The 144,179-nt window shown below is 37.1% G+C and overlaps 2 protein-coding genes across 4 annotated transcripts in view; one reads left to right on the plus strand and one right to left on the minus strand.

Annotated features, from left to right (window-relative positions):
• The window catches only part of GPRC6A (G protein-coupled receptor class C group 6 member A), a 23,936-nt gene extending 22,387 nt beyond the window's left edge, over positions 1-1,549 (minus strand). For all 3 annotated transcript variants that reach the window (XM_010596772.3, XM_010596726.3, XM_003404264.4), the window contains exon 1: positions 1,294-1,549. In XM_010596772.3, the coding sequence (XP_010595074.2) occupies positions 1,294-1,487 (194 nt within the window). In that variant the 5' untranslated portion in view covers positions 1,488-1,549. The remainder of the gene's footprint in view (positions 1-1,293) is intronic.
• Positions 1,550-39,916: 38,367 nt separating this feature from the next.
• On the plus strand, positions 39,917-98,212 carry RFX6 (regulatory factor X6). The gene is made up of 19 exons (XM_003404262.3): positions 39,917-40,136; positions 40,455-40,611; positions 43,673-43,796; positions 45,499-45,560; positions 57,279-57,356; positions 58,964-58,991; positions 73,960-74,067; positions 77,535-77,612; positions 77,729-77,842; positions 81,069-81,118; positions 83,718-83,877; positions 84,752-84,896; positions 86,818-86,927; positions 87,852-87,969; positions 89,420-89,542; positions 91,557-91,763; positions 93,384-93,896; positions 94,747-94,959; positions 98,031-98,212. The coding sequence occupies exons 1-19, from the start codon at positions 39,917-39,919 to the stop codon at positions 98,210-98,212; spliced, it is 2,790 nt and encodes a 929-aa protein (XP_003404310.2).
• Positions 98,213-144,179: the final 45,967 nt, after the last annotated feature.

The raw sequence follows: 144,179 nt of genomic DNA on the forward strand, positions 1-144,179 counted from the left end.
ATAATTAGATATTTCTGAATAAGTGAAGCTCATCTGTTGAAGACTATAAATTTTATTTATTTAAAAATAATTTTTGGTAGAAATCTTTGTAAAGGGTAGTATAGAAAGCCACAGTTTCTTAAACATAGTATATGAAAAAAAAAAAAAAGAAGTATATGAGACAGGACTAAACATTTTCCTGATAAATTCTGGGATCATTTTGAACAATTAGTTTAGAATATTCTGCAATATCTAAACCAAACCCATTGCCATCAAGTTGATTTCTACTCATAGTGACCCTATAGGACAGAGTAGAACTGACCCTAGGGTTTCCAAAGAGTGCTTGGTGAATTCAAGCTGCTGACCTTTTGGTTAGCAGCTGTAGCTCTTAACCACTGTGTCAGCAGGGTTTCCTTCTGCAATATAGGGATCTAATTTTTAAATTCTTTTTATAGTTAGATGTCAGCGTTTTATTACTGCAAAAGTACCTGAATTTTATGACTCACAAGTCATTATTTTAATTTTCTGATTCTCATCTGCTGTGTTTGGAAACCAGATAAATTAAGACTCTTAAGAATTACATGTAAAACGTCTCTGGGTAAAAGCCCAACAACCTTCTCCTATATTAAATGCATTATTTTAGTTTTGAAGCGTAGCTGTTTCCACATTCAGAGGCCTTTTCCAGTTTACTTCTTGATTTGTGATTATTCCAGAACATTTGGTTGTTTGACTACTGATTTGCTGTTAAGTTTATCTCATCCACCACTGTATACAAAGGGTTACAAACATTGCCTAATACATAATAATGGTTCACTAATTTTTTTTTTTTTAATTAAGAAAGCAGGATATTATTGATCAGGCTTTGATAGTCTGAAGTTTCCTTTTAGTTCATTGGTAGTAATGATAAATAAAACCATTTGAATAAAAATATCATTGTGGATCATCTAAATACGAAGTTTGGCAAATAAGTGTTAACATTTTGGGTTAAAAAAAATAAAGAAGAGGGACAGGTTAAGGTAATAGTTTGTCTGATAATTAAGTCTTATAATATTTTCAGGGCCCTCCACATGCAAGCCATATGGAAGTCAGGAGCTGTCTAGTGTATTCACCTCTGTAACCTCAGTGCCTGGAATAGGGCCTGGGTAATGTAAGCATTTAGTAAATAGTTGTTCAATGTGGAATGAATATTATCTCTCTCAAGAAGTTTACATTTTATTAAAACACTTCAGATGCTAATATAAATAAACATATTACATGTCCTAGTCCTTTGATAAAATCTTGAAATCTAAGTGTGTTCTCTGAGGCTTTACTCACCCAACACACTTCTGGATTTCTGGTCGTCTGGGATATTCTTCTGAGGACACGGTTTTTTCATGAATGGCAAACAAACCTCCAATCATGACATGTCCTGGAGAAGTGGCAGCCACAAAGTCATCAGGGGTCTGGCAAGGCTGGGAAGTAGCAAAAATAATCACAAAGCAGGTAATCAGTATAATCAATAGTGCCATGTTTCTGTCTCATTTGCTCACTTCACGAGAGTTCTTAGGAATCATTAAGCTCACAGAGGGCCAAAAAGATGGTTCCTATTTCACCTGTAAACACCTGGCAAGGTATAGGACAGTGCCAAGGGCCAGAAACACTGAATATTCAGATACTTGATGATAGTCAAAACAGTTTTTTCACCAGTGAGAACACGTCAGAGTGTCTCTGAACACTCTAGTATTGGAGATGTATGAGAATAGTAACGTTAGGTGAATGCTGGTAGAATCAGAAGCTCAAGCACCACGGTGTGATAGCACTCTTTTTACTCCACTGATAGGTTAGGGATTTGAGTCATGTTGACATTCCTTTTGAGGCAGAATGTAGAATCTTCAGGAGGGAACAGTTTGGGAAAGTGTTCCCACTTTAGAAATAGACAGTTGCACATTTCCAAAGTTATCACATTCAAGATCCAAAGGCTCCCATGTTGTTTATAAACTTATTAGAAAAATAACTTCCTGTTTTTACTTTTCTTGAAAAGTTCTGCTTAAAAAAATGAAATATAGTTAAGTTCAGGAATTTATAGTTTCCAGTTTATATGTGTTAAAAATAAGTAGGTGTTGTGGTGCTAGGCAAAACTTAAGATGAGATGACACTTGCTTCATATAGTGTTTTGCTTCGAACAAGAAGAGCCTGTTATAGATCCTTGGCATTTCCTCAGTTGTACTATTTTACTTTTATAGATTTGGGACTAATTTCAGGCTACATGTTCTTGAATGCTTAGAAACCTGAACTAACACGGGTATCTCTTGGAATTTAATGGTAGATAGATATATCTGTGACTTAAGCACCACTAAGAAAAAGTTCAAAGTTTATGAATTTATCTTTCAGTATAAATTTTCGAACATTGAATTAAGAAGGATTATCTCAATGACAAGCAGCTCCAAGCCCAATTCATCCATTTGTTTGATGGATAGTGGATATATTTAAAGGAATTTCTGAAAATAAAAGAGTACAGTGACCATAGTGATATTTTTCATTTTCCAAATGAAAAGAAGCATTTGCATTAGATTCCATGAACCTGTGGGGTTGTGTCAACTGAACAATGGAAAAGGCACATTTCATCACACAGCATCAATTATTTCCTTACATTTTACCGTTATCTCGTTTTTCTGTTAGTATCCAAACTGGTTAACTTCAATTGCCTAGAAAATTTAGTAAACATACTATATTTTTTACGCAAATAACACGCACATTCTACATTTGTTTGCCAACACTCCCCCCCGCCAGGTGTTTTCATAAGCACCACTATGCCAATTTTTTTTTTTACATGTTGCTGTAAAAAAAAGTTAGTGTAGCAAGTTAAGAAAACGTCTGTGGAGGGGGGGCACAGTTGGCAGACAAATGCCGAAGGGGTGTGTTATTTGCGTAAAAATATGGCATGTGAGTTTGAAGACTGCAAAACTTTAGCAATTTCATTTTACCCATATTAATCTTATTAATCATTTGTGTGTGTGTGTGTGCTTAATTGGATGTATTTATATTTTTGTGTATTTAGTTATTTTGTTCAGATAACCTCAAAGGTCTAATGTAACTACAAGTTCAAAGATGATGTGAGATAAAGATATATTAGAAGGTAAAAATAAATTCAGGTAATTGTACAGCAAAAGTACTTAAAGGTGTTAAACAATTCAGAGTCATTCTGAAGACATGTCTCTCATGTGACCAGATTTCTCAGACCTGACATTTATTTGAAAAGTCAGTGAAAAAATTATCCCAATGATCTCTTTAAGTTGCAATGTTTTAAATATTTAGGATCTTTGTAATCAAATTACTCTTCACTTTTAAAAATAAATACTGACAAATATAAACTGTGTTTTGTATTTTCATAAATACAATCTAAGATTTGAGGATCTATTTCTATAAATGAGCCCCCTGAAGGTAGGAAAACAAAAGCTTTGAAAGCCCTTTGCTCTATAAAATGCAGTGTCATGTGGTGGAAAGAGCTCAAGCTTGACTCTGCCCACCACTTACTAGCTATGTGATCATAAGCAAGTTGCTTATCTTCTCTGAACATTAATTTTCTTATCTTTAAAATAGGTAAAATACTCTTTTTCATGGGTATTTTGTGATATTTGAGATGGATCAATTTGTAAAGCTCTTGTATTCTAGTAGGCACTTAATGTAATTTTGGCTCCCTCCTTTCCTTTTCCAAAACCAAACTGAAAGCTAAAAATTCCTAAATTGGGGGTAATTTCTACAACTTGTTCATTGTTCAGAGCTCTATTTTGAACACCTAAATGCATGTCTGGTAGAAATGATGATTTTTGTAATAGTACCTTTACTTGATTATTTTCTTCCTAGAATGTAAACCTACTTTTGGTATTGAGTTAAGCTTGAAGGAAGAAGTAAAGTATATTAATTACTTCAGGATTCCATTGAACACATTACCTTCATTGTTATAGTGTCAATTATTGTTATCATCAAGATTTATTTTAAACCAGGGATAGAACTTTAAGCCATAATTAGAATCTACAACTGTTGTTAGGTGCTGTCGAGCCAGTTCCCACTCATAGCGACCCTCTGTACAACAGAACAAAACACAATCTTCAAAATTCTTGTTATGCTTGAACCCATTTTTGCAGTCACCGTGTCAATCCATCTCATTGTGGATCTTCCTCTTTTTCGCTGACCCTCTGCTTTACCAAGCATGACGTCCTTTTCCAGGGACTGGTCTCCCTGATAACATGTCCAAAGTACCTGAGATGAAGTCTTGCTATCTTTGCTTCTAAGGAACCTTGTGGCTGTACTTCTTCCAACAGATTTGTTCATTCTTCTGGCAGTCCATGGTATATTCAATATTCTTTGCAAACACCATAATTCAAAGGGATAAATTGTTTGGTCTTCCTTATTCATTGTCCAGCTTTCTCATGCATATGAGGCGATTGAAAATATTATGGCTTGGGTCAGGCACACCTTAGTCCTCAAAGTGACATCTTTGCTTTTAAACACTTTAAAGAGTCTTTTACAACAGATTTTCCCAGTACACCTTTGCCCCATGCAAATCTACAATTGCTACATGTTTTCTGGTATTTAAAAGCACAAATGACAATAATGATATAACCATCACTATTCCAAAAGATTATGATTTTTACCTTGAACAACTCTCTCTGGAGGGTATAGCTTCTTTTTAGAAATTTTGAGAGATGAATTCATATACTGATGAGACAGCTCATTCCTCCTTTTGATATCAAGTTTCTCTATCTTTATAATTATTTTTATGTGAGGAGATATCTAGTATTTAAGAGGCATAGAGTAGAAGTGATATCACTACGTAAGGAATTCTCATAAAGGTACCGTGGTCCTTTGGTCACACCCAATAGAGAAGTATAATCAGTGATTAATGTGCTTTCTTATTTTATGTGTGTGTGATTTTTATTATTATTGTAAAAATATATACAGCAAAAGATATGCCATTTCAACAATTTCTACATGTACAATCGAGTGACACTGATTATATTCATCAATTTGTGCAGTCGTTCTCGTTATCCTTTTCCAAATTATTCCACCACCTTCAACTTAAACTTACTGCCTCCTAAGTTTCTCATCTCACCTTTCAAGTTGCTGTTGCCAATTTGATCCCACATAGATAATTCTTTAAAAGGGGCACAATGCTCAAGGCGGACATACTTAAGCTTAGCTATTGTGTGTTTTTTATTGTGTGGTTCAAAGACGACTTCAGAGGATAGTTTGATTTGAGGTTTAAAGTTTAAAGGTTATCTCAGGGCAATAGTTTTGGTGGTTCGTCCAGTCTTACTGGCTTCCCAGAAAGTCTGGATTCCACTGAGAATTTAAAATTCTGTCCCACATTTTCCCCTTTTTGATCAGGATTTTTCTCTAGAAGGTTTGATCAATATATTCAGTAATGGTAGTTGGGCACCATTCAATTCTTCTAGTCTCATGGCATAGGAGGCAGTTGTTCATAAAGGCTACCAGACATGCATTCCACTTTCTCTTCTGATTCCTGACTCTTCTTCTTCCTTTGCTATTCCAGGTGAATGGTGATCAATTGTTGTAGCTTAGATGGCCACTTGCAAAAAGATGCTTTGTTCTAACATTATTGGTTTGTAGCAAAGAATATGAAATTGCTGGCCCCCTGATGAAAGGCTACATTGAAAATATAGTAGAAGTGGTACATAGAAGAAATAGTACTCTAGGACCAGAGGCACAGAATACAGCATCAGCACTCAAGAAAACTCTCAAGTCAATGAGATTTGACATCCTTTTACCTCTTCTTTTAGTGCATCATTTTTCCTTCCACATACCAGGTTCCTATCCACCCTACCCAGCTCCACATTCTGCTTTTATACTTCATTACATTTTGTTAAATTTCATACTGATAATGATACCACAAAGTTGTTTTTAGTGCTATTTGCATTTGCAATGAGATTTTCAAAAAACAGAAATTTCTTCAAGATTAAAGGAGTAAATTTAAAACAGTGGGATCTCAGTTCTTGGCAAGAGGGCTTAGAGGAGATATGGCATGGCAGGGGGTCATGTTGAACATTTCTTCCACACTAGCCAGGCAGCTGACTATTCTGCCCATACACAGAGCCAACCTGACAGAACAGGTCAGAGTGTGAACTGTGAAATGAAAGAAGAAACCAACACCAATGTTATGAAGGTACGTGCCAACGTCTACAACCTAGGGGAAAATAAACAGAATTTAAGGATAAGAACTCGGGTCCATCATTCCATATTGTCAATCTTCTTCAGTCTGTACACCCCTCCCCCCACCCCAAGGCTGAACAAATAAAAATATATTTAGCTAAAACAAGCAGGTATTCAGAACATGAACCACAACTACAGTTTTGTTTGATCAACATTAAACTTGAATGCATTTTTCTTTGCGGGCTGCTTCTTTCCCACAATGATCTCCTATCAAGGAGCCACAATAGGAAAGATTGTACCCTAAGAACACAACCCTAAAGACTGAGCCATGAATCCCATAATTAGGCACTTTGAACTGGTGTCTATTGTGTTAATGCCTTACAAGTTTATTTAATCTTCTTACTATTTTTTAACTTTTTAATGTGCTTACTAATACCTCTTCAGCTAGATTGAAGGTTTTTGAAGACTGAGATAGGGTTTTATAATTCTTCTTGCATTTCATAGCACAGTGTTTTAAAAAATAGATACCAAGAGGGAAAAATAGGCCCCTGTAAGCTCGTTACAGTACTAACTAGATATGATCATTATCATTTACAGTGTATGCTATTATCATCCCCTTGTAAAAATCAAAATATCAATTCATATTCCTTAATCTGCATTTAATGCTAGAAAGTTATGATTTTACTGTAAATCATAAAGTTCAGCAAACCCTGGGCTACAGGCAAAATTACAAGACAAAGTCCTGAATCTCCAATGGACCCAGTTGTGTCTATAGCCAAATAATTTATTTCATTTCCTTTGGTTTCAAATATTTCATTCTGGGTTGATACTTAATGAGGTTGCAAAATAATTGAACAAAATTTGGTCCGCTTGCATCCTTTCCCCCTCAGATACCCCGTTCTCCTGTCCCTACCCCCTTAGCTCAGTGGTCCAACACTGCTATTCCATATTGAGTTGTCATTTATCTCTACAACACTTCTGTTCCTTTACTGTACCATTTTCTTCTCCCACTATACTCCTTCCTGTACTAGAAATTTCCACCCAGTTTTCATTTTTGATTATGTAAGATTTAATATTAGATAATTAATGTACAATTTAGAGGATATTATTTCACTAAGAGCAGCCTAGGAGGTTATGTATGGGTTTAAAGAAAATCTGTGAATCCCTTGAAACTACAAAAAATTTTTGTGGATTCTTCTGGGGAGAGCACCCACTGCTTTTATCAGATTATCAGAGGGGTCTGTTACCCCCCACCGTTTCTAGTCCCTCCCCCCAAAAAGTTAAGAGCTACTATCTATTGGAACAAATCTGAGCCTTGGTTCCCAGGAAACACAAGAATGTTTTCTGAGATAATGATCCTGCCTTTGTTTTTCCCCATTTGTAACTCAGATCATCTTCACCAATGCTAGTTGTTTGCCTTCCACCAACATCATGTGCTTGATACACATCACTATTTAACAGTCAAAAGATTATGTTAATAAAGCATAATTACCAACAAAACACTTCTTATCCATCTCAGAGTAGACTATAACTAGATCACTACCCTGAAAAGACCAGGTCTACTTACCTTACCACATATGAAGTGAAGGATGGTTGTTTTCTGATCAAGTGGCAGGAGCCATCTATAGTATTTTTTTTTTTAATTTTTTATTGTTGATAGCATTTTATTAGCTCAGAACAGGCCTAGTGTTCATATCACAAAGCTATTTTCTTTTCCTTTATTCCTTTCCACCAATTTAAAAAAAATGCTGACTGTTCTTATAATAATTATTTTGTTATAATCTGAGGGGGTGTGTGTATGGAGCCCTGTTGGCCTAGTGGTTAAGAACTTGGCTGCTAACCTAATGCTCAGCAGTTCAAATCCACCAGTCACTCTTTGGAAACACTGTGGGGTGGTTCTACTCTGTCCTCTAGGTTTGCTATGAGTCAGAATTAAAAAAATCCACATATATATGTAAGTATTATTTATTATACATATGTGTGCTTGTGTATACATACATATACACACTCTCTTAAGGAAAGAACTTTAGTATTTTAGGTTACCGTTTAACTTTACCATTCACAGTCTCATATGGAATGTTAGTCATCCTAGTCTTTAGCCCTGGTATTACAACTCTGGTTATAAAAATACTTTTCTTGCCATCTCAGCACCAATTATAAAGCATACAAGGAAATCATAATGTCAAAGGATCTACCAGTTATCTACCTCGGTATCCAACTATTGCCTCAACCTCCTCTTTGTGTATAAACTGATTCTCTTATATTACAACCTAAGCTATTATATGTATACTTTATTTCAATGGTATTATTTAAAAAAAAAAAACTGGAATGTTTAGTCTTTTGTTTACCTAGTTGCATAAGCTTGAAACAACTTTTGATGCTAAGCTAAATTATAAATTCAATGGAAAAACAAATCCACTAAATCCCTACTTTAGTGCTGTTGATACAAAATGAGTCAATTGAATGAATTTCTCTTTTCAATTTTTGATGTGCATAGACACAGCCCAAGTTAACCACTTAGCTCTCTTTTCCCCATAGTAAGTAAGTAAAGCAGAATTTATAAAAGAACTCATTTTTTCTTCAGAAATTTGAAATTGTCTTCCTTATATCCCCATATTCCCTAATAGGACATTCTACACAGAACAGATGCTTAAATCGTTGCGAAATCTATTCCTTCTTACCCATGTTGCTGAGTTGGGCTCAAAGCTGAGGAAACAAAGATTTTCTTTTACTCTGCAAATGTTGATACTAGAGTATTTGAGGTCTTTTTGTATTTGATTTTGGCTTAAATAACACTTCCTCAGAGAACTAACTCATTTCCTTCACAGTTTTTTTTTTTTAATCAATATCTGCTGCTTTAGTTGTTTGTTTACTGCCCATCTCCTCCATTATATTGTAAAGCTCTATAAAGATAAGAGATTATGTGCATATATTTACTAGCATATATCTAGCAGCAGTTATAAAATCAAAAGATGTATTGCATTGGGAAAACCTGCTGCAAAAAACCTCCTTAAAGTTTTAAAATACAAAGATATCACTTTGATGACTACAGTGTGTCTGATCCTAGCCATGGTTTTTTTCAATTGCCTCATATGCATGTGAACACTGGACAGTGAAAAACGGAGACAGAAGAAGAATTAATACATTCTAACTGTGATGATGGAGAAGAATGGTGAATACACTGAACTGCCAGAAGGAATAAATCAGCCTTAGAAGAAATACGAACAGAATGCTCCTTAGAAGCGAAGATGATGAGACTTTGGCTCTCTTACTTTGGATGCATTAAAAAAAAAACTGGATGCATTAGGAAAGATCAATTGCTAGAAAAGGATATAATGTGTGGTAGAGTAGAGGGCCAGTGAAAATAATGGAAACCCTCAATGAGATGAATTGACACAATAGCCATAACAATGGACTCAAATATACCAATAACCACAAAGATGGCAGAGGACTGATGTTTCATTCTGCTATACATAAGGTCACCATGAGTCAGAGCCAAGTCAGTGACAACTAACAACAAATCCAGTGTTTTATGCAGTTCCTAGGACACAGTAGACACTCAATAACTTATTGACTAAATGAGTACATTGGAAGATCATGGAAATGGGTAATTACAGCTGAGACTGCCCTTCTTACCTCCGTTATTATGACTTTGATACCTGGAGGAACTCTAAAAGCTGAACACTTATGAAGACTACTCAGAAGCTAAAAGCAAAACCCCAAATTCACATAGGTTTTTTTCTGGTTTGTGAAGTCTGAATGAGAACTTGTTTGGGGAATGAATGACACCTACTTCCCTGTTTACTCATTTTCTGGTCTTCTCTTCTAATGAGCAATGTAGTGAGCACCTGGCTGAGTGTAGGCCCAACAGACTGCTCACTACCTCCTTGTTATTTGTTTACCATAGACATACCCCACCAGGTTCACAGTTCATGTTGTGAGTGTGGTATATTTGTGTTTTAAGGATAAATAATTTTTTATATGTGCTACATATGCAGCTCTTAGGCTTAGTTCAGTAGCTAGAAACAGGCCACGGAGAAGGATAAGTAATTAGGCAACAAGCTCAGAAACTCTGTCATAGGAATGGGCTATCGGTGAAAAGATTGCAAAGAGATTGCTCAGGAATAGGAGTACTTTTTTTTACAGGTTTCTACATCAATATAAGCAAAACTAAGAGGTGGGTAATTTGGAGTGGAAAATAGGACATGTGTGAGAGAGAAGATCAGGCCTTCTTTGAGAGTCTAGACAATCTATGGATTTAATCCCTCAAACAAAGGCAGACAACTATGTTTAGACCAGGTTGGTGAATTATTGCAGATCTGGCTGCTTTGGTTGGCAAGCAATCATTGAGTTGCCCTCAAAAGCTTACTTGTAGAAGAGATAATAGAGCTATTGAAAGCAGAGAAAACCTCTGTCTTTTGAATGAAAAAGACAGTGTAACAGATAACTAATTAAAAAAAAAGATAACAAATCTACCAATGCCAGTTGTATAGAACCCTGACTGGTTAGATTCTTCAATTGACAAGTAGTTTAATAGTTTAATTTAGCACTTTGATCAATTTGTCCTCAAATACTCTACAAGCACACACGCACATACACATCCATATACATACATTTATAATCTTTCAATTTTGTAAAGTAGAAGAGGGGAGCTGGAAACAAGAAATGAGATTGAATCATAAATACACTTGTGGTAAGGTGTTATCAAAACACTACCCATGACATGCTGATTATGGATCACTTCCGTGCTTTGAGGAAGTATAGAGAGAACTCAGATCATTTATATTTACAATTCTATTCAGAGGCTTGTTTTACTAAATTTGCCTCAGAGAATTATCTGACAACTGATAATTTCATTTGCCTGTAGATGTTTTATTTTCTTGGGGAAGAGGAATATTGAATTATGCCTATGTTGTTGTTAAGTGCTGTCCAATTGGTTCCAACTCATAGTGGCCCCAAGCACAAGAGTACTAAACACTGCCTGGTTCTGTACCATCCTCACAATTGTTGCTGTGTTTGAGCCCATTGTTGCAGCCACTATGTCAATCCTCGTTGAGGGTCTTCCTCTTTTTTGTTACCCTCCACTTTACCAAGTATGATGTTCTTCTATAGGGACTCATCCCTCCTGATAACAAGTCCAAAGTCAGTGAGATAAAGTCTTGCCATCCTCACTTCTAAGGAGCATCCTGACTCTACTTCTTCCAAGAGAGTCCATGATATATTCAGTATTCTTCAGCAACACCATAATTCAAAGGCATCAATTCTTCTTCAGTCTTCCTTATTCATTGTCCAGCTTTCCCATGCATATGAAGTGATTGAAAATACCATGGCTTGGGATCAGCTGCACCTTAGTCCCTAAAGTGACATCTATGCTTTTTAATACTTTAAAGAGGCCTTGAAGCAGATTTGCCCAATGCAATGCATCATTTGATTTCTTGACTGCTGCTTCCATGGTCATTGATTGTGGGTCCAAGTAAAATGAAACCCTTGACAATTTCAATCTTTTCTCTGTTTATCATGATGTTGTTTATTGGTTCAGTTGTGAGGATTTTTGTTTTCTTTATGTTAAGGTTAAAATATGCTAATAGTATGTTCATTTCTGTAACAAGTACTCATTGAATATCTGTGGTGTTTCTTGAGGGTATCTTTTTGTATAGCTTTTTTCAGCATTTGCTCTAGGGATTACATTATATATATGTAACTTACCACAGTTTTCTGGTGTCATCATATCAATTCGAGCATAGAAATCTCCCTTGCTGTTACATAATTTTAACCCCCTTTATAATTGTCTTAAATATTTACTCTATATACATTTAAAATGATACCACATGGTGCTATTTTTGCTTCTATTGTCAACCATAATTTAGGTAACTCTGGGAACAGAAGAAAAAAAAATTTTTTTAACCCATATTTTTACTCTTCCTGTTGTTCTTTCTTCCCTGATATTTCAAGATTCTTTCTTTTAACATTTCCTTTTAATTTAAAGAACTTCCTTTCGGAGGCAAGGCCAAGATGGCAGAGTGGTCGGGTGCTTCCTGTGTTCCCTCTCACAACAAAGACCCCAAAAAACAAGTGAACCAATTATATATGACAGTCTGGGAGCCCTAAACATCAAGGGCAAAGTTGAGGAGTCAGACTGAGTGTCAGGGGGAGGGAGAGATGGCTCAGAAGCAGCAAGGAGTTGCCAGAACCTGACCTGGTGGGAACTGATGCCCCACAGGCTGGATCTGTTAGCACGAGTGTGGTGAAGCAAGGAGTGGCATTTGGAAAGAGCTTTCCACATTGAGAGACTCGAAACAGTGGAGAGTCCACTCAAGACTCCAAAGTCAGCAAAAGACTGCACCCAATCAGCAAAAGATAATTAAGTGTGTCTAATCTACCATGTGGATCAAAAAACACTCCTTTGGGAAAAAACTCTTTCCCATTTACTTGACCCATCCCGGCTCTGCACTATGTCCTGAGCCAGCTTTAGTGATTGCGGCTTTCCCTGGCTGAAAATAGAACCTGTTGTACACACTGACCCATACTCCCAGCCTTGGAAAAGGATCAAATTAGCAAAAGGGAAAAAATAATCTGCCAGCTCCCCTAAGCTGGGAACTCAGGGCAGAATAATTTCTTGGCCTAGGCACAGGCATAAAGCGTCCATGGACTTTGAATACCTTTCACCCCTACGTAGACCTGTGTGGGCTCATTTCAACAGCACAGGCCCTCATTAGCACAGTACAACAGGATATGTACCTGAAGCCTAACTTCAACTGTTTCAGCTATATGGTGGAGAGGCAGGTCCGTGACATTTCACACCTCTCTGCCTATTAAGAAGTTTCCTCATCTACCCAGATCAGGGGCCTAAGGACTGGTGGCTCCACCCACACTGCTTAACTACCCATGACAGGGACCAAAGGATAAGCGGTACCTCCAACACAGAATTGGGTGCCCATGGTCCGGCTGCAAAACCCACCCACTTACTCGCTCTAGAGGAGAGGGACACACTTTCCTCACAGACACTCATGGGCAGTTGTCAATCCACTGCCTTGCTCAGCACATGGACACTACTGTAGCCAGATACCTGTGCCTACACCAACCACCCCTGCTCATCAAAGACTTGTAGGTGAGAGCCTTCACCACACACTTGGTAACCGACTCCCTGGACACCTGAGCTAAATCCATACAAGAAAAGTAATTGGACTCCTGGGCTCATATACCTAGTAATAGCCCTAACCACCTGGCGACAAGATGTTAGAGCTTCAAAGGCACCAATAATCAAACTAGTTCACTCAAGCAGCCTATTTGGGCATATCAAAACAAAACAACAACAAAAAAAGAAGCTAGGACACAGTAAACAAACATAAAATAAATAAATACAATAACTTATTGATGGCTTGGAGACAATAGTCAATATAAAATTGCATAAAAAGGCACACCATGGTGGTTTCAGCAAGCTGAAAACAAAGAATCAAGAAATCTTGATCAGGCAAAATGCAGAACAAGCCAAGGAAAACACAGACAAAGCATTAGAGGAACTTAAGATTAGAAAAGAGCATAATGACAAATTTAATAGGCTTCAAGAATCCATAGAGAGACAGTAAACAGATAATACAGAAGATTAACAATAAAATTTCAGAATTAGACAACTCAGTAGAAAGTCACAGGAGCAGAATTGAGGAAATGGAAGTCAGAATTAGTGAGATTGAAGATAAAGCACTTGCCACCAACATATTTGAGGAAAAATCAGATAAAAAAATTAAAAAAAAATGAAGAAACCCTAAGAATGATGTGGGACTCTATCAAGAAGAATAACCTATGAGTGATTGGAATACCAGAACAGGGAGGGAGAACAGAAAATACAGAGAGAATTGTTGAAGACTTGTTGGCAGAAATCTTCTGTGATATTGTGAAAGATGAGAAGATATCTATCTAAGATGCTTACCGAACCCCACAAAAGGAAGATCCCAAAAGAAAGTCACCAAGACATATTATAATCAAACTTGCCAAAACCAAAGATAGAGAAATTTAAGAGTGGCTAGGGATAAACAAAAAGTCACCTACAAAGGATTGTCAATAAGACTAAGCTTGTACTACTCAGCAGAAACCATGCAGCCAAAAAGGCAATGGAATGACAAGTATAAAGCCTTGAAGGAAAAAAAATTCCAGCCAAGAATTATATATTCAGCAAAACTGTCTCTCAGATATGACGGTGAAATTAGGACCTTTCCAGACAAACACAAGTTTAGGGAATTTGCAAAAAAAAAAAAAAAAAACCCAAAATTACAAGAAATACTAAAGGGAGTCCTTCGGTTAGAAAGTCAGAGGACGTTATTGTCTGGTTGCCATTCTTAAGGGAAATGCTTTCAGACTTTCTCCATTTAGGATGATGTTGGCTGTTGGCTTTGTATAAATGCCCTTTATTCTGTTAAGGAATTTCCTTTTTATTCCTATTTTGCTGAGAGTTTTTATTATGAATGGGTGTTGGACTTTTTCAAATGCCTTTTCTGCATTAATTGATAAGATCATGTGGTTGTTGTCTTTTATTTATGTGGTGGATTACATTGGTTGTTTTTCTAATGTTGAACCATCCCTGCATACCTAGTATGAATCCCACTTGGTCATGGTGAATTATTTTTTTGGTATGTTGTTGAATTTTACTGGCTAGAATTCTGTTGAATATTTTTGCGTCTAAACCCATGAGGTTTATTGGTCTGCAATTTTCTTTTTTTGTGTGGTGTCTTTACCTGGTTTTGGTATCAGGGTTATGCTGGCTTCATAGAATCAGTTTGGGAGTATTCCATCCTTTTCTATGCTTTGAAATGCCTTTCGTAGTAGTGGTGTTAACTCTTCTCTGAAAGTCTGGTAGAATTCTCCAGTGAAGCCGTTGGGGCCGAGGTTTTTTTTTTTTTTTTTTTTGGAATATTTAATTACCTTTTCAATCTGTTTTTTTGCTATAGGTTTATTTAGTTGTTCTACCTCTGTTTGTGTTAGTTTGGGTAGGTAGTGTGTTTCTAGAAATTTGTCTATTTCCTCTAGGTTTTAAAATTTGTTGAAGTACAATTTTTCAGAGTATTCTGATTCTTTTAATTTCATTTGGGTCTGTTGTGATATTGCCTGTCTCATTTCTTATTCAGGTTATTTGCTTCCTCTCCTGTTTTTCTTTTGTCACTTTGGCCAATGGTTTATCAGTTTTGTTTATCTTTTCAAAGAACCAGCTCTTAATCTTGTTGACGCTTTCAATAGTTTTTCTGTTTTCTATTTCATTTAATTCTGCTCTAATTTTTATTATTTCTTTCTTCTGGTGCCCAAGGGATTCTTTTGGTGCTCTCTTTCTATTTTTTTTTTTTCTATTTGTTCAAGGTGAAGGGATAATTTTTTGATTTTGGCCCTTTCTTCTTTTTGGACGTGTGAATTTATTGCTGAGCACTGTTTTTGCTATGTCCCAAAGGTTCTGGTAAAAAGTGTCTTCATTGTCATTTGATTTGTCTCAACCCACCTGGAGCAAAGGAAAATGAAGAACACCAAGAACACAAGGAAAATATTAGCCCAAGAGACAGAAAGGGCTACATAAACCAGAGACTCCCTCAGCGTTAGACTGGAAGAACTAGATGATGCCTGGCTACCACTAATCACTGACTTGATGGGGAACACAACAGAGAATCCCTGATGGAGCAGGAGAAAAGTGGGATGCAGAACTCAAATTCTAGTGAAAACACCAGACTTAATGGTCTGACTGAGACTGGAGTGACCCCAGAGGGCATGGCCCCTGGACTGTCTGTTAGCCCAAAACTAAAACCATTCCCGAAGCCAACTCTTCAGACAAAGCTTAGACTGGACTATGAGACATAAAATGATACTGGTGAGGAGTGTGATTTTAGCTCAAGTAGACACATGAGACTATGTGGCCGGCTCCTGTCCGGAGGCTAGATGAGAAAGCAAAGGGGGCAGGAGCTGGTTGAATGGCCATGGGAAATACAGGGTGGGGAGGAGAAGTGTGCTGTCACATTGTAGGGAGAGCAACTAGGGTCACATAACAATGTGTGTGTAAGTTTTTGTATGAGAAACTGACTTAGATTGTAAGCTTTCATTTAAAGCATGATTAAAAAAAAAAGTGGGAAGTGGACAAGCATGCTGCCACAGCCATGTCTGTCCGAGTCCAAGGATTACAGAATAGGTAAGAGTGGGAAAATGGACAAGCATACTGCTAGAGCTGAGGAACGTCACAGAATCATCAGTATATATTAACATTACAAATTGGCAAAACCATTGAAAGTTTCACCTTTTCACTGATTGGCAAAAAACTGCTAGATCAAAATGACTCTACATTTTGAATCATCTTTCTTAATAATCATTGGTACATGTTTCAGTAACAACAGTCAGAAGGGTCTTCACTGGTCCAAAAACTTTTCTATTCACTAAATGCAAATAGAAAAAGAAAAAAAGAGCTTCCTTTAGACTTATTATTTTTTTTTTTAGGATAGGTCTGCTGGAGATAAATTTCCTTCAGCTAGAATATCTTGATTTTCTTTTCCTACCCAAAAGATATTTTCACTAGTATAGAATTCTGGGTTGACAGTTCTTCTTTTTTTCAGCACTTGGACAATATTGTGCCAGTTCTTGTTCAGAAGTGGAAGCCAGTACTTCTGTTTTAATACATGGTGCATGGTACTGTATCAGCTTCCTATCTCTCTGTGATTTCTACAATACTTGAATTCCTTGAGGTTTTTTTATTCAAGTTTACAGTTCCCAAATGTCATGTACAATGTTTGGCCAATACTAGGTATACCACAATTTTTAGGACAAATTGCTCTTAAATCAATTATATTCTGATACTTAAGTAGTATTCTATTCTTGCTTTGCCCAAAAAATTCATGTTATCAGCCCCCTAGTAATGACCAATTTTGATTCAAAATAACTTTTCTATTGAGAGATGTATTTCTATGAGACAAATACAATTTATACTTTATGAAAGGAAAAGAAGGGTGAATTTTTGTTTCTGCTTTATTCAGTAGAAAAATCACCAACTCTAAAAAATTTTTTTTTTCCTTTATCACTTTCCATCCACAGATTCACCAAGGACGGTGAAGCAGATTCAGGAAGCCAGATAACTAGGTGTTAGAGACTATAATTTGAAGTAGAGAAAAAGTTCAAGAAAATTCTATTTAATTTTTTGATATTTTTTGTACAATATTAAATTTATCTAGTATATTTAGATAAAGTGGGATGAAGATGAAATGCAAGCTGCTTACTTATCTTTTCTCCCACTAAATATGTAAATATTATTTTTAATGAGTGAGGCTGAAATATTTAATTTGAACTTCAAAAGATTTTGGTTCTCTGTCTTTAGCTAACAATAACAGGCTATATACATATTGAGAAATACGAAAGATAAAAGCATTTCCCCATTTGTCTTCAAAAGGAGTAAAATGAAAAACAGAAAAAGAATAGTAATTGGTATTTTTCAACTTTTGAACCCTGTTACTATCTCTTACTTAGTGTACTTTTACATTTCAATTTTATGACTAGTTTAAAAGCACTATAAGAACTAGAAAGAAATTTGCTTTCGTAAATACAAGATGATGAAAGCATTTTCTTGTGATCATGAAGTAAGCAAAAACTTAACTCCACTGTAAAAAATTTGTATATTCCAGAATATACGAGAAGAGCAAAACCGATGAGTTACAATTTCAGTGAATGACAGAATACTATCAGAAAAGAAGCTTCTGAAGACTTCTTAGTTTTGGTGCCAGGAAAATCTGATTAGAACAGTTTATGAGTGCCACTAGAGAAAAGGAGCCCTGGTGGTGCAGTGGTTAAGAACTTGGCTGCTAACCAAAAGGTCAGCGGTTCAAATCTACCAGCCACTCCTGGAAACCCTATGGGGCAGTTCTACAATGCCCTATAGGGTTGCTATGAGTCAGAATCAGCTTGACAAGGGGTTTACTAAAGAAAAGACAAAGAATTAAAATTGCTGGGATTACCCAGGATTACCCAAACTATTCTTTAATGTATTATAGCTTCCCTTTGATAAGAAAGGTTTTTTGTGTTTAAGATGGGAAACACTGGGTTAAACTAAGTTGTCAGATGTGTTCTTTCTGTCTGTCTTTCTCTGTGTCTCTGTCTCTGTCTTTCTGAATCTAGCTTCTCAGCCTTTATTTAGCTTTCCGAGAGAGGGATATAGCCTGGAGCATTTTCCAAACCTAGAATGTGAAATATGCTGCCATTGTTTCTCCAATTGTTACTTTCGACTTGATGGGCTGCTGCTTCTCACAGAGGCATAATCATGCTGGGCAAACATTTCACAATCCTATTTTCCAAAGTATCTTTAACTTTTTCAGTGTCCAGGGGACAAAAAGGGTATTTTTTAAAACTAGCTTTTTATTGTGGATTATAATTTAATGGCATTGTGGTTAAGGAATATGACCTATATAGTACTGATTTAAAAAAAATTAGTAAGACTTTCTTTGTGATCTAGTACACGGTTAATTTTTGCAAAAAGCCTACATATGCTTAAAAATGACGTAAACTCTCTTTTTGTCAAGCATAAAGATATATATGATCAGGCTTATAAATATTCTTTATTTTTACCAGTGTTTTTGCTTGAGCTATCAGTTTTTGATAGAGGTATGTTAAAATCTCCCATAAGGATCCTTGGTGGAGCAATGGTTAAGTGCTCTGCTGCTAACCAAAAAGTCAGCAATAGGAACCCACCAGCTGCTCCACAGGAGAAAGATGTGGCAGACTGCTTTCATAAAGACTTACAGCCTTGGAAACCCGATGGGGCAGTTCTATTCTGTCCTGTAGAGTCGCTGTAAGTCAGACCAATTCGATTCGACTGGCAGTGGGTATGCTAAAATCTCCCATAGTTGCCCAGGTCTTACAAAGTACTCATGTCTACATCAAAAAAAACAAAACAAAGCAAACCAAACCACTTGCCATGGAGCTGGTTCTGACTCATGGTGACCTCATGCATTCTGAGTAGAACTGCATTCCGTAGGGTTTTTAAGGCTGTAAACTTTCAGAATCAGATTGCCGGGACTTTCTTCCAAGGTACGTCTGGGTAGGTTCAAAACACCAACCTTTCAGATAGCCATTGAGCACTTAACCATTTGTGCCAGGCAGGGCACTCATGTCTAGAATATATTTAAAAAAAAAAGAAAAGAAAAGAAAGAAAAAACCTCTTACAAATCAACTAGAAAAAAAAAAAGACAACCCACTAGAAAAATGGACAAAAGGCACTTCACAAAGAAGAATAGTTACAGAATCCCTAAACATATTAAAAGAGGCATGACTACATTCACAGAAATGTAAATTAAAACCATGAACTCCTCAGAATGGTTAAAATACAAAAAAGTCTTGACAAGGACGTGAAGCAGTGAGAACTCTTATACACTGATGCTGGGAGTATAAATTGCTATAGTACTGGAAAAACTGCCAGGATCTGCTAAAGCTGAACAAGTACATACCACATTACCCAATAATTTCACTCCTGGGAAAATCCCCAAGACAAGTGCACATATAACTTCACTAGATGACATGTACAAGGATATTTATAGCAGCTCTAATTGTAAGAGTAAAAAATTGGGAACAACTCAAATGTCCATCAACAGCAGAATAGAATACGTACTTAAATTGTGGTGTGTCCACCCATGCAAACTACACCTACCTACATGCAACAACTGTTTGCAGCTCATAACATAAAGTTGAGTGAAAGAAACCAGGCACAAAAAAAGCTTAGTATATTATTCTACTTATATGAAGTTTAAAAGCAAGTAAAATGAATCTGTAGTTAGAATTAAGAATAATGTTTTCCCTTGGGTAGTAGTAACTGAAAGGAGCCCTGGTGGTGCAGTGGTTAAGTGTTCAGCTGCTAATCAAGAGGTCGGCAGTTCAAATCCACCAGCTGCTCCTTGGAAACCCTGTGGGGCAGTTGGAGCAAAGGGGGCTTCTACAGCGCTGGTGAAGTCCTGGGTCTTGATCTGGATAGTGAGTATAGGGTCATGTTCAATATATGAAAACTCACTGACTCATGTACTTATAATTTATTTACCTATATGTGTGTGTGTTATACATGGAAAAATTGTGTTAAAAATAAAACATTCTACTATCGTGGATTTGTTAATGTCACACTGAACGTATGCCGGTTTTTGGTGTATATATTTCCAGCTACATTACTAGGTGTGCACATAAATGTTCGTGAGAGCAATATATCTTTTGCGGATTTTTCATTTTATCCCTCTTAATGTGTTTTGCCTTAAATTCTATTTTGTTTGACCCTAAAATTTACTAAAATTATACCAGTAGCACAATCATTTTTATAGTAATTCTGAGGCCTTTATAAAGTGATTTATACTTGCTACTTTATTTCTTGGAGACTCTGTCCATCAAAAGTTATGTAGCAAAATAGGGCAGATGTTTATTTACAGGCCTGATTTTTTTTTTGGAGGTAGGTAGAGGGCAGTCAGGAATAAGGCTTGCAATATCCTAGAAAAATATTATTCAACATCCCCACCTACTGGTAACCCTAAACAATGGTATTATTTAATTAGTGAAAGAAATGGAAGTTCCTTGTTTAAAAGATATAAAGTACTACTAATAATGATAATGACTAATGTGTATTGTATTGAACACTTACTTCATGTTACAGACCCTTCCAAGAGCTTCATGTTATGCTGGATCACAGAACAATAAGTTATATTTTGTTTGAGCCAATATGACCTAAGGAAGAAATAATTTTCAGCATTATCAGTAAGGAAGAGAACAAATGGTTCTCTCAATACAAAGCAGAATCTTGGGTCTACCTTCTCTTATGCCTAGATTATTGCAACAGTCTGCTAAATTGCCTCTATACCTCTATACCTCTGGTCTGCTAAATTGCCTCTATACCAGTCCAGTCCATCATGCACTGTGACATTAATCTTCTCAGGGGGATAAAAAGAAATGAGTTTCTGAAGAGAATTTTAAAAAATAGGTTTAAAGCTGAAATAATAGTCTTGAAAGCCAAGACTTCCAGTTGCTAGAGTTGGACTTATAAGAGAAAGGATTCAAAAGTGAAGCCCGGAAGGTAGCAGGGCATGACATATTTACCTCATAAAGTTCACTTGAAAAAATACATCATGGCATCAAAGCAGTTCCCTATCTTGATTAGATAATGATATCACAGGTTGAAGAAGTCCAAGATTGGGAAAGGATATCATCTAGATAATGACATCCTGGGTCTTAAGTCTGAGACTGATGCCATGAGGAGATGAGGTGCTCAGGAGTTTTGAGAGGAGCTGAGTGTATTTTACAAGTGGGAGAAATGTAGGTAATTTGCGGCATAGCTGATGAACCCATAGCCATCAAGGCAATTCGAACTCATAGCGACCTGATAAGACAGAGTGGAACTGCCCCATACGGTTTCCAAAGCTGTGATCTTTAGCCACATTTTTCTCCCGTGGAGTGGCTGGTGGGTTCAAACTGCCCACCTTTCAGTTAGCAGCCAAGCGCTTAACCCATGCATCACCCGGGGCTCCTTATAGTCAATTAAAGCTTGCCGCTAATTCTTTAACACTCCTCCCACTGAGAGGTGAGGGTCTATGGTCCCTTTGTGTGAGTTGTGATAGGCTCCATAACTTCTTTGACCCATAGGATATTACAGAAGTGATACTGCCAATTTTTAGGCCAAGTTCTTAAGAAATGGGGAGTTTTTACTTTCTGATTCTTGGAACACGCTCGTTGGAAGCCCTGAGGCTTCCTGTAAGAATCTGACTACCATGTGACAGCCATAGTGGAAAGGCCATGTGTAGGAGCTCCAGTTGACAGTCTCAGTCCAACTTTCCAAACACTAGGGACGGAAGGGAAGCCATCCTGGACTCTTGGAGCAGTCCTTCTACCAGCTGAACAGTACTAAATTGCCTCAGTCAATGCTGTCTGAACAGACAAATTGAGCCTTGCCTGAATTTTTGACTTATATAATCAAGAGGTAAAAAATAAAATGGTGGTTATTCAAAGCCACTACATGCCTCTGCCTGCAGCCCATTCTCAACACAGCAGCTAAAGTGAACATTTAAAATGTAAGTCAGATCAAGTCCCTGTCCCTATCTCTATCCAAAATTCTGCAATGGGTACAACTCAAAGTTTTTACAGTGGCCTTCAAGGCATTATATGATCTGGCCCCTATTACTTCTTTAATTTCATTCCCTGCTACTGTTCCCTTCACTTACTCACCTCCTGCCACGCTGGCCTTTTGCTTTCCTGGAACACACACAGTATATTCTTGCTTACGGCTCTAGCACTTTCCTCTGCCTGAAATACTCTTCTTCCACATAGCCACTTGGCTAACTTCCTCACCCCCTTTAATTATTTGTACAAATGTCACTTTCTCAATGAGACCTCTCAGGGAAGCCTATCCCGATCAACTTACTTAATGTTATTATTTATACTTGTCACCTTCCCTTTTGATTCCATGTATCCACTGTACTATTTTGGCTTTTTTCCATACTTAATGTCCTTTTTGATATACTATACAATTTATTTATTCCTAATTTTATTCAATTGTGTACCTTTTCAGCTAGAATATAAGCTCCTCAAAGGCGGATCTTTTTCTGTTTTGCTCTCTGATGAGGCCTAAGTGCTTGGTGCATACTAGGTACTTGTCTTGCTTACCTAGAGCTGCTGTAACAGAAATACCACAAGTGGATGGCTTTACCAAAGAGATATTTATTCTCTCTTAGTCTAGGAGGCTAGAAGTCTGAATTCAGGGTGTTAGCTCCAGGGGAAGGCTTCTCTCTATTTACTCTGGAGGGAAGGTCCTTGTCATAAGTCTTCCCTTGGGTCTAAGAGTTTCTCAGCACTGGGACCCTGGATTCAAAAGACACAGTGTTCTCCTGGCTCTTCTTTTTTTGTGGTATGAGGTACCACTTCTCTCTGCCTGATTCTTTCTTTTATCGCTCAAAAGAGATTGACTCAGAATACAACCTAATCATGTAGATTGAGTCCTGCTTCATTAACATAACTGCCTCTAATCCTGTTTCATTAACACCATAGAGGTAGGATTTTCAACACATAGGATAATCACATCAGATCACAAAATGGTAGACAACCACACAATACTGGGAATCATGGCCTAGCCAAGTTTACACACATTCGATCCATAACAGTACTCAAAGAATATTTTTTGAATATTTGAATGACTGAGTTTACCTTGAATTAATAAGATTACATTATCTACTGCTGAGCAGGTATAGGGCCTCTAGTGGTAAGTTTTAGTCTACATTGGTAACTCTCCTATTCATGGTAATTCTATAATTAATGTAGTCATGCCCAAGTATGTACCTATTGAAGTACATATTATTTATTATAAATTATTTTTCCTTGATTTCTTCTTTATATTAGAGCTAGTACATTACATTGATTTAAAAATGTAATCTGTGAAACTCTTTTAGTGTAATAAAAATAGTATCACAAATATTTATAACAAAAAAATATTTGTTATAAAAAAGTGTGGGGATGTGGCTTGATAGAAATGAGAACCACTGGTCCAAGCAGGTAAGAGACAGAGATCTGGTTCTTGTGTTAGGTAGGAAGCTTGATACTGTAGTGGTTAAGAACATGGGCCTTTAAATTAAACGAGGCTGAATTCAATCCTGCTCCTTCTTACTGACCATTAGAGCTTGGGAAAGTCACTTTACTTTTACAGTCTCAATTTCTTCATCTGTGAAAAGGTCATATTTGTACTTAACTGATACAATTAGTGAGGACAACATAACATAACATATAAAGTGGTTAATATAGTAACTCCAAAACCAAACCAAACCCAGTGCCATCAAGTCGGTTCTGACTTATAGCAACCCTGCGTTTTTTTTTTTATAAGACAGAGTAGAACTGCCCCATAGAGTTTCCAAGGAGCGCCTGGTGGATTCGAACTGCCGGCCCTTTGGTTAGCAGCCATAGCACTTAACCACTACGCCACCAGGGTTTCTATGTAGTAACTAGTGCATAATAAATGTTAGGTATATGATAAGTGCTATTTTTTAAATGCAATAAATTTATTAATTTCTATACTGAGTATTAAGTACTAATTATGATCAAAGTGCTGTATACTATTAATGATTTAGATATTGATAAATGCTTTGCATTTAATCTTTCACACCCAAGGAAATTTGCACCTCAGTTCTAGCTCAGCTACAGGATTGAATGTGCTGTTATTCCACCATGTGTTTTTTCCAATCATGTGAAATTCTACCCTTTCTGTTAATCTTGATTATTTCCTGTAGATCTTGAATCTGTATTCAGGTTATTTCAGACTGCTAGTATTTGCTTCTCTATTTCCTTTTCTCTCATTCTCCCTATTCTCATCAGCATTTGGCACAGGTGAACACGAGGTTCACATCTCTGTGTTTGTCATCAATCCGCTGTGCAGATGAGGCAATTTTGTTATGTCAGACTAACAACAACAACAAAAAAAACAGTGGCGCTCCAGTGAATTCCAACTCATAGTGACCCTATAGGACAATGCAGAACTGCCACATAGGGTTTCCAAGGAGGGATGGTGGATTCGAACTGCCGATCTTTTGGTTAGCAGGGGAACTCTTAACCACTGCAGTCAGGTTGGCAGCCTGTTTTCTCAGCAAGCCTGGATTTATCCTGTCACTGCCAAGAATTATGTAAATCCCTGACACAGAGGGACTTCACTTCCCGCAGGGTCTTCTGCAAAGTTACCTACACACAGAACACTCTGTACCTATTGCTCTCTGAACGAAGCAGTGCAGACATGGTATTCTTCCATCCCCCGATGCAATAAATCTTAATAAAATACAGGAAGGCCATGATTCTGAAAAAGTCATATACAATCTTAACTTTTATGTTAAATGTTTAATTTCATTCTCTCTGGCACAATTTCATCGTCTCTTCCACAATGTTTCATGAGTGCTAATTATTCTAGCTTAGACAGCTTACACGCATTCACATCAAAGTGGATGATGAAATAATTTGAATGTGAACATATGCCTACTTTTGGCACAATGGAATTACTTTTCTCTCTGTAGGCTTGTAATTATCAATATACCTGAGCAGAGTTAGAACAGAAATCAATCCTTACCATGACACTGATTCTACTAAAATTCTTATTTTTACCTTAATCACTTCCTGCCTCAACTATTGCAATTTCCATTTTTATGGTCTTCCTCAATTCTTTTATTTCTAATATTAAGTGAATGTTGAAAGCAGCTGACAATTCATAGAGTAATTTGATGGAGAATTTTCCATTAGTTTAATTTTCCTTATATAGTCAACCAGCAATTCATATAATGACGTTGATAATTTACCTAATAACTCTGCAGGGACCAGTTGACATTTATGTCTCCCATACGCTCCTTCAAAATTAAGTCATAGTTATAGACAGATAATCAACTACCCTTTTGATGTGATTTAAGTTATAGATCGGTAGTTGTAATAGCTATGCTGTAAGGATGAAGGCGCTATTTATTCACTTCATAAAATCGAAGCTTAGTTCACATTTACTGCAAGCCTATGAACAGACTTAATATGGTTTTACATCTGATTTTATGTTGCCCTATTTGTCAATGAGTTAAGTTTCTGGAAATATGAGCAAGCAGAAATTCAAATAGATCAGCCCAAAATGTGCAATCATATGTAATTATTTGCTTTCCATGGTAGTACAAATGTTATTACAGTTTACTTTTAGCAGTGTGCCATTTAATTGTCTTAAAAATTGATACAATTTTCAGTTACATGTTTCCTGATTTATTTTGCAATATTTTGAAGTATCCAACTAATGCCGAAAGAATATTGCTGAAATTCAACATAGTTTTATATATTGAATCAATTCAGCAGAGTTTGATACATTGAATTTGATATATATGTATGTATATATGTGTGTGTATATACCTATATACATGTCACACATATATATCCACATTTTAGTACAATCAGAATTTAGGAAAGTGATCAATAGGACTTTTATTTGTAATATTATCATTTGATATTTTTAGTAACACTTTGATTTTATAAAATATGATAGCAAAGCTGTCTTAACTTCTCTGTCTCTGATTTACTCCTCCCCTCCCCTTTGTTCTTTTTAACCTGGAAAGCTTTTTTTTTTTTTGTAAGCTGCCAATGTGATCAACAATTTTCATTTAAAGATAACAGGGAGCTCTTTTTGGCACCTTTCTATACATTTTGCACTTATATCTTTTCTCATTTTATATAGACTAATTCAAATTCTCTTAAAATTTTACTTCCTGACATCATAGACTGCTAACTGAAAAGACAACACAGGAAATTGTAAGTACTTTCTGATATAGTATCTATTAAAATATTTTATTCAAATGTAAATCAAATACAGTGATCAAGAAAAATATTCTACATGAAATGTCATATAATTTAACAGTATTCACTGACCTACTGTGAAAATAAAGTATCCCTTATCTCTCCTAGTGACTTCCTGGTATTGATCCCCCACTCTGCAAAGTAGGAAAGGCAAAACCAGCACTGAAGAATTGCTAAGAGCGTGTGGTGATGCACACACAAAGAGAGAATGATGGATGTTTTCTGGAGCAGTTTCCCAATGGTATGTCCCCCAGGGGAGTGATTATTATTGATCCACTCAGTAGTTTTTGGGATGTCCAGGGTCTCTGGACTGCTTACAGCTGGCGGTAAGCAGACTCATCTGTTTACCCCAGTATGTTGTATAAAACATTAGCATTTTCTACATGTGCCGTGATATGAAGAACGAGGAAAGCACTTCTGAGACTACTGAGGGAATGTGATCACTCATTCCTCAACCTGCCCCGTCCTGCTCTCTTTCCTCCTTTCCTTTAGCCCACTCTTCCACATTATTCTTATAATAAATTGTAGAAAGAGCCAATAATAAATTGTAACCCTGCTGAAGGCATCCTTTATTTTAATTCAAAGACTCTATACTCTGGTTTAGGCTGGGACACATTCTCCTCCCTCACCTTTTCCAAAAGCCACTTTTCCTTGTCTTGATGTGAGAAATTATGACACTATATTGGTAAAATTCATTTCCTGCATTAATTCCCTAGTTTTGAGGTGGGAATCTGTGTACTTCACAAGGACCTCTAGTAATTCTGTTTCAGATGGTCCAACTTCAAGAAGCACTGTTTTAATCCTTGAATTAGAAATAACCAACCACCTCTTCTTTTGATCTAATCCTGACTTACTTATTACATTATTCTATTGTTATTTATCCTCTACTGGCACCTTAAAGCAATGTATTATTGAAAGAGTAGTGTTTACTCAGCTCCTCCATTTGATAAATGGTTTCATAAGGATGATATATTGGGCTCAAAAGCTTTCGAACAGAATGAGGGATGAGGAATAAATGCATTGTACACACAGCCTTAGAACCACAGCTTGGAGTTAGTAGGCATAGTTGTCCATTCGATGGGGTGACATTTTACAAAACTAGTGATTTAAACAAAACTAATTTTGTTTAGCTTTGAGGAAATTACACAAGTTCTGAAAAGAGTTATTGATTTCAATAATACATTAAAAAGCAATGTATTTCATCAAAACTATTAGAGATTATTATGATATACAACAAAGTGATTACAATCAGCATAGTCACGTCAGTTTTACAAAATACAAAAAATTGGAAGGTTGAGAAAAAAGGAAAGCTACAATTGTAAATATTCATGGGGCAAAGATTCTAAGTGTAGAATGTGTTTCACACCTGAGCAATGATATAGAGAAGTACATGGAGAGGAAAACAGATTTATAGCCAGCTATTGGTCACAAGAAATTGATCACAACAATTTTATGACAAATCATGTGGGTTGCCTTACATTTTAGATGAACTAATTTCTTCTATATTGTCCATGATCATAGATAAAACATGACAAAAATGTATGCTTATAAGATACTTAATTTTCATTACCTGCCTTGTTATTATAGGAATATTTAGACTAAAAATTATTCTGCTTTTTCCAGTTTCTGCTAAATGAGCACTAATATGGCACAAAGCAATTTATTGTCCTCATCTTGTAGATTTCACATTGTGTTTTACAATTAAATGTTTAATAAAATAGCATATCTTGTTATATAAATTATTTCATTGAATAATAGGCACTTCCACCCCGAGGTCACTAGGGAAGCATGTTGTGAATATTATACTGTAACTAAGAAGTTAGAAAGTGAAGAAGTGTTTGTTTAGCTCTCAAATATGCCTAATTAATTACCGGGGATTAGGGTTCATACTTCGAACGTCTTAATCTCTTTACACCGTAAAGTGTGTCTCTGTTTGGGTACCTCATTTCAGAGAAGCAACTGCAGAATTCTCTCGGTTTGGAGGTAGAAGGAGAGCTCTACCTGTGAAAAATTACATTTTACCCACAGTCAGAAACTTCAGGGAGTGTTTTACAGGGTAAAACAACTAGGGTACCCCAGTTGTTTCTCCACAAAATGAGATGTGTATGTCCATATGTGTATAACCACTTACTCACATGTGTTCTATAAAAAAAAATTAAATAGAAGATAAAATATACACAGTCTACATACAGACAAACTTGTAGGGTAACAATTACCTTTTATTTACTGTTTTTGTATGTATTATAGCATTTGATCTTTATATGAATCCTTTGAAGTAAATTTTATTATTCAAAATCTCCCTCCCCTTTGAGTTTTATTTTTTCTCATCTAAAAAAAAGCAAATAAAAGACAAAAAATTTCCCAGCACTTACTCTCCAAACTGCTTTCCTCACTAGGTATTCCTATCTCTAAAGTACAACCAGTTATTGTGACATGCAAGGTTATAGCCAAATGCATTATCATATTAGTGTTTTCTGCATAACAAATTAAATGTTAGTGACTTACTTCAACTGTCATTTGTTAGCACATGGTTCTATGGGTCAGCAATTTGGGCTGGGTTCAACTGAGCTGGTTTTCACCTGGGTTCACTCATGAGACTACACTCAACTGGCAGGCGAGCTGGAGGCTGGTTATTGTAGAATGACTTCATTCACATCAGTCACGTGTCTGGAAATTTGTTCTGATTATTGATTAGTTCTGGCTGTTACGTGGGGCAATGGGTTTGACATGTCTCCAGCAGGCTAGTCTGGACTTAGTCACAGGATCAGCAAGAGAAGTGCAGACCCAATGCACAAGTGCCTTTCAAAGCACCACTTGCACTTTGTTATTACACGGCCAAGCTCAGAACCAATACAGGACGGGATTACACAAGATCTTGGATGGAGGATGCATGAATTATCAGGGGCTGTGTTAATTTTCTAGAGCAGCTTTAGCAGTTACCACAGATTGGGTAGTTTAAAACAATAGAAACGTATTGTCTCACAGTTCTGAAGACTAGAAGTCTGAATTCAGGGTGTCAGCAGGACCATACTGTTTCTGAAGGCACCAGAGGATGATTCTCCCTTGTCACTTCGGTTTTTGGTAGCCACAGGCATTCCTTGGCTTGTGGCGGCATGACTCCAACCTCTGCCTTTGTTTTCACATTGTTCTCTTTCTCCTATGCCTGTCTTCTCCTTATAACGACACCAGTCATACTAGAATAAAATCCAGATAACCAAACCCATTGCTGTCGAGTTGATGCTGACTCATAGCGACCCTATAGGACAGAGTAGAACTGCCCCATACGGTTTCCAAGGAGCCCCTGGTGGATTCGAACTGCCAGCCTTTTGGTTAGCAGCCATAGCTCTTAACCACTACACTACCAGTGTTTCCACACTGGATTAAGGCCCACCCTAATGACCTCATTTACTGTATATATTTATTACAACATTCTATAAGAAAGAGTTCTCAAATACACATAAAGCTGCACATTATTTCCTTTTGTGCACTGACCAACCTAATCTATTTTCTTTTCTTCACTATTGCAAGCATACAGTTGATTTTATATTAATCAAAAAAAAAAAAAGACCAATAGGTTACCTCTTATTGGAATGGAAAGAAAGGTAAGTAGTTATTTATATATGAAGGATAAAGTTGCTGGAGATGAAGTGGCCATCTATGATGCATCAACTGGTCTCAACCCTCCTGGAGCACAGGAGAATGAAGAACACCAAAGACACAAGGTAAATATGAGCCTAAGAGACAGAAGGGGCCACATAAACCAGAGACTCCATCAGCCTGAGACTGAAAGAACTAGATGCTGCTCGGCTACCACCAATGACTGCCCTGACAGGTAACACAACAGAGAATGCCTGATGGAGTAGGAGAGCAGTGGGATGCAGACCTCAAATTCTTATAAAAAGACCAGACTTAGTAGTCTGACTGAGAGTGGAAGGACCCCAGAGGCACAGCCCCTGGACCCTCTGTTAGCCCAAGACTGGAACCATTCCCGAAGCCAACTCTTCAGATAGGGATTGGACTGGACTATAAGACAGAAAATGATACTGGTGAGCAGTGAGCTGCTTGGCTCAAGCAGACGCATGAGACTATGTGAGGAGCTCCTGCCTGGAGGCGAGATGAGAAGGCAGAGGGGCACAGGAGCTGGTTGAATCGACACAAGGAATACATAGTGGAGAGGAGGAGTATGCTGTCACTTTAGGGGGAGAGCAGCAGGGGTTACACAGCAAGGTGTGTATAAGTTTTTGAATGACAGACTGACTTGAATTGTAAACTTTCACTTAAAACAAAACAAAAAAAAAGTTGCTGGAGATGCTGGATGTTGAGGTTCAATGAAATAATTTTCAATGAAAAGTAGAGTGATTTTATTATAATTTAAGAAAGTAACATTAAAATATTTTAAATGCACTCTTAATTTTTTAACAGTAGCATTATAACGAAACCCTTTATCTTTCCAAGTTTGAAAATAGTTTATGTGTATATATGCACCCCTAAAACCAAAACCAAACCAAATTATTGCAGTTGAGTCGATTCTGACTCATAGCAACTGGACAGAACAGAATAGAACTGCCCCATAGGGTTTCCAAGGAGCAGCTGGAGGATTTGAACTGCAGACCTTTTGGTTAGCGGCCAAGCTCTTAACCACTACGTCACCACAGCTCCACATATGCATCCCTAGAATAATGTAAATCTCTTTCATTAACTAACAACCATTGGTCAACTTTAACTAAAGATAAAAAAACTTATTCTTTTAAAATTTTATTTTGAAACAATTTCAATCTATAGAAAAGAAAACAGAGTAATGCAACAAACACCTCTGTACTCTTTTAAAACAGCACATCAATAAGGAAGGAACATGTTCAAATCAGTCATTCATTTAGGGTTGATAGTATGGAGCGTTACAAGGGAAAAAGAACATCTTCTCAGTGACCTGAAGAAAATCCAATGAGATGTTTAAACCCGGAATGTGTCTCAGCAGCACACTCTGTCTACAGGGACACTTGTGGTTCAAAGCTGAATTCTTAGCTCCATGCCCAATTCAAGCTGAAGCCTGTGCCCTGGACGTAAGACATGTGTCTGTCTTTGGAATGATAACGCTAAGAGAGGTAGCTGTTCCTCATGGAAGTGTCTGGTAACAACATTTAGTAGTGATTCTGAGTCAGAATCTACCCGAAGGCATACAATAACACAACAAATAGTTGAGTTCTGCAGTCCCTGCGTGGTGCAAATGGTTAAGCACTTGGCTACTAACTGAAAGGTTGGCAGTTCGAGTCCCCAGAAAAGCCTTGGAAGAAAGGCCTATGTCTGAAAAACCAGCAACTGAAAACCCTGTGGAGCACAGTTCTTTTCTGATACACAAGAAGTCTCTGTGAGTCAGAATGGACTCGATGACAATAGGCTTATAGTGAGTTGTGGTACAGAGGTCAGAACAACTAGCTGAGTAATTATTTTATGTAAAAGTATATATTTCCCTTGAAAATTCCTGAAAACTTCAACCTGGGAGATAACTTATCCCTTCTGTGCAAGACCTGCTTGTTTGTCACCAGGCAATGCAGATTTTTTCTTTAAATAATATTCGTATCTGCCACTCACCCCATTACCAAGCACACACACCCTGTATGGCCCCTGATCACTGCCCAGATGGAGTCTGGCTACAGATTCCTAGAAAACATCTTTCCTGGACATTTCCCAAAACAATTTACTTTTTACGTTGATTTTCAGTTATGGGAAAAAAGGCTTCTGCCCATGTGGAGCCTGGGGCCATCAACTTGATCTTCTAAGTTCTAACCAAATGGGTAGGATATATTTTCTTTTTTAATTGACTCCCACACCTCTCCCAACCATTTCTTGACTCTTCTTTTTCTTTCTCTCTACTCTTCATTCTGTTTCCCGTTATTTTTATCTCATTCTACATTCAGTGAGGACAGAAAAAATTAACATATGGCACAGCCAAAATTGAGGGAGGAAGAACTTAGACGTGAAGAAGAAATGGAGACATAATTAATTAAAATTTACAGGACAATAGCAAAACTGATAGCTCATATTTTAAGAAGGACAAACCTAGGAAGTTTATCCAGATTTTGTAAATTTCCTTCACAGCAAAGTCTTGGATTAAGTAGTAATTCTTGCTTGGTAAAGGAGTCATAGTGGCATGGTGGTCAAAGTGCTAAGGTGCTAACCAAAAGGTTGGCTGTTTGAACACACCAGCCACTCCATGGGAGAAAGATGTGTCAGTCTTCTCCTGTAAAGAGTTACAGCTTTGCAAACACTATGGGGCAGTTCTACTCTGTTATATAGGGCCACTATGAGTTGGAATCAACTCGATGGCAATGGGTTTTGGGTTTGGTCTTACATGGTAAGAATATAATAGAGGCTTACGTTGTTTCTTTATAACCTGACACATTTATTTATTCTGTGTTTATTTTCATTGAAGTAAAGTTCATAGAACATTAATTCTCCAGTGTACAATTTGGTGATTTTAGTACAGTCACAGTGCAACCATCATCTCCATCTAATTCCAGGACATATTTTTTTATCATTCAAGAGACTGAACAGACAATGGGCATTTGGGTTGTATCTGCTTTTTGGCTATTATGAGTAATTTTTCTGTGAACATTTGTGTACACATTTTTGTGTTAACATATGTTTCTAGTTCTCTTGGGTATATATCTAAAGCCTGTAGTCATCGAGTGGATCCCAACTCATAGAGACTTTATAGGACAGAGAAGAACTTCCCGGTAGGGTTTCCAAGGAGTGACAGGTGGATTCAAACTGCCTGCCTTTTGGTTAGCAGCAGTAGCTCTTAACCACTTACCACTAGGGTTCCTGGGTGTGTACTTAGGAGAGCAATTTGCTAGGGTACGTAGTAACTCTAGGTATAACTTTTTAAGAAACTGCCAGTGTTCCGCAGTGGCTGAACTATTTTACATTCCCAGCAGCAATGTACAAGGGTTCCAATTTTCCCACAGCTTCACCAGAGCTTCTTAAATTTAACTGTTTTTTATTTTAGCCATACACATGGGGTCACCATGAGTCCGAACTAACAAAAACACTGGATGCATAGTGGTATCTCATTGTGATTTTAATTTGGCTTTCCCTAATGATTAACAAAGGAGCATTAGTGGTGCAGTGGTTAAGCTCTTGGCTGTTAACCGAAAGGTTGGTGATTCAAACTCACCAGCCACTCCACAGGAAAAAGATGTGGCAGTCTGCTTCTGTAAAGATTTACAGCCTTGGAAATCCCATGAGGCAGTTCTCCTCTGTCCTGTAGGGTCGCTATGGGTTGGAGTCGACTTGACAGCAACAGTTTTTGTTTTTTTTTTTTTTTAAATTACTAATGATATTGAGCACCTTTTCATGTGCTTGTTGGCCATTTGTATATCTTCTTTGAAATAATTTCTATTTTTAGCCTTTTGGCCATTTCTTAATTGGGTTATCTTTTTATTGTTGAATTTAAGAATTTTTTATATATCCCAAATATATGATATGCAAATATTTCTCCCATTCTGTGTGTGGATTGTCTTTTTATTGACAGAGTTTTCTTCTATTGATTTCAGATGTCTCTTCTGTTGAGTGTTTTTTATCATGAAAGTGTAGTAGACTTTATATAGTACTTTTCCTGTGTCTATTGAGATGATTAGGAGATTTTTATTTTTCTCTTCATCCTACTAATATGGGGTACTACTGGGTGCTGGGTACTGGGACACTGATTTTTGTATGTTGACACACCCTTACATTCTTGGAATAAATCCAACTAGTGATGGCGTATAAATATTTTAATGTGCTGCTGGACCTAGTTTGCAAGCATTTTATTGAGGACATTTGCATTTGTATTCATAAGGGGTATTGGTCTGTAGTATTCTTTCTTGTGTTGGCTTTGGTATCAGATTGATACAGGCTTTATAGAATGAATTAAGAAGTATTCCCTCCTCTTCTATTTTTTGGAAGCATTTGCAAAGGACTAGAGTGTGAATTCTTCCTTAAACATTTGCTAGAATTAACCAGTGAAACTATCTGGTCCTGAACTTTTTTTTGTTGGAAATATTTTGATTACATTAGATTAGATTAGGTGCCATCAAGTGGATTTTGACTCATATTGACCACACGACAGAATAGAGCTGCCCCATAAGGTTTTCTAGGCTCTAATCTTTACAGGAGCAGATTGCCGGGTCTTTCTCCCTCAGAGCCACTGTGTGGGTTTGAACCATCAAACTTTCAGTTAGCAGCTGAGTGCTTAACTGTTTGTGCCACCAGGCTCCTTAGTGTTTTGTGTTTTGATTACTTGGTCAATTTCTTTCTTTTTCATCAGTCTAGTCAGATTTTCTATTTTTTCTTTAGTCAGTTTTGGTAGTTTGTGTGTTTCTAGAAATTTGTTCATTTTTTCCTCATTTTTTCTGGGTTATCTAATTTCATAATATTTGCTTATAATTCTTTTTATTTCTGTCAGGTCAGAAATAATGGCCTTGCTTTCATTCCTGATTTCAGTTGTATCCTCTCGCTCTCTTTTTTTTTGTCGCTCTAGCTAAAAGTTTATCAATTTTGTTAATCTTTTCAAAGAATCAACTTTGGGTTTTGTCTGTTGTTTTTCTATTGTCTGTTTCATTCATTTCTGCTTTCATTTTCATTATTTCCTTCCTTTCTACCCGGTAGGGTTTAGTTTGCTCTTCTTTTCTAGTTTCTTAAGGTAGAAGATTAGCTTATTGATTTGTCTTTTTTTTAACGTATGCATTCACAGTTATAAATTTCACTTGAGCTTTAGCTGCATCAAAAAAGTTTTGCTATGTTATGCTTTCATTTTCTTCCATGTCAAAGTATTTTCTAATTTTCTTTATGATTTCTTCATTGTCTCATTGGTTCTTTAGGAAGGTATTGTTTAATTTTCACATAAATTTGTGGATTTTCCAGTTTTTCTTCATTATTGGTTTCTAATTTCATCCTATCACGTTTAGAGGACACACATTGCATGATTTTAATCTTTTTATGTTTATTGAGACTTGTTTTGTGGCCTAACATATGGTGCATCCTAGAGAATGTTCCATGTGTCCTTGAGAAGAATGTGCGTTCTATTGATGCTGGGTGGTATACTGGGTTGAATAGTGTCCCCCCAAATTATGTGCACTTATAACCTCAGAATATAACCTTATTTGGAAATAAGGTCTTTGCAGTTGTACCCTGTTTTACGCAAATGATGCACACCTTCTAAGTTTATTTGCCAACGATACCCCTCCCCCCAGCTATTTTTGTAAGTGTCGCTAGGCTAATTTTTTTTTAACATGTTGTTGTAAAAAACATTAACATAGTGTGCTTTCAAAATACCTCACAGCAGGAGGGTGAGTTGGCAAACAATTGTAGAAGGTTTGCTTTATTTATGTAAAAACATGTCAATTAGTTAAGATGAGGAAATAGTGGGTTAGGACAGACTGAAATCCAATGACCAGTGTTCTTATAAAAAAAGAGACATATTGACACAGCTGTCACACAGAATGGAGACGGCCATGTGAACACCAGGGGTAGAAATTGGACTGATGCAGCTACAACCCAAGGAATGCCAAGGATTGCTGGCAACTGCCAGAAGCTAGAAAGAGGCAAGGAAGGATTCTTCCCCAGCAACCCTCAAAGGATGTATGGCCCTGCCAACACCTCCAGAACTGTGAGAGAATAAATTCCTGTTGTTTTAAGTACCCGTTTTGTGGTAATTTGTTACAGCGGCCCCAGAAAACTAATAAAAGTGGAGTGTTCTAGAAATGTCTATTAGGTCTAGTTGGTTTATAGTGTTTAGGTCTATTTCCTTGCTGATCTTCAGTCTAATTGCTCCATCCATTATTGAAAGTGGAATATTGACATCTCCAATTATTATTATTGAATTATTTATTTCTCTCTTCAAGTCTGGCCGTATTTGCTTCATATATTTTGGGGCTTTGTTGTTAGTTGTGAAACCTGACTTTACTTTTATTTGGAAGGAGAGGCAACATGAAAACTATTAACAGAAGGCAGAATATGAAGAACTTGTATTAGCAAAGTAAACTTAATGAGCAGAAAAAGCAATCAGGGGAAATATTCACTTCCATAGCAGAAAATTTCCTAGTATATGATCACTCCAGATCATGCCAATCCCAGAAATAGCCTAGGCAGGAGAAAAATGTTTCTCAGAACCCTTTTGCAGTGAAAGAGAGAAAATTTCTTTACTTGCTTATAAGAACTAAAAGGGACCTAAAGAGTCGGAATAAAAATATTAGTCACTTTCTGAGGGTTTACTCTTTTCCAGGTACTGCGCTAGATTTTTCCTTATAATGTTTCATTTAATCCTCACATCAACCCTATAAGGTGGTGTCTCACGTTAGAAGAATTTAAATTAAGTATTCGTATACAAGGGTGATTTTTAAAGTAAAATTTCCCAGAAGAAACAGGTAAGGGGTTAGCAGGACAGGGAAGGAAAAGAAACCAAGTGAGAATGAGATTTTAGGAATGGTCCAGCAAAGGAAGATTTCAGCCTAGTCATACAGAGCCGCCCTGAAGATTTACCTACCATGAAGCCAGGGAGATGAGTTTTTATTCGCCCTAACCATTAGTTATTGGATAATGGCTACTCAGGGAATATATAAACTCTTAAACACTAGAGGTGTCTTTGCTTATGAGCAAAGGTGGTCTGGTGGCCTCCAAAGGTTCAGGTGCTCTCAGGTAGTGGTGTTGGGCTGGTTACTGGAAACAAAACGAGACAGAGGTAGGGGGAGGGGTACTCAGAAAAGGTGTGAGAGATCAAGGGGATCTGGGTAGAGCACCCACAAAGTCTTCTACAGCTAGGTACTTTTTTTTTTTTCCTGTTTAAAAGGAAACTTAGGCACAGAAAGGCTAAATACGAAGAGTCACACAGCATGAATTCACGTGTATCTGACATCAAAGTCTTTTTCCTTTGCCCTTTAATGTGGTGACTTTAGTCATCAAGATACTATCATTTAGGAACTTCCGAGAATCTCCTTTTTCAGATGGCATTGTGCTTTGTTTCTTAAAACAGAATCGACTTAGTCAGATGTTCTTTACTTGGGATCTGTCAAACTGTATGCTGATTTTTTTATGGATGTACATGGATGAGAGGATTCATGCTTACACTAATTTCTCAAAAGGAATACACACACACACACACACACACGCTTAAATAGGGCCACTATACATATAAAGGACTACTATTTTAAAAGACCAATGTCCATATTTACCTACTCAGCACTTTATCACTGTAATTTCTCTACAAAATATTTGAGCACAATTTGAGCAAAATATTTGAGCACAAATTCATTATAGTAATCACAAATGGCAATTTGGAATTATGATAGTACCACCCTCCCCCTGCCCAGTACTGCTTTCGCTGCATTCCGTAAGTTTGAAAGATGGCATTAATTCTTCTTTAAACATTTGGTAGAATTCACCAGTGGGGTCATCTTGCCCTGGGCTTTTTTTATGCCAGAAGACTTTTTTTTTTCTTTTTACTAGCATAATTATTTTACTTGTTATAGGTCTAGTCAGATTTTGTGTTACATAATAGAAGCATGAAGAACTTTACATGTCATTTTGTTAGGCACATGGTTCACTTAAAATTAAGGCAAAAATATTCACTTACAGACTTAAATAATCTTGTTTGTGTTTCCATTGATCAATTCAGTTGGATAATGGCCAGATATGCACTTAGTGTCTGTATGACTTACACACACACACACACACACACACACACACGGTCAAACTGGGTGGGTATCAAGTGGTCAGTATTTTTAAAAATTGAAAAAGAGATCCCAGTAATTTGTCTGACTTCTTTCTTCTGGCTGCGTGATGTAAAAATACAGTCCTCTGTGTGCACACAGTTAATCAACAGGACTTCTATTATTGAAGAGTCTGGGGGGGAATATTCTAGACTTTGGTATTGTAGAGCTAAGCCATATGGACTGGGAAGGCTTGGAGGCTTTCAGGGGACAGGTGTGCAAAGTTGTCCTAGTGGGGTATAGCCTCAGAGTTTGCCGTGTGTGCTGGAGGTACCAGGTAAGGAGGAAACTGATGACAGAGAAGTGATAACCTTTCCCAATGAGTGGTGCTAAAAAAAATGGGAGAGATTCAGATACACCTATAATTTTCATTGCTTAGGCAAGGTAATGGAGCCCTGGTGACAAAGTGGTAAGCATCTTGCTGCTAACGGAAAGGCAGCTCACTGGAAACCCTACCGGGCAATTCTACTCTGTCCTACAGGGTTGCTGTAAGTAGGATTTCTCCAGCATTTTTTTTTTTTTTAAGGCAAGATAACCCTTTTTGACTGTATTACTCCTACGAGTAACTCACCCTCAGCTACCCTTGGGTCTCATTTGGTTTCCCAGATTAAGTTTCAGTGTAATCTAACTTAATATTAAATTCAAGAGTGATTTCTCCCAATAGAGAATGACTACGTGGTTGTAGTGAGGCAGTGTGAACAAAAGCAGGGTTTTTGCTTTTCCTGGAAAGCCACTGTGCATATAGTAAACACAGGGCATATTTGACAAAGGAACAAAGGATGAAAGGAAGAGATTTTGTAGCAGTTAGTCAACACCAACTCCAAGTCTGTCCACTGCTCTCCCTTAGAGACCACAAGTTATCACATGACTCTTGCCATTATGGCTTGGAAATTCATTGAGATTTCATTTCAACAAACGTCCGTTGCACTACACGTTTTAATCAGAGAACACTGTAAATGGGAGCCAGTGCAAGTTTTCCTCCAAGCCCAGGGCCAGACGCCCAAGGGCTGCAAGGTCCATGTGTACCAGGAAACTGTACCCTGTGCCTGCGACTAGGGCAGTCTTGCAGGTGTGTGATGCAATGGGGTCTGTCCTCAAGCCACTGGGAAGAGGTCCAACCAGACCTTAGGCTTATTTTGGGAATAAAATAAACCTGTCCATGCTGCTCAAAATGTGAGCGGTAGTCTGGGGGCTCAACGCCCGCTTCCCCGGAGGCTCACGGTGCCAAGTTTGCCAGCCGAATGCGTCATTTCTGTCTCAAGAGTAGAGATGGGGACAGGTGCATCTGTCCCCCGAAAGAAGAGTGGAGTTGTCTGGGAAACAAGGACCTTGGATGTGAAAAGTGTCCTCGGTCCCAGCGCAAGATGAGAGAAAGAGGAAGGAGAGGAACGGGGTGTGGGATATGGGACTCCATTGCTCGGGGCGTGACTGGGGCGCAGGTGAGGAAGTGAGTTCTGAGTTGAGCATCTGCCGGGACAGTGGACTGGTGGAGAGAGGCAGTTGGTCCCTTCTCGGCCCACCTCGGCCCCGGGCCGTTCTGAGTCGTAGCTGCACTCGGCGTACCTCTTGCGCGACGCCCCCGGCTCGGGAGCCTCCAGCCTCCTCCCTCGCCCCGGCGGCAACAGGTCCCCAGCCCCGCCCCGCCCCGCCCCACCCGGGGCTAGGGGCTCCCGGCTCCCGGGGAGCCGGCCCAGCGGCGGGTGCGGAGGTCTCTGGCGGCCAGAAGGATGGCCAAGGTCCCGGAGCTGGAATGTTCTTTCCTGCAGACGCAGCCTTCGCCCCAAGTTTCCCCTGAGATCCAGGAGTGTTGTGTGCAGCTACTGAGCAAGGGCTTGCTCGCCTACCCGGAGCAAAGGGTGTACCTGACGGCTGGGGTGCAGCCTGGGGGCCCGCTGGGCGGCGAGGAGAAAGAGGAAGACCCAGAGTTGCCGGTAGGAGTTAAATCAGGTGAGTGCTCCGCTCCCTCCGGGAATGTGATCGAGACAGGAATATACCCTAAGAAGAGCGTCCAGTAAGAAAAATAAACACACCTCAAACACACACATATATGTAGAATGTCCAGAGCTTTGTGTTTCCCCGGGAAAATGTCAACTAGAAGCTGTGAAATTTAGGGGATTTCGCAGAGCTGTTTCCACATCCCTTGGCCACCCTGTTTGACCCAAACTCAAAAAACACTTTTTTTTTTTTTACCCAAAGGTATATTAAAGTTTACTTAACTGATTTTATATTCTGCTTTTCTTTATCATCCTTTTAACTTGCAAACAGAAATGCATTTAAGCAATGGTAACTTTTCCTCTGAAGAAGAGGATGCGGACAGTCACGACAGCAAACCCAACGAAGCCGATCAACACCTCTCTCAGAAGAAAACCATTACTCAGATTATGAAGGATAAAAAGAAGCAGACTCAGCTCACGCTGCAGTGGTAAGACTCTCCCCGCGGAAGACTACGGGGATACATTTAAGCACCTGTTGAACTTTAAAAGCCACTGTCTCTCAGTTGCTTTTCCTAATTCGCTTCTCCCTCAAACTTTTTTGGAAATTATACACATTTTTTTTCACTGAATATTTGGTATACAGACAGATTCTGGTATTGGTCAAAAATGATATGCACTGTAAATAAACATGTTACTTTGTTCATTAGTGACTGAAGCCACGATTTCTTCAAATATAAGCAATAATGAATGTTTTTATCATCACTTTTTTGCTTAACATGTAATCATTTGGTCCTTGTATGTTTGATATTTGGCAGCTTGTGTGTTTATAGAACATGGTTTTTAAAATAACTCTAAAGGAGGGTTGATCTTAACTTTAACATTGCCTTTATTATAAGAGGGCAAATTAAAAATAGTGTATTGGCCATAAGATGAAATATATTTGAATTAGAAGACATAGAGAAATCATGTAAGATATCACTATTAACTAGATAAATGTTCAAATGTTTTGTAGCACATGTCATATATGGTTTTTTTTTTAATAGTAAATATCACAAATTGGATTTTGTGGCAAATTCTTGAAAACCAAGAATTTATCAATAGGCTCTGTACATATAGAGAACGTTTTAAAGGATTGATCTAAAAGTAACAAGGACTTAGAAAAATAACATTAAGCTTCCCTCAATGTGTGAAGAAACAGGAGTATAAATGTCCTCCTAAATTCCAAATAGTAAACAAATCAATAAAAAGCGTTATTTACTTAGTTATATTCTGCTTGTATGTAAAATATGATCTAAATCTTAGAAAATACAATAGAAATAAAAAGTAGTATCCAAAAAACTAGTAAATTTTATTTTTATGTATTTAAACATTGAATTATAATTTACATAATCTAAATTTTTATGATTTTATAATTCAACTCTTTCAAATATTTGAACTATAAACTATTCCTCTAAAGCTATAGCTTATCTGTTGAAGTTGGTAACATGCTTACTAGTTAAAAATACATGACAGCAGTAAATTAACTAACTATCTGAAATATTTAGGACACAACTCTCTATAGGATAATGGGATAAAAGTGTTTTGATTTCAGATATATTACAAAGGTGTTTCAAAATGATCACTTCCATATTTTTCAGTTCAAACTGAGTGAGTGGAAACAATCTTGAGTGTTTATTTTATAAATATGCATACATTAAGATTAAAGAAAAACTGCCATACCCAACATTAAAGTTCTAACTATGTCTAGGATTACTCAGTATTTTGAAGACAAAGACAGTGCCTACTACAATATCAGAAAAGCCAAGTGAAAAGTGGGTGTTATGTGTGTGCCATTAAAATATAAGTTTTAAGTAGCTCACAGTTCTTAGTGATTTTTATGCTTTTTGAAACTATACAATTCTGTCATTTTTGTTTGAATTTTCTACACTCTTAAAAATATGTGTTTAACATTAAAAAAAAACATGAAGTGAATTATTTGTATTTTGAGAATTTTCTTAAATCCCTTGAGGTAATAGATTATCTTTGGGATGTTAAAAGTTAGAAATGAAAATCAGAATGAAAAATCTGATTGATTAACCCTAATTTTCAGTATCAGTTATAGGTTTAGTTTTATGTATGCAAACTGATTTTATGTTTTAAAATACTAGATGGTACCGGTTTCTAATGCTTTACCTGCTCAGAGAACATTTTCTTCAGCTTTTATCTCATGCACATTGGAAACATGTTAAATCAGAATTCTTGTGGGTTCCACCCAATTTTAATGAATGTGTACTCTATATGTCATTGTTTCTGTATTTTATTCATTTTGATTTTACTATACATAAGCTATGAGTGAGTTTTATCCCAAATTAACTACTGAATTATTAGAAAAGTGGGGAATAGAATCTAGGAGTTCTGATTTCTAGGTTGATTGCTGTTCAGGTACTTGTAATACGTCAATATATATTTATTGCATTTATATAAAGTGCATTTAATTGCAGTTGCAGACATCTAGATTAAATGGAGTTATCTTTAAATGTTCAAATTCTTTGATATTCATAACAGAGTTGAAGATATATACGTCATGTTTGGAGGTATCTATGAAGCATTACATGTATGTTTCAAATATGCAAGATGTCTTAGATAATTATAGTATTGATCACAGTAAAAATGTGAAGGGATAGAAGCAGACCAAAATGAGTTTACCATATGTATTTTGAAAATAATGGAATGTCAGTAGGACAGTGGTTAAGCATTGGGCTGCTAACCAAAAGGTTGGCAGTTTGAATCCACCAGCCGCTCCTTGGAAAGCCTGTGGGGAATCGACTCAACAGCAATGGGTTTTTTGTTGAAAATAAATACATCAATACCTTTCCTAACTACTTGGGGCTCAGTACTTGTTTGTGAATGAAAGAGAGTGTAGGCAGTTGATAGTCTGAAGCCTGGCAGCCCTTTTGTGTTGACGATATTGAGTTCTTTAGAAACACTATCATCTTTGATTTCATCATTCACGGTTCTGTATTACAGAGCAAACCATGATGAAGAGTGAGGATTTACACAGAAGTAAGCCCTAATATTTGGGATGCTGACCAGGCAGAAGTGATTTTATGTGAGCCATAATATTTTAACTTCACTAATTGAAATTCAGGTGGTCCTGGGTGGTGCAAACAGTTAAGCACTTGACTGCTAACCTAAAGGTCAGCAGTTTGAACTCACCCAGAGGCACCTCGAAAGAAAAGCCCAGCATTCTGCTTCTAAAAGGTCACAGCCTTGAAAACCCTATGGAGTGAAGTTCAACAGTGCAACATGGGTTCTCTGAGTTGGGATCAACTCAATAGTAACTAGTTTAGTTTCGGTTTTTGCTTTAGTAGAAATTCATTGTGAGTTCTTGTGCTTCTAATATTAATGCTTGTGATCCAATTTGTAGTAATATCCAGAATAGAGGAAGTTTATTCATGAACTCATTTGTATAGAGTCTGGATTCAAAATGGGCATTAAATCAATATGAAAGGAGAAAGGGAAGGAGAAACAAAGAAAAGGTTAGACTTAATTTTTTGCCTTTTTTCTTAGGCTTGAAGAGAATTATATTGTATGTGAAGGAGTTTGCTTACCACGGTGCATCCTTTATGCACATTATTTAGATTTCTGCAGGAAAGAGAAATTGGAGCCAGCCTGTGCGGCCACTTTTGGAAAGGTAAATGACACATAGTGGTTATGCCATCTTATAACCAAAATCATGTGAGGCAAACAGTATAGAAACAGACCCATCCATTCATGTTCTCTTACATAATATTAAAATATTTGTTTCTCAAGAATAAATGGAATCTCTTAAGAGCTGTGCTTGGAGCTGCTAAATGTTTATACCTAGATTTTGAATATTACAACCCCAGCTATCAGAAGATTTAACATGATCTTAAAGCAAACTTCACTTGAGTAGTGGCATGTCCCTTCAAAGAGAGATGCATTAAAAGGCATAGTATGGCCTCGTGTTAGGAAGCAAATTAAGTGGAGGCAATGTACCTTGTTAATGCAATTAGCGATTACCTTTATTTAGCTAGTCTAAGTGTATGAGTGTATGAGATTTTCAATCAATTTTTAGTCTATTATTTAAAGAATTCTCTTAATTCTCCATTTCACTCTGAGTATCCTTACACCTCAAACTTCCAAGATTTTGTAATGGGATTGATTAAATTTCTCCTATTTAAAAACACTCCATTATACCCAACCTGTATGGTTAGGATGTAAATCTATAGAATTGACTATACTATACTTGTACATATTGATTTCATTTGAGAATCAGAAAAGAATATCAATTTCCTGGGGAAGTCTTGTTCATGTGAGATTCTGGTCAATATTCTGTTGTCTGAGGACATCCTAGGGACAGCCTAGAAAAACTGTAGAAGCTTGGGTCTCAAATACTGCATCCCATGTAGACTGAAATCCAAATTCTAACCTGTAGAGGGACTCATTGTCCAGAAGATAATGAATGCTATGGTCCAGATTTCAATTTTTTTTTTCTTTAATTAAATAACTAAGAAAATCTGTCTGTCTATGGGAGGCAGTATAATATGGTTCATGGCAGTCAAGCAATCTAGGTTCTAGCCTAGACTGTTACTAATATGTTGTGAGCCCTTTTGAGAAGCACTTAACCTCTTTGAAACTCAGTTCACTCACTCTATAAAATGAGGAGGTTGAAATTAAGGAAGTCGAGCTTCTAATGTCCATATTAGCATTATCATTTTATGAGAACATCTTATGGTTGTAATTCTTAATTGAGGGGGTCAAGAGATACCCTGAGACTCTAATAAAAACTGTAGATAGAGCCAGTCTCCAGGAAATTAACACATACGTTAGGTTTTCCCATGAACTCCTTCGAAGTTCATGTATAGATCTCCCCAGGTCTGAATATAAAACTCCTGTTTTATATAGAAGACATTTTTGTCCTTTAATCAGATCCTAATTTTTAAAAAAATTACAGAAGGGATAATACCAAAGAAAAAAATTTATGTCATTATTGTGGAGATCCAGTAAAGCAGAGAAAGGGCTAGGAAAGGATTGTGGATGAATCTCTGGATGGTATTATTAAAAAGAAGCTCAAATCTTCTCACTAAGTGCACAAATAATGTAATAACTGCTTTGGTAGCAAAATCAAGCAATGCACATAGTATTACTGTCTGCCCTGGAAATTGAGACAAGGGTAATAGAACATACCAATCAAAAAAGGACTTCCTTGCCTCCGCTGAGGCATCACCTGTCAATATGTACATGATATTACTTTTTCCAGACTAAATGTTTGCTGGCAGTTCAACCTTCACTTTCCTGAAGTATTGATTATGAGTGGATTGCAATAGAATGACATCTTTTTCAAAAACTGAAGTAATTGACTTTCTTTTTAGACAATTCGCCAGAAATTTCCCCTCCTAACTACAAGACGACTTGGAACAAGAGGCCATTCAAAGTAAGACCCATTGATGAACACATAATCAAATCTGTCCTTACACATGAGAATTGACACAAATGTAAAACACGCATTGACTTTATCAGTAAAAGATCAGTTGGATAAAACCAGGTATTATCTTCTTGATGAGCCAGACTTCTACCAACTGTAAGAACAAAAAAGAAAAGTGGATTTTAGAGCAATGTTGAGAAAGCAAAATTTATACAGAAAAATCATAATCATAAAACATTATTTTTTCTGCTGAAATACCCTAAATAAATCATTTTTATAATCATAAAGCCACTACCAAAGTCACCATCATCATGAAAGGAAAATATATATGGCTAATTAAGTGACAAAATAGAATCCACAATATTCCTAAGGAGCTGGGCCAAAGCCATGGAGTTGAAGAGCTATGAGTTGAAAGGAAGTGCCTTAGCACAGTTCAGGTTCTTGCTGTAGTTTCCTTTCCTAGGTAATAATTTCTTAATATTACCTTCTTTTCCGTTAAAGAAAATGACCTTTTATCTTTGGTCCTGTCAATGTAAATATAAGCATAAACTATCATATATTCTCTCTTGCTATCTTTAGTTTCTCTTTTGTGGCAATCTCTGTACAATGCCCAGTTTATAGGTTCTTGTTCATCAATTATTTCCCCTGTCCACTGCCTCTTCAGTTCCTCTTTTCCCTCTGCCTACAAGCATACTCTGCTATATCAAAAAAAAAAAAAAAACCTCAAACCCACTTGAAAAAGTAGCTATTTGCTCAATCCCCCCACCACTGACCACTTTGCTCTTTCCTGGTCCATTTCTTTACCTGAGCAAAACTACTATTGCTCATTTTTACTGTTTCTCTTCCTTGGCACCTGTCTAGCATTTGAACCTGTTGATAATACCCTCTTAAAGTAATTAAATGAATAAAATTTCCCCTATGGCTTCTCTGTCCCAGCACTGTCCAGGTTCTCTTCCCTCTTCTAGTTCCTTTGCTAGTTTGTTCACTGTCTCCTTCTGCCCTGATATCTAGTCCAGCACTGTCCAATTGAAATATAATGCAGCCACATGTTTAAATCAGAATTTTTCTGCTGTTGGGTCGATTCTGACTCATAGTGACCCAATAGGACAAAGTAGAACTGCCCCATAGGTTTCCCAAGGCTGAAACCTTTACTGAAGCAGGCTGCCATATCTTTTTCCTGCAGAGCAGCTGGTGGGTTCAAACTGCTGACCTCTTAGCAGCCGAACTTTTTAACCACTGCACCAACAGGGCTCCTTAGTAGCTATATTAAGGAAGTAAAAAGAAACAGGTGAAATTAATTTTAATACTATGTTAATTAACCAAGCATATCTAAAATATTATTTTACCATGTAACCAATATACAAATTATTAATGAGATATTTTACATTCTTTTTTCATACTAAGTTTTTGAGATCCAGTGTACATTTTACATTTATAGCACATCTCAATTCAGATTAACCACGTTTCAAGTGTCCAGTACCTACGAGTGGGTAGTAGCTACCCTCCTGGATAGCACAACTCTAGTTACTTGCCAATAAATAGGTCCTACTTTTTGAATTCTCTTGAATGTATCTCTTCTCATTCCTATCTTCATAACCTAGCTTTGACTTTCTTTTCATTCCATTCTACGGAAGTTTTCCATGTTGATCTTCTAAGGTTCAGATTCAATCATATCTCGCTCCTGCTTAGTTACTTTCACTGGCTCATAATTTCTAGTAATTGAAGACAAACTTTTCTCACCTTGACATTCAAGGTCACTATGATTTAGTCCCAATCCATTTCCTATCTTATCATTTACTCCTCCTCATTAATCAGCATGTAGCATATGCTCTCGCCAAATTATTCCCCCAGGACCCTTTGTTTCATTCTCAACTGTCATTCTTTTGCTCTGTCTGTCTCCCTCCTATATAACATTGAAATCTTAGCCATTTTACAAGAATGTTTTATGAAATTCCTCTTCTTTTAAGTCTTTTCCTAGTCTCTTGATTTATTGTAGGCTCTTTCTTTGTACCCTCATAGTAGTTTGTTGGTACCTGTCTTAATGTGAAATTAACTTATCTCCTGCCCCCTACAGATAATAAGCACTTTGAGGATAGAGGCTGTCTTGTGCATTTTCATATCCTTTCTCTTGTCTGGTATATATGAGATTATCAATCGCTACTTACTTAGTTGATTTTAATGCTAACAGAATTGTGGCCAGGGAGGAAGAAATAAAATGCTAGGTTGAAAAAGACAAAATTCGTCCATGCCTTCCAAATCAGCTTTGTTTCAAAATTGACTCATCTTAACTGACTGATTTCTGCTGAATTTGATTCCCACTGAATTGTGTAGGTAGAGAAGAGAGCAGATAGGGTTCGAGGTAAACAGATAGTGGAAAAAGAGGCAAAGCAATGGAGGGAAATCCTCTTCACAGGATCAACAAAGGGGCAGTGGGCAGACTGCAGGGAAAGTCATTTAATCCTTGAAGGAGCCTTTAGGATTACAGATGAATCATTAACCCTGTCCATTGTGACACACTGAGGATCTAGTGTTCAGGCTTATGTGAGAACATGTGGTGACATCAGGCAATTTGATATCTAAGAGCCATAGATATGCCCCAAAGTGAAACATTAATAATTCTTTGAATTTTTTCTGCCTTAATGATATGCTATTTTCTTTTTATTACTTGACTATTAGATTTTTGGTATTTTGATATTATGGGGGAAAAGACATCCTCCGTATGTAAACTAAGTATGTTGTAGGATATAGTAAGATATAGAATTTGTGTTTCTTATAATGGATAATATTTTGATGTAAATATTAATAGCAAGGTGGCTTTCCTGCTTTTATCTTGAAAGATAATATATCAAAAGGCATCATAGCTTCATGATTAAGAGCATGGGATTTGAAGCTGAACAAATTTGAACTTGAATTCCATACTTCCCTATAAAGCCCTATGACACTGGACACATCACCCAGCTTCACATCAGTAAAGTGGATATGTAATACCTATCTCACAGGATTATTGTGAGAATTAAGTGAGATAAAATCTGAGAATGAATGGAGAGATGAATATGTTTTCAACTTCACTACCTTAATAATATGAACTTAATCATTCAACACATCAAGATTTATCTGGCTGTAAAGCTTGTGCGTTATGAGCTAGTAAGACCTAATTCTTTCTGGTATCAGTCATATCAACAAAATAATTATTTAATTGAAATTTTTTTTGAGGTACACGTTTTAGATTGTTTGAACTGATTAAACAATTTTTAAAATTATTACTATATCATATTTTTCTTCAAAAAGCTAATAACATTTCTCAACCCTCAAGCATAAGATATTTTTAATTATTTTATATTTATTTAAAGATACTTATGTTTTATGTAAAAGTAAATTTGCAACACAAACACAATTGTGCTTTCTGCCTTTTCAATTTTTCTCCTAACCATTTCTCTATGTTGGTGTATCATCTGTATAATGATCATTTATACTGGCTGTTTAATATTTTCAAAAATTTATATTTTATGAAATGTACTTTTATGTATGTAGAAATAAAAAAGGAACAATTAAATGAGACAAATAATAAATGAAGAAGCAACATATCTTGGAGAATCAGGAATTCACAACTTCTCCCAATTTTACTAGTAATTTTGCAAAACTTGTTTTATTGCCCTTGGAGTATTTAGTACAGTACCCTAAACATACTGTTGCTAAGTATTTACTGAATTGTTTAAAAAAAAAATGAATTTGTATTAATGTATTTTAACTTCATTGGATGGTATATTAAGATATATTAGTATTCTATAACTGTTCAGATGAAGGTTAAAGAATGAGTTCTCAATTTTTGCAAAATTCTCATAGAATAGTTATTACACGTCCAATCATTTCAGTTGGGGCTCTCAGATAGAATTTCCTTTTAGATTATGATTGACTCAAAAAGTTCTTCCATATTCTGGGCACAAGATTGCACCACTCTTTCTAAAACTATTGTTAGATGCCTTGGGGCTCATGGAAGAATTAAAAAAAAAAAAAAAAACCCATTGCCGCAGAGTGATTCCAACTCATAGCAACCCTGTAGGACAGAGTAGAACTGCCCCATAGAGTTTCCAAGGAGTGCCTGGTGGATTCGAACTGCCAACCTCTTGGTTAGCAGCTGTAGCTCTTAACCACTACACCACCAGTGTTTCCAATAGCATGCTCCAAATTTTACTTGTTCATGTACGAAATCCAGAAGATTGGGAAACAGTGATCTATAGGACAAAGATATGGTCATTTGGGTCTAAAGGTTATGAATGGATTCTGTGTGTGTTATCAAGTTCTGTTTCCCTAAGCTCTGATCCATCCGGGCATTGTAATGATCAATCCTCACAGCATTCACCTTGTGCAGGCGTCAATTCTTTTCCTCGTTAAAAAGTGGAAAGTGAAAAAAATTTAACTAAATAAAATGAGCCAAAAAGTGTATTCATCCGAAAGGAAGAGATAAAATATTTAAAACAAACAGACGTACTAAAAGCATAAAAATCTAAATGGTTAGACCCACCGCCTAGGACCAGATATCATCCACTGTCAAAACTAAAAACAATTAAAAATGAAATAATTTGTTTCCAGTGGCTAGCCCAGTGTTTCACATAGGAAGCCACTGCCGCTGATGGTTACAGATGAAAGTCTCTGAAGGTTACCATGTTGGGTCAGAACACCTCACCCTAGAGGGCCTAACCTAAGTGTGTTTTGGGTACGTTCAGTTTGCAGGTGGCATTGACAGCTCAGCTCCCCATCCCTTCTTTCACTTTTACCTTCTCCTTCCTGCCAAAAAAACCAACAGTCCCAATGGCAGACTTCATACATTCTCATAACCAAGCTAAAAACTGGCTTTGCTTTTGTGTTTCTTCTTTTTCCCCCCTTTAATTTAGCACCAATGCCAAAATATACATTTAAATTTTTTTCTACATAATATTTTTTAAATTTAGGTTTTGAGTAAATAAAAATGAAACATTTAATAGTAAAACAGTATATCTAATAAAAAGTAAATCTTACATATTTCATGGTTACAGATGATGTTAAGTATAATCAACCCATTCAGATTTATATTGATGTACAAAGTATGGTGCTAAACAGTGTCTAAGATGCCAGGAACTGCAAGGTAGGGTAGCTGCTATCAAAAAACAGTCACTGTTAATTGTCATTTATTTAACAAGCATTTTACTGAGTGTCCAGGTGCTGGTGAGATCCTAGGGATACAATAGTGAGAAAAAAAGCCTGTATCCCATTCATGCTCAGAATAGCTCAGCAGAATAAGAGAGAACACAATTCAGCCCACCTAGTAGAGTTCATGTACATGGAAGACTGATTTGAAGTTACATTTTAATTTCTTGTAGACTTTGATCAGTTAAATCTTAGTTTTTAAACATGATGGACAAAAGCTATTATCTTATTTATTAGTAGTGATTTAGTGGGTTAATAAAACTGATATGGCAGCTGCTCTTATCATAGCAAGTTATTGCAAGTCCCTGAGCAGCTTAATCCCATCATTTCCTTATCAGTTATCATTCGTGTAGTGTAAACTAACATCAGGGCTACTAGCTCAGTGGAACATATGTTTCAGGAATTCTGTATGGTGACTGAAATGGAAAAGAAGAAATATAGGTACAGGTATAAATTGGTCAGCAAATGAAGAAAAGTATTAGACACAAGGTAAATATTTTAGTTGTAAAAAAGAGCAGCAATAATTTCATTTGTCCTATTAAAAGTGTCGTATTTTATAACATATTCACTTTAAAATGTTGACACACATTAATTATTCCACTTTGTTCCAAAATCATAAATGATATCTGTCACTTGACATAGGCTCAGGACTGTCGATGCTAATGAATAAACACAGTTGTGTTAGGTAATCGCAAAGGCTACTATCATGAGGCAAATAATATCTTAGAGAAATTAGCTACTAACACCCAGGATTTTTGAGCATTTATCATACATCTTATTTAATAAAAATGGGTGACTAATCAAATAGGAAGAAAGAACTGTGATGTGTTTGGGAATCTTTATTCAGATTAACCTACGAGGTAGGCATTAGGTAATGGTATATGAGTTAAACAATTGGCCATCCCACATAAGGCAAACCTTACTTTTTATTTAACATGTACCAGCATTTGTCCTTATTATAACATAATATTTTTGGAAAATATTTCCTAGCAAGACTTACAGTAGGGAAATATATTAGCAATAAAAAATACAACGAAATATTCCAAGTCAGATGAAAAATAAATGTATATGTTGCATGAAATCACTCTCCCCAGTTTTATGAGGTGTGTCTTTAGCTGCCAGGAAGGCAGAGAGCTGCTCATTTATTAACTCTTCTCTGTTCTCAAAGACACTAATTCATCACTCAGATGATAACATGTATCTAGTAAGACTAACAGAAGGATTAAGGGGAAAGATGATTTCACTGGTTTTAGGAGAAACTGGATATGAAATGTGCTAACTTAGTACAGTCGTCATCACAAATCATTAAATTTGTATTCCTAGGAACAGTCTTTCTGCCTAAATACACTGACTTCATGCCCTTTATATGCATTGTTTTTATGTACATGGAATTTTGTAACCAAAAGATCTGCAGTTTGAGCCCACCAGCCACTCCTTGGAAACCCTATGGGGCAGTTCTACTCTGTCCTATAGGGTCGCTATGAGTCAGAATGGATTCAACTGCAACAAAAAATTTTTTTTCTAATCTTTTATTTACAGCCTGTGGTGGTCACTGAAAATATTTGGCTTTAAGAGGATTTTTATCAGTTTCTGAATTCCTAGCAGAAGAACACATTGAATCCTCCAATAAATGCTTGAGGACTTTTTCTTTACAGTAATTTTAAGGGGGAATACAATGAAGAAAAAGATAAAATCCCGTTCCTCCAAATCTTATAGTTTAGTAGGGGAGGCAAGCTAGGTCCACACATTCCAATGATACAAGGGATAAAACTACAGAGGTAAATGACCAAGAGAGAAGTGAAGGGACAGAGAGATTAGTTTTCCCGGAGAGACCAGGCAAAACGTCATGCATTAAAGCTATGCTTTGAGAGGTGGGTAAGAAATTAGGACATGAAAGAACAAGGGCATTCCCAATGGAGAGTTCAACAAGATAAACAAGCACCCGGGTGAGAAAGCCCAAGTTATTTACGGAGAGTGAGTAATCCTAATAGTAATAGATAAGGTGATACAGTGCTTGTAGTAGATTTCTTTGCATCATGTTAAGCAAGAGATACTTTATCATCTACCAGATTTAAAATTGGGTTGATATGTTTATGAAGACTACGTGCATGCCCTTAATTGACAACTTCTTGTTTATAAAGTTTTTTTTAGGGCAAATTGTTATTTTTAACTTCTTTTCATGTTGTTCATTCATTTTTTCATGCTTATGGATTTCCAGTTATAGAAAGCACATAGTCTAGAGGGAGGAATGTCAGATATGAAACGTCCAGATCAATGGCGTAGTACATCTTAATGATTTATGTCAATTGTTAATGCTTACTGTGATTCATGCTGAACTAGAAGAGAGAGTGTATGTGCGTGAGTGGAAACGTATTTTAACTGTATTTCACTTGAGGGTTTCTAATTGTAAAAAATTGAGAAATAACATTGCATATATATACACATAAATATATATGTACATATTTGCATCTTGAGTATGGAGGCAACATGGTCTGTTGAAATAAAGAGTGCTCTGCAGAGCTTGCAGATCTGGGTTTGAATCTTACCTCTGCCATTTACTAGCTGGGTGGTCTTTGGCAAATCACATGACCTCTTTGACCCTCTGCTTTGATTGAAGTAGAGATGAAACTTGTAGGCTGCTGTAGAAATTTGAGATCATGTAAAAATAAAGTTCTTGGCATATAATAGGTGCTCAATGAATGTAACTATTTCTGTTATTACCTGCTTCAATTATAAAAAAAAAAAAGCACATATTAATTTAGTATTGCAATTTTTTCTCTGCATGCTTTTCTCTCCCACAAGACAGTCAACTCCTCGAAGGCAGAGACCCTCTCCTACCTCTCTCTGAATCCTTAGCACTTAGTACAGAGTAAGCACTGAATAGATATTTGAAAAAACAAAAGAGAGGATGCCCTTCCACTGGTTCCCTATAGGTTAGGATTGGTTTGTAAGACTGAATTGATAGAATATGCTCAACTACACTGACATATCTGTATTAAGAGATATTGCCAATGGTATTTCTGATTTGTAGTGCCTAATGTAGCTGCCCTGGTCACTTTCCTTGAGTGTCAGTGTGTTTCTGGGTTGACAGTGTCATCTACATTTGACCTATGAATGAAACACATATATTGCTGAATGTAGATATAAGAGTTTGAATGTAGGTAGAGGCACTAAATACTTTTATTTTAAAAGATATTCTACCCTAATGATTTAAAAATAAACAAAAAAAAAACCAAACCCATTGCCGTTGAGTCAGTTGCGACTCATAACAACTCTATAGGACAGAGAAGAACTGCCCATAGGGTTTCCAATGAGCTGCTGGTGGATTTGAACTGGAAACCTTTTGGTTAGCAGCTGAATGCTTAACCACCGTGCTACCAGGGTTCCAATGATTTAGAGGGAGAGGGCAAAACAACAGTCATTTTATAAAAATAAGGAACAAATGAATTGTGTAATAAAAAATAGCCTCTTTAAAAGCCATGAGAAGTACATATTAAAAAAAAAAAAATTAGCCAATCCACATTAACCAGTATTTCCTGAGTCCTAAAGAATGGTGCATTTAAAAATGTTATCATTAGGTGGTTTTAAAACTAGAAGTAAAAGTGTATCAGTGCTGGATACACATTTAATGTGGTTGCTGCTTTATTATTAGTAGGTGGCCTTTTTTGGTTCATGAGACCATAAAGTAGGGTGGAATTCAGAACACATGTTCTTGACTTGATTTTCCATGTCTGTTTTGTTCATCATTGTATTGACACCTAGCAGAGTGCTTAAGACATAGCATACACCCTAGTTAATATTTGTTGGGTTCATGGTCTTCTTTTTGACCTACTTCATGATTTTTGTCTACCACCTGTCAAGGCGATGTAGCATCTTCTCAGTCTGAATGGCAAATCACTTTACCATGTATACCATATTATTTAAATATTAAAAAAAGGATTCGGGATGAGAAACAAGAAAAGTTATTATAAATGATTATCAACTTTTAAAGCAATACGGAACATATATTGATTCAGCAAATGGCTAAAATGCAGTTACATAAACTATAAAATCTATAGAACAAACAAAAAACTTTACAAAAGGACATTAAATTGCAATATCTTTTTATTGCAATACATCCCTCCTATTCTCAAACATCACTTGTTTTACTTCTGCTAATAAAAAAAAATTCCTTTGGTATCTTAGTTCTAAAAGCTAATAAAGGGAATATTAATAATTATTTCAGACTCTAAGGTTCATTAACTAATTCTTCTAATATACTTGGTTGAATATCATCTAAAGCTGCTAATTTTTTTTCATGGTTTTTAGGTATTTTCCTTATCTATTTCTTTACTATAGCTGTTTTTGATAAGATCTTTATGGCTTAAATAAGCTTTCCTCTTTTACTTTGTAATTAGAGACATAAATCAGTTCAATATTTTGGAGTTTCCATAGGTTTTATATTTCCTTCATTTCTTATTTTGTTTCTCTACATCTTAGAGGTTCTTCTTCCTCATTTACCACAGGATTTTTTTTCTGTAATATAAAAATGGAGGAAGCCCTGGTGTAGTGGTTAAGTGCTACAGCTGCTAACCAAGAAGTCAGCAGTTTGAATCCACCAGGTGCTCCTTGGAAACCCTATGGCAGCACTTTTACTCTGTCCTATAGGGTCGCTATGAGCCAGAATCAACTCGATGGCAATGGGTCAATGGGTATAAAAATGGAGCAGTTATGAGGCTCATCTGTTCAGGTTAATAGACTATTGTTATCTTTCTACCAAAGTTGAGTATATGAAAAATTGTTCCCAGTCTGCCACAATCATAAAATATCTTCATTTATCTTGATCAGCCCCATTACTGTTTCTCACATGTAAGGACTCTTTCTGAAAATGTTCCTTGTTATGATAGGTATTTTTTTAATATTTAAAAATATGTGTATATCACATATATCCCTCTCCATCTTGAATGTCTTAGGGTCATTAGAGGCACTTCTCTGCCACATTATTGCGCTTAGAACCTGGCAGAAGAGAGCCAGTGTCTGGGCCTTGTACTTAGAGGGTTCTGTCCCAGCTGCTAACCTCTCTGTGAGGCAAGGAGATCATAACCTGAGTGAATGCGTCCACCCAAAGCCCACATCTTCCTTTTAGACCACTTCCCAGTTCCAGGCCTGTGGGGCCCTGGAATTCCCTGTCCAAACAGCCCCAGGCTTGCTCCAACAGCCCTGTGATGCTTAGAAATGAAAATTTAAAATATAGCTAGACTGGAAACTCCATCAGTAACTTTTATTTCATTCCCTTCTTAAAAAACAAACAAACAAACTGTTGCTGCCAAGTTGATTCCGACTCATAGTCATAGGACAGAGTAGAACTACCCCACAGAGTTTTCAAGGAGCTGTTGATAGATTTGAACTGCCAACCTTTTTGGTTAACAGCCAAGCTCTTAACCACTGAGGATCTTAGATGAGTGTAAATTAAAGGGTAGGTAGGTAGTGGTATGATTACGGTGGGTGGGAGAGTGGGGACTGACCACTGAAAGCAGATGTTAGCAGGCTTTGGCTCCACTCTCCAAACACCCACTATTTGACTAGCTTTTGTACATTTGCAGCGTTTGTATTCGGGTGTTCAATATGTTAGGAGTCTGCGGTTTAGGAGAATAAGCCAGAATTTGAGAATTGATGAGATGTTATGTTTGTCTTGTGGCTCATGATCATTGGTACATTTATAGCAAATTATTTATAACACTTACTTTCCATGTGTCATATTTCTGTTTATTCATGACACGAATACATTGTTTTTTCCATTGTTCCAAAAAGTTTAACGTGAAAATGTCAGTAACTTGGGCTTCTCATACCTCCTAAGAAACATATCTCTTAAAAGGTTACACGCTTCATACCTATTCCTATGCATGACATCAGTGTTTTCCTCACACATAATGCCATATTCTTCCTCCATCCAATAGAATATACTATAAAGGAGACCATAACATTTTTTTGTTCAGTTGACTAAATTCAAGTTGAACCAAGCAGTTTGCAAACAGACATTGTAAGAGCCAGTGCCTATATTTGCTTTTTGTGTGTGTGTGTGGAGCCGAATATTTTAAGCTGGAGCCCTGGTGGTACAATGGTTAAGCACCTGGCTGCTAAGTGAAAGGTCAGTGGCTTGACCTCACCAGTGGCCTGTGGGAGAAAAGACCTGGTGATCTGCTCCTGTAAAGACTGCAGCCTAGGAACCCCTATGTGTAAGTTCTACTCTGTCCTATAGGATAACTATGAGTCAGAATCGATTTGAAGGCAAACAACAACAACTCTTTAGGGTCCAGGGGATTACAGGTAGATGGCTCTTTTATCTTTCTTGAGACTAGAGCCAGAAATATGACCATAAATAAGATTAGTGATGGTCAGAGAAGGGATTCAGCATGTTTATATGCTATTTGAAAAAATTAGGAAAGGAAGATAAGGAAGAGATTACAGTTTGTACTTGTGGTTTACTTCAAATATACATTAGTCTCTTTTCTTCTTCAAATATACCCCTTAGTAACACAGATCTGGTTCCTGTCCTTGCTATAGGTATCATTATTATGGGATTGGCATCAAAGAGAGCAGTGCATATTACCACTCCGTGTATTCTGGAAAAGGCCTGACAAGGTAGAGTTCCATCATGATCAAGACAGTTTCTCTGCATTTCTTTAAATATGCATGATATCTATTGAATAAATTTACTTATTAATTTTGCTTTTTGAAATGTTTTCTTTTAATTGTCAGACTTTAATTTTGACTGTGTACGAACACTTACAATTATATGCTCCAGATTAATGAGTAATTTAGATGACTTGCAATCATTTATGAGAAATTAATGGTAAACTAGGTGTCCCAGAGAGATGAAAAGTGGAAATCGGGGAAGCAGAATTGCTTTTAAATTAGTATTTACTCATAAGTCTGTGTCCATTTTCAGGCTAGATTCAATAAAACAAAAGTAAAAAATGTAAAAGCCTCATTTTTTTCCTCAGAGAAAAACTGTTTTAAAGATCTATGTACTTGACCAGAAGTTTACAAAGACAAAAAATTCATTATAATCATCTCTAATCACATACGCTTTGACTATCAGCTCACCTTAGTCACATAAATTTATTGGCCTGTCTAAGTGTCTGTGAAAGGAAAAGCACAGACTAGTATAAAGAACACATTGCTCTAAGTTGGTATGAAATATTGGGAAGAGGTTATGGACAAATAAGATGACACCCAATAAAATAAATGATAATATACTATACATATATTTATATATATTTTTAAAATACTGGAACTCTAAATAACTAAATCCGTATCTGAGATTGGTATAATTTACCAAGAACTGATTTTAGCTCTCAAAAATTAAAAAAAAAAAAAAAGCTATCTTGGGGAAAAGATAACTTGTTATCAGAACTGCACTAAAATGAGCTCAGATACTACAAGGAGAGGAAGCCACTGCCCACTGTAAAGGATAAACATACGTTGATGTCTGAGAAGCCAGATTAATGCGACAGGCTCAGACTAAGCTGGAGCCCAGGTCTGCTGCTGCCTGAGCTTGGACTTCAACGCCTTAACCCTGTTGTGATCCATGAGCTTATCAGTAAAGGACAGAGTGAAGGCTGTCTCGTAATGGAGGGTGTGTTAATATACGGAGTAATATAAATCTCATATGGAGGGTGTGTTAAGACATGGAGTAATATAGGTGAATGTTTCTGAGCCCTACACAGGAAAAAAAAAAAAAAAAGTAACCTAGATTCTATGCATTGATATTATCATTTTAAACAAAATCCTGCTGCATTCAAAATAGGGTTAAGAATTGAATATGGAGCAGTATGTCCTGCAAAACTGTTAAGGAGAGTTAAAAAAAATATTATGAATATGGCTCTGTCATGATCTCATTATCACATTATTTTTATGAATTTTAGAAAATTACTATTATTTAGTAAGCTAAACAAAATTTCTTTCAGGAATATAGTAGACAAATGTTTAATATCAAGTGTTCTTTGCCTGCTTCAATTCTTACTTAACTTCCTAAAATATCTCCCATTTTACTTTCCTCTAAAGAACATTTTTCGAGTAAGTTGAGAAAGACGCTTGAGTCCCTTTGAAAAACCGAACACATTTATCAAGATTTATTTCACTAATCACAGTATGCAGTCACTACTTTTTTTAGGTCCTCTGCACTTCTTTGAATGCTATAACTGTAATCTTTTTTTGAACTAATGGAAAATGTAATGATTTTTAAGGTTTTCTGGAAGCAAGCTGAAGAATGAGGTAAGAATTATTTCCATCTCTATTTTACATTTGCTTTAATGTGTCTTATAAGCTAAACAATCACTCTTAACCATCCTCTTTGACAAATTTAGAAATAAGTGTTATTTGCTAGGAGTACCTGGAATGAGTGAGAACTTTAGATACAGCTAAGTTAGATTCGATGGCAAATATTGATTCTTTACATGGACCTACTGCACAACTTCCAATTAGCCGATGAGTGATAATTTTCCAATTATCCGGAATCAACTCGACGGCAGTGGGTGGGTGGAATATTAAATACTTAGGAGATTGCAAAAAAGACTATGATTGAGCTAAGAAGTTCCCAAGCTTACTTAAAGATATAGAAATCGTTGCTATTTGGAATATAGCCATTTTAACAAAACCTTTAATAGTTATCAAGAAGCCCAAAGCCCAAATGCTATGGTCTATTTTACCACTTTTTGAACATATATAATCTTTAATGATATCTTCCTAGTGACCCCTGCCCCTAGCACCTTAGTCGAGAACAGATCAGTAAACTGACTTTATCTAAATGAGTTAGGCTCCCATTACAGACTGCATGGCTAATTAGACACATGATAAGGCCTTCATTTTCCTAAAGTGAACTAATCATTAAATAGAGGTGCCATCAAGCTAAGGGCACATAACAGTGTGTTGTGTGGTAAATCTGTACCTGAGATAAATTGTAGCTCCATTAGTTTGGCGAAATGATGCAAGCATATTATCCAACCCTCCAACGTCTGAAATAATATAAAACCCCCAACCCTCTGAAATGACCAGTTTCTTTCCACCAGTGCTTTTAATACAGTTAATGGCTAATTATATAATAAAGTCCACCAGATTGCTCTTCTTATCAATGAAATAATAGCTCTTTATTAGATAAACAATTGTGAAACTGCAAAAATATTGACTCAGAAATAGCATTTCGGTTGACTAAAGTTTATGTCAATAGAGAATTCAAGTAATTTCTCTCAGGTATTCTTTCTATCAGTTTGATGAAGCTGGTGGTACGAGTGAACCAACAGCTGAAGTATCATGCATGTGACAAACCTCTTTTATAGAATAAAAGAAAAAATGCTTCTTAAGTCTACTTGTTCCTCATGAGAAGAGTATACAACAAATTCAGGTGTAAATTTTACTTGTAAAGTGAAAATAAAATATTTTGAGTTAAATTATATAACTTACAGATTTTCCAAAGATACCTGAAGCAATGAGAGAATACCATCATCATCATCATCATCATCATCTTTATTATCATAATAGAAATTAACACAATTAAGGGCTTTATAAAGGCTCAGCTCTACTCTAAATACTTTTTTTTTAATGATAAAATAATTGTATAACAAACTTTAATATTTATTTTTTCATATTTAGGGTGACCAACTGTCTCTGTTTGCTCAGAACTGGAGTTTCCTAGGACATGAGACTGTCAGTGCAAACCAGGATGGTTGGTCACTCTACATGTACTTCAGGTCATTGGAACATTGATAACAGTGAGGTAGGGAAAGTAGGTGTTAACATTGCTAATTTACAGTTAAGGAAACTGAGGTCTAGAGATGTATTTGGTTTTTTGAAAATTCAAAGTAAAGTTCTATTTTTCTTAAACCCAAGGTCAACATATTAATCAAGAGATATATACAGGTACTGGGGGACACAATAGTGAGTGGATAGATACGGCTGTGCCCTCACAGAGCTTTATAGGAAAACATATCTTGAACAAGTAATTATAAAGGGTATCGTGGAAATTAACCTTGTTTATTGGGTTAGGAGCATTTCCCATAGAAAGTGACATTTAAAGTAAGAATTGCAGATAAGTGGGAGTTTGGCAGAGGAGTGGAGTAGGGGAAGAGAGGATTAGTCCAGACAGAGGGGACAGCATAGGTCAGTCTTTCTCAGCCTCACCACTATTGATATTTTGGGTCAGATAATTCTGTATTGTGGGTGATGTCCTGTGCATTGTAGGATGTTTAGGAGCATTGTAGTATCCGTAGCCTCTACCCACTAGATTCCAGTAGCGCTGCCTTTCCCACCGGTTGTGATAACCGAAAATGTTTCTAACATTGCCAACTGTCACATGGGGGGTAAAACCGCTCCCCACTGGCATATGTGAAAGCAAACAAGAGAAACATAATTTTGTAGAAAAATATAAAAGAAGTTTAGGATAGCTTAACATAGAATGAGGTGGAGAATAGAGCTGCGCGGTAGGCATGACTGGATCATCCGCAGTCTTATTAGGTTAAGGATTCTGGAATGAGTAGCCATGGTAGGAGAATGGTGTGATCAGACTTGTGCTTTGTAAAACTCAAATGGAGAATCAGTTAAAAGGTATAAGAAAAGAAGCTGGTAGATCCAGTGGATTGTTTAGTCTGGGTATGAGAAGATCCTGTCTAGTATAATAGCTCTGTGGATGAAGACAAGTAACTTTTCTAGCTGTATCTTCAAAGTAGAATCAACATCCAGGACTGACTTAAAAAACTAACTGATATGATTTGCCATAACTGGCATAGGAAACCTTGGAGGAGGAGCAGGTAGAAAGACAATGGGTTCTCTTTGGGACTTGTCACATTTGATGTGCTTGTGAAGTGTCCAGAGTAGATTCGATGTAACTGGAACAGAGGACTTAAATAGAGATATAGTTTGATGGTGACTAAAACAATGGTAATGAGTAAAAGCCCAAATGTCTTAGGCTGGGTTCTCAGAGAAACAAAACCTGTGAAGGGTATATACATAGATATAGAGAGATTTATCTCAAGGAAATGGCTCATGCAGTTGTAGAGGCTGGCAAGCCCCAAATCCATGGGTTAGGTGTTAGGCTGGGGGCTTTTCCTGACTCACAGGGGCTGCAAGGGCTGACGAACCCAAGATCAGCAGGTCAGACGGCAGGCCACTGGCTTAGAGGCTGCGGAGGCTGACAAATCTGAAGATCAGCAGACAGTGTGGAAGGCCACTGGCTCAAGTTCCAAAACTGGAGGTCAGATAATGACAAAACAGATACAGGATCCAGAGCAACCCACCACTCGCCTGTCAGTTTGTCACACAGAAGTGTCTTTCATGTTGCTGTGATCCTGGAAGCTACACCACCAGTATTTCAAATACCAGCAAAAGGACCTGTGATGGACAGGTTTCAGAGGAGTTTGCAGACTAAGACAGACTATGAAGGAGGGAGCTGGAAGTTTACTTCTAAAAAGCTTGGCTAGTGAAAACTTTATGAATAGTAGTGGAATATTGTCTGATATATGCCAGAAGATGAGTCCCTGAGGTTGGGAGGCACTCAAAATACCACTAGGTAAGAGCTGCCGGCTCAAAGTGGCATAGACCTTAATGATGTGGATGGAGTAAAGCTTTCAAGATCTTCATATGCTGATGTGGCATTATTCAAAATGAGAAGAAACACCTGCAAACATCCATTAATAAATTGAAACATAGAATGTCTGAAGTACAAATCTAGGAAAACTGGAAACTGTCAAAATGAAATAGAAAGGCATTCAAACAGGAGCTTTTTTTGGTTAGTAGCTCGGTTCTTAGGAATTCGTGAGCTGAAGGCGACAGGTATTGAACATTTTCAGTCAGATAATCATATGGTCAATTATGCTGTGAATAACAAATTGAAGAGGAATGGCATCACATTCATTGTTAAAAAGAACATTTTGAGATCTATCCTGAAGTACAATGCTGTCTGTGGTAGTATAATATCCACACACCTGTGAGGAAGATCAGCTATTACAACTATTATTCAAATCACACACCAACCACTAATGCCAAAGATAAAGAAAGTGAAGATTTTTACCAATTTCTGCAGTCTGAAATTTATCAAACATGCAATCAAGATGCATCGATAACTACTGGTGATTGGAATGCAAAAGATGGAAACAAAGAAGAAGGATCAGTAGTTGGAAAATATGGCCTTGAAGATACAAAAGACGCCAGAGATTGCATGATAGAATTTGGCAAGACCAATGATCTGTTCATTGGAAATAATTTTTCAACAACATAAACAGCAACTATACACATGGACTTTACCAAAAGGAATACACAAGAATCAAAATGAATATGTCTGTGGAAAGAGTTGATGAAGAAGCTCAATATCATCAGTCAGAACAAGGCCAGGGGCTGACTGTGGAACAGACCATCAATTGCTCATATGCAAGTTCAAGTTGAAGCTGAAGAAAATTAAAACAAATCCACAAGACCCAAAACATGACCTTGAGTTTGGAAATCATCTCAAGAATAGATTTGATGCATTGAACACTAATGACCAAAGACCAGACTAGTTGTGGGATGACATCAAGGACATCATACATGAAGAAAGCAAAAGGTTATTAAAAAGACAAAAAAGAAAAGACCAAAATGGATGTTAGAAGAGACTCTGAAACTTGCTTTTAAAATGTAGAGTAGCTAAAGCGAATGGGAGAAATGATGAAGTAAAAAGCTGAACAGAAGATTTCAAAGGATGGCCTGAGAAGACAAAGTAAAGTATTATAATGTAAAATGCAAAGACCTGGAGTTAGGAGACCAAAAGGGAAGAACATGCTCTGCATTTCTCAAGCTGAAAGAACTGAAGAAAAAATTCAAACATCGAGTTGCAGTGTTGAAGGATTCAATGGACAAAATATTGTATGACATGGGAAGCATCAAAAGAAGATGGAGGGAATACACAGTCACAGTAGCAAAAAAAAATAGTTGATGTTCAGTCATTTCAGGAGGTAGCATATGATCAAGAATGAATGGTACTGAAGAAAGAAGTCCAAGCTGCACAGAAGACATTGGTGAAAAACAAGGCTCCAGGAACTGATGGAATGCCAATTGAGATGTTTCAGCAAACAGATGCAGTGCTGGAGGTTTTCACTCGTGTATGCCAAGAAATTTGGAAGACAGCTACCTGGCCAACCAATGGAAAAAAAATCCATGTTTGTGCCCATTCCAAAGAAAGGTGATCCAACCAAATGCAGAAATTATAAAAAATATCAATATCACAGACAAGTAAAATTTTGCTGAAGATAATTCAAAAACGGTTGCAGCAGTACATCGACAGGGAACTGCCAGAAATTCAAGCCAGATTCAGAAGAGACGTGGAACCAGGGATATCAGTGCTGATGCCAGATGAATCCTGGCTGAAAGTAGAGAATACAGAAAGATGTCTATCTGTGTCTTATTGACCATGCAAAGGCATCCTAACAAATTATGAATAACATTGTGAAGAATGAGAGTTCGACAACATTTAATTGTACTCATGGGGAATCTGTACATGGACCAAGAGGCAGCTGTTCCAACAGAACAAGGGAGTACTCTGCGGTTTAAAATCAGGAAAGGTGTGTGTCAGGGTTGTATTCTTTCACCATATTTATTCAGCCTGTATGCTGAACAGATAACTTGAGAAGGAGGACTATATGTAGAAGAACGAGACATCAAGATTGGAGGAAAACTCATTAATAACCTGTGATATGCAGATGACACAACCTTGCTTGCTGAAAGTGAAGAGGACTTGAAGTACTTACTGATGGAGATCAAAGACTACAGCCTTCAGTATGGATTGCACCTCAACATAAAGAAAACAGAAATCCTCAAAACTGGACCAATAAGCAGCATCCTGATAAACCAAGGAAAGAATGAAGTATTCAAAGATTTCATTTTACTTGGATCCACAGTCAATGCCCATGGAAGCAGCAGTCAAGAAATCAAACGACATATTGCATTGGACTAATCTGCTGCAAAAGACCTCTTAAACTGTTAAAAAGCAAAGAAGTTGCTTTGAGGACTAATGTGTGCCTGATCCAAGCCATTGTATTTTCAGATGTCTCATATGCATGAGAAAGCTGGACAATGAATAAGGAAGGCCGAAGAACAATTGATGCCTTTGAATTATAATGTTGGCAAAGAATATTGAATATACCGTGGAGTGCCAGAAGAATTCACAAATCTGCCTTGGAAGACCTACAGCCAGAATGTTCCTTAGAAGAGAGGGACTTTGTCTTTCTTACTTTGGACATGTTATCAGGAATGCCCAGTCGTTGGAGAAGGACATCATGCTTGGCAAAGTAGAGAGCCAGCAAAAAAGAGAAGACTCTTAATGAGATGGATTGACACAGTGGCCACAACAATGGGCTCAAACATAGCAAGGATTGTGAGGTTGGCATAGAACTGGGCAGTGTTTCATTCCATTGTACACAGGGTCACTGTGAGTTGGAACCAACTTGACACCACCTAGCAACAACAACATCAATGAATAAAAATGCTTAGGGAGAAAAATGAATTGGAAGAAAGAGTGAGGAAGAGAAAGAGGATCAGTAATGTAACTGTGAACAACCCAAAGAGGTAAGAAGAAAAGGGGGAGAATGTGGTGTCACAGAAGCCAAGGGAAGAGAATGCTTCCAATAAAGGAAATGGTCACTACTATTGAATAATGCTGAGAGGTTATCAAGATAATGACAGGGAAACCTATGGAAATAGTTTTAAAAAAAAAAAATTGCCATCGAGTCAATTCCGAATCATAGTGACCGTATAGGACAGAGCCGCACTGCCCCATAGGGTTTCCAAGGCTATAATCTTTATTGAAGTTGACTAGCAGCAGAGTGGCTAGTGGGTTTGAACTGCTAACCTTTTGGTTAATAGTGACAGGCTTAACCACTGGACCACTAGGGGTTCTTATGGAAATATTTAACTGGGGATAATTAATTACTTTGGGGAGGGCATTTTCAGTGAAGGGTTGGGGCTGGGTTGGTTTGTAACATGAGTGGGCACTGGCATTCAGTAAAGAAAATTTAATGAAGTTCAGGATAACAGCTGGTGGAAAATGTGAAATTTAATTTTGAAGGACAATTAGACTGATGTTAAAATGTTTTTGAAACAGAACCAATAAATAGTAGAGACTGGAGATATGAAAGAGAGGGGGAAGTTGAGAATACAAAGTCACTGAGCAAGCAGGAAACATAAAGCTTCAGCTTGTAGGTGGAGGAAGTGACCCTAGAGAGAAGGGGTAATTCTTTCATTAAAACTGGAAAGAAGAAAGGTTAAGTTCAGGTGCATGTCAATTTGTAGATTTTGTGGGAGAAAAATCCTGTTTGGTGGTTTCAGATTTCTCTCTGAGGTAGGAGTTTAGGTCATCTGTTGTGACTGGAAGTAAAGGGAGAAAAGTAGCTCTTCTCAACCAAGATGCCCAGGGAGAATGAAGCCCTAATGCCCTAAGGCACCTGTTGTGTATAAGGAATGAACTTGTCTGTACATCTAGATTGGTAGTAGCTAAGTAATGTCCTTAGGAGACTTGATAAAGTGGTCACTCAGTTCCTTTTCTGTAGAGCTTAACTGTCTTTGTGGAAGATTAGAAAGGTAGGAAAGTACAGTAAATATTAAATGACAGGAATCAGTGAAAAATGCAGAATATTTAAGAGCAATCATAGTTTGAGAAGCATAGGACCTGCTTGAAAAAAAAAATTCAGGTTTAAAAGAAAAAGATGTACCTCATGCTTGAATAGGAATGCTAGATATTACAAATATGGCAATTCTCCCTAAATTAGACACTCAGTACCCTAGTAAATATTTGAGTGGGCAATTCATTTTTGGAATAGAATAGCTATAAGCTCAATCTAGATGCATAGACAAAATGTAATAAGAGAGATGTAAACAAGAAGAGTCAAAAGGAAACTTGTCTGGCAGATATCAAAATATTATGATATGCTGCCGACTCAACTGTAGATAAAACAAATCAACAGCAGAGATTAGATGCTTGAAAAAAGACCCTAGCATATATATAAGAATTTAGCATATAATCTAGGAGATTTTCCCACCAATGAAGAAAGAAAATATTTTTCGATAAATGTCTTAAATCCTTTCCAAAAGAAATGGAGCACAGAATAAATAAATAAAAATTCTTCAGAGCATAATGTTAAAAATTTTTTTTGGAAAAAATAAATTTTGATACTTCATACCTTATGTCAACTTTATCTAAATTATTAAATGAAAAATAATACTTAGAATGAAATACATGTATCTCATTTCTTGATAGAGAATGACTTTCTAAGCATGCAAATAGTTTGATACATCTCAAGGAGAAAGGTAAATACAGGAATTTAAAATGCCTTTTTTGTTTGTTTCAAAAGCATCATGTACAAAATTAGAAGTCAAAGAAAAAACTAGGAAAAATATTTTCAGCAAATATGACAGTGGGATAATGTCTCTACTGTATGAAGAAATTCTAACAATTTATAAGTGATATGTGAAGACCGCAATAGATACATGGTGAAAAATAGAGACGATTCACATAAGGAAAAAAGGCAAACGGCTACTACATGCATGAAAAATGTGCTATCACAGAAATAAAAGTTAAAATAACATCTTAAAATATAAAATAATCAAATATTAATAAATTATTGTGAAGCTGATGAAGGTGTGATGGGATAAGTTCTTTCGCATTCTGCTGGTGAAAGGAGGACAGGCTTTCTGGAAAATAGTTGAAAGATCTGTGTCAAGAATCTTTAAAATGTTCATCGCCTTTTTCCCATTAACTACACTTTTTATGAATCTTACATAAAGAAATCACAGGAAACGCAGGCAAAATTTTATGGACAAAAAGTTATTAACTGCAGAGAAAAACTGCACACAATGTAAATGACCAATAATAAGGAAATATTTATATAACTTATAGTACTTTTATGAAAGGGAATATTATTTCATTTATTAAGAGGCTGTTTTAATAACAGAAATGTTTATTAGAAAGAAAAAAGGACAAAAATAAATATATCTCTCATATATACAAATATGAATATATATATAAAAAGAGCCTTGGTGGCACAGTGGTTAAGAGCTCAGCTGCTAACCAAAAGATTGGAGATTCGAAGCCACCAGCTGCTCTGCAGGAAAAAGACGTGGCAGTCTGCTTCCATAAAGATTACAGCCTTGGAAACCCTATGGGGCAGTTCTACTCCGTCCTGTAGGGTCATTATGAATCGGAATCAACTCCACAGCACCGGGGAGCTATGTGTATAAACATCAGTTTACTCATCCTTCCAAATTAAATTTCAAGTCTTCCTTTACCTATCACCCTCAACTTAACTAAATTTTCTGTAGGAGTAAAGCAAATAACAAAAACTAATTCCAATGCTTTGTCCTGCCTGATCGGAGAAAGCTTTTTTTTCCCCCTATGTATCGTCTACTGTGGGGCCAAATATTATATTAAATAGCTGTAGGAAGCTGCCATCATTTCTTAGGGATAAAGTCCTTGATTTTATTCAACCAGGAAGTTTCCCTGATAGCCTGAGTTTCCTTCTCCTTAACGTCAATCCTCCATGGCCAACTTTGTACCAAGATAAATGACAAATCCCCCTCCTTCGTATATGCTTTTCAAATATTTGTAGACTGTTATCATACTCTCCTTTAGTAATCACCTAGCCAAGCCGTGCAACTTAACTCCTTTAATCTTTTCTCATAAATCAGACCCTCTTGCCTTCTAATCATATTTGTTTCTTTTCTATAGGTTCCTTCTTGTTTTCTTTTGAAAATAAGATTCTTAATAGTTCACCCAGGAATACTGAAGCCATTTCACCAGTTGAGAGAGAGAAAGAAAAAAATAGAAAAACCTCTTAGCTGGCCATTGAGTTGGTACCTTCTTTAGTACAATAAAAATAGCAAACATATTATTGCAATTAAAATTATCATATTTTACTTTTTTTCCAGCTGATCAGTCCCTCCTTTTTTTGTGTTAAACATTACGGACATTATATCCTCATTTGATTTATACAACTTGTATCATCTTTGTACACAACTGTTAACACATTCAAAGAAATTTAATATGTTAAAATTTTCTTTGGGTTGTTTTGTCTCTTGGCGATGCTCCACACATACTGCGAGCTTCTATTACACAAAATTTTATTTATTCATATGAGTATTTTAAGTAACCATTAAAATAAAAGACATATACTTTGTTCCTTAGGAGCCCTGGTGGCACAACAGTTAAGTTCTTGAGCTGCTAACCAAATGGTTGGCGGTTCAAATCCAACCAGCAGCTCCATGGAGAAAGACCTGGCGACATGCTCCTATAGAGATTACAGCCAAGAAAACCCTATGGGAGCAGTACTACTCTGTCACATGGGGTTGTTATGAGTTGAAAATCAATTCCATGGGCTCTAACAACATTTTTTTTTAGCACTCCAAGATTTATCTGGAAGCATATTATTTATAACACACACAGTTTAAAAAATAATCAGGAGATGAAAACTTGAATACCTAATACATAGAAATCCTCTTTGTGCCCCACCCCAATCACTTCCCCTTCCCTCTCTACCTCTATCCAGATTTTAGTGTTAATCACTCCTTTTCCTTTCCTTAAAATTTTATCACTTATGAATGTATCCCTAAACAATGTATTGTTTAATGTCGCCTGGTTTTGCCCTACATGTAATTGGATTCATCTGTGTGCATTTTTCTGTGACTTTAAGTTTTCATTCAGCATTTGATTTGTGATGCAACTGTATTGATACGTGTAGCTCTAGTTCTTTTGTTTGTACTGCTTTATAATATTCCATTGTATGGAAATATCACAGTGCATTTTTCATTCCACTGATAGTTGGATTTTATCTTCAGCCTATGAACAATCTCTAGATGCACGTGTGCAGAAGTTTCTCCAAGTTATATATTCAGGGGTAATTCTAGCTCCTAGGATATGTGTATGAATCAGAATTGACTTAATGGCAATTGGTTTGGTTTTTTGGTTCTAGTTTTGGGCCAAAGCTGTTTCCCAAAGTGGTTGTATCAACTTATATTCTCTCTAGCAGAGTGCAAGAATTCTTTTGTTCATATCCCACAAACACTTGGTGTTGAATGTTTTCATTTTTGCCAATCCTGTGGCTTTAAGATTGTATCTGTGGTTTTATTTGAAACATTGTTTGATTGTTTGATAATGAACTTCAATATCTTTTTTTGTATGTTTATTGACCACTTGTATTTTTTCTTCTGTGACACCCTTGTTTAGATAACACTATTTTTCTATTTATAAAATTTGATACTTAGAAATTCTTTATGTATTCTAAACACTAATATCCTATAGGTTATGTGTTATAAATAACTTCTCCAAGTTGGTGGCATGGCTCAACACTTTACAGTGTGTTTTGCTGAAGGTGAATTTTTTAGTTTTTGGTTAGTGCTTTTTGTATCTCCTTTTAAAAAACTGTGTATTCGAAAATCATAAAGATATTATCTTATATATTTGTCTAAAAATTTTAAAGTTGCTCTTAACATTTAGGTTCTTATTTCATCCATAATTTATTTTTGAGTGTGATATGTGGTAGGGAGCTATTTTTTTCTCTGCTAATCTGCCATGCCAATTCATGTATGTAAGGGCCCTTTTCTGGGCTATTTCATTCCAGTATTCTTTTGGTCTATCCCTGTGTCGATATCACTGTGTCAATTTATTAAAGCTTTATAATACTCTTTTTTTTCTTTTTAAAAATAAGTAGTAGTTTATTATTATTTTTATTGCAATATTTTATTGTGGTTTTGGCAACATTTACACAGCAAATTAAGTTCCCATTTAACAATTTCTTTACATATTGTTCTGTGACATTGGTTACATTTTTCACAATGAGTCAACATTCTCATTATTTCCCTTCTAGTTGTTTTGTTTCCATTAATTTAGCTTCCACATCCCCTCCCACCCCTCTTACTTTCTCATCTTTGTTTTAAGATAAATGTTGACTATTTGGTCCCAGATAGATGTTTTTTTAAAGGAGGACAGGCACTGGTGATATTGCTTATTTTATGAGCCAATCTATTATTTATCTAAAAGGTGACCTTCAGGTGTGGTTCCAGTACAAAGTTTAAAAGGTGTCTGAGACGAATCTTGGGGGTTCCTATAACCTCTACCGGTTCAGTAAGTCTGGACTTTATTAAGAATTTGAATCTTATTCTACATTGCCTCCAGTTCTATCCAGGACCATCTATTATGTCGGAACAGTGGGTAGTGGTAGCCGGTCGCCATCTACTTCTTTTGGTCTCAGGGTAGATGAGGCCATGGTTCGTGTACGCTATTAGCCCTATAGACCAGTTTCTTCTTTGGGTCTGCTTTACTTCTTTCTCTTTTGCTCTAGACAAGTAGAGACCAATAGTTTTATCTTAGATAGCTGCTCTCAAGTAAAGCTTTACAATATTTTTTACGGCTAATCATGTAAATTCTACTGTCAGGTTCTTTTTATCAGGAGTGTCTTGTCTATCCTTGATCCTTTGCATTTTCACATAGATTTTAGAATCAGCCTATTAAATTTCACGGAAATCCTTGTTGGGATTTGGATTGAAATTCATTGAAGAAACAGATCAATTTGTATTGAACTGACATTTTCACAATATTGAATATTCTTATTCATAGCTTCTTGAATACCTTTTGATAAAGTTGAATCATTTTTTTAAAAGTTTTGTGCATCTTTTATTACCCCTGTTTTTAGACATCCTCTAATATTTGTTGCTATTTGCAAAGTTTTTTTTTTTTTTTTCCATTGAATGTCCTTAGTGTTTGGTACTTGGTATTGGAAATTCAATCGATTTTTAAACTGACCTTATATCTAGCAACTTTACTAAAATACTCTTTTGTTAATGGTAAATGTTGCTATGCATTTTAGTTTTTTAATGTAATCAACCACATTGGTTGCAAATAATGCTAATTTTGTTTCTTCCTTTTCAATCCTTAATATTTCATTACATTTTCTTGTCTTACTTCTCTGGCTAGGAACTCTAGTACAATGTTGAATAAAATGGTGAAAGTGAGCAACTTGATCTTGTTCATGATTTTTAAGAGAATGTTTATCATATTTTACCATTGAGTATGATATTTTCGTAGCTGTTTTTGATATTATTAGTCAAATGATTAAGAAAGTTTTCCTCTATTTCTATTTTACCCAAAGTGTGTGTATATGTACAGAAAATGGTGGTTGGATTTTTAATAAATGCTTTTCTGCATCAGTAGAAATATTTATGTAATACATGATATTCTCCTTTTTCTGTTAATGTGGTAAATTTAAACTCAGCTTGGCTATGATCATTCTTATACACTGCTGGGTTTGATTTGCTCATGTTTTGTTTGGCAGTCTTACAAATCTGGTCATAAGTGAGACTGATCTATAATTTTTCTTTCCGTTTCTGTACTTGTCTGGTTTTGGCATAGATCTTGTAAAATGAATTGTGAAGTAGTCTACTTTTATTTTCTGAAAGGCATAAGTTTGAACTTATCTGCTGAATGCTTGATAAAATTCACCTGTTAAATCTTCTGGGTCCTTTTTTTTTTTTTTCTTTTGTTCCTTCTCTTTGTGGAAAGGTTTTTGGTTACTAATTATATTTCTTTAATGGAAATGAGATTACATCCATGTTCTTTAAATTTAATACAGTATTATATATTCCCCCCCTTTTTTTTTGGTTTCTATTTCTCTGTCTCTCTTTCCCCATCTCACCAAATTACATATTGGGATGAATAAAAATGAGTTTACATCCAAAAGAAAGGTATAAGAAAATGTGTAAACTTTTCTAAAATTAGAATTTAGGTGCATTTTTTGCATCTTCATCAAATGTTAGTTTTGTATTTTGCCATTCTTTTTTCATTCTTTAAGATTAAATTCTCTTCTCTCTTGCACTCTATATTATATAATTTTTCTATATATTGATAGTATCATCCTTTGACAGTGAAATAATAACGAGTGTTCATAAATGGCAAACCCAAAGCTTTGAAAGTCTTTGAAGCACATCTTAAATTATTAAGACAGATTAAATCGAGTAGGCTGAAATCAGCTGTGCTGTTATATCATTCTTATGAAACTTAATTATTTATGTAGTTGTTTATTAATTTTAAAAAGTTATTTAATCAGAATAACTCATTTTCTATCCATACTTAAAACCTAACCTGAAAGAAATGGATTTCTACTACATTTTTAATATAAAATTTGTTTAAACGCTTATATGGAATCAGTCAGTAAGAAATCAGTGCTTGTAAATTTACCTCCAGACTCCTTCCCCATTTACCACACAAGGCTACAAGGATCAACACATAAAGCTTGGGAATAAGACAGGATGTGTAGTAAGCTTCTTCAATATGACAGAAACAAACCAACAAGAACAAAAATTCTAAAAACAAATGTGGCAAAACTATTGGAAAAAATGGAATTCGGTCCCTGGCATGAAGACTTCATTCTCTTTACCATATTCACAATTTCATTCTTTGCCCAAACTTTTCATGACAGTTTGTCAAAATTTTATTCGTGGAGCAGGAACAATCAGTTATGCCCAGGGAGACTGATTTGCTGAGATTCCGGTTGTGTCATGAATATGCATTCTCTCTCTCTCTGCTTCTTGGAGCCACCTAAGCACTATAATATTATGTATTGTTATTTGTCACTTTCTCTAATTTTCTGAAAACTGCTAAAGTGGTGCCTTCCTGAAGAGAATAGAAAGGTCCACAAATATCTGAAGTTAGGGTAGGGGAAGGTTGAGTAGGAGAGAGAACTAGTTTGGGAATTAGAACACTTTGACAACAGTCACCATTCTGCCACTGATTATCTTTGAGACCAAATAAATTACTTAACTTCTCAGCATCTCATTTATTTAATCCATAAATGAGGGGGTTGAATTTGGCAATTTCTGAATCTTTATAGTTCAGATCATTTCAATGGTTCTCAAGGTAGATTTTCAGAAACCTACACCATTAATAAATATGAACTTAAATTCCTGAAAGTTGTGAAAACTAACAAAAGTTTAAAATGAAAACCTGAAGTTATATGAAAGTTTCCTGACTATGGAACTATTTATGATTTGTAAATTATAGTTCTATTGACATGTCCAGTTTATTCAGTTACACAATCTAAATAGTTTACTCCAATGTCCTCATTTCTCATGGTTTGTGGGATGAAGAAGAATGAAATTTTGTGGGTTTCTATTTTATTAAAATTGTGTTTGAGAGCCATATAGTTGATAATGATTTATTTCTTTTCATTTTTTTTCTAAGGGTGGCTTTACTCGGAAATACTCACTTAGCTCAAAAACTGGAACACTTCTTCCAGAATTCCCGAGTGCACAACACCTTGTGTACCAAGGATGCATTTCTAAAGACAAGGTATCAATTAAAGATACTTCTCTATTGATTTTCTGATATGTTGGTTCCATATCTCAGTTTCCTGGGAATATCATAGCCCTTGGAGGAAGCAGTCAGAAATCTGCATAAACAAACATAATTGACTGATTTATATGAGGACAAACGTTTACTAACATTGATTAAACACTTTCCTATTAATTATTTACCATCTCCATGATAGTACATAATCAGAAGGTGGTAAAATAAACCTCAAAAGATTAAAGGCTGTTTTTATTTAAAACTCCTTTATATTGAGGAAGACAATACCAGCATGAGTTTATCACATCCATTTTCTTCAGTTATAAACTTTATGTGTTGAATTAGCTCTATTTTATTTTAGTAGGTAGCTGTCAAGCACTTCTCTAAGACAGGCTCTGTGTCTGGTACTGGGGGAAGATACCTAGGTAAAAGCCAGGACTATACTAGATGATTGCAAATTTCCTTTCAATTCTAAAACTCAGTGCTTTCTTATACTTGCAATTTTTTTTAAGTTAACAAAGAGATATTTCCATAGGATCCAATTTATAAATAATTCTAAAGAAAACTTTTTGATGCTGATGTAATAAAGTCTAAGGTTAAATTCTCCTAATTATTTCTGTACCTTTAGAGCTGTTTTGGGGAGGCCTATTGGCTGACTAATAGTCTATTATTAAATCACAGCATAACTGATTTATACATTTTTCTTTCAACTAACGTTCATATCTCATTAGCATTTGAGGAAAATACTTTTCATAGCTCACATTTTTGAGGTGCAAAGACAGATTAATCAATGCCCAGCTGTTAACATGGGCTCTGTATCAAAACAGAAAATAAATATAGCACATTGATTTAAAAAAAAAAAAGGATCTACTGATGGGTAAGTAGGGATGGACAGTAACTTCCAGGTTTCATTCCGAAGAGAGACATACCCTCCAGTTAAGAATAGGCAGAGTATTGAAAATAATTCTCAGATGCCTATTCCAAATAAGCCTTCTGAAATATTTCCACTTCCTACTATTCTCCTCCATCGCATTTCTCAAGCTTATCAAAAAACATATTTACCTTATAGATGCAATGTGTAATATTATGACTTCAGATTTGAAACACTGGCAATAAACTTCAATGTGTAGCAGCTTGTGGGAAACCTGTGTAAATCAGAGGGAGATCAGGGAACACAGGATTTTGGGAGAAGGTATTTTTTGGTTCACCTTTGTGGAGAAAGTTGCTTACATGCAAATATATTATGTAGATGTTTACATGGTGAGAATAGGAAAGAGAGAGAGTAGCAAAAAAAAAAAAAAAAAAGAGCTGAGGAACTTGTTCCAATAATTCATTTCAGTTTCTCTGCTAGCCTCCAAGGAATTTCTTACCTATCAACTTAAAAAACTAGCCTGTAGATCATTTTTCACTCAGGTACCAAGGTGCTTATATAAAACCCTTGGTTTCTAAGTTCATTGCCAGTGGAACCCATTATGAACACCAATGACTGACATACCTCTTTGTCTCTTGAAGACAGCTGGGCCCTGTGTTTCACCTTCTTGGCCAGTAACCGATTTCCCCAAATAACTTGTCAGTACTAGAAAGAGGGGTGAGCTGAAGCTAAGCACTTTAAGCACCTCCTTTTTGAGGCAGAAAGGATGCAGAATGCCTGATGGGGTGCTAACTCCAGTGAAGGGTGTTAGCTAAAGCTGGGGGACCTACTTTCTGCCTCCTCATGGTGTCAGCCAAGGCAGCTGCCACGCCTACCACTTGCTCACTGATTTTAAAGAAGGTAAGCCTTGCCTGTGTTCTTGAGTAAAATTCTTGTTAAAGAATACAAAATACTGTAATTAAAATTCATTGTTCTAAGACTGTATAAATACTAAATAAACAAAGGCAGTACCAAGAGTAAGATTACACATTTTTGATGATTTGTGTATAAAGAAATAAATCTTGACATAAAAAAAGGAGAAATACCTGTGACAATAAAACCTTACTTGTATTTTAGTAAATTTCAGGGCTCAAAGGTTTAATTTTTAACAACAGTTATGAACTTTGAGAACAGTTTTGAAGGCATGACTCACACCTTCCATCTTTCCTGTTGTCCTAATCCTCAACTAAGAAGTGTATGTTGGTGACCCACCTGAGAACATAACGATGTTGCCCAAAGAACAGAGCAAGTCTCATTTGCATTGATGGTGACACATCCTGTTAGAGGTGTCCTGTATTCAGCATACCTTCTTGGAGGTAGATTGGTCATTTGCATGTCATCAGTGTACAACTGTGAGCTAGATCACAAAGACTTGCGATCTTACTGGGCTGCAGGAATATAGGGAGGAGAGCAAAGATTATGGTAGGATGCCTCCATCACTCCCACCACCCTAGATGCCATTGGGAATAAAAATACTAACATCTGTTGATTTCCTAATATGTACCAAGGATTATTCTAACTGCTTTACATGTGTTGATCCATGTAATCCTCATAACAACCTTATTAGTTACTGTTATTATCAGCTCTGTCTTAGAAGTGATGAAATGAACTAACACAAATGTTATCTTGCCAGGCGTCACACCGCTAGTAAGTGGCAGATCTGAGCTGGGATTAAATCCAGGTGGTCAAAGAGCAAAGCTCACACTTTTAACCTATACACTATGCACCTTTCACATAGTGCACAAAACAAGTACTAATAGATATAAATATTTCAAGTATATAAAGTGAAGATTTATTTTGCATATTATTAAATTGCTGGAGTATTAATCTAGTTCTAATCCATGGCAAATTAAGGATGTTTAAAACTTCTTAAACTATATAATTTGCGTATTTACAGTAAATCAGAAACAGATATTTCATAATAGACACTCAATGTTGAATCTTTTTCAAGTAAATGAGTCATTTGATATTATTAGTAATTCTAGGTAATATTTAGTGAGGTCTTACTGTGTGGCAGGCACTGTACTATGTATACCACATCTTATTTTATTTAATCTTCTTAACATGATATGAGCAATGTGTTATTCCCCTCCTTAAAGATGAAAAACCTGAGGTTCAGAGACAAAGCAACTTGTTCAAAGCCACACCTGGTAAGCAGAGCAATGGAGCTAGTGCTCATGCTTAGACAACTCCAGAACCAAAACTGGAAACCACCGTGCCACACTGTTCCAAGCATTCATTTAATAAAACCGTGTGAAGGGTTAACATATTTTACCATTTTCTGTTGATTTCCCCAATCACAGGTAATTTTATTAGGCAGAAAATTACAATGTTGCTTTTGCACACAGCTTCCTGCTACCTTTTTCACTGTTCTTGTCCTACTACACTGCAATTGTGGATTTACTGAGAACCATACCTTTATCTTGGATTTCTCAGCATCAAACACAATGCCTGATACCAAGCAGAAGCTTGAAATGCATGTTGAATGAATGAACAAAAGAACAAGTGAAGGAAGTGTTAAAAGGACACTTTGGTTAAACTTTTTTCTTCCTTGAAATAGGTTGATACTCTCATAATGATGTACAAAACCCATTGCCAATGTATCCTGGACAATGCAATTAATGGAAACTTTGAAGAGGTAAGAGTGACAAAGAATGCTTTGTTGACCAGGTTATATAAACTTTCATGTCCTGTTCTTTATCTGCATTCGTGTTAAGGAAAAAATCTTAATGCCACACTTTGTTCTGCAACTAGATCCAGCATTTCTTATTACACTTTTGGCAAGGAATGCCTGATCATCTTCTTCCCCTGCTTGAAAACCCTGTTATCATTGACATTTTCTGTGTTTGCGACTCAATTCTTTATAAGGTAAGCTCTTCTTGCATGTCTTAAAGGTGAGCCATGTATTTCTTTAAATAGTGTTCTATTTAAATTCTTACAAAATATTTTCAATTAATTTGTTGTTTCTGGCTGGAGATACAGTATCATTTTTATTTTTGATGAGAAAATAATCAGTTTAAATTTACATTAAATAAAACAAAATCAGTTTCTGTTTACAACTAAAAAAAAGATGATTCTAAATGTGACATAGTTACTAATACATGAAAACTTAGCTAACTTTTATTAACTGTTTAAGGTGTTTCAGATTAAATAACACAATGGCTTTTTCACAATATTTTGGGCAAAAACAGAATTAGGCATCCTCATGGGATTAATAATTTGGAGATCTTGAGCATCGCTAGCTTTAATCCGGTAGTGTCCAGTTCTGATCCCAAACTGAATTAACAGTCCCCAAGTGTCTACAGAAGGATCATGATGACATCCTGAACAAAGACAAACTATCTGGCCTCTAGCCAAATACCTTATGGAAAAGGTAGTGAGACTAATACACTTATGGTCTCTTCCCTGTTAGACTGGCAAAAAAGTCCAAGGTGAGGGAGAAAACTAAATTGCAATCTGAGTACTTTAAAGTGAGTTTGTCCAAATTTATCTGTTAAATTAAAATAGAAAAAAAAAACTTTCATTTTAAAAAACATTCTGAGCAAGAGAATCTAGGCTGGAACTCTATTAAGCATTTAGGAAATAAAAACCTAAATGAATTACCACTCTCAGTTTTGCAGAGAAACGAGGCAGAAGCTAGGCAGACTCAGTCCAGAGGTACTTTTTCAGACCAAGAATTGAGAGACCTCAGCCAGAATGAGGGAACTCATATTTTCATCTGCTGTTCAGTCCTTGCTCATTACACGATAAGAGAGTGAAGTAGCCAATGCAATATATTCTCTGTCATCAGTTCAGGTTAGAGCTTAATAAGGACAAAAGAGGCGAAACATTGTCTCATTTTTCTGGGTCAAATAAAAAAGTCATTATTTAGGGAGAAAAGATTCAGTTACGCTAACAGAATGAATATCTGTGATACTTACCAGCTGAGGACGCAACTAGAATCGAGGAAAGGAGTGGCTCTAAGAGGTGATAAGAAAAGTCCTGGGTTCATGCACTCACCTGAACCACCACCAAGGCAAAGTCATTGGGATTATTATTCAGCTCCTTCAAGGAATACCCATACAGCATACTTTTTTTTTCAAATAATCTGTTTCTACCACTCCCCCCGCCCCCACCTTTTTGGAGTCCAACACAAAATTCCTGCATTTAAGTGTTTTAGTTTCCTAGCTTTGCTGTAACAGAAATACCACAAGTGCGTGGCTTTAAAGAACAGAAATTTATGTTCTCACAGTTCTGGAAGGTAAAAGTCCAAATCAGGGTCTCAGTCTTCTTGATTCCTTCCAAGGTGGTAGCTCTAGGCATTCAGGTTCCTTGGCGATCCTTACATGGCCTATGAATTCCTCTGTGTGTGTGTGTCTCTGTGTCAAATCTCTTTTCGTAACTCAGAAATGGTTAGATTTAGAACCTTTCCTAATGTTAAATGATCTAATTAATATAATGAAGAAAATCCTCTTTCCACACAGGCTTATAACCACAGGTATAGGGATTAGGACCCCAACACATATTTTAAGGGGACACAGTTTAATCCATAATATCAAGCATCTTTAAATGAACCTGGTTTCTCCTCCTCAAAGTGGCCCAAGGAGGCACAGTGAACACTGTAAGTAGAATAGCTTCTGTTGTAAAATGAGCAAGATCTTCATCATCCTCCCGTAGGGAGTGGCCAGCTTTTGTCCATAAAACAGTTGTTTTTACTGTGTGCAGTGGATTCCAACTCACAGCAATCCTATATAACAGAATAGAACTGCTTCACAGGGTTTTTTCTCCTACAGAGTGGCTGGTGGGTTCGAACTGCTGACCTTTTGATTAGCAGCTGAGTGCTTAATCATTGTGCAACCAGGGTTCCGTCCATAAAACAGTACTGTATTTTTATGCAAATAACGTGCATTTTCTGTGTTTGTCTGCCCTCAGGGCCTTCCTCCTCCCCTTGAGGGGCACCCTCACAAATGCCTCCATACCAACCGTCTTCCACATGTTGCTGTAAAAAAAAAAAAAATTAGCATACCACGTTTATGGAAATACCTGGCAGGGGGAAGGCACAGCTGGCTAACAAGGGCAGGGAAAAAAAAAAAAAAAACCTTGCTATCCAGTCAATTCTGATTCATAACACGACCCTAGAGGACTAAGTAGAACTGCCCCATAGGCTTTCCAAGGAGCAGCTGGTGGATTCAAACTCCCAACCTATTGGCTAGGAGACAAACACTTAACTACTGTGCCACCAGGGCTCCAACCTCCAAAAAACGCAAAAGGCATTCATTAAACCAAAAAAAAAAAAACCAAACCCAGTGCTGTCGAGTCAGTTCTGACTCATAGCGACCCTACAGGACAGAGTAGGACTGCCACACAGAGTTTCCAAGGAGCTCCTGGAAGATTCAAACTGCCAACCCTTTGGTTAGCAGCCATAGCACTTAACCACTATGCCACCAGGGTTTGTGTAAAAATACAGTACATGATAATTAAAGGTTAATCCCTTGGTAATCAGCATACTGGGCATATTTGATACTCTCTCATACATATGGAGCACACATGCATTTTGCTGGTAGGCTATAAGGATCTTGTAGATTAGTGTCTATCTACATTTTGAAATTTCTTCTCCCCTAGATCTCTGGGTCCTCTTCCCCAGTTTATGAGCCAGCCTAGGGGATCTTCGATGCTCTTGTCCTATCCAGCTTCCCACCTCTTTTATTAATCATAGTTTTTCCTGAGCTGGAATCAGTCAACATTTCCTAATTTGTCCTTTCTATTAGTTCTCATCAAAGACCTACCCACCATCTCAACCGCTTTCAGGGCTCAGTCAGTCTAGCCCTTTCATTTCAATGCCCTTTCTGTTCTGATAATCAGCTCTCTGTACCGGGTACCTTAATGTCACCTGCTTAATTGCCCGTGTTTTTAGATCCCTTATCCCACTGACTTTTACACACATACGACTCATACAAATATTCATTCTAGCAACAAAATTATAACTTTCAGAAAGGAGTTAACATGTTAGACTCTAGGAAACTGGTAAGAAAAAGTAATTAACAAAAAATAAGTGTCTTTTTATAGGAATACAAACAGTAAAGATTTACACTAACTTTCTTGTGCTGTAATTAAGGTTCTTACAGAGGTACTCATTCCTGCCACAATGCAAGAAATGCCTGAAAGGTAAGTTCAGTCAATAAAACGTGTTAGCGTCTTAGTGTAAGGTTTAGTAAAGGAAAATGTTAGAAAGTAATTCCTTTGTTTACCAAGAAGATTGCTTTCTTTTTCTTGTCCCTTTGTGTTAGCTGGGAGAGATGTGTCTCCATCCTTATATTTAAAATTTGTTGTACAAAATTTGTGGAACAATCCTGAAATCTCTTTAATTTGAAAGCTGCCAATTGCAAAATGGGTATTTAAGTGAGATTGACCATCACAATACTGAGAAAATTCTTCACTGGAAACTGGCTTCAGGAAGATAAATAGTAATGATAGAAGGAAAATAGCCGCAATAATAAAGACTATACTGAAATTCTTATATTTTTGTTATTAACTTTAGTCTTAATTGCAAACATCAGAAAATAGCATTCCCAAGAGACAGAAAGGGCCACATAAATCAGACTGCATCAGCCTGAGACCAGAAGAACTAGATGTTGTCTAGCTACAACCCATGACTGCCCTGACAGGAAACACAACAGAGAATCCCTGATGGAACAGAACAGTGGGATGCAGATCTCTAATTCTCATAAAAAGACCAGACTTAATGGTCTGACTGAGACTGGAAGGACCCTGGAGGTCAATGGTCCTTAGACCTTCTGTTAGCCCAAGACTGGAACCATTCCCAAAGGCAACTTCTCAGACAGGGATTGGACTGGACTATAAGATAGAAAATAATACCAATGAGGAGTGAGCTTCGTGGCTCAAGTAGACACGTGAAACTATGTGGGCAGCTCCTGTCTGGAGGGGAGATGAGAAGGCACATGGGGACAGAAGCTGGCTGAATGGACTCGGGGAATACAGGGTGGAAAGGAGTATGCCGGTCCCATTAGGGGGAGAGCCACTAGAAGTACATAGCAAGGTGCACATAAATTTTTGTATGAGAGGCTGACTTGATTTGTAAACTTTCACTTAAAACCAGAAACCCAGTGCCCTCGATTAAAAAAAAAAAAGCATTAATGGAGTTACTACCTTATAACAAAAGAATAAGATCTCAAATAGTTTATTGAAGTGTTAGCTGAAGACCTTTTACAAAGCTTTTTCCAATGGGAGAACAATAGAAATTTGAAAAAAGAATCAAATTTTCTTTTGAAAACAAAATCTGATGAAATAATAAAATTTATTTTAGGATTTGGGGGCAAAAATACATGTAGGACTGGACATAGTTGTTGTTCAGTAAATATATGCTGATCAATAAAATAAATTTTATGTTTTACTTACCTTTTCTTTCAAATTGTTTTATGTATTTGTGTAATAGTTGGTGTTGGCCTTGACAATAGTTCTTTTTAATCATCAGTTTGAATCCTTTAAACCCCTAACCCGTGCTCTGAATCAGATAAGCTTACATTTCTATGTCACAGACGAATGGCTATGCTTACTTTGTGTCAGATATCCAGCTTCGTGACTATTTATAGTAATGATGATTAAAAAAAAAAAAATTGCCGTTGAGTCAATTCCGACTCATAGCAACCCTATAAGATCGAGTAGAACTGCCCGCTAGTTTCCAAGGTGTGCCTGGTGAATTCAACCTTTTGGTTAGCAGCCGTAGCTTTTAACCACTATACCACCAGGGCTTCCAATAATGGTGATAGCTAACCTTTATTAAACACAACATGGGCTTTGAGATTTTACATAAATTATTTCATTTAATTCCTACAATGACCCTGAAAGGGATTATTTATATATGTATTTATCTTTTAAATACACAAGCATTTCATGTTCATTGTAGAAAAATGAAAACATTAGTTAAGTGCAATTAAAAAAATCACTTCTAATCTCATGACATTGTTAAAGCTTTAGATTATTATCTCACAGAATTTTTCAGGGAATATCTCTAAATATACTATACACGTTTTAGCAAATAGAATCATAATACACATACTACAATACTGTATTGTGAAAATCTTTCCAAATCAATAAATATAGATTAACATTTTTTTTAATGGTTGTATAGATTTCCGGTATATGGAAAATACTGTATTTAATCAAGTCCTCATCGTTGAACAGCTATGTATAGATTTTTTATGTTGAGGTAAAGCATGTAGATTGATTTTTTTTTTTCTTTTTATACATTCTCACAACCAACTGTTGGAATTTTCTAAGTAGAATCCTAACTAATTCAGCATGAAAAATTAATTTGGATTATAAAAAATATGGTCTCTTAATGTCTCAAAAAGCTGAGAGTTGTAAAGTCTAGTGCACACTTACATTGTCATTGAAATGTTTTGTAGAAAATGATTGAATCATGAGTTAATAATAATAATGGTATAGTTAATTGAGCACTGACTGCATGCCAGACTTGAAGCGCCTTCCATGAATTCTTTAATCTCATCCTCACTATAATTCTATGAGATAGATACTATCCTTAGCTCCATCTAACAGATGGGGAAACTGGAACTTCAGGAGGTTGAGTATTTTGACCAAAACGATAAATGGCAAAACTAGGTTCAATCTGACTTCAAAAGTCATGCTTCTGGAAACATAGAATAAATAGCATACCTCTGTTAAACTACATTTGTTAAATGCATTTTTGAACAATTTGGTATTTAACACGTAGTTTTCTTTATAGCCTCCTAGCGGACATAAGAAACTTCGCTAAAAATTGGGAACAGTGGGTTGTTTCATCCTTGGAGAACTTGCCAGAAGCCCTAACTGACAAGAAAATACCTATTGTGAGAAGATTTGTATCTTCTCTGAAACGACAAACATCTTTCTTACATCTTGTTCAGGTAAGTTGGTAAGCCTAGGGTTTTTAAGTCACCAAATGAAGAATGAATCTACTGGTGAGGAAAACAGAAACTTTCGTAGATTGTTCGGAGACCCTAGATTGAATCGGAGAACAGAAAAATGACATTAGTGGGAAAATTGGTGAAATTTGAATTGGGTCTGAGGTTAATAATATTGTACCAATGTTTTCTTAATGTTTATTTCCTGATTTTGTTAATATACTGTGGTTATATAAGATGACAACATGGGGATGTTGGGTGAAAGGTATATTGAAACTCTGCACTATTTTCACAATTTTCTATAAATTTAAAATTATTTCAAAATAAAAATTAAAAAGAAAAAAATCCCCTGAATGCAGTCGAAAAGTGAAACACTTATTTGCCATATGAATCCAATTGGTAGAAATTAAGTCTGTGATGAATGAGACCATGTGATATTTAACATTGTGAAACACACAAACTCAACACATTTTAAACTGCCTACTAATTATGACTGTCTTAGGTAGGGAAAAAAAAGTAATTCTTAACTTAGGAATACCATGTTAAAATGTAATACCCCTGTCCATGATCATTTGCTTTATGAAGGCTTGTAGCCCCCTAAATTTTTAAGGACTAACGAGATAATTCCAGATAAGAAATATAACATTTAAAAATCCTAATTATGTGACTGTGGGTGAAAAGATTCTAAGTTCAAAAATATTTTTCAAACCTTAGCATATATGATCATGAGCCTCAACTATTTGTTTTAGTTTTAAAATAAGGGGAAAAAAAGTTATTTGTGATATTTTTCCCTCTAGGAACTATTATTCTAGAAGCTAAAATTTTAAATAGGATATAAATGATATAGTTTAGTGCCTTTTTTACTTTCTTTATGCAGATTGCCAGACCAGCTCTCTTTGACCAGCACGTGGTGAATTCTATGGTATCGGATATTGAAAAGGTTGACTTAAATAGTATTGGATCTCAGGCCCTTCTCACCATTTCAGGCAGCACAGACACTGAATCTGATATCTACACTGAACGTAAGTCTGGTCTCTTTGTTTGGAGCAGGGTTTCTCCCCCTTGGTACTGTTGGCATTTTGCAACAGGTAATTCTTTGTTATGAGGGGCTGTCCTGTACTTTATGGAATTCTTGGTAGCATCCTTGACCTCTACCCACTAGATGCCAATAGCAGTCTCCCACCAGCTGTCACAGCCAAAAATTCTTCAGACATTGCGGATGACCCCCAGGACACAGAATTGCCACCTGTTTGAGAACCCCTCACTTATAGAAACATTTAAAATAAAAATTTTATAAAATTGTTTTCTTAAAACAGTTTATTTACTGTGAAAACCTAGAAAATACTGAAATATTAAGAGTGAAATAAAAGTCATCCATAATCTCATTGCCTAGAAATCACCCTGGCTTTGAGCTTTGTGAGTTTTCTTACACTATGTATACACACATTCATATACATTTTAAGGAATCCTGGTGGTGCAGTGGTTACAGTATTTTTAGGCAAATAACATGCACCTTCTACGTTTTTTGCCAACAGCTCTCTCTCCCTGCGAGGTATTTTTATAAGTGCACTAAACCGACTTTTTAAGCAGCAATGGCTAAAAAAAAAAAAAAAAGGCATAGCAATGTTTAATAAAATACCTCACTGGGGAGGGAGTGGTTGGCAAACAAATGTAGAAGGTGCTTGTTTTTTTCGTTAAAATATGGCAAGTGCTCAGTTGCTAACTGAAAACTCGGCAGTTCGAACCAACAGTTGCTCCACAGCAGAAGGATGTGGCAGACTGCTTCCATAAAGATTATAGACTTGGAAACCCAGTGGGGCAAGTTCTACTCTGTTGTATAGGATCTCTGTGAGTCGGAATTGACTCAATGGCGACAGGTTTATGTGTGTTATACTATTAGTATCATGTGGTATATGATGCATATCAAAATTATATCTCAACACAAAATTGTTTTTCAAAGCAGAGGCCCTCTGCTAAAGTTTGGATTATCTGATAAAACTTAGCAAAGCCAGGACACGTGATTAAACAACTAGGCTTGATTTCCAAGGGATAATAGTCCAGTCTTTCTCCCTTGGAGTCCCTGGGTGGTGCAAAGGGCTAATGCTTGGCTGGTGGTTGGGCTGGAATCTGCCCAGAGACTACTTGGAGGAAAGGCTTGACAATCGACTTCCAAAAAATCAGCCACTGAAAACCCAGTGGAACACACTTCTACTCTGATGCACATGGGGTCGCCATGAGTAGGAATCCATTCAGTGGCAACTGCTCTTTTTTTTTTTTACATTTCTCCCTGTCTTCTGAAAATATAAAAACCACAGCCTCTTATAGGCTATAGCAGAAATAACAGACTACTGTCAGGCAACAGTCCAACCTCAACTCCACTTTGTGTTCCCTAGCATAAAATTATATTACCCTGATTCAGTAACCCTCAAAGACTTTAATAAAATGATAGTTCTAAATTGCTCCTTTACATTTTACATGATTAAATATTATTCATGTAACTGGCGCAATCCTGCAGTGCAAAATTTAATTTCTGCTTAAATGAAATGACATTTCAGAAGGCAGGAAATCAAAACGCTTAGCTCAGTTTATTTATTAGCTTTTAACTAATCTTTTCCATTTAATGAAAGCATAGAATTCAAAGTGAACATTTAACTATACTGACAGCTTCACTATTCTTGCCTAGTATATTCCTACATAAATACCTATATTTATATATATGCCAAGATTCATACACTTATGATTAAAATTTTGACTGGTAAAGGACTAAAGTTTTTTTGTTATTGTAGTTATTCTCAGGATATGAAGTTAATTCCTTTCCCCCATTTAATTTAATCTGCCTAACTTTCCCTTTTATGCTATAAAATTACTAATCATTCCTAGTTATAGGTGTTCTCTTGAGTCCAAAGTAGAGTGCAATATTCTGTTTTCTTTTTTTCATGACAGATGACTCTATCACAGTGTTCCAAGAACTGAAGGATCTCCTTAAGAAAAATGCCACTGTGGAGGCTTTTATTGAATGGTTGGATGCAGTGGTAGAGCAGAGAGTTATTAAGGTACCTTTCAATGACATATTCAGAAAACAAATACTTTTGTTAAGACTGGTGAAGGAGGGATGGCAGGTTGTGTATAAAAAGGCTTCACAAAGCTTTTGTAGCCTTACAAATAAGGCAGCCCAAAAACCAAAATCAGGAATAGGTGCCAGATTTGAGAACTTTGGGCATGGATTCAATTCTCTTCCTCCTTTGTTGACCAGGGGATGAACTATGCCCTTGCTATAGGTCGATAAAGTCACGACTGAGTAATATCAATAGTGAAAGGTAAACTTAGAAACTGGAACAATATAGATCTTTTATATATATTACCGATAAATATTGATAGAAAATATGGTTTTAAGTACTTGCCGCTCTGAATTCCGAGAGTTCAGTATTTTGCGTCTCCTACATGGTTTCTTCAACTTTTTCAGTTAACCTTCAAGTCATTCATCATGAAGCAAGGCAATAAGAACAAATATATCCATCACTAGTTGGTGTTAGTCACTCCATACAAGGAAACTAGTTATAGTTTAGGGACTTGCTTTCTTCTGGAGGGAGAAGAGATTATCATTCAGGACCTGAGAAGGTGGGTTAATAATTCACAGAAACATATAACCCTTCCTTCACACTTCACATTCTGTTCTCTTTAAAGTTCTGTCAAAGGAAAATTAAAACTACTTTATAAACTATTTCATAAACTATTTCATTTTGTTGTCTAATTCTATCAGGTAACAAAATCATATAAAGACCTATTAGTCTTAAAATTATAGTAAAGAGGGGCCAAAATTAAAATCCCAGGCCAGGTAATTTTACTTGATGATATAAATGGTATGGCACACCATCTGCCCATTTGTCAGTTTATCTACCTCTTGATCTAACTTAGGATGCATGTAGCAATGAGATGACAGGTTTTATAGTTTTGTTTTTTACTCCCTTTACTTTTAGACCAGCAAACAAAATGGAAGATCATTAAAGAAGAGAGCTCAAGACTTTCTGCTGAAGTGGAGCTTTTTTGGTGCTCGAGTAATGCATAATCTCACCTTGAACAATGCATCCAGTTTTGGTATCCTATGTGCTTTATAAAACTCTTCTTAGGTGGATTATATCATTTGTCCTGTTAATTTTTAAATACGTGGCACCTTCATTTGTCAAACCATACCTGAATATTGAGCAAGTAGATCATGGCTTTTGGAGCCAGACCACATGCAGGGTTAAATCCTAATGCTGTTTCTTGCTGGCTGTGGGCTTTACCCAAGCTAATCTGCTCATCTTAGAAAGCGGAGACTATACCCTTTACAAGATTGTCTCAGCACTTTAGTGAGATGTCGTATATAAAACCAGATTGCCTAGAACCCTGTAAACCCTTAATGAATAGTGGCTATTATCCTTACATTCTACCAGTCCTTGGGTAAATTGTCTTTGTTAAACAAACAAATAAGCAGTAATTAAGACATTATTTTTCAAAGGCCCTACTCATTGCAATATGGCAAATTTCTGCGTCTTTTCTGGGCAACCACATAGCTGCACTCCAGGAGTCAAAGAGCAGCTTAGAAGATATACTCTCATATATGTATCTGAACCATCTTTCTTGATCTGTATGACCTGTGGAACAAATTGAGTCAAGCTAGCTTTTTTTAAAAAACCTTGCTACCTTCTTTTCCATAAAATTTCTATGATTCTTATTATTCTACAGATAGAATGTTAAAGTCATGGACAATACCTTAATATTTAAAAGTTGTGCTTTGAGAAATCTTCACATCACAAAATAAATAAAAATTTAACTAAATTGTTATTTAATTTTCGGTGGAGTTAATAAAATCAGTGAATTTATGTTGAGGGATGAATAATATGTGCTGAATCTATTACTTGAAATATCAGTTAAGGTTTCTTAAATCATACAGCAGTGAAGCCTAACTTCATCATGAAAAAAAGGCTTTTGTTGGGAAATCTGTTGAATAGTTAAAACAAGTTTACATTTTTTTTTCCAGTACATCTTTCACATAAAATTTATTCTTTTTTTTTTTTTTTTTAAATCAAAGAGTATTTTGTTTCAGGCTAAAAAAACATCTCCTTACATGATTTTTTTTTCCCCCAGATCATGTTGGCCATTGTCTAATTATTTAGTACAAAGTAAACGAAATAGAGCAGAGTAGAGCTTGTTCTCCCCAGGTTAAAGCTTATCACACTCCAGTGTGTGCCCTCTTAAAGCATAAAGCATGTCTCACTTTCATCCGTATTTTCCTTTGATGTAATTAGTGGCCAAAGAGCTGGCAAGACAGTGCACACAGTGAGCTGGGCAGGCGGTACACAGAAAGATTAGAGACTCAAGTTAAGCATATTGGTCTTAGCAGGTCATTTAAAGTCCAACAAGTATTTGTTTATTTCAGTTGCTCCTTGTAAAGTGTTGCGAGATGGTCACAGAGATAACTTGACTTCTCTTTCTCCTTTCCTCTCTGTCGCTCCCTGGTTTTCATCTTACAATGTCCTCTTCTCGTTTCTGAACCACAAACAAGGTTCTTTCCATTTGATCCGAATGCTCCTCGATGAATACATTCTTCTGGCCATGGAGACCCAGTTTAATAATGACAAAGAGCAGGAGTTGCAAAATTTATTGGACAAGTATATGAAGAATTCAGGTAATTTAACATATCTGTCTTTTTTATCTTCTTCTTGGAGCCCTGGTGGCACAGTGGTTAAGTGTTAGGCTGCTAAACAAAAGGTTAGCAGTTCAAATCCACCAGCTGCTCCTCGGAAAGCCTATGGGTCAGTTCTACTCCGTCTTACAGGATCACTGAGTCAGAATCAACTGGATGGCAACGGGTTTCGCTTTTTGGTTTATCTTCTTATTCATACATCTTTGTTTAAACCTAGGAATTTGTGACTGTATGTGTTAGTGGGTTTATAATAGTCTCAGAGTCCCCTCCAACACATCGCTATTTACAGTGTGCTAAGACTACTGGAGCACTTATTTTTCTTTCTTGAATTTATTCATTAAATAGTCAAAGTACAAGAGCCCTGGTGCTTGGCTGGAACCGAAATTTCAGCTGTTTGAACCCACCAGCACTCTGTGGGAAAAAGACTTGGTGATTTCCAAGACCACAGTCTTGGAAACCCTATGAGGCAGTTCTATTATAGGGCTGCTATAAATTGTAATCAACTTGACGGCAACAGGTAACCAATAGTCAAAATACTGAAAACTCTTAAGGGTATAAATTGGTGTACTTAACTTCTGGGAATTGTTTTTTTCTTTTTTTATTGAACTTTAGATGAAGGTTTACAGAACAAACTAGCTTCTCATTAAATAGTTAGTACTCATATTGTTTTATGATATTGGTTAACCCCACAACATGTCAACACTCTCTGTTCTCAAACTTGGGTTCCCTATTACCAGCTTTCCTGTTCCTTCTGCCTTCTAGTCCTTGCCCCTGGACTGGCGTGTCCCTTTAGTCTCATTTTGTTTTATGGGTCTGGCTAATCTTTGGATGAAGAGTGAGCTTCAAGTGTGACTTCATTACTGAGTGTCCAGGTGTCCAGGGGCCATACTCTCAGGATTTCTCCAGTTTCTGTCAGGCCAGCGAGTCTGGTCTTTTTTTGTGAGTTAGAATTTTGTTCTACATTTTTGTCCAGCTCTGTCCAGGACCCTCTATCGTGACCGTGTCAGAGCAGTTAATGGTGATAGTCGGCCACCATCTAGTTGTACTGGATTCAGTCTGGTGGAGGCCATGGTAGTTGTGGTCCATTAGTCCTTTGGACTAATCTTTCCCTTGTGTCTTTGGTTTTCTTCATTCTCCCTTGCCCCTGAAGGGGTGAGACCAGTAGCGTATCTTAGATGGCCCCTCACAGGCTTTTAAGACCCCAGATGCTACTCACCAAAGTACAATGTAGAACATATTCTTTATTAATTATGTCATTCCAACTGAACTAGATGTTCCCAGAGACCATGGTCCTCACAGCCCTCAACCCAGCAATTCAGTCCCTCAGGGAGTTTGGATGTGTCCATGGAGCATCTATGGCCTTGCCTTGTACAAGCTGTGCTGGCTTCCCCAGTATTGTGTACTGTCTTACAACTTCTGGGAATTTTGATGCAGTTGGAGAGGTGACTATAATAGAAGAAGTAAATATAATTCAAAGTAACACATGTGGTATACTGCCTTATAAATGTTTAAAAATAAGATCTATAGCCCTGGTGGCACAGCAGTTAAGAGCTACAGCTGCTAACCAAAAGATCAGCAGTTTGAATCCACCAGCCGATCCTTGAAAACCCTATGGGGTGTTGTATTCTGTCCTATAGGGTCACTATGAGTTGGAATCAACTTGACAGCAATGAGTTTTTCAACGGGTTATATGAATTAAAGAAGGCAGGGCACATATCCATTTGGGGTATGATGACTTGCATTTTGATGACTGTTCATTCCAGAATGGATTATTTAGTGCCCATCAGAACACACCTATTCCCAGGATCACACAGTTAACAAAACCACCATTGCCGAGACCAAAGATCTGCCAGCCTTATTTCCCACAGAAAACATTTCTCAGGAGTTTCCAGATTAATTACTCAATCGTGAAATATTTTCGGTTTCTTTTATTTGGGCTAATCTACTGGGAACATGGGAATGATTTTAGCTTTTCCATTTAAAAAAATCTTTCCAGATGCAAGTAAAGCTACTTTCACTGCTTCTCCAAGTTCGTGCTTTCTGGCTAACCGTAATAAAGGGAGCACAGTTACCAATGACACGGTGAAGAATGAAAGCCACGTAGAGACAGCCTATCTTCCTCTGTCATCCAGTCAACCTGGAGGTTTAACCCCTGCTCTGCATCCATTCCCAGCTGGGAATACAGATAATCTGCCACTCGCAGGTATGCTGTGAAATAACCAAGAGAACCGCTTATATTTCGACAAATCTTAGGGAAGCCTATTCCTTTGTTTTTCTAATAATTAGATTCCAGTAATAAAGAAGCTTATCTTAACTGGCTTCGTAATAAGTTGTGATTTCAGCAATTGTCATTCACATCTTTATTAATACTATTATTAACATAGGTATACATCTTGCTAAGTTATATCATAAAAAAAGTATGAACAATTAGTTATCTTCATTTAATGGCAAAAGAAAATAGGACAAATTTACAAAAAATCTTTAAGATGTTGAAGACTAAAAAGAAATAGATTGCTTAGTTATTTTTGACTTTTGAGGAAACTTTATTCTCTTCCATTAAAAAGTTAATTTGGCCATGTTAAGATAACCATTACAATAATTTTTCCCATTTGACCTAGGGTCCCCTTTGTGCCAAACTAAATGTATAGTGTCTTGAACTAGTTAATAGGTAATACTTTACATCTAATTATTGCCTTGTGTCTTTTTTGAAGTCCTTCTATATATATTGGAGTCCCTGGGTGGTGCAAATGTTTAATGTGCTTGGCTGCTAACTGAAATATTAGAGGTTCAATTCTACCCAAAGGTGCCTTGGAAGAAAGGCCTGCTGATCTACTTCTGAAAAATCAGCCACTGAAAAACTCTATGGAGCACAGTTTACTCATGGGGTGGCCCTCAGTCAGACTTGACTCAATGGCAAATGGTTGGTGTATATACATTACTTCATTGAAAGCATAGACTTTAAACCTCGAAGAGCTTTATAGTTGAGGTCGCTAATTGCACCAATGGAAAATTGGAGCCCAGGGAGTTAACGGCATTCCTAAGTCACATTGCTCATCAGTGGTACTTGCTGATGTTTCAAATTGGCTGCTTTGAAGTCATAGCCATTTTGACATTATAGGTGGTCCCGAACTTATGATGCATTTGAGTCATGATGAACTGCACTTATGACAGTCTTTTTTGTACCTCTTATCGTTAGTAATATGTACTACCTGCAATGTTGCATGGCATAATTTGCTGATGTTATCATTCTTACGCCAACCCACAAAGACAAATAAAGATGGGATTTACAAAGATACCAATGATAATAGGCAATAATAATGAAAACTAAAAAAAAAGAAATATTAGACTTACGTCAGAGCTGACTTTCGATGGAGTTGTTGGAACAGAACCCAGACATAAGTTGGGAACTACCTGTACTGCATTTTTTTTTTTTTACCATAAAAATCAAACCATCAGGTTGTTTTTTAATCATGGAGAAATGTGAACAGCAGACCCACTTGCTCTCACCAAGCTTGAACTCTAGCCATTCTCATTCCTGTGGGAGCATGAGCCATCACAGACTTTCCTCAGTAGCTGCAAACTCCAGAAATCTCCACCATTGTGAAATATACACGTATAGTGGTGGTATTTTTAAAATTGGGATTTTTGGTATTCCTCGGTTCTATTACTTTTGGAAGGTGGGGTGAACCAAGTTGGAAAAAAGATATATTAATAACCAATTCAAATATGTATTTTAAATGTGAGCCAGTCTACTTTAATAACTAATTAAAATGCCACTAAGTAAATGGCCACTAAGTGAATGCTCTGGTAATTTTTTTTCCAGGTCAAATGGAGCTTTCCCAGAGTGCTGGTCATTTGATGACACCACCCATTTCTCCAGCCATGGCAAGCCGAGGAAGCGTCATTAATCAGGGGCCAATGGCAGGGAGACCCCCAAGTGTGGGCCCAGTACTGTCAGCCCCATCACACTGCTCAGCATACCCAGAGCCCGTTTATCCTACTCTTCCTCAAGCCAATCAGGACTTTTATGGGACCAACTCTAACTATCAGACTGTGTTTAGATCACAGCCCCATGTCCCATCGGGACTCTATTCTCACCGCACTGAACATGGTCGATGTATGGCCTGGAGTGAACAGCAGCTTTCTAGAGACTTCTTCAGTGGCAGTTGTGTGGGGTCTCCCTATAGTTCCCGGCCACCTTCTACCTATGGACCGTCCTCACATGCCCAAGATTCACACAGTATGCAGTTTCTAAATACAGGAAGTTTCAATTTCCTGAGCAATGCAGGAGCTGCCAGCTGCCAAGGAGCAGCATTGCCTCCTAATTCACCAAATGGTATTGACATTTTTGAAGCAATTTTCCTGGCTTTTGAGATGGTAATAAGGCAAAATTAGACATTGAAATCCACCCCTGCTGAGTAGCATGGGATCCCATGTAAGACTTCTGAAGATCATGGTATTTAGACATTTGGAGCTGATATTTGCCACACAGAAACACGTCCCCTCATTCTTGTGGCTTCATTAAAGTTGTTCTTCTAAATATTATATCAAATCATATGCCTGAGACCCAGCTTGATAGCCAAAAAGAAGAATGTTCGGTCAGTTGAAAATATTTTTAATGAGTAATGTTTGTTCTAGAAAACTAAAACAAATTTTTAAAGATCAGGTCTGAAACGGTACCCCTTGTTAGGCAATAAAACAAAGGAAGTTAAAGGAGGTTGTGAAGACCTGCTGACTCCTTCAACCACCAAAATAGGCTCTATGTATAGGCTGCTCTGATGCCTCTATCCTAAGCGTAGGTCAGTCTTTCTCCCACAATCATGAATCTGTAAATAAAAATGATTTTGAAAAGTAGAGTAATCTCTGTGAGAGGCTAATAGTGTTTTTTTCTTCATAGGCAGATCTTGCTAATTTAGATAAGGGAGACATGAGAGGGGCATAGTCTATATCTCAAAATGAGTACTAGCACAGTGCCTCTGATTTTTTTTTTTTTAACAAGATACCAGCATGGTGAACCATATTCTATATAAGCCTAACTTCAACCGTATAGTAAATGTAGATACAAATGTAATATTTACAATTTGATATCACTTTAAGGCTCTACCCAATTACCTTGACCCTTTTTCCCTCCCTGGAATGTTCTTTAGAATAAGTTAACAGCACATTCTCCATGCTTTCTGTTGTAGGATACTATGGAAGCAATGTAAACTACCCAGAGTCACATAGACTTGGATCAATGGTGAATCAACATGTTTCCGTCATCAGCAGTGTTCGCTCACTGCCTCCCTACAGTGACATCCATGATCCACTTAACATTTTAGATGACAGTAGCAGAAAGCAGACCAGCTCATTTTATGCAGACACATCACCTTCGGTTGCCTGTCGGACTCCAGTAGTAGGTAAATTATTTTAGTAGTTCTTGAAAACATTTTAAAAAGTCATTAAGCTCAGGTATGCAGCATTACTCTGGAGGGAGAAGTGTTGAGGTGAACTGGGCACTCCTGTTGCCACAGTTAGTTTATCACTTTGGATCTGAAGTTATATTTTTGTATCTGAATATACAGTGGTAGCAGCTAGCTGCCTGCAAATCGACCTCCAACTCATGGAGATCCCATACACAAAGAAGTGAAACTCTGCTGGGTCCTCCACTATCCACACCATCAATTGCAGATCACGCTGTTGTGATCCATAGGGTTTTTACTGGCTGATTTTCAGAAGCAGCTCGCCAAACCCTTCTTCCTAGCAGTTTTACTATCTCTCAGTATATACCACTGTGCAACCTGCTACTAGATCTGTTATTCATCCAAAAAGAATAGCTGGAATCTGTTAGGCTTTCAAAAATTAATACAACCTGTCAAATACAGTCCAAAAGCTTTACCAGGGCAGTATTGCTGTCTTTCTCTCACTGTCTCTTGTTCACTGTTGGACCCAGGGACAGGGCTAAAATGTGTCTGTGGACTCTATCCGTACCCCAAAGCCAGTCCGGGTTAATAATAATGATAAATTATGTCCTGTCACGGAGGCTACTAGCATTTTGTCAGTCTTACGTAATGTGTGATTGGCCACTTCAATAGAAAATGTGGCTATTTTTATTGTTCTATAACATACAATTGAAGTAACAGTGGGCAAAACAGTGTTATTGTCAAAAAGTTCCCTAACATCTTCTTCTAATCAGGTTGCTGTCCTTAAACAACTATAAAGAAATTCTTCAACTTGTACTAAATACATCAGCAACACCTATCAAAGTGGCTATAATAACAGGAACTCAATAAATCAGTGAGTTAAAAAAAGGGTAAAACCATATGTATAGAGCATCTCTAAAATTACTGTGTCACAACCTAAGTATATTCATGTAAGTATGAAGGTAGAGTGTTACGATTTATATATGGTTGAACTTCCACTGGAATTGATTTCAGACTAGCGTAAGTAAAGGCCATTGACACCCAACAGAAGCATTAGGAAAAATGAGATCAATTCCATCTCTCCTCACTTGGTGTGTTTTTTCAATAATTCAATAGGAAGTACTTCTTCCCTTCCTGTGACTGTTGCAGATGCCCCCTGAACAGAGTCTAGCAGCTCATTGCCTACTGTCCGCAAATAGTCATTGCTTCTAGGTTGCTCTAATGAAGCAGAAAATTCCACTTCAGGAAGTCTCCTCACCATAAGACTAAAATGTACTGTGTTGCTCTTGTTACTATTAGTTCTATTTACTCGTAGAGATAGTGAAAGCTTTGATGGAGCAGAGGTTGGATGTAGATTCTAAGTTTAAGTTGTCAGAACTGTCTTGTAAGTAAATTGCAAAAAGGGCTTCAGGGTGAAAAGAGGGACTAGAGTTAAGTGGGTTAATAGTGCAAAGATAATTGGGACCCACTACGGAAACCCTGGCGGCATACTGGTTAAGACCTACGACTGCTAACCAAAAAGGTCGGCATTTCGAATCCACCAGGTGCTCCTTGGAAACCTAATGGGGCAGCTCTATTCTCTTCTATAGGGTCACTGTGAGTTGAAATCGACTCAGTGGCAACAATTTGGTTTTGGTTTTGGTTATAGATTTCCTGGAGTCCCTGGGAGGTGCAAATAGTTAATGCACTTGGCTGTGAACCGAAAGATTGGAGGTTCAGAGCCACTTGGAAACCACTGGGAAGAAAGTCCTGGTGATCTGTTTCCAAAAAATCAGCCATTAAAAACCCTGTGGAGCACAGTTCTACACTGACACACATGGTGTCTCTGTGAATTAGAGTCGACTCGATGGCAACTAGTGGTTTTATAGCTTTCCTTAGTTATAAAGCCTGGTTCTTAATGACAGAAAAGATGGTAGTTAGAAAAATGAGAAAAACAGCCATGAGATGAAAACAACCATAAAAAAAGGAAATGAAGAGTTAGAGAGCCAGTTTGTCAATTTCTTTTGAGAACTAAACTGTGAGGAGGATATGGTGGTGAGTAGGACAGAGTTCCTGCCTGTAAGAAGTTTACATCCTGGTGTAGGGAGAGCAAGGCAATGAATATGTAAACAAATGCATTACAAAGATAGTTTCAGGTACTTTGGAGATCATTAAATAGGGTAAAATGGCAGAAAGTAATGAAGGAGTAGCTTTAGGTATGGTCATTGGGAAAGAAACCCTAAGGCTGAAACATTTGAGTTGAAAGTTGAGTGGTAAGGAGATAACCATGTGAAAGTCTGATGGTGGAGTTCTAGGCAGAAGAAACAGCAAGTGTCCAGCCTTTGAAATGGACACGTTTGGAAAGTTCAACAGGCAGAAAGGCTAGTGTGAGTTGAGCATGGTGAGTGAAGGAGAGAATGGAACAAAACAAATCAGACAAGCAGAGAATAATTAACGTAGGGTGTTATGGACCATGACAAGTGGTTTATGTTTTATTCTAAGAGTAATGGGAAGCCATTGCAATGTTTGATCAGAAGAGTGACAATCTCATTTACACTTTTGCAAGATCATTCAGGCTGCTTTCTGGAGGTGGATGGTGAGAAAGAGATGAGTGTCATGAGACCAGTTAGGAGGCTTATGTGTTCATCCAGGTTGGAGAAGATGGTGGGTTTGGGCTAAGATTGTGGCGTTGCAGATGGAAAGGAATGGTAGGTTGGGGACATATTTTGGTTGTAGAGCTGTCTGAATTTAAGTTGAAACTGAGTTTGCTTTCCGAAGGGTGTGGAAGAAATAACAATTCTTAGCAATTTGAACCCACCCAGCAGCTCTGTGAGAGAAAAGACCTGGCAATCTGCTCCCATAAAAATTACACCCTAGGAAACCCTAAGGGGCAATTCTACTCTGTCAGTTAGGGTCACTATGAGCAGGAATCAACTCAAAGTATATACAACAACAACAACAGGAAACTACTAAGTGAGAAAAATGGGAGAAAAGATTAGGGTTACTTGACAAATCACAAACACTCAAATTCAGTAAAGAAAAGAAAATGTCAGTCAATTTTCAATTGCTAATTATATTTTCTATTTCAGCATCCAGCTTGCAAACCCCAATTCCTTCCTCTTCTTCCCAATGTATGTATGGAACTTCTAATCAGTATCCAGCTCAAGAAACTCTGGATTCCCATGGTGCAAATAGTAGAGAAATGGTGTCCTCTCTGCCACCTATCAACACAGTGTTCATGGGAACAGCAGCTGGAGCTGGAGGGACTTAAACCAACAGTGTTGGGAAGGGGTTAAAACTTGCAAAATTTCCACTGCCAAACATTGTTATTCACTCAGGCTACCAGGAGAGTAAAGAAAATGGACTATGCATTGATGGACTTTTTTTTTCAAGTCACTGGCCCAAAACTATGGACAACCCCATAGACAAAGGAGATACTTGCATAGTTTGTGCTGTACACAAATTTCTTAAAATGTGATCTCATTATTAATCATAGTTTCAAACATTATGAAATGGAATCAGTGAAGATTTGAAGATGCAAATATCTCAACTATGAAGATTTAATATTTCACTTTGTAATTTATTGACAAATTGTGTGCTGGTTCATCTACAGTTTCTAAAAAAGAGAAGAGTTTATTTAACGCCTTTATAATACCCTTAATTTATTAGGATCTCAGAATCATTGTTTACTATCCCTTATTTGACAAAAAGTCAAATGTGTATGTTCTACCTCCTATGGAAATGTTTACAAGGTCAAGACTTAATGCAATTCAACCTAGACCAAAGTTGCTTGACTTTCAACTCCTCTGTATTAGTGTGATGATTTCTGTTACATAGCAGTATCCTGTTTCTGTGTAACTGGACAGAGATGATAAATGATTTCACTTCTTTATTTAAAAAAGATAAGAAAAAATAAAATAATGTATGGAAATATTTTTAAAGGCTTGATTGCTCTGAGGGTTGGTGCAGTTTCCAAAGAATGCTGGGGGTTTGTGAGCAGAACTCCTTTGGGTAGAGCTGTTTGGTCAAAACACCATAATTCAAGAATATTTGCATATCCTATCCAAATGCATGTAAATCTAAAGAAATTGGTAGATGTTTGAACTTCTGCAAAGATTTGGTAGTGGTCTTTAATCCACTACCTTACTTACAAATTGAGAGTAAATGAGTATTCAGGGATCGTCTGGAGGCAAAGGCCAAGGTAGAAGTGAAGAATTCATTGCTTATAAAATGGTACAATTTGATACGACATCATTCTAGCTCTGTTTCTTTTTCAAATGTCTTGGCTGACAAATCTAAGATTCATGGTTGACAATATGAAACTTCATTAACTTTGCAGGCTCCTCCTGTAGTTTTATGACAGGCCTCATATTATTTGTATTAAGGATTCAATTATACTGTAAACCCAGGTACATCATAAAAGAGTCTGCAAACCTCCAAATCCCTATTACACATGATGGTGTAATTTGATAAAGACAAACTGTAGAATTGTTTTCAGCAAGCAATGAACAGTGATCCATGGGTTTGTGGGTGTGCCGCTACCATTTTCTAAGTAGTGTTCCCAGTAGTACGTCGCTTATGATCTAATAATTGCACAGAAAAAAAACTTCAACAGTAGCAAGTCATGAAGAATAGCAAAGTAAATATTCTCTTCTTTGATCTAGTAATATTGTAGGAGTATAAAGGAAGGTGAAATCAATAGGGCTTGGATTGAAATAGTAAACAAAACAACCTTAAGAAATGTTTGGACATTAAGTCTTGAAAGCTAAAAACAAAATTTTTATTGTACTGTAATTAAATATATGCTCCACACCTCGTGTGTGTCAGATGCTGTGCTAGTGGAGAATGCAAAGATGAAAAGGACACTTCTCTCACCTTTAATATGTTTTGATATAATGACGAGGGGTAATGTGATAGGAAAGCGAGGCTCACTGAAGGTTTTGGAGTAGAAATGCGGTGCGGGGAAAGTGGTATGTAGGGAACATCTAGCAGCAGTTGGAGGGAGGCGGTGGATTGGATAGGGGAGGAATTAGCCTGAGAAAGGGCTGTTTCTCTCACCCATATGTCTAGCAGATAAGCATGGAGACTACACTGTGACAACCAAAAACACCACCCGTATTTCCAAATGCCACCAGAGTGGCAGTGCGCTACTGCATGAATTCAAGGTGACAGGATATTTAATTTTATCAAGAAGGAGCATGAGAAGAATTAATACCTCTCCGCCCTGTAGCTATACTCATTCTCGAAGAATAGTTTTCTGCAGGGAACTAAGTCTGGACACTCAAGGAGTTTTTTGCTATTCTTTTTGTTAATTTTAATTTAGGCAAAATAACTTGCCTAGCTTTTTAGTGTGTTTTTATTATGGCTCTTCCAAAAGTAAATATATTATCCTTCAAGTGATTTTTGGAAGTATGGAGTACCAATTATAAAAGATTTGACCTGCTTAAGATAACGTTTCTGTGAAATGCAAAATTAAGGTCAGAGATCAGAGTTCAAAAATGCAAGGTTTATAACGCAGTTCTTAGGGTACTATTTTTCAAATCTTGTTATGGTGGTTATATAAATAAAAGACATAATGACAAATGAATGCAGCCATTAATTCAGAGGATTCTGAACAAAATTCAGAGATCAAAAGCCTCTTTTGTCACAACTTCAAGAATAAAATCCAGTACATAATTAATAGAGAATCACAGATCAGAAGGTACCCGATTTGTTTTTCTAAGGTTAGAAACAGAGCTAGAAAGAAATTGAGTCATGAGAGTGGCTCCAGTAGGTAGCAATGGATTAAAAGCCAGTTACCTTCGAGTGAATTCCATCTCATGGCAACCCCACGTGTGCCAAAGTAAAGCTGTGCTCCGTAGGATTTTGTTTTGTTTGTTTGTTTAAATAATATTTTATTGTGTTTTCAGTGAAGGCTTACACAGCAGTTTAGGCTCCCATTCAACAGTCTCTACACAAGTTGTTCAGTGACATTGGTTACATTCTTCACAATATGTGAACACTCTCATTTCCATTCTGGTTGTTCCTTTTCCATTAATCTAGTTTCCTTGCCCCCTTACATTCTCATCTTTGTTTTAAAGTCATTGATGAACATTTGGTCTCATATAGGTGATTTTTTTTTTAAAAGAGCACAGTATTTACAGGAGATATTTGTTAATTTTTGAGCCAATTTGTTAGCCAGAATGCTTCTTATAAGCAAGGAAGGCAAGACTTTGGCTCACTTACTCTGGGCACATCACCAGGAGAGACCACTCTGTAGAAAAGGTCATTGTGGTTGGTAAAGTAGAAGATCAACAACAATGAGGCCCATAATGAGATGAGTTGACGCAGTAGCCACAACAACGGGCTCAAACAACCAATGATTGTGGAGATGTTGTTGTAGGACAGGTCAATGTTTCATTCTGTTGTACATAATGTTGCCATGAGTCAGAGACAACTCAGCGGCAGCGAACACCAGCACCAGTATTTGATTTATTTCAGACCTTTGTAGCCCCACAAGATACACCATTCAGAATAGAGGGGCTCTTTTTGGGGGGTGAGCTCCTGTATATGTTGACCATACTGTAAGCTGAATATGGTAGTCCCCTTCATCTGCAGGGGGATACTTTCCAAGACCCTCAGTAGTTGCCTGAAACCATGGATAGTACCGAATCCTCTATATACTATGTTTTGTCCTATACCTACATACCTATGATAAAGTTTAATTTATAAATTAGGCACGATAAGACATCAATGACAATAACTTATAATAAAATACAACAGTTATAACATTAAAACGTAATAAAAGTTATGTGAATGTGGTCTGCTTTGGGTGATCCTGGATCATTGAGCCAGTTGGACCTCAGTTGACCACAAGTAACTGAAACTGAAGAAATTCAAACTGCAGGTAAGTGGGTGTTACTGTACAGTTGTGGAGGGACGTTCATTGATCTCCATGCTGGACCTAGGTCTACACATTCCCAACTGGGATATAGATAAAGGACTCTCTGGACTTTGTTCTTTTCATCAAGCCCACAGGCCTCTTTAATGCCCTGAGATTATGACCTAAACTGAATCAGAAAGCGTGAGCTTTGGTATACCAGGCGTTGCAAATGCAAATACCTAGGCATTCAGGTAGGTGAGATGAGTAAACAGTGGAATGAGTGATGGGGTCCAAGAGCACTGGAGTTGTTATGCATCCTCCAGAGTGGTGGCCACTGATAATCCCTCCTGACCAACACCCTGCAGGGATGCAGGCAGGGCTGCAGAATTCCCAACCTTACAGGGAAATCAGGAACTCCTATTTTTATGGCTGATCCAGGTATGTCAGAGGACTGTGCTCCACAGACTTTTCACTGGCTGATTTTTCAGTAGATTGCAAACCTTTCTTCTAAGAGCCTCTGGATGGATTCAAACCTCCAACTTTTCTACTAGCAGCTGAGTGCATTAATCCTTCATACCACCCAGAGACTCCAGCAATGGGTAGGCCTCTCTATGGGACTCTGAGATGCTAGGTTCCCAGGCCTGCAGTGGAACACCAGCGCTGCAGCTAGGCTGTCCTGCCCAGTGGGAAACAGTGCCCATGTCTCCACTGCCCACTTGAATTTGCCCTTAGAGCTCTTGATAGACTTAATCTTTATTTAGTCCCTTGGAGTATAGCTGCTTTGACAACACTCCCAGGCCCACAACTGTGTTTCCTTTTCTGCAGAAAAACTTGAGAAATGGTGAGTTAGAGAATCATTGATTATATTTTTGAATCACTGAATTTGTGCTCAGACAAGTGCAGGTGATAAAAATAGGACAAAGAACATTGCCATTCTTGAAAGCCAACTTAGGCAGTGCATTATCCTCTCATACCCAGCCCCCTTAAAAAAAACCATTGAGATAAATGGATTCTGAAACCAGAACCCCAAACTCTAACTCTTCAAAGAAGCACAAGGCAAATGAGAGAACTGAAATGAGAGTCTGAACCCCCTGGAAAGGGATATTACAGGGACTCAGATTTCTACACAACAGGGAGTGAGATTAATTCTCACACAAGTGTCACAATAACAGTTACAAGGCCTGGAATAGTAAACTGCTCACATTGTATTTTGAAGGCAAATTTACAATCTGGGGTGAGTTATAGAAACCTAAATAAAAACCATCTAGAAAAGTAAACAATAGTGATTATGGCATACAGGACATTTTGTTCTTTGGGAAAGATAAGAAATGATGAATTTATATAAAGGGTTATTATACCATCTCATGCAGTTATTGAATTCTAAATTAAATTCTTTAGCTTGCAAATGGCAAAGAACACAGCCTGTCTATTCCAAAAACACGCTGATTAAATGAAAAGAGGATAAATTTCAGTTAGTCCTTGATTATAGGCATTAGCAGTGGGTGGAAAGGATTGGAAGCTGTGAATGGACTCTGAGGAATAATACATTCACTAATTTTAAGGTATACTTAATCACAAAATGAGGTCACATTTCTGTTCTGATAGATACAAAAATTTTCAAGTAGTTTTCCAATATCAAAATTCTCTAAATAGCACTTAATTTTTATTGATTTTGGAGTACATAGTACTATGGTGTAAATGTTCCGCGTTACAGCAATAACCCATTTTCCAGAATGAACAGAATAATTTTTATTTAGCTCTTTGTAGAATTAATCCACCTGGGGCAATCTTTGATTTATTCCCAAAATACCTCTTTTAATATCTATAATTTCAGTCACATTCATGCAGATGTTTATGAGGATAAAATTTACCATTTATTAGTATGACCGTCTTACTGGTCATATCATAAGATTCTAGTAAAAGCCTCCCTATCCATTCAATATTGTGGAAAGCTTTGGACATATAATTGTATTATACTTCTAGGCTCCCGGTCTTACTGAAAGCTTTTATCTCTTTTTTGACAAATATTTCACTTAATCTCAATGAATTTAACATTTATTTATCGCTTGAGTAGTCTTGGTAATGTTCTTATGCTTGGTGTGGTTTTGGTAAGGAATGAATGTGTCTCAGGTCCCAGGAGATATTTCCTTTCATCTCACATGCTTACACCTTATGTCTGCTTACATCGATGATAAGAAGAACAGACAAGTTTCCTCCGCTCATGGAGCTTATACTTTACAAAGGGAGACAGAACTTAGGCCAAAAATTTGTGAAATTGATTGCAACTAAGAAACAATTAATTGAAACTGTGAAAAGAAGTGAAGGCTGTGCAGAGAAATTATAAACTGAAGACATGAAGGTGTGTGAGGGGCTATGGGGGTGAGGTGGGGAGAGCTGGTCAGGGAAGCTTCTTAGACAGCTGAGACCTGAAGACTGGGTAGGGAGTAGGTGGTGGTAGGGAATGAAGTTGGGGGTGAGGTGGGGTGATCGGGCAGACAGTGTTCACAGCAGCAATCCAACATGTGAAGAATCTATGGCTGGGAGTAAAAGATGAAAGGTATGGTGAAGCATGGAGAACTAGGGAGAGTTGGCAGAGTGAGTGCAAAGAGATATTCCTGGGACTTTCAAGGTTTAACAATCTTACTTATTGATAACTCCCTACCTCAAAAAAAAAAAAATTTTTCCAAAGAGTTGGTTTTGACTTACAGTGACTCTGTAAGATGGAGTAGAGCTGCCCCATAGGGTTTCCAAGAAGCAGCTGGTGGATTCAAACTGCTGACTTTTTGGTTAGCAGCTGAGCTCTTAACCTCTGTGCCATGAGGGCTCTATTTATTAATAAAGCATGATAACATTGTAAGATTGTGAAAGCCTGTAAAGAATCAGATGAGCCTGGTAAAAACGTCAAACTGAGATTTTTATAAATTGAAATGCCGAAACATCTTCAAGATGAAAACAGCATTGCTTTCCTAGATTTCAAAATTGAAAATAGCTTCTAAACCTTTTTTCTATAAACTGACAACACATATTTAAGGAAACTTAATCTCAGGGAATTCTCCATGAGGGTTTTGAGTCTTAAAAAAAAAAAAAATTGATGATTTCAGCTGATAAAACACGTTTTAATAGAATTCTCTATTCATCTTCCATAAATTCAGTTCCAAATTTTCTCTATTGAAAAATACATTTAAGTAGAAGGTTAAGATCAAGTGTGTACATTACTTTTAAGTGGCATTTTTCTGTATTGCTGGTATGATTGGTTTTAACCCTAAAGTTGAAAGGAACTAAGGGTGAACAGAAGGTCAGAACCAGGGTTTCTCAGTGTGATGTGGTGACTTTACCTCTTTTCTTAATATAGATGTTTTAGTGCCTCTAAGTAAGAATTGGGTGAGGAACACATTTACAAAAGTGAAAAATTAACTACTCAATATGATACCTTCTCTAAAGTAAAGAGAAACCATTGTTTTTATTAGTTAAAAACAAGGGTGATGATCTTAGCAATCAATAGTCAGAATGAGGGTCAGAGATTTACAGCCTTCAAGCATCTTTAAACACACTGAGACAAATATGAGCTTCGTGGGTTTGTCATTTGGCTTTGCGTACTTTAGCTTATTAATGCTTTATACATGATCTCGTGAAAAATGAAACCGTTTCCATATCTTATATTAAAAAATGGCAAGTTTTCTTGCCTTGTAATTTGGGGGAGCAGGTATGTATAAGGAGCCCTGGTGGCAAAGTGGTTAAGTGTTGGACTAGTAACTGAAAGTCCGGTGGTTTGAACCCACCAGTCACTCTACAGGAGAAAGATGTGGCAGCCTTCTTCCATAAAGATTACAGCTTTGGAAACCCTATGAGGCAGTTCTACCCTGTCCTATAGGGTCACTATGAGCCGGAATCAACTTGATGGCAATGCGTTTGGTTTGGGTTTTTAATATGTTTGTACTATTTGATTTGCTGTTTTCCCCTCATTGTTTTTTGGAGTATTACACATAGTCTGGCTTCTGCACAATTCATATGTTCTTGTCAGTTCTTGGCTACCCAAAGAAACTTCACCTAGAAAATGTACCTGATGCATTTTCACAGAAACCTGAGTATCCAGTTGTCTGGGGCATCAAGCTAGTAGAAAAATCCTCCGAGGTTACATTGGACCTCTTGGTTTATTAGCTGTTCTCTCACATTCTGATGCCTCTCAGGGAGTGAAAGGGAAAAGGGTCCAAGTACTGACTAATGATCTCTAGAAAAGAAAAGGAATAACTTGTCTTTGGCACATGTTTCAGTGCTAAGTGGCTCAACCTAGTGATACTCCCGTGTAGGCTTTTCCTGAATGCCCTGTGTTTGAGACCATGAGGTCTTAAACCAATCACAAATTTTTGTTAAGTAACTCTAAGTGTGGAAAGATTCAGATAGGGTGTGTGAGGAGTAGGAAAGACATCTCCCCAAGAACCCCAGATTCACTTCTGTCTAACAGGTCTAACTCATGGTGACATTATGAGTACAACAGAATGAAAAAAGCATTGCCTGTTCCTGCACCTTCTTCATGATCGTTGGTATGTTTTAGCTCATTGTTTTGGCTATTGTGTATATATATATATATATATATTAAAAAAAAAAAAAAAAAAGTCCCAGGAACATCTCTTTGCACTCACTCTGGCAACTCTTCCTAGTTCTCCATGCTTCACCATACCTTTCATCTTTTACTCCCAGCCATAGATTCTTCACATGTTGGATTGCTGCTGTGAACACTGTCTGCCCGGTCACCCCACCTCACCCCCAACTTCATTCCCTACCACCACCTACTCCCTACCCAGTCTTCAGGTCTCAGCTGTCTAAGAAGCTTCCCTGACCAGCTCTCCCCACCTCACCCCCATAACCCCTCACACACCTTCATGTTTTCAATTTATAATTTCTCTGCACAGCCTTCACTTCTTTTCACAGTTTCAATTAATTGTTTCTTAATTGCAATCAATTTCACAAATTTTGTTGGACTTCTACTTTCCTAAACATGGTGTTCTTTTCCAGTGAGTGGTCTTTTGGTGATGATGTGTCCAAAGTAAGCCAATCATATATAAAAACATCTGTTTTCATCTGTAAAATGGCCTTAATAATATTATCACAGAAGGATGAGGATTAATGAGCTAAGGCTTAAAAACTAATTTAAGGCATGGTTCTTGACTTATTGCATAGGCCCAATAAATGGTAACTTACAAATTATCATTGTAATTATTATTCAAACCCTATTGAATAAGTAGTATTATTGAAGCAATGTAACATTGACAGCCCTATTCCTAGAGTTGTCTAATAAAATAACCTAAACCAGCCTCATTAAATAAGAATTTGTAATGTAAAAGCAAATGAAAAAAGCAAAATGTAGTAAATCATTAAGTACTCCAATATGGTTTCATAGAGGCAACACTCAAGGGGCACAATATGGTCTGATTGTTAGATATTAAAACAAGATTACAAACAATATTTGAAAATAATTTATACTTAGGCATATTTTACTTGTTTCATATAATAAGGCAAATTTTCCCACTATTAATCAATAATTCTAGTAGGGGAAATGTCAGTACTTCAGTCTGATTATCTTTATTTTCACAGACCTTAATGAATAACCATAAAAATATGAGACTTTTTCTATGAAAATATCTACTAGGAATAAATTATCCTTTGTTGATTAATTTTCTTCCCTCTGAAATGTCAATTAAATTAGTATCTTTTAAAATACAAATGGTTAAGTTTACAACAGGAAATCATTGGCTACAGAATATTTGACACTTGAATATTTGCTAATTTGCAAACCGAAGAAATATGTATTAAACATTTTTAAGCCTTCAAAACTGCATAAAGGACAAGGTGCTTCCCGTTCTCTTTATTATTATTATTATTATTTTAAGGAAAATCTTCCCCCCAGCCAAGAGCACTCTCCCAAACTACGAAGCCGATTATCCAAATGTCAGTTATTGAACATCTCCCCCAAGGTGTTCCACAGGCATCTGAAGCTCTGTGCTTACAGACCTGGAACCATTTCCTATGTTCTCAGACTCCATTCTCATCATGTGTTCCCTCTTCTAAGGAAACCAGAAATCCAGGAGTCATCCTAAACTCTTCCTCACTGGTCCTTCTTCTAGTCACTTGATTACCCCCTCTAATTATCTTTCTGAGCTCTCGTCTTTTTCACCCTCATGTACAATGCCCTGCAGCAAAGTTAGGTCTTTTGTCAGGAGTATGGTATTTTTTTTTTTTTATGGTATTAGCCCCACCCAACCCACCCTCTGCATCGTAGGTCCTGGAGGATCTTTCTTAAACGCATACTGCACCTTTGCTCAAGATCCTTCTCTGGGTTCTCTTCGATTTCAGAATAAGGCCGGAACCCTTTCCCACAGGCCTAGGGTTTTTTTACTTTTTCTCCTTAAGACTCATTTTCCTCATCTGTTAATCTTGTGTCCAATACCAATCAATATAATTTGTATGCTATTTGAAATTTTATCTGCAATTGGAAGGTTTACACAATTTTTAGATGACAAAAGTAATCACTACAGAGGTTTTGGAATTTACATTACGTTTTGTGGCCAGAATATAAAGTGTAGGAATATGAATGATAAATGGTCAATGAAGATGAAAATGCTTACTTAAATCAATAGCTTTAATGACTCTAAAATATCCCAGGACATTAACATTTGACACAAACAATCTTGAAAGAAGCCTTACTTAATGGGCATTTTTGGCTCAGTTCTCAGTCTTTTAAATTGTGTGACGAAGTGATATTGAAAGCCTGAGGAAATAGACCTTGATGAACCTCCATGATATATAGGCAGATAGAGGCCCGACTGAGGTGAAGTTAAGATAAAACAACTCAGATAAGGAGGGTAAGAATGGTTGCACAACTTGAAGAATATAATCAGTGTCACTGAATTGTATGTGCAGAAACTGTTCAGTCAGTGTATGTTTTGCTGTGTATGTTCTCAACAACAAAAATAAGTTTTTAAAAAAATTAGTACATAAGAATGAGTACAATGAACTTTGTCTTCTGCCTCTCTGTGCTTGGCTGATTCTTACACAGTCTTCCAGTGTAGATGGAACTTTCCCTAAGAAGCCTCTCCTGAAACCCCAAAGTCTGGATTATTGTCCCTTCTATACGCCCCTTTCAGGTCCTATACTTCTCCAACATAACACTTGCCATGTTATTTTTTGTCTCCTAAACTAGACTGAAGGATCTCTATTGGCACAAATGGTTACGCACTTGGCTGCTAACCAAAGGGTTGGCCATTTGAACACACCCAGCAGCTCTGTGGGAGAATGACCTGGCAATATGCTTCTGTAAAGATCACAGCTGAGAAAACTCTATGGGGCAGTTCTTATATGTAACATAGGGTCCCTATGAGTCAAAATCATATTGTGGCACCTTACAACAACAACAAACTAGATTCTAGGCTCCGAGATGCCTGAGGCAATTGTCAGGTTTATTGATGTAATCTCACAATAAATACATGCTTAATTAAAATTGGATGTAAGGAATAAAGTAGTTTTAAATTCAGAACAAGAACCTTTGGATCCATTGCTCAAGATGCTATGTACCAAATAACAGGGAGCCAGAACTGCACATAAAACCCAAAAAACAGGGAACCAGAACTGCACATAGTATGGAAATTCACTGAGGCCCATCTTGCCTTGGGATAGGCACCAATCTGAAACATTCCTTGGGGAAAGGTTGTGCTGTTTTTTCATTTTTCATTTTGTCTTTAGACTTTCCTTAGTTTTGAATAATAGACAGGGTTGAAACACAAGGGGACTCTAAGAACTATAGTTATTTATTTTAGTAGACTAGGCCCTCAACAAATATTGATTGATGCGTGGATTGATTGATTAGGGAGGTCTGGAAGATGCCTTTGTAAGTCATGGGATCAAGGTACACATCTTAAATAAATGCTTGCGCTTTTGCTCAAGAAGACAAAAGGTAGGATGTTCATTGCAGCATTATTTTTAATAGCAAATTAAAAACTAGAGCCAACTTAAATTACTGTCAGTAGGTCAATGGATAAATAAGTCAATGAATAAATGGATAAGTTCATGCAATGGAATACTATACTTCAGGCAAAATCAATTAATTAAATCTACATTTATCAATAGGGATAAATCTTGAAAAGATGATGTTGAAAAAAGCAAACTCAAAAGAATAAATATATTTATGTAAATTAGAAACCATAAAAAACACTAATTGTTTATGGACACATATGTTGTAAAAGTATAAAAAAGTATAAATTCAATAAAAGCATAATAAATAAATACCATCTTTGGTATAGTGATTATCGCTGGTGCAGAAGGCAGGGGAATGAGATGAGATTGGAGAAGGCATGAGGTTTGATTATCTGTTATATCTGTTCAGAAACACTTTGTTTCTTAAAAAAAGATATCAAGTTAATATGACAAAATGTTTTATATTTGCGAAAGTGTGGCATCATTCTGTGCATACTGATTCACACTTAGTATTAAATGATAAACATTTTTTATTCAATTTTCTTTGACAGAAGATCTTCAGTAGCTGCAAAGAATTTCATCATATGGATATGTTGTAACTTAAGCAGTTCCCTCCTGTTGGATATTTAAGTAGCTTCTAAGCTTAAAAAAGGATAATGAATTTCTAATTTACTTAAAATAATGTGGCCCAGCATATTTTCTAACCACAGCATTGTTTTCATTAAAACTCAACATATACAAACAAACAATTTGATATTTTTTAAATATAAGGAATCATTCAGATGACGGACTAAATTCCTCAGTTATCTTCAGCAAGTCTGATGTCCAGGAGATAAAACCACTATAACATTCAGTTCAGCTATCCTAGCATCTTTTGGGGTGGGCATGCCTAGGGTCTGAATACGTTCCCACATTGATCATTACCTGCCTACTGTGAAGATGGGGAATAGGGATGTCACACATTCAAAATACAATTCTGAGGAAATTACTCAATTGTTTAAATATCCTTAAATGAGAAATTCTTCCAAAATATTAATAATCCTTACCAGTGGGCATTGTCTGTATGTCAGTTTTGGGTTTTACAAATATGATCTCATTTAATCCTCACGATAACTTTATGCAATATATTAACGTGTCTATTCATGCTGAGTGTTAGGAGACACTGCTTTATAATATGTTTAAGACAGAGTAAAAAGGCTCTCACAAAATATCTTTGTTGGCCTAAAAATACCTTTGTTGGCCTAAAAATCAAAAAGGCCTTCTGAAACCATGAACTCCCATTGGCGTTAAGATTAACTATGGGTGTGTCTTGGTGTGTCTTTGTAGACAGGGAGAGCGGTGAGGATATGGTCATAATCTAGGTAAGAGATGATGAAGGTCTGTACAACGAAGAACACAAACAAGGAAAATTTAAGTTGGAGTAAATATTAAGCAACCATGCTTAATAAATGTCAGGTACTATAGAGGTCCTGATTTGATCCACTATCAATGGCAAAGTCACAATTCATTTTCTCAAGTTCAGTTAATATTGATGAGGTTATAAACACATGGCTTCCTCCCTTGAAATTATTTCTCCATGCAAACACACCTCTCAATAGCCTAGCAACTCATCTGCCTTCTGCTTTCATGGCTAGATATATCACACATTCCCTTAGTTAAAAGGAATGATTCAGACACATCTTCCCTTATCCCTTCCCAAGGGATAAAACCCAATTCCTGTCCAAGAGTCAGTACAGGCAACAATGCTCAGCAATTGAGGACTTTTCCAAGTTATATTAAGGAGATTAGCTCCTGCTTGAACTGGTTTCTCTGAGGCAGGTCTTGGGTGTTTCTGTTTCTGCGGAAGTACCGTAACTCATGGGCAGAAGCCTCATGTATCATAGAAAAACAGTATTTAGTCCTTGGTGTACTACAGTTTGTATCATCAGTGAGGAAGATACTGCAATACTGCAATAGTGTAGCGCACTTAACCACTACACAACCAGGGTTTCCTAAATTTGATAGGTTTTAAAAAAAGTGACTAGATTAATTAGATGTAAAGAATGGAGTTGGAGGTAAGAAGGATAGGAGGAAGTATAGTGTTTATGTGAAAGATATAAGGGTGAAGAGTGACAAGAGGCATAAAATTTTACCCAAATTAATTTTGAGGTACATTTGGGGGATTGGTTTATTTCCAGTTTGAAACTTGGAAGAGCTATGAGGTTGGAAACATGCACTTGATGGTCGTTAACATAAAGTGTTGGTTAAAACTCTAAAAGTCTTACCCAGGGAGACTACACAGATTGGGCAGAGCAACTGGCCAAAAGCAGAGCCCTGGGAAACACCTATGTTTAAAGAGAAGACACAAGAGAAGGCAACCTTGAAGGAAATTGATGAGCGGAACTGGAAGCAGAGAAAAGGGATAGTTGCAACTTGAAATAGAAGTAAAGTTTCAAGAATAAGTGAGGGTCAATAGGGGTGAAGTGGAGCCCTGGTGGCACAGTGGTTAAGAGCTCATTTGCTAACCAAAAGGTCTGCAGTTCAAATCCAGCAGCCACTCCTTGGAAACCCTATGGGGGCAGTTCTACTCTGTTCTGTAGGGTAGCTATGAGTTGGAATCGCCCCGATGGCAATGGGTTTAGGTTTTTTTTTTTTTTTTTTTATAGATTATGAAGAAACGCCTGGCAAAAAGGAAGGTATTGGTGGTATAGGAGACGTGGCAATAATGGATGCTGTAGCATACCAGAAGAGGGGTCTTTATCCAGGTTTGGCTGCATTAGCGGGACCTGTTATTGTTTCTTTTCTCACTTCGCTACCATGACCCTCTATTCACGCACCCTTCACTATGTATTTACCTGCTTTGGCAAGATCCGTAACACAATCCATCATTTTTGAGCTGTTCTCTCCTAAGCTCTCCTTCAAAATCCTGGCAGAAGCAAAATGGGATGGCCTTGGTGAATGGTGAGTGAAAGCAGAATCCACACCAGAAAGGTTTCTCTATTTGGTTGTGCCTTTCTTTCTTAATTGTATCCCCCTTGTGATTTGATATTCCTCACAAAAAAAGCAAGTTTAATTATCAAAGCAATGCAGCCACAAAATCTTCATGCTAAGGAGATTTCTGCAAAGTGCACATGTCATGGAATACCCTTGCTTCCTGAATTGAATTAGGGTAGGTTGTATACAACTGCATTACACCTGTGCACACAGACAACACATAAAGATATATTATTTTCTTGGTCCTTAGGTGAAGCAGGAAGTTCTGATACAGCAATAACAGGCCACAGACACATTTACACTAGTCTAAATGCACATATTAAACTCCTTTATTATCTAGTAAAATGTACAGTAAATATCCTTACTCCGTTCCTGATCTCCAACCCACGCCTCAGACTCACTCATCCATCCCATGTGTGATGTGGAGGATATCATGAAGGTCAGAAATGCAGTAAAATTGTCCTGCTGTGCTTATTATGTGGTAGTTCTTACAAGCTGGAAACTTAATGATACGTCTCTTGATTTCATGTATGTGTATAAAATTAATGGCCAAAATGTGAAAATAGCAATATCAAAAAGAGCTCTGTTAGAATGACAAGCGACTTCTATTAAAGGCTAAGCCTGTTTCTCTTGTCCTACCTTTCCCTTCTGATGTTCATAGCTGATATAGCAATTCTTTATCTGCTGACCCTATGCCACAATGAGCCATCACTACCTTCCAACAGCAGCCCTAGAAAACTTTTTTTGAAGTAATATATAAACCAAAAACGTAGTTAAGCACCTGAGTGGTGGGAATATTGGGTTTTGGGAGTCAGCAGCCATTGGCTAATGGTCTCATTTTATTTTCTGGTGCTTGTCTGTACAGAGAGCTCTACTACCAATGAAAGTCTGAGCCTTGAGCCCTAGAAACAGCACAAAGAATCAGCCACTGGCAAGAAAGGGGCTTGCAGCTTCAGAATAACCTGGAATCTCAGCAGTGTTCAGTAGTTCGTTATATCAGAAACTCCAGAGATCTAATGTATTGACATCAGGTGAATGACTTGTATCTTAAAAATCATCAGGATCCATAGAAAATTCTAAATTACTGTATGAATTTCCCTTATAGTGCTGGAAGAAACATATTAGGGTAGCAAATACCTAGGGAGCCCTGAAATGAATTTCTCTTTTTGCAGTTCTTCTTTGCAGAGAACATTTGTTTTGGAAAATATTACTAACAAACATATATTACAGAGTACATATGCATGTTTTGCCATTCTTGATATAACCCTTAGAATTATGCCCCCTGTTTAAAATCTAAAGAAGAAAAAGACAAATAGGAAGACAAAAATAATGATGTAGGAGGTGAAAATAAAAAATTAAAATTAAAAAGTGAAGTGAACAACAAAAAAACAAGTAACCAATCTATGACTGTTTAGATTCACAGATATGCGTCCAGGATATATTTGCATTCATAGAGTGGCAGTCCCTATGAATGTGTATTTGAAGCAACATTAAATGTTCTGTTCTTGTTGTGTTTAGTGCCTCGATTTCTGTAATGGGCGTAGATGGACTCACACTTGGACAGCACGTAAAAAAGATTTTATTTAGCAGGTGAACTAGGAAAGCTGGCCTGCCTTCCTCTGGGCTTGGTTGATCATTACCCTTGATCAAATAAAAAGCCACATGTTCCAGCTGCCCTTATGCCCTGGTTACCACAATGGGAAAAAGAAGGGAGAGAAAGAGAAAGAAGACTTGAGACAAGATAGCTTTTCTTGCTAAATTTTTATGTCGTCTAAATACAAGCATGTTCTATGTATTCAAGTTCCTCGTTATTTAAAAGAACATTTAAATGGGATGAAATGTAATAAATCACATACTGTTGCTGTACTTAAGAAGATAATCTCTTGCAAAGACTTTAAACTTTTAAAATGAGAAATGTCATGTAACTTGTACATAGAAAAATAATCTGGATGCTGTGTCAGGAATGTAGAAGGGAAGGGTGATGGGGTGAAAAGAAGGGATAGGAAAAGAGAGCAGAGAGCAATTATTCCTCACAACTTTGTATTGAATCCTTGTGGAGTGCTCATACGTGTGAATTCTTACAGCCACCTCTGTGGTCTGCCTATTTGCCGTAATGATGAGAGAATTCATTATTTTCTCTGAGCGTTTGAAACGCTACCATTTAAGGAGGATTAGATACTCACTGAGCAATATATTCAAATTTTCTGTTTGAGTTGCCATGTTTGGTAGGTATTCGGATTTACCGTAGATATTTCTGAAAGGAAACACTTTATGAGATGATTTTTTTTTTTTTTTTCCCAGATTGAGGTTTAAAAACCTACTGTTCTTCTGAAGAGTATGGAAGGATGTTTTGGTGTGGTGGAGGGTGGGAGAACAGATAACAAAGCAGTATAGCTGTTATCCCATTTCTGGAAATATACGTATATATTTTAGTATAAGAATAAACAAGAAAATGCAAGGGAGAGGATTAGGTCTCAAATTGTTGATGGTGATTTTCCTGGGTAGGAAAGAATGTTTAATGATTTCCTGTAGTAATTCAATTTTGTTAACTAATTTTGAAATTATAAAAAATCTAAAACATGTACTATAATGTGCACAGTATCAAAATATAAGAGTTGGTAAATAAATTGTAGTTATAGTGGATATTCTAAAAGTGTTGTGCTTTCCTGTGAATTCTGCTACTGAGCAGATGCTGTTTGAACTTGCTTAGCCAGATTAGTGGACAGATCTAATCCTGAATACTTACCTGTTTATAAGGAACTTCTTTTTATTTTCCCATTATTTTGGTCCCAAATCAACAGGAAATGAGAGGCATTATAAAGGCTGATGACAAACATGCACACAGTAAATTTTAGAAAAATTGTAATTGTCCAAGGCAAGATGAAAACCAAAAGATAGCAGACCATTTGTATCCCTCCAATTTAGATCAGAATTAAAACAAGAGTTGCTTAATTTGTACAAGAAAAAGGTTTTGGACAATGTGTTGATTGGAGGTAAATAAATGAATTCGACATTTGGGAACTGTCACGTCTGAATGACAAGAGGAGTGGCTGGAATGATGAAAGGGAGTGAAAATCATCAGAACAGTCTTAGAGTGACATCTCTGAACGTGAGATTGTGCGAGTCTTAGAGATAAGTATATCTTCTTTCAATTTTTAAAGGAAAGCGGAGCTAAGAAAGGACTTCAGTTTTATTCATTAACTTTAAAAGACCAAAGGCTAAGATTTTCAAGCATAGGCATGAGAGACATGTCATTGGAAAGCAATGTCATTTTATTTGATGTTGGTACTGCTACCGAAACAGGGAGGGACGTGCCCACTGTGCAGTCCACCGACCTAAACATAAAGGTAAAAATAAAAGTCTATTCTTTTGACGTCATTAACAAAGTCATTTGCTAAATTCTGATAGTATAATTTTAAATCACCAAGAAAAGGACTTTGTGCTTTATGGCAACATGAAACCACAAATTTTGTAATGAAGATCACTTTAAGCTAAATTTTTTAATTGACATTTTTCCTTGTGTAGTTATTGGCCAAAGTGAAAAAGGAATCTCTTTATTAAGTAACAGGGATTTCCAAGATCAAAATGGGTTTTCTATATTTGTATCATGTCCTTACAAGTTAACTCTCAACCATGTGATTGTATTATTGTAGCTCACTTCCAACAGTGGAAGGCAGATCTGTTTTAGGGACAATGGAGCATCTTCAGCTGCCTAAGTTCATCATCAGTCTTTCTAACTACTTCTTGAAAATGAATCCATATGAATTTATGTTATATCCAATTGTTACTTAGTTGTCGCTGCTAGTTTTCTTTATTACTCAGACAAACAGATGGTTTCCATTCCACAATCACCTTATTTCTGGGACTCCCTGAAACAAGCATATCCCAGAATAGAGAGAGCTTTCAGAGTATACATGGCTAGAAGATAGCATTTCTTTAGCATGGTGTTGTCTGTAATCTGCTGTCTCCATGCAGAGCATCTGAAACTGGCTTTGTCAAACAGAGTCAGATTGAGATCAAAGGTGAGGCCTTTGTGGATGGGATACCTGGCAAGATGAGCAGAGCCAGAGGAGAACAATTGGGCGGCTGATGACCAGATGATGGGTTCCCGTGCTTTCTCACATATCTGATTTCCCTCATTTTCTCTATGCTGATAAGAATGAGAAAAATATCCAAACTAGACAAAGGCTAATGATAGTGTATTATTATATATTCACATAAAAATCTAAGGGAATAATTGTAACTCCTAGGCAATATCAGGTTGACCCTTAAGCTATGATTTGTGTTGGCCACAATTTTGTCTCCAGAGAGAATTAAGACTTTTCGTCCCACAAAGAGAGAGATTTCATCCATAGCTCAAGGATGCACTATCAAGCCACCACTTTTATTGCCAAATAATGGTAGTGGGTAGATGCTGCTTCATAAAAAAGCAGCTCTAGCTCACCCAACAGCAATTTCTTAACCCCATGAAGTTTGTAAATCAGATTAAGTTTTAAGTAAGATAGGAACTTCCCTATGATATTCAGGTTTCTAGAAAGTATTGCCTTTTGAACTGGTTATGAAATGTGAAATAGGAGTATTTGTTCTGTAAAATGCCTAAGCAGTGAATAAGAAGCCCTGCAGTTGCCAAAAATAATTTCCGTTTCTTTGAAATTCTTATCCTCATGTTAACTTTAGTTCCTTTTCAAGTCTGCATACTTCATATTTTTTTCATAGATATAAATTTTCTATATACTTTCTTAGAGGCAAGGAAGGCGAGATTGCGTCTTACATACTTTGGACGTGTTGTCAGGAGGGATCAGTCCCTGGAGAAGGACATCATGCTTGGCAGAGTACAGGGTCAGCGGAAAAGAGGAAGACCCTCAACGAGGTGGACTGACACAGTGGCTGCAACAATGAGCTCAAGCAAAACAACGATTGTAAGGACGGCTCAGGACTGGGCAGTGTTTCGTTCTGTTGTGCACAGGGTCGCTATGAGTCAGAACCGACTTGACAGCACCTAACAACAACAACATATACTTTCCACCAGTTAGAACAGTTACATATGCTTAAGTGTCCTTGGATTATGAGTTTACGTTATACTTTCTATGGGTACCCGGATTTTTTGAATTCATAAGTATTTATTATAAGCGTGCTATAACAAATTAAAAATAGGAAATGCACATCTTATTTTCTTAAATATACATAAGACAAAATTTTGTGAAACTTTTGTTTGTCTTTTTTATCATTTCTAATAAGAACCACTGTATAAATATTCTCTAACCTGGTTTCAGGGTAGTCTACGTCATTGATGTAACTCAATTGAATGCATGCATACCCACTTGTTTAAATAACTTTTAGGTGCCTAGCACAGTGCCCTGCTAAAGGTATAATACTCTTCATTTCCCATCACAAGGTCAAAAGATTTGTTTACCTACTGGTTGTCCGTCATGAGCATGGTTGCAGTAACAGCTCATATTAATATATTCACAATTTCATTAAAAACGAACAAAAACTTTGAGTATGGCAGAGGATGAGTAAACTTGTAAGAGAAACTGGAGGCACTTTACTACTATTGAACTTTCATGATGTTAACGGCAACTCTCCGATCTTGAAATCCAATGTTTAAAAGGCAGCCTTTACATATTAATTATAATACCCTTATTAATAAAAATTAATCTACTGAGGGTCTGCTATGTGCCAGGCACTGTGCTAAATGTGTTATATGGATTACCTTAGTAAACCTTCATATCAACCCTATGAGGTAGGTAGCACTGTTATCTGCATGTTACAGGTGAACCCTGTACCAGAGATATTAAGTGGTTTCCAAAGTAACATATCTAGTAAGCAGTAGATGCTGACTAAATGTTAAAGCTAGGCACCTTGAGGTTAAATTTTGCATTCTGTGCCATTCCAGTTCTGCCTAGGATTGACATCATACCCTGCTCCTGCCCACCCTTCCTTCTTCTCACCCCTTATACCCCTGTCCCTCACTACAGTCAGCTATTGCTGGCTTGCCATGAGCTATTCAGGAGGAATCTCCTAATTGGGCCTTCTGGTCAGTCTTCAAGCTATTTGAAAAAGTAAAGAAAGAAAGCTTTCATTTAATAATGAATTTTATGGAACTTGGCAATTATTTCTTCGTTTTGTTTCTTCCCCCAAAGGGAAGTATATAATAGATGCCAGTCAAAAAAAGGGAACTATAAAATTGCTTTACGAGTCCACCACTAAGCCCCATATCCAGTTAGGCTTCTTGACGAGCAAAGCTGAAATTTAAAGGTGAAATGCTTTAAGAAGTTGCTTTTAGATATATCAATCAGTCATGATAGAGGTATCATTTTTGTTATGTTTCCTACTTCCTGGACACTATACCAAGTGCATTAATACATCATCTCAGAAAAACTCCACAACTGTCCCATGACAGAGATACTTTTATTTTCACTATTTCATAGATGAAGAGACCTCAGCTTAGGGGGGTTAAGTGAGTTGCCCAAGTCCATGAGCTAAAAGGGACAGGGCCAAGACTTGAGCCCTGATCTGACCCCCAAGTCTTTATTTTCTAACTCTGCTATGTCTCTCAGATGCAAAAGGTGCAATTTACAGTAGTTTAGACTTTCTCAAGTCTATGGTGCAGGGGTGGAGGATGGGATTAATTTCATGCTCTTTACAACTGTTTAGGCCACTCTTCTGCCTCTTCTTTCTGAGAACAGAAAGGCAGGACCTACACCTTTACATCACTGCAGAGCCAATACATTTCAGAAAGCACTTATTTAAAAAATAACTTCCCCTTCCCTGAACATCTGTTTGTGTTCCTCACAATAATAAGCACCACCACACATGTGGCAAATGCATACTCAACGGCGTAACGATATCGTGGCAAGTTAGCAAGTTTCCAATATTGTGAACTTATAAACACTGGTCTTTAATATCACCCACTCATCCTCTAATAAATAGACGATAACTCTGCACGTCAAGGGAAACAAAGCACCTTTGGAAATGGGCAGCAAGAAAGAAGGCATTCGATCTGTATTTACTCTAAATTCTATGATGGGCTTTCTTTTCTATTTCTCAGAGAGAGAATTTCCTCCTTTCTTCTATTAATATGTTAGCAAATCAGCACCCTAAAATTAAAAAAATAAAAATTAGGACTCTGAAATTAAAAAAAAAAAAAGAAGCCACTGTAGTTTTTTTTTTCCTGTACCTTGAGGGGAAAAAGGGTTTACTCTTTCACCATAACAGATGGTTTTAAATGCAGTGATTACAAAATTCTGAAGGTAAAATGGCTTAATTACAAAGTCAATACTGCCTCCAACCTGGGCTGAGTCTTTAGCGTAAAAACAACAGACGGAGCAGTGCAAACGCTAGGACAATGTTTAACCAGAACTTTGCATAGCTCCTGCAGTAGGGCTTTCCACTGGGCCTTAGTAAACTACAGAGCACATGATTCTGGGTTCCTATTCGTTGAATGTCCTCTCAGGGCAAAGAGGATATATATAAATACATGTATAAATTTCCACTTGCAGTAAATGCACATATAACAAGCAAGCCGGGTGAGGTCTACCAGCATTATGAGACAGGTTTTGATCTGAGCAAAAATGAGCAATCAGGAAGAGTTAAGGATATACAAAGAAAGGGTATGTCACAGGAATGAATTTGCAGTTAATTAAAGGACATTATTCTGGAATTATGCTTTAGTAAGCTCTGGTTTCTAAACGTTAAATCATCAGTTTTGGCTTTTAAAACCCAAAGGAAAAGCAATGACATATTAAGAAATAATTCAATTGATAGATGTTTTAAAGTTTGTTTTTGTTTTTTTTTTAAATCACACACAAAGGCAAAATCTAAGTTGGCTTCTTTTGTACAAATCATCACCCTTTTTCCAAAACAGAAATGATGGAAAATACATAAAACAATTCATGAATTAAATTAAATTGATAGCACTGAAAAATAAAACTAGTGTGCCTGGTGAAAACTTCCCCATATGCCTAATAATACACTGATATAAAAAAAACTCAGTTAATAAAATTCTTTTTACTTTGCCCACTAAATGGAATTAAAACCATCCATGAAAACCAATGCAAAAGAAAACCACATGCGTTTTCCTTCAGCTGGTGTATTCTTGCTTTCTGTACATTAAACATTTAACACAGGCAATTACAAGATAGGGTCACTGAGCTAAGCAGGTGTGGGAGGATCTAAATAGTTAAGTAAAGTAAATATTTCTGACTGTCTTATCTCTGGTCCTTCTGATCTTAATAAATGTCACCGGGATAACCTAAAACAACTCTTCTAGATTCCCTCTGAAGGGAATTGAATCAGAAGCATTTTGAGATTTCTAATCTGTTTAGGTTGCTCTGAAGGGAAAAATGCCTCATTCCAGCAAGAAGCATTCAATAAAACTTGGAAAGGTTAATGCTGAGATTAAAACGTGGAGGAAAGAAAAAGTAAAAAGTATATAAATACTATGTTCTAGAATTGAAAATGATTTAGTGTGATTTTTAAAACATTACAGTAAGGCAACTAAGCAAGCTTCTATTATCATAATTGTTGTTGTTAGTTGCCATCAAGTTGGCTCCAACTCCTGGTGACCTTAGGTGTAACAGAATGAAATGTTGCCCAGTTCTGTGCCATCTTCATAACCGTTTGGTATGTTTGAGTCCATTGTTTCAGTCACTGTGTCCATCCATCTCACTGAGGGAATTCCTCGATTTCACTGACCTTCCCCTTCAACCATGATATTCTTTTCTAGGCTCTGATCGTTCCTGAAAACGTGTTCAATGTCTGTGAGCTGAAGTCTCACCATCCTCACTTCTAAGGAGCATTCTGGTTGTATTTCTTCTAAGACTTATTTATTCATTCTTCTGGCATATTCAATACTCAGTTCTTCACAGCATATTCAATATTCTTCACCAACACCACAGTTCATACGCATCAATTCTTGTCTTATTTTTCATTGTCCAGCTTTTACATGCATATGAGTCGAATGAAAAGGCTATGGGTTGGGTTGGGCTCACCTTAGTCATCAATGCCATAATTATCATGTTAATATCACTTTTATAGAATTATTAAAACTTAATTTCTCAAGTCCTGAAACCCTCTTACTCTTCTAAAAATCAAAATAGAATTAAGAAATTCATTCTTTCATTCTTTCATTTCCCACTGTCTTGCCCCCCTTATAGGCTATCATTCTAATGTATTTAATACATTACTTTAAAATATATACTGAAATATAATAGACATACAGACAATTTCACTTATCTTAAGAGTACAGCCCAATGAATTTTCACAAACTGAAACTGCGTAACTAGTACCAAGATTAAGAAGCAGACATTGCCAGCTCCCCACAAATCCTTCTTGTGCCCCACCTCTAGTCACTATCAGCTCAGGGGAAAAACTGTCCTCACTTTTAAGGGAATAGATTAATTTTGCTTGCTTTGTGCATTACATAAACGGAAGCATACCATCTGCACACTTATGTGCCTGGCTTCTTTAGTCAACATTGTGTTTCTGAGAGTCATCCAAGTTTTTGTGTGCAGTTAAAGATTGCTCATTCTTATTTTATTTTTTACTGTGCTTTAGGTGAAGGTGTACAGAGCAAATTATTTTCTCATTAAACAATAAATACACATATTGTTTTGTAACATTGGTTGCCAACCCCACGACATGGCAACACTCTCCCTTTCTTGACCTTGTGTTACCCATTTCCGCTAGTCAAGTTTTCCTCTCCTTCCTGCCTTCTCATCCTTGCCCCTAGGCTGGTGTGCCTATTTAGTCTCGTATACAAGGTTGAGCTATATGTATTATTGTTTGTTTTATAACCTGTCTAATCTTTAGCTGAAGGGTGAATCTCAGGAGGGACTCCTGAATTGTGTTAAAGGGGAGTCTGGTAGCCATGAAGATTGCTCATTCTTATTGCAGCAAGGTAATGCATTTTGTGAATACACCGCAGTTTATTTTTATTCCTCTGGGCATTTGGGTAGTTTCCAGTTTTAGACTTACTAATAGGGTTGCTAAAAACCTTCCGGTTCGTCTTTTGGTGAAGACCTGTCCATATTTTTTCAGGCATATGCCTAGGAGTAGAACTGTTAAGTCATGGTATATATATATGTATATATATATATATACATATATATATATATGTATATATATATGTTTGGCTTGAGTCAATATAGACAAAGCTACATGTACAATTATATTATTTGTATTATTATTATATTTATAAATGGTGTGAGGACAATGAGAGCTGCTTTGTTATCCTCATTGGTATGGAATTGAGAATGGGGTAAAGCCATAGATAAATCAAACCACAGCCCTCTTTTTTCCTTCTCTTCCTTCCACTCTTGAATATCCTCATATTCACATGAAATATGAAACCACTGAGGGTAAGAAAAGTCAGAAAACAAAAGGTAGAAGCCTGAAAGGTGTGCAGGGAAGGAAAAAGCCTATCGGTTCATGCAGTTAGGGTGATTTCCGGCTTTCTCTCAGGGCTTGTCCCAGCTCCTAAGAGACAAGAGCAGGCCTTGAGCAAGTGATAAATGAGGTGTATGTTTCTCCCTCCTCGCTCTCTAACAAGCTTCCATTTTCTCGTGTATCTCTTTCCCGACATTTTAAAAGAACATTGGGAGAACTGTATGTTCTTTTTTTTCTTAACTATTTGATTTGTAAAAGGCATATAGTGTAGCACTGACTTGTAGTTTCTCTTTTCTCTCTCATTTCTATTCTTTTCACACTTGATTCAATGAACAAATATTTATTAAGTGACTATATGTTTCAGGCACTGTTTGGGGTGTCAGCGACAAGACTCTCCCTAAAGCTCCTCTTTCTACTGAAAGCTTGTGTCTACCCAGAGGTGCTTTGGAAGAAAGGCCTGGCAGTCTACTTCCAAAAAATCAGCCACTAAAAACGCTATACACAGTTCTACTCTCACATCCATGCGGTCACCATGACTTGGAATCAACTTAATGGCAACTGGCTTTCTCCTTCACACCTTCTACAGTCTCACCTTTCTCCATAGTCCCCTGTGTCCATCCTTCTCTTCCATTCAACAGTCCTCCTCCTCCTCCTTTCTGATTTGTGTGGACAAATGGAGGGGCAGACAGAGGAAGGCAGGCGAGAAGAAAACAGACAGAGAAAAGCGGAGAAAAAGACATAAAGAAAAAAATATGAGCAAAGAGAAAACTCTAGGGAAAAGCCTTGGCTGCTTTTGTATGAATTCAACAGACATGCTGCAAGACCCATCTTGCTTAGTTTCTGTCTTTGATTTAAATTTCATAGCCTTTGAATAAGCTTTTTCCAGATTAGGATGATTAGACTCAGCCACCCCTCTAAGTTTGTTGAAATAACTTTTCATTTACTTCCCTAAATGTACTTTAAGTTTTCTATTTCTCCCTTTTGAAAATCAGATCAGGTAGGGAAAAGGGATAGGATAAGGCCATAGACAAATCACACAACCTTCTCCTTCATTTCTCTTCCTTCCACACGACGTGTAAGACCATGTAGGGTAAGAAAAGTCAGAAAATGAAAGGCAAGAAATGGAGGAAGGAGGTAGAAGAGCGTTCTTACCATGTAGCTGGTTGGATTGGACCCTCATCCCATGGGCTGGCCCACATTTATTCACTCTCTCACATTTATTCACTCTCTCCCTCTCCCTGGGTGGTGCAAATGGCTAACACCCTCAGCTGCTAACCAAAAGGCTGGAAGTTTGAGTCTACCCAGAGGGGCTTCAGAAGAAAGGCCTGGGGATCTACTGAAAAACTCAGCTACTGAGAACCTTACAGAGTACAGTTCTACTCTTGACACACATGGAGTCGCCATGAGTTGGAACTGACTCAGTGGCAACTGGCCTGGTTTTTTCCCTTGCTATATCCCTGTGTATGTTATATCCCTGTAGAGTTGCCCTGGAAGCCCTTAGAAGGCCACAACCACTACGCTACCAAACCTTCCTATCCGCGTATCTTTCCCTTTCACAGAACCTTTTCTGCCCTGCAGCATGTTCCCTCAGGCCCCTGTTATTTGTATCCAGCAACCTACTGGCTGGATAATCACATAAATGAATCTCCTGATATGTTCATTGGGGAAGGTGCTGCTCCCCTGATGTTGTAAAAAAAAAATTCCCTGATGTTTCCTGATGATTCTCTAGAATTGTCTAATCCTCCTTGGTTGTGGCTGACTCAATGGGAGGAAAGCTGGAGCTGTAGCTGGCAGGCCAACATCCTTTCCTCACACACAGTGAGGCAGCCTGCTTGCTTCACCTGCACCCAAGGCTAGATTCACTACATAGTGTCCCAATATCCTCAACCCATTAAAAAATAACTTCAAAGTAGTATGTAATTCAAGGGTAAATAGAGGAGAAGACTCATACATTTTAAAGCCTTCTGTTGTTAACGACTTTTACTGATGATGGCAACAAAATTATTGGAGCCTACAATAAGCCATCCAGTGGTCAAAGAGGTCAGCTTATGACCAGTATTACGATTTAAATATCCTTTAAAATTAAACACTTTGGGGTTATTAATGTTTCCTTTCCTCTCAAAATTTTTGTGTTGAGAGGAGGTATGGGAGGAAATGTATTAGCAACAGTAGGATGTGGGGAATAACTCTAAGTACATTAAACATCTGTTGATGGAGCCATTAGCACAGTTTGTAGATACCGCCACCTGGCCCTTATTCCATTTTGCCCGAACTTTAGTGCCTGAAAATACACTGTAGCAGTAGCGTTCCACTTCTATTAAATCTTTTACTACTGCATTAGGTGCAACGTTAGAGCCAATCAGTCCTCACTGAGACAAAAAAGACCTGCTTACGGCAAAAATCAAATGCCAATAAGAAAGTGCCAAGGGTTAAACATCACTTAGCATCTCAAACTGGCTGTGCTCCTTTCTGTATAGAGGAAGTCCTTAAAACAGCAAACGGAGGTGAAGGCAGCTAGAGTTGATATAATCCTATCACTCAGCTGAGAGAATTTCAGCTCCTTCCACTATCCCTTCTATAGATTCTTTTCAAGGGCAACATCAGATTTATCATGGACAGGGAGCTAAACAAAATAAGACCTTTAAAAAAGTCCCCATCTTCCCCAAATGCTAAGCCTAAATTGGTTGTTTTTTTCTTGGAAAAGGCATGTGAACAAGTACTTGTTCTGAAGTCTCACCTTTGTTTACAGAGTTCAAATAAAGGCACAAAACGTTCTCTCCTGAAAGGGTGATTGATTTTACTGACTTATAGCCAACTCAACCCTGGTCTTATAGAGAAGATGGTCCACATCCAGAAATGCTCGTCCTGGTCCTGTCACAAAACTGGGCTGCCTTTTTTGTTGGCGTCTGGTCCCTTCCTACATTACTATTTTCTTGGTACACAAAGGAACCTTACTAAAGAGGTTCACCACGTTTCCAGAGGTACTTCAAGGGAACAAGGGGAGCAGAATTTCATTTTTCAGCATGTCTATGAATTGCTCCTGTTTTTAGCTGGGTCATTTGAGATTTGAGGCCTGAGTCTCTTAATGTTTATGGAATGAATGGATAGATTCAATGATGCACTTCTTTTAAACGGGACTGGCCTTGGTCATCCTCACTCATATTAAACTGGTCTATGCAACTGCTTCTGTAGTCTCATATACTCTGGGTATACAGCGTTCCTTGACATTGTTCTTCTCAGTTCCAAAAATAAATGTCCTCCATCAGTTCCCTCTATAGGTTTTCTGTATTATCCATTAGATACTTTGGAACTCTGTGATCAGACAGCCGTCCCACTTTATGACTCAAAGATGTGTTTTGCGCCTAGGTTGGATGAAGCTGAACTGGTTTGCCAGTCATCATCATATCAAAGGCCTCTGCTTTCCATCCTACTGAAGATTGAAGGTGTACGTTACAGTAGCATTTAAGTCTTCAGCATTCCTGGAAATTTAATTTAGTTAATGCTAAATTGTTTTTCTTAGATAATCTATGCTTTAGTTTTCTTATCTGTAAAATGAGGAAAATGAAGCCTGGGCTACATATTTCTTGGACTGTAGGTATTAAAGGGAAAAAATGTGTTTTGAAGCATGAGAACAAAGAACAGGTATTAATAGTATTATCTCTCATCTCTTCCTGTCCTCCCCATTCTCAATATCACTGCTCTAATTTAGGAATTTGTATGCCTTGTCCTCATTAGGAGCCCTGGTGGCACAGTGGTTAAGAGATACAGCTGCTAACCAAAACATCAGCAGTTCAAATCTACCTTGGAAACTACAGTTCTACTCTGTCCTACAGGGTCACTATGAGTTGGAATCAGTGGGCTTGGGTTTTGTCCCCATTATCTCTATTTTGTCAGTTTGAAATAAAACTCACCTCTCTTTTCACTAGCTGAAATACTACTAATTCTTCAGAACACAACTGGAATACTTTTTTCCTCTTTGGAGATTTACAAGATCTCTCGGTTCTTTTCTCTCAGAATTAATTGTTCACCTGCCTTGCTTTATACTATGTTGTTAGCTTCTAATAAGCCTGTCTCCTCAATTAAGGTATAAATTTCTTGAGAATAGAAGTTAAGTTTATTTTAATAACTCTGAGAATTTCAAAGACTTGTTTCCTTGAGAACGTGTATATATATATATATATATATATATATATATATATATATATATATACACGTATGTATATGGAGCCTAGTGGTGTAGTGATTAATAACTCAGCTGCTAACCAAAAGGTCAGCAGTTGGAATCCACCAGATGCTCCTTGGAAACCCTATGAGGCAGTTCTACTCTGTCCTATAGGGTCATTATGAGTTGGAATTGACTCGATGGCAATGGGTTTGTTATTTTTGGTTTTGTGTATATATATACACACACTGTGCATATGTATAATATACACATATATGCATACAATGTATACATATAGTATTTGTTAGTTGTCATCAAGTGGATTTCAACTCATGGCACCCTGTGTGTGCAGAGTAGACCTGCTCCATAGGGTTTTCAAGGCTGTGACTTTTCAGAAGCAGCTCTCCAGGCCTTACTTCCAAGTCACCTCTGGGTGGATTTGAACTGCCAACCCTTTGGTTAGTAATCCAGTGCTTAACGCTTTGTGCCACACAGGGACTCTAATATACATATATGCATTTTTTATGTATATATACATTATACCCGTATTTATATTTCTTCCCATTCTACACGAAAGATAGCATGCTATGTGCTCTGCTCTATACCGTTTTTTTTTTTTTTCTCCCCTTAACAATGTCTTGGAAATTGCTCCATAGAAGTATTTATACGTATTCCTTATTTTTTTATACAGCTGCATAGGACTCCATTATATGTATGTACATAGTCTGTTCAACCAGTTCCTTATTGATGGATATTTAGGTTATTCCCAGCTTTTTGTCATTAAAAATAAACCTTGTGCCTGTATAATTTTGTATTTTCTCAGTATACTTTTGGAATAGATTCTTAGAAGTGGGATTATTACATCGAAAGGTAAAAGCTTATGTAGTTTTGTTAGATATTGCCAAGTTCCTGTCAGGGACTGCATCTCACCAACACTTGTTATCCCCGCACCTTTTTTTTTTTTTTAATAATAGTCATCCTAGTGAGTGTGAAGTGGTATCTCATTGAGGTTTTGATTTGCATTGCCCTAATGACTAATGATGTTGAATATCTCTTTCATGTATTTATTGGCCATTTAGTTATGTTCTTTAGAGAAATGTCTACTAAAGTTCTTTGCTCATTTTTTAAGTGGATTGTTAATCTTTTTATTAAACACTTATCTGATAAATGTTTTCCAAACATTTTCTCCCATTATGTAGATTGTTTTTTCACTTTCTTGATAATGTTCTTCGATGTACAAAAGTTTAAATTTTTAATAAAGTCAAGTTTATCTATTTTTGTTGTTGTTGTTGCTTGAGTTTTTGGTGTCATCTCTAAGAATCTATTACCTGAGGAAGATCCTAAAGCTTTACAGCTACGTTTTCTTCTAAGAGTTTTATGATTTTCGCTCTTACATTTAGGCTATTGATCCATCATAGAAACCTTTTTATATATGGCATGAGGTATCTCTCCAGCTTCATTCTTTTGCATATGGAGATCCAGTTGTCCCAGCACTATTTATTAAAGATATTATTTCCCCATTGTATGAATTTAGTGCCTTCATCAAAAATATATGGATCTATTTCTGAATTCTTAGTTCTAGTCCATTAGTCTGCATGTCTGTCCTTATATCAGTACCATACTCTTTTGATTACTGTAGCTTTGTAATACATTTTGAAATTGGGACGTGTGAGTCCTCTTACTTTGTTCTTTTTTTTTTTTTTCGTGATTGTTTTGGCTAGTCCAAATGAATTTGAGGATCAGCTTTTCCACTCCTGCCAAAGGCTGTTGGAATTTTAAAAGGAATTGTGTTTGTATATCACCTTGGGTAGAATTGACATCTCAACAATATGAAGTCCTGCAATCTATGAACACTAGATGCCTTTCCCTTTCCATTTATTGAGATATACTTTATTTCATCAGTATTTTATAATTTTCAATGTAAAGTTCTTTCACCTCCTTGATTAAATTTATTCCTAGTTATTTTAGATGTTATTGTAAAATAATGATTTTCTTAATTTCCTTTACAGATTGTCCATTGCTGGTGTAAAAGATACAACTGATTACTGTGTGTTGATCTTGTATCCTACAACTTTACTGAATTTTTTTTATCAGCTCTAGTAGCTTTCTTGTGGATTCTTTCTGTTTTTCTATATATAGTATCCTGCCATCTGTGACTAGAGATAGTTTTTCTTTTTTTCCTCTTATCTGATCTGGACTCCTTTCATTTCTTTTTCTTGCCTAACTGCTCTGACTAAGACTCCCAGTACCCTGTTGAATAGCAGTAATAAAAGCAGCCATCCTTGTCTCGTTCCTTATCTTAGGAGAGAAACTTTCAGTCTTCTACCATTTACTATAATGTTCACTGTGGGTTTTTCATAAAGGTCCTTTGTCATCCTAAAGAATTTCCCTTTTGTTCCTAGTTTGCTGAGTACTTTTATCATGAAAGAGTATTGGATTTTGTCTAATGTCTTTTCTGCATCAATTGAGATGACCTGGTGTTCTTTTCCTTCATTTTATTAATGTGCTGCATTACGTTGATGATTTTCTTAGGTTGAACATCCTTGCACTCGTAGAATAAATCCTGCTTGGTCACAGTATATAATCCTTTTAATATGGTGTTGGATTCAGTTTGCAAGAATTTTTTTTTTTTGAGGATTTATTCATCTATATTTATAAGGGTTATTAGTATGTAGTTTATCTGGTTTTGGTATGAGGGTAATGCTGGCCTGATAGAATAAGTTAGGAAGTATTCCCTCCTCCTGTATAGAAATCTAGTGTTGATCTCCTTTTTCTCCTCTTTAGTACCCAGCACAGTACTTTAAAACACTAAATGTTCTTGAATTGAATTGAGTAAATGAGGCTACTGAAGAGATCTGGTTGAGAACACCATTATATTAAAACACACACATACAATTATTGACCGCTTAGGAGCCTTGGTGGCATAGTGGTTTTAAGAGCTCAGGCACTAACCAAAAGTTCAGCAGTTCAAATCCACCAGCCAGTTTTTGGAAACTCTACGGGGCAGTTCTACTTTGTTCTGTAGGGCTGCTATGAGTCAGAACTGACTGGACATTACCTAACAACAACAATAACAATTGACCTCTTGCCAAATTGTGTGGTCCATTCCTTTTAACCCTCTTCATTAGGACCTTTTGGCAGCATTTGACACAGCTGTTGACTCTCCTTCCTGAAACTTTTTTTGTTTATTTAGACTTAGGAGACACCATAATGTCCTTTTCCTCACGCTTTACCAATTACTTCTCAGTCTTATTCTCTGACTCCCCGTCTCTGTTCACCTCTAAATTGCTAGGACATTCCAGGTTTCTGTCCCTAACCTTCTACCCTACTAACTCTCCGCAGATGATATCATCCTGTCTTTTGGCCTTAAATGACATCTATATGCAGACAATCCCAAGTTTACTTCTCTAGATCAAATGTTCCACTGAATTCTGGACCCATATGTCCATTTGCCTATGAGGTTTCTACTAGGATGACCAATTTTCATTTCAAATTTAACAAGGCAAGTACAATTTTTTTTTTTTTACTCTCCTTCATTACTTCTGAAACCTGGATACTCCTTCAGTTTTCCCATCAAATTGATTAGGCCAAAAATTTAGGGGTTGTCTCTCATTTCTCTCAATTGCTCATCAACAAGGCTGGTCACCTCTATCTGCAAATCATTTCACTCCTGATCCCTTCTCTTCATCTCCACTACTAAAACCCTAGTCACTTCTTGCTTAAACTGAGTGGCTTCTTGTTTCCAACCTTTCTTCACCCAGCCAGCAGAGTAAACTTAAAAAGCATCCGATCATGCCAATTATCTGTTAAACTCCTCAAAGGCTTCTCATTGGATTATAACTTTTTTTCCCATACTTTACATGGTCTTACATGCTCTGAACCCTGCCTGAGTCTCTAAGCTCCTTTCCTGTCATTTTTTTCCTCATACACTCCACTTCTGCAGGGTGCTCTCAAGGGCTTCCTTACTAGCTACCTGGATCTCTCTTGCCTAAGGTCATTGCATGGCTGCCTCGTTCTCATCATTTAGGTCTCATTTATTTATTTTCATATTTAACCGTCCAAATTGTCTTTGTATCTGAGACTTTTTCTTCTTCACTGTTGTAACTCTAGCATTTAAGATAATGCCTGGCCCATTGCAGGTGCTCAACAGATATCAGTTCAATGAATTGAACTTTTACTTTACTTATTCGTTTAGGAAACTATCATTGACACCATCTGTGTGTAGGCTCTGTGTATGTGTTGATGATACAAACCTGATGCAATATGGCCCCTTACTTTCAGAGCACTCAAAATGTAGTGAAGGAGGCAGCCAAGTAAACAGAAAAGTACAGCATAGTGGGCTAAGTCCTTGATGAGGAGTGTGCAGGAGTCATAGCAGCATGTAGGCAGGACTGTAGGAGATTTGGGAAAAGACTATCTGAAGAGGATGCATTAAGTTTCTATTGCTGCTATAACAAATTACCACAAGATTTGCATATTAAAACAGCATCCATATATTATCTCACAGTTCTGTTGGTCAGAAGTCCCACAGGGCTCAGCTGGTTCTCAGTTTAGTCTTACAGGCTTAAATGTCCTCAAGGTAGAAGCAATGAGGTAATCAGATAGGGAACTTCAGAGTGTTTGAATCTAGGCCAGAAGTTGGTAGAGTCCTAGTATAATCAAGAATCAGAGAACATGGCAGCCAGAAGTAATCATACAGACCTGCAAGTCCAGGTTTGTCAAAATGAGTTCCAGCGACCAATTTTCATCAGAATTTTTTGTGCATATTTAAAAACATCTAGATCTGGAGCTGGAGAATTTTTACTAGCCTGGAATAATTATTATGACCTGGACCTGTCCTAGTTCTTCTCATTAACAAGTGAGAAACAGGACCTAGAAAAGTTTTGTGCCTTGTCAGCATCACCAAACCAGTGAGTGAGAGAACCATGGCTACGACCTTGGACTCAGGTCTTCCCACCAGGTGTTCTAGCCATTGCCCCACCCTACATGCTGGCCAGAACTAGAATCAACAGGAAAACCTGGTCAGAGTCCAGGGGACTTAATTAGGAGCCACAAACTGAGCTGAGGTGGTACTAGGGATTCAAAATTGTCCTTGAAGCATAAACCAGGTTTGAAGGTGATAGAAATCACCAAGAAGTCAAAGTCAGAATTGTAGGCTATATCAGAACAGGCCAGGGGTCCTAGCTCCTCTCAGAAACCCCAAGGAAGCTGGGCTTGAGGCTCAGCCTAGCCAGGTATCGTGCCCCCATGTGATTAGGGGGTTATGACAGCATTGATGGGGACAGCAGTGTAGAGATAAAGAAGAAAATCACCATGATACACGCACTAGACCCTGTGGAGGGACAGAGGCCTGGTTGGGACACAGAAAAAGAAGCTTGGGTCAGAAAATCACTGGAAGGCAAAAGAGCAGGGCTTCCCAAGTTAACATTCAAAATTATAGAGCTCATGTTCTTACCGCTGTCTTATACTTCATAGAGTCCTACACCAGAAATGACGTATAATGGAAATCCTGACCATAGTACTTCTCCATCATCTACCAAAGAATGGACGATTTGGGTAGTGTTCATGGGTGTAGGAGCTTAGTGTTCTCTTATAATTATATCTGGTGGTGTTATTATGAAACCTATCCCTGTCTTAAAAAAATAGACTTGCAAATACTTTGAGATCCTGTATAGAAGAACTGAAAGAAAATGAAAACATCCTTTTGTTTCTGCTGATACCAATCGGTTGATTTTGTCTCAAGTTTGGAGTAAAAGAATTCTGAATTGAAACTCTGCCTCAGCTACATTTCTCCAGCAAAACCTGACTCATGGGGGTAGGTGGGGGAGGGCTGCCCATACTTTTTGAGTGGCTACTCTGTGTCAAATGATTAATATATGTGCTCTTACTGAATCCTCAGTGCACTCTGACCAGGTGTTGCCTCCATTTTATGGATGAGGAAATTGAGACACAAGGGGGAGAAGTGAGATCTGGCACCAAATCCTGTGGTTTTTCCAGTCTCAATGAGGTGAGACTACATGGTAGTGATGACTTGTAACAATCTGAAGCGAGCTTAAAACTTCTTAAAGCACTGGAGATGATTCATTAAAGCAACTCCACTGTACACCCATTTTACAACAGAAAGGATATGTCAATGCAAAAAAAAAAAAAATTAGAAAGAAAAAATAAAGAATAAAGTGCTTTCCATGACAAAAAAAAAGGATAGCTGGTCATTCTGACTGAAACATATCTTTACAGCAGTCTTTTTTCTAATTTGTCTTTATCCATTAGGATCTCTTTACACTGGGTTTTATGAATCATTGGCTGATCACATCTTCCAATGCCTTCTACAGCTGCTTTTTTCAAACTGACAATTTCAGACATAGTTTCAAGCATCAGCAAGCTCTTTTATATATTTATCTGTGTGCGTGTGTGTGTGTGTGTGTGTGTGTGTGTGTATACACACACACCAAAGATTGCCAGAAGAATGAACAAGTCTGTCTTGGAAAAAATACAGCCAGAGTGCTCTTTGGAAGTGAGGATGACGAGACTTCATCTCAAGTACTTTGGACATATCATCAGGATGGACGAGTCCCTGGAGAAGGATATCATGCTTGGTAAAGTGGAGGGTCAGCAAAAAAGAGGAAGACCCTCAATGAGATGGATTGACACAGTGGCTGCAACAATGGGCTCAAATATAACCATGATTGTGAGGATGGCGCAGGACGGCACTGTTCTGCTTTGTTGTGCATCAGGTCACTCTGAGTCAGAACCAATTCAACAGCACCTAACAACAGCAACATATATACATGTATGTATATATACTTACGTGTATGTGTGTATATACTTACGTGTATGTGTGTATACAGATTTTGATAAATATCTTTAAAATATAATGAGAAATTATCCTGAATCATCTGAATGTTGACTTTATAATGAAGAATTGCCATTAGATTTTGGTGCTTATGGCTGAGTTTTGTCTATGAGTTCATAGTTTATATCTTAATGAGAATAGAATGAAAGCAGACCTGAATGATTAATTCACGCCAAAGTGAAGATCAAATGACATGCAAGCTGTATGAATGACAACATCGCAGTCGAACAAAAACTGAAAAGTGGTGGGAAACTGAGTTATCATGCTGCACTCAATAGTGAGGGCACGCCCAACTCAAAACATACACCCCAGCGGGCAGCATTATTCTCATTTTTCAAATAGACACTTGGTCTCAGCAAAACAATACCATCTGTCACATTAAATTAAATGTTATTATGAATGGTGTTGGTTTTGTAGTTTTGTTTATATATAATTTGAAATTTCATTTTGTTTAATAAGGTTTATATCTAGTTTTGTGGTTCTGCGTATATTAAAAAAAAAGTTGCTGTCTAATTGACTCCAGCTCATGGCGAACCCCATGTGTGTCAGAGTAAAACTGTCCTCCACAGGGTTTTTAGTGGCTGATTTTTTGGAAGCAAATTCCCGGGCCTTTCTTCTGAAGTGCCTCGGGATGAGTTGGAACCACCAGCCTTTCAGTAAGTAGCTGAGCATTTAACTGTTTGCACCACCCAGGAACTCTTTTTACAGGAATGGGTAATATTTTCTCTTCCTTAATTCAATTTTGGAAATGCAATTCTATTGTTTTAGTTAGACTACTACCTTTTGCAGGCGATTACATTTCAGTCTTGAAATTGAGGGGATGGTGGAAGAAAGCAGAGTCATTTAAAGAATTGTAGTAACATAATATTTCTGAATTTGAAGGAAACTAGAAGACAAATTAGTCTCTTAGTGGCTTTCTCTATTCTGAGGAGTTCTATGCTAAAAGCATGCATATTTTTCTCTATTTTATATGTTAATTGTATCTTTGTATGTGAATTAAAACATATTTTTTCTTTATAGTAAACAATCTATATCTATTGTTACGCTAAAGGTCTTGTGTAGAATATTAGAACGTTAGGAGTTAAAAGAACTGTTGAGCCTAACTCTAAAACACACACAAACACATCTATTTTTACAGATTAAAAGTTTCTCTGATTCAGAGAAATTGAATCACTTGTCCAAGGTTACACAACTTGCTGATAGCATAATCAAGACTAATCTTTCTCTACATATTAGATCCAGGCTAAGTCAAGCCTGCTTATAACATATGCCTGTGGTATCTTGCACTTCTCCTTCATCCAGCTCGGGGCAACTGGAATGACCAATGTCTGATTTCTACACCGAACTCAGACCTCTTTTGCCTGATTCCTGCTATACCCCCAGTGTTGAGCACATATTTGATGAGGTGATAGATAGGATAGATGGATGGATGGACGGACAGATGGACAGACAGACAGGCAGATAGTGATAGAGAGAAGAGAGAAGGTGTGGGACAAGAAAGGAAGGGAAAGGAAGGAAGAAGGAAAGGAAGGAAGAGAGAGAGAGGTAGGCCAGGTCTTTACACTTCCAATCTAATCTCATTACCATACTATAGTACATGCAAAAACTTTTGTGTACTGTATTTTTCAAGCTTTACACTGGAGATTCTAATTCTGCTGTCATACAGAAAGGCACACGAGAATAGAAACCAGCTTTCTATAATACCAGAATTGAAGAAAGTTCCACGGAGGCAAGGACAATGTGTATTTCACTAAAATTATATTGCCAGGCTGAGCGCGATGCCTGGCATGTAGAATGTGCTGAAAACTTATTTATTCAATTAATGAATGTAGGCATTTGGCGGTGGACTAGGGAAAGTATTGCAGCTGATCCACAAGAGCCTAACTCTTTAGCCAACAATTCATCTGTCTGTTTTCACAAGAAAGTCAAAACACTTTCTCAGCAAATGGGTTACAGGAAAGCTGTCTTGAATCTGACTGAGTATGAGAATTTCCATTTATAAAGGAGAATCCAAACACAGGAAAATGAATGTGAAAGAAAAGAAAATTAAATGCTTTAGTAAAACACTAGAGAAAGAAATGTGTTTTCTCTAAAATAAAGATTAGACAGTTGGTAAATCATTCCGGAGGACACAACGATCTCTTCCAATGGAGCCAAGTAGAGAACGAAATTGCTCTTAGGATGAATGACACTCTTAACTGACTGGGTTGCACAAGGTCTGGCTGCAGACAGAGGAAGAAGTAAAATGAAAAAAAAAAAAAAATCAGTGAGAAGAACAAGCTGTGAGTGAGGCTGGAGAAGCATAGTCAGGGAATCTTCTGGGTGGTCAGTGGTGGAATAAAGGATCTCAGTTATTGTAGTGGGGAGCGGCAAAAGAGTCTGGGCTTTGAAATTCAATAGGCCTGGATGTAGCACTTACTGGCTATTTGACTTTGTACAAGTTACTTATTCTCTTTGAGCTTCAGTTTTATGTGCAAAATGAGAATAATAATATCTGCATTGGAGTTAATATGTGTTATCGTTGCTGGCATGCAATAAGCACCCAAAGAATGGTATTTATTATTATTATCGCTATTATTCCAGTATCAGGGATCTATGGACCTACAAAGGGAAAAAATGGTAATATTTCCATTTGCATTGCTAACTACTTCTGGGTGAAGCTGATAGGGCTGGTCCATGGACTATACTTTGAGAAGCCAGGCTGACCCTCTCAGGATCTCTGGCCCTCCTCTGGAATCACACCTCCACAGGATCTTCAGGTGTGATTTCTATGTTTGCTAAAGTCTGAGAAGCACTAATCTATAATACAGGCAGCCCCTGGGTAATGAACTTTCAACTTATAGACAACTCCTACTTGCTCTTTAGTGTTACATAAATTTGCCCTCTCAATCACCTTCACTTGCTGCACATGCAACTTTTAAATCATTGAAAGGCTTCAAGCCTTTTCTTGCACTAAAGTAAGAACCGTAGGCACCTGTCTGACTTACCTACAAATTCGACTTAAAGACCTAAGACACAGTTGGGAACGGATCTCACTGGTATCCTGAGAGCTGCCTGTACAGATTTCTGATGTGAAGAGGGTCTTTCTACAAGATAGACTATGAGGGGATGAATATAGGTTGCTTTAAACAAAAACAAAATGTTTTTAACGGGCTGAGTTGTCTTGAGTTTTTTCGTGATGTGTTCTGTGGGAAGCTGGTCAGTTAAAGAGGCACTGCTGCCGAACCCTGCACGTACCCTCACCGAGGCAGCTAAGCTAGTGCCGGTCTTCCCTGCTTTTTATAAACTGAGGATTTGATATAGCTGGGCTGGTGTGTTCTTAGAGTGTTACTAGCTAGGCCAAAGTGGATCAGCTGTTACCAAGGTCCATTAAGCCTTTGGTTCATGTTCAAAGGCAGCATGTGGCTCAATGCCTCATCTTCTCCAATCTACCTAACTGTCCCTCAGCTTTGTGCAAAAAGAACCCTTGTCTTCACTGCCTAAAAGTTCGTGAAAAAGCAAATGGCTCACCTGTCCCCGGGCCTCTCTGGGAAAGTTTTATACCACCAGTTTTTATCATGGGGCCACGTAAAGGGCACCTAAAATTGGAACGTCAAGGGACATGCAGAGGCTGTGTTCCTGTCTGAGCGTCCATCCTTAACTAAAGTTGTTGTTGTTGTCATTGTTAGGTGCTGTCAAGTCAGTTCCGACTCATAGCAACCCTATGTACAACAGAACAAAACACTGCCCAGTACTGCACCATCCTCACAATCATTGGTATGCTTGAGCCCATTGTTGCAGCCACTGTGTCAGTCCATCTCATTGAGGGTCTTTCTCTTTTTCGCTGACCCTCTACTTTACCAAGCATGATGTCCCTCTCCAGGAACTGATCCCTCCTGATAACATGTCCAAAGTATGTGAGAGGATGTCTCACCATCCTTGCTTCTAAGGAGCATTCTGGCTGTACGTCTTCCAGGACAGATTTTGTTCATTGTTTTGGCATTCCACACTATATTAAATATTATTCACAAACACCATAATTCAAAGGTGTCAATTCTTCTTTGGTCTTCCTTATTCATTGTCCAGCTCTCACACACAAATGAGGCAATTGAAAATACCATGGCTTGGATCGGGCTCACCTTAATCCTTAAAGTGACAGCTTTAGTTTTTAACCCTTTAAAGAGATCTTTTGACAATGAACCTAAAGCAGGCAGCTCAAAAAAGCAGGGTGGCTTCCACCTCACTATTTGTCAGGCTTTGAAGAAATGAAAATAAAGAAGAAAAGGAGGGCATGAGAGAATAAAATAAAAGGAATAGTAAAAGGAAATTTCTAGTTCTGAAGAGGAATTAAAAATCACAAACAGGAGAACCTTGGTTTCATGGCCCCCCAGCTCCACATTCCCATAAGAATCTTCATATTACTGTGGAATGAGGACTAATTGGAGTCCCTGGATGCTGCAAAGAGTTAACACGCTTGCTGCTAATCGAAAGGCTGGTGACTCCACCCAGAGGCACTTTGGAAGAAAGGTTTGGAAATCCACTTCTGAAAAATCAGCCACTGAAAACCTTATGAAGCACAGTTTTACTCTGACACACAGTGAGTCACCATAAGTTGGAGCTGACTCAATGTCAAAATTTAGTCCTACTTTAAGGACTAAATAAAATCTACTTATGGATACTCACTTATCAACCCGGGGCTCTAGGATCTATATAATGTTATTGTTGCTGTTGTTGCCATGGAGTCAGCTCCAATTTAGGGTGACCTTAGAACAAAATCTTGTCCAGTCCTGCACCATCTTCATGATCATTGATATATTTGAACCCATTCTAACCTAAAGGACTCATCTTCTAGCATTGTATTCCTCAATTTTCTGTTGCTACCACTTATCCATAAGGTTGGAAACCCTGGTGGCCTAGTGGTTAAGTGCTACGGCTGCTAACCAAGAGGTCAGCAGTTAGAATCCGCCAGGCCCTCTTTGGAAACTCTCTGGGGCAGTTCTACTCTGTCCTATAGGGTCGCTATGAGGCAGAATTGACTCGACGGCAGCGGGCTTGGTTTGGTTTTTGCGTATCCGTAAGGTTTTCATTGGCTTATTTCAGATCTATACAATAGAGAGGAAGTATGAACCAGCCAGGCTCTTAAAGGAACAATGTCTCTAAATACAATCTATGTGATTGATACAGTCTCATTCTCCATTAGGCATGAAAATCCATTCTAAGTGCTCCCTCTGCTGGATCTACCAGAGTAGATCCAGTAGTCAGCCATTCACTATGTAGCACCTCCTGGCACGTGTAAAATAACATTTTTTGGAACGGGGAGAGCAAAGCCAACTTAGATTTTTCCAACAGGTTATGACACTGGAAGAAAACCAGCACAGTTGATTTTCCACAAAAAAGAAAAATATAAACAAAGAAACCCAAATGGGGACATATTCTAAATAGACAGAAAAGTATTGGTAGAAAGACTCGTGATAAAGCCGCAATACTTCTTTGATGTGTCTGCACCTCCTCTTTTATGCCCCCATAAACCCCATTTAAACCCCATAGCCAGGGCACAGAGGGCTTCCTCCTTCTCATTGCAAATGGAAATGCTCCTGGCATGCTGGCTTCAAGGGCAAATGCTGCATCGTTGAAGAGGACATTCAGAGAAAAACAACACCATGGACCCAGCACAATCAAACACTTTTTACTCTTTTTACCTCCTTCCTTCCTTTTTTCTCCTTTTCTGAAATAGTCCTGCTGAACATTCCTCCCCAGTTCTCCCATTTTAGTGAGTAAGCTTTTTATTCAAAGCTACTTTTTAATACTTTTTATTATGGAGAATTTCAAACCTATACAAAAGTAAAAAGAAGAGTGCCCCCCTCCATGTACCTACCGCCCAGCTTCAACAATTATCAACACGGGGCCAATTCAATGTGTCTACAGCCCCATCAACTTCCACCTGTTATATTTTTTTAAGTAAATCTCACACACGCTATTTCATTCATAAATATTTCAGTATTTACTCCAGAACATAAGGATTATTTTTGAACATAACTACATGTCATAATTACACATAAGATAAGCAATAAATCCTTACTATCAAACATCCAGTCAGTATTAAAATTTCACTTGTTCCATAAATGTCATTAATTTTTTATAGTTCGTTTGTTTGAATTAAGTTCCAAATAAGGCCTACACATTGGAATTTTTTTTTTAAACATTTTAATTCGTAAATTTCTCCTCCAACTCTCCTTTCTCTTGCACTTTATTTTTTGAAGAAACCAGGTTGCTTGCCTTATAGAATTTTCTCCAGACTTCGGTTTGCTGATTGCATCTCTATGGTGTAATAAGTGTTTTGTTCTCTTTATTTCTGTATATTGGTGCTTGGGCCTAGATGCTTGTCCGATTTTGATTCAATTTTTTTTTTTAGCAAGATTACTTCACGGTGGCATACTCTTCTAACAAAAGACATATAATGTTGGATATCATTTCTTTTGTCATGTTAGCAGTTGTTGATGTTCAATGCCTAAATCATTAAGTTAAAAATAATGATATTCTGATTCTATAATTTCTTATTCATTTATTAATCAGAATACACTTAAAGAATATTGTATTTGGTTACCCAGTGATACAGTTAATGTAGGAAAGGCAAGATAAATGACTGATTATTTCCCTTTATTTACCTGTTATCAAAATAACGAGTTGGTTCTCTAGAATCCTCCAAAAACTGGCTGGTTAGTTTTGTTTCTGGTCATGCGTTTTTAGGTAATATCTAAGGTCAATCTTGGAATGGCTGGGTTTTGAAATAATTCACAGTTTTCCAGAAATTAATTATAGATTTTCTCTTTTCATTACTCTCACTCTATCATTTTGAACAATGATATATAATTTCAACGTTTCATTTACATAGGACTCTTCTTTCGTGTAACTTGGGTTTGTTTGCCTGTTCTTTCTTTACAAACTTGAATATTGATTTGTAATCAGACTCTTTCTTACCCAGTCACACAGATAAGCCCACTCATTCAGACATATATTCATTCATTTGTTCATCCATGAAACAATATCTACTGAGTGTCAACTATGTTCCAGGCATTGCCCTAAAACACATAAAAAGTTCTTCCTTCTTTGAGTTATATTCCAGTGGGGAAGATGGAAAACACACACACACAACAAGGTAAATGGCCTCACACTTCTGCTTTTGAGGCCATTCTTCCATTTTTGTTCCTCTTCTTCCAGTAGGCCTGACATAAGTTTTGAAGCCCTTTGAATTATAGTGGTGAAACTGTTGGTTGGAAGCTGGCAGGAGTATGAGGTGCAGAGGAAGTAAGGGGAATAGGTGCTTTCAGAGACCATGAATGTATATGTGTTCCTGCATGTGTCTTTATACATATCGCTGTGTATATGTGGTAACCAGACCAATAGTTAATCAGGGAAATCTTGGGTCCAGAAGCTGTGTACCTCACATTGAAGAACAGATGACAGAGACTAGTGATTGCTGGTGTGCAAAACGTGCTGGGAACTGGGATACAACTTTTTGGTATTGTTAAAGTTTTATTTCTGTACCTCAACTAGCAATTCTTTACATGAGGCATATTTGAATGTCCAGGGAAGCTTATATAAAATCCTGGTGCCCAAGCCACAGATGAATGAATCAGAATCTCTGTGGGCATGGGAAATGGGGAATTTTTTTTTTAAAGCTGCCTAGGCAATTCTCATTTGCAGCCAGAAGATGAGCTGAAATTAAATGGGCTTTGCCTTTTACTTGCCTTAAAAAAAAAAAAAGCTTAAGTGATGAAAATAATGATCAAATAAAACAAGTTCTCCATTAGTATCAGTAGAGGGCAGCACGGCCTCAAAAATTCAAACTACTGCCATGGCTGTTATTGTAGAGCCTGACAAGATTTTTCTGCATTTTTAATATTCTACTTTTGTGAAGCAGAACATTAAATTACAAAGGTAGATCTTGACTCCTGAATTTCAAAAGCTTGAACTCTATTTTATAATTCTATAAATTTTAAATTAAAATTTAAACTTCTTATATAGATTCTGGATCCCTGCTAACTCGGTGGTTAGGAGCTCTGCTACTAACCTAAACCTTGGCAGTTCCAATTCACCAGCCACTCCTTGGAAACCCCAGGGGGCAGTTCCACTCTATCCTATAGGGTCGCTATGAGTTGGAATCAACAGTTTCAGTTTTTTGGTTTTCGATATAGATTCTAGAAGTCCCTGGGTGGTAAAAATGGTTAATGTGCTTAGCTGCTAACTGAAAGGTTGGAGATTGGAGTCCACCCAGAGGCACCTCAGAAGAAAGGCCCAGAGACCTACTTCTGAAAAATCAACCACTGAAGACCCTATGGAGCACAGTTCTACTCCAAAACACATGGGTTGCCATGAGTCGTCGAAATCTTCTCTAAGGCAGCTAGCGGTACATACATCCTATTATAATGCAGTAATTTTAACAATAGCAAGAGGGTAACATTATTTTAAACTACAGATGAACAAGCCCCAAAATGTTACCATAAGAACTAAAATTTCATTTTTAGTGAAAGTTGAAAATATGCCTGGATTTGGTAAACTATCTAAAATTTCAGGTTGTTTTTTTTTTTTATATATATATGAGTTGTCAGCGGGATTGATTTTCACCACTAGAAGCTCAAAGTACAAAATCTGGATGGAAGATCTGGAAAGAATTCCTAGGAAAGTGTTCCACAAAGCTGCATCCATGTCTTAGAATAACCACTGAATATTTGCTTCACTGATTAAATTCGGCAGACAGGAATATTCTTCAGCCAATAACGAAGATTCTCACTTATTTAGAACACATGAGAATACACGACATTTAAAAAATGTCATTACCTCCAGTCTCTGTTTAATGGGTGTGGCTCTGTAATAATATGGCAGAGAGTGCAGTTGATCTGATAAAGGTTAGTTTGAAAATTATTATTCCCTAAATCTTCTCAGGGAAGAGGGAGTGCGGGGTCAACTTGGTGGGACACTGTTTGAGAAGTTGCATTAAGCTTGCTTACCTAGATTTTCTGACTCCAAGAGGATCTTCCTTCCCTCTTATCTTCACTCGTTCATTGTGAATATGTAACAATTTAAAAAGTAGGATCACTTCTGAGAACTAAAAATCCAACAACAGAAGTCTAAAAATCAAAGGCCACATTTTACAAGGTGACCTGTGATCTGCTTCATTGCTCTGTGCTTTGTCCCATTTTGGCCCCATTTCAGGTGACTGTAGAGTAAATCTAGTCTGAAGAATTAATACAGTTAAGTCTAGAAAAATTAATATTTTATTATACTCATATATGTATGGAGTCCCTGGGTGGCGTGCATGGTTAACGTGCTCGGCTGTTAACTGAAAGGTTGGAAGCTGGAGTCCACCCACAGGTGCCTTGAAAGAAAAGCCTGGCAATCTAGTTCTGAAAAATCCGCCATTGAAGACCCTGTGGCGCACGGTTCTACCCTTGGTGACGCACACACCGGGTCACCAAGAGTCAGAATCAACTCAACAGCAACTCGAAACATACAGTCATTTGAATATAGAAACCACCCTCATTCACACACCCTTTATCCATCGGCGTTAGACTTTAATAAAGTAGTGTTTCTAGTGAAAAGGCCTCATTAATGTAAAACCCATTCGACAAAACCTCTAAATTCACTTAAATTGCTTTTATTACTCCAGAGGTCCTGGCTTAGGCAAGCTCAACTTAAGATGTTTTGCTATATCTTTACAGCAGTTGAAGTCCATAGATAGAAGGCTATTAATGTCGTATCCACCCATCTATATTTGGTAGAAAGTTTTTTAAGCCCAGTAAGACAACCAGCAAAGGTCAAAGAAAGCTCCCCATCTCACAAACAATATCTCTCTTCTTTGACAAAATACTTCTATACCTGAAATAATTCTCGTCTATAAAGATGCCACATCGCCTTTCCGGGTGCATGCGAAATCCACATTTTAGAATTGTACAAATGAAAGTAAGAGAAAACACAGTGTTAAGAGACAGCAGAAGGGACTTCCACAAAAGGTTACAGGGACAATGAGCATTCCTAACCCCCCGTTTGGAACA

Source organism: Loxodonta africana, chromosome 1, assembly GCF_030014295.1.
Source record: "Loxodonta africana isolate mLoxAfr1 chromosome 1, mLoxAfr1.hap2, whole genome shotgun sequence".
In the NCBI taxonomy this organism is placed as follows: Eukaryota; Metazoa; Chordata; class Mammalia; order Proboscidea; family Elephantidae; genus Loxodonta; species Loxodonta africana.

Excerpts from the sequence above, each read along its gene's own strand:
- RFX6 (XM_003404262.3), top strand. The coding sequence starts at position 39,917 with ATGGCCAAGGTCCCGGAGCTGGAATGTTCTTTCCTGCAGACGCAGCCT. Across the intron at positions 43,797-45,498 it reads GTGCGGCCACTTTTGGAAAG|ACAATTCGCCAGAAATTTCC; the intron begins GTAAATGACACA and ends CTTTCTTTTTAG. Across the intron at positions 93,897-94,746 it reads GCCTCCTAATTCACCAAATG|GATACTATGGAAGCAATGTA; the intron begins GTATTGACATTT and ends TTTCTGTTGTAG.